Source organism: Gopherus evgoodei, chromosome 10, assembly GCF_007399415.2.
Source record: "Gopherus evgoodei ecotype Sinaloan lineage chromosome 10, rGopEvg1_v1.p, whole genome shotgun sequence".
NCBI classification, from domain to species: domain Eukaryota; kingdom Metazoa; phylum Chordata; order Testudines; family Testudinidae; genus Gopherus; species Gopherus evgoodei.
Window position 1 is genome coordinate 26,394,954 of NC_044331.1, and position 116,302 is coordinate 26,511,255.

General features: G+C 40.3%; 1 protein-coding gene and 1 long non-coding RNA gene across 16 annotated transcripts; one reads left to right on the top strand and one right to left on the bottom strand.

The window, feature by feature from the left end:
- Positions 1–28,915: 28,915 nt before the first annotated feature.
- On the bottom strand, positions 28,916–110,365 carry ZNF280D (zinc finger protein 280D). 15 transcript variants are annotated; one of them, XR_004002282.1, is made up of 21 exons: positions 110,131–110,365; positions 102,544–102,689; positions 79,471–79,536; positions 79,001–79,371; positions 74,141–74,258; positions 66,784–66,951; positions 65,000–65,109; positions 63,182–63,411; positions 58,500–58,657; positions 57,884–57,984; positions 57,629–57,775; positions 56,782–56,916; positions 55,161–55,411; positions 53,726–53,866; positions 51,471–51,533; positions 50,676–50,794; positions 48,313–48,349; positions 42,011–42,056; positions 36,703–36,758; positions 30,887–31,028; positions 30,672–30,761 (listed from the first exon to the last, which is right to left on the bottom strand). XR_004002282.1 is itself a non-coding variant. In XM_030577338.1 (20 exons), the coding sequence occupies exons 2-20, from the start codon at positions 102,680–102,682 to the stop codon at positions 30,125–30,127; spliced, it is 3,096 nt and encodes a 1,031-aa protein (XP_030433198.1). In that variant the 5' UTR covers positions 102,683–102,689; positions 110,131–110,364; the 3' UTR covers positions 28,916–30,124. The 15 variants fall into 15 exon arrangements, 10 of the variants coding, with proteins under 10 accessions (XP_030433198.1, XP_030433200.1, XP_030433199.1 ...); XR_004002283.1 differs by having other exon boundaries at positions 30,676–30,764; XM_030577338.1 differs by lacking the exon at positions 30,887–31,028 and having other exon boundaries at positions 28,916–30,764; positions 110,131–110,364.
- Positions 37,083–49,293, top strand: LOC115658438. Its single transcript, XR_004002287.1, has 3 exons — positions 37,083–37,093; positions 46,860–46,866; positions 49,207–49,293. It is a non-coding gene; the product is annotated as an uncharacterized LOC115658438 (long non-coding RNA).
- Positions 110,366–116,302: the final 5,937 nt, after the last annotated feature.

A 116,302-nucleotide genomic window follows, 5' to 3' on the forward strand; every position in this document is an offset into this window, starting at 1 on the left:
GAGTCAGCATTTTGTTTCTGGTTTTAAACTGTGATATGCCAGGGGCAGGAAAAAAGAAGTCCGTTAATTTTTGAAGTTCCTAGAAAACAAATACTGCATTTTAAAAAGCATAGATAAGGCTGAATTCTACAGGCCAGAACACTATTATTGGCAACAGTTCTCAGGAGGTATCTTTGTGGACAGTATGAACCCAAACATTTGCCAAGGTAATTAAAACTCAAAAACATTAACGACAGAATATAAAAGGTAAAAGATTTTGCAGTGCCAATATTAATGTTGCCATTGGCAAGAAGTTCAAGTTGAAATTTGAAGGCTTAAACTGTATCTTACCTGTTTGGAAATCACTGTAAAGGTAATTTGCAAAAGCTGTCCACTCATTCACTTGGGCTCTTTCACTTTCTTATATAACTGTCATTTTTTGACAGATAGTAATGAAGGTATTAACTGCTGTTTACTCTGCTTTGTACATTTAACATACTTTTTTATTAAAAAGAGCTTTGAAGCCTCAGAAAAAGACAACATATTCTTTATGTTTGATGACCAAGTAACTTCATTATAGTAGTGGTATCTGCTGGAAGACAGCAAAGGTTTTGACTGTTAGATACAGTACATTCGCTCGTTTGCTTTTAAGGTGTAGCAGAAAAAGGCTCTGAAAAAGTCACGTGCAATTTTTCTCATAAGAAAATGCAAATTTGGTCAGCCTTCAGAATTTCAGATCTGTGCAAAATATCCAGTGCAAAATTAAAACACACTCAAAATTTACCTCCAATTTTACAGGGTTTTGCACACAGTACTTTGTATGATCTTGTCACATCAGTGAAATTGGTATTGAAAGTTCATCAAGCATTAAGCTCTATCTGGATGTCCATGGACATGCTGCGAAGGCTTTTCTCTGTGCCTTTTGAATTTTAAACTAAGATTGGTTAGATGGTTGGAGCGGAAGGCACTAGAGTAGGGCTTGGGAAAGCCTCAGTTCCCAGTTCTGCTACAGACTCAGACTCATAGACTTTAGGATCAGACGGGCCCAATATGATCATCTAGTCTGACCACCTGCACAAAGCAGGCCACAGAATCCTACCCATCCACTTCTATAACAAACCCCTAACCTATGTCTGAGCTATTGAAGTCCTCAAATTGTGGTTTGAAGTCCTCCTTTGTGCCTTATTCTTATTGCAGTACTGCTTAGGAGCCCACATCATGGACCAGGTCGCTTTTGTGCTAGGTGCTGTATAAACACAGAAGAAAAAGATATTAGATCCCTATCTGTAATAATCCTTCCTTTCTAAATTTCCCCCCTTTTTCTCTCTCATTTATTTAGAACTGTCTCCTATGTACATAAGATACTTAACACAGATCTTGGTTGTGACCTCTAGGTGGTGCTGTAATGCAAACAACTAACAATAATGGTGAGAGGCAAATGGTTGAAGTCACATGCTATTTCTTCTGGTCCTCTAATTGGTTGAGAGTATCCAGTATGACCAGAAAGGTCAGCACAAACCACCTGAACACATTTGCTCAGGTGGAATAGATGCATTTTGTGTCTTCTTTCACACTATTTTTTTTCTACCTGAGCAGTTCTTATTTTCCCCAGAGCCTGTGCTCTGGCTGTTCCCAAAGTCTTCTGTGGTATTCTCTAGCCTCTGTCCCCTGGGGAGAGCAGGAGCCGGTGCAGCTCTATAGGAGTGGTAAAGGGCCACTGATTGCCCTGACCCCCAGATCATCCTAGATGAGGAAGCCATGATCCTTCCCTGCTTGCTGGCCTCCCTCTAGGTACTGGAGTGAGGAGTGAGCCTGCATAAACCAAAGATATTGGATGGGAACGTTAGGCACCTAGTCCTTCCTTTCAGCCAAGTATACAGCACTACGTGATAAGTGATGCCACAGGGTAGTTTTTTTATGGAGTGGTGGCTTGAACAGCCTTTTCTAGATTAGTATTAAACCATTTTCCCTCACCCTCTAGTACCATGAGGGGAAATAAATAAAAATAAGGCAATTCCTTGCTTCCCACTAGACTTTAACTTCACCAGCTCAGTATGTTTTCAAAGCACATGCATAGGGTTGTCACCCGTCTGGGTTTTATCTGTACAATCCAGTTTTTGGCTTCTGTGTCCAGGTGCCATTTAGGGTTGCCAGATGCCCAGTTTTTGACTGGAAAGTCTTGTCGAAAAGGGGACCTGGCAACCCTGAATGGCTCTCGAATCAAAAGTCCGGTTACTGTGGAGCAAGTGGAGGCACTGTGTCATTAATCAATTATCAGCCCCTGCTAAGCTGAGGCCATCTTCTGCCTGCATCACTGAAACTATCCAGTGAGTGATGGGGTGCAGTGGAATGAGTGACAGGGTGGAGCCTCAAGGGAAGAGGTGGGGAAGGGGGTGAGGCCTTGAGGGAAGGGATGGAGGAGGGCCTTGGGGAAAGAGGCGGGGCAGGGCTTCAGGTTACCAGCAATTAGAAAGATGGCAATCCTACACACATACCTTGCCTAAATTAGACTTTTAGTTAGCATGTGTTAGCTAACCTCACATGTTAAATCCTAGTCTGCACAAGGCCTATCAAGGCAGGATCATTTCGCCTGGTAAGGACCTTCAGGTAAGCATCAAGAATGTAATAGTTTCCCCCAATCCTGATTTACATGTTATTTTGCTGGGGACAGGGTGATGGTTCATTGGGAGCTCTTCAATGTAGTCTTGTCATAGCATGGCTGGTTTGCTTTATGCTCTCATGTATTTTGGCTACATTAATCCATGGGTCTGCCTGCTTTTTATTTAATTCCCTTCATAGTACTAAAAGGCAGGGACAGAATTACTCAAAGGAACAAAAGAGATTATTATTTTTTACTCAAAACCTACAATTTGGTTTGACAATGGGGCCCCTGTCCAGCCCCTGGTGTGTCCCCAAGGTCAGTTTACTGTAATGAAACCCTTCTTCAAATCTCCAGATTTGTTAGTGTAACTTTAGTGCCCTCGTGGCCAAGATGGAGTCTGCTCTGCAGGCAGCTCTGGCCAAGAGAAGACGTGCGCAGGAAGGCAGCAGGTAAAATCCCTTCCCCCCCAGGGGCACCTGTTCCAACCCCCCCAGAGTGAACGCACACCCCTACAGGAAAAGTACATGGATATAACAAAGGGAGGTATTTATTTACAGAGGGATGAGAGGAGAAAAACAACAAGAGGAAATATAGGGAGAGCAGTAAAACAGGGCTGCATCCAAGCCAAGACCCCATGGGCCCAGTGGTAGCACAGTCTGGAAGGGCAGACACTGAGCAATGTGTCTGCACACACAGTTCAGGAGTCCTGAGCAAAGTTTTAGTCCAATGATGAGTCTTGGGTGCTCCTGGTTGTCTTCGGCACCAGTGAACTTTCCCCCAGCAAACCCCTCCGGTGCCCTCTTCTGCCACTCTCTGCAAAGCCCCACAGAGCAACCACCTCCCCACTTAACTAGCTAGCAGCCTCCCTCCTTGTTCCCAATGCAGAGTCACAAGCCCCAGTACTCACAGCCGCATGCAGCTCTGGGCAGCCGTGATACTGGGTCCAGCTCTGGCCTGTCCTTCTCGGGGGATTCCTCCCTAGCACAGTGCTCCTCCTGGCTCCTGTCCTGGGCTGTCCCCGATCGGCTGCCCTGTCCTTCCCAGGCTTCCGGCAGCTTCTCTCTCTGCTTTCTTTGTGAGGGCCTGTGGGCTGCCCTCTCCCTCCCTCCCAGCTCCAGAGAGCCCCCTGGAGTTTCCCTCTTTTTTTCTCACTCTCCCCCTCCCTCCAGGAAAAAGATTTAAAGGGGCCATACTCTCTAAACCCCAAAGGGGTTACATTAGTTATCAGGCAGACAAGTTCACAGATCTCATGGACAGCAGTGATCGCAAGAGATGCCACTACTCAAGTCCTTTGAAGAAATGGTCACCAAAAGGGGGAAGTCATGGCTTGACTCTTCTAATGTAAAAAACAAGTAAGGGAAAAGAAACCTTAAAATGGCTAAGGCCGTCTTCTATTCCATAAAGGAACATCATACATGGCAGAAGAGACAATATGTTATTTTCTGTTCACCAGTTTGCAGTTATAAGGAACATAATGTTTTCTTAACCTTTTTAGGAAACTGTTCACAGGATTCACTAGACAATGCCAAGGAATGAGTCCAATTTATCTTTTGATGCAATGTTTTAAATTTTCCACTCTTGCTCTAATTCTGGTGGAATAACAGATTGCCACTGATTAGAGGTAGGGGTTGGGTGAGCTTCCTCACCATTCAGACATATTTTTCATTCGTCTAGAGGCAGGGTATCTGAAAACAAAGGAGAGGCATGAAGGGTCTGCATACAAACATAGGCAGTCAAGTTTTTTAAAGGAACAGTATTATTATATTTTAACTGTGTTAGATCACTATAAAACCAATGGCTTCATATTATAGTGCTACATATGCCATGTTTCCAGCCTCACATTTAAGGGTCCAATCTAATGCTCTGCTCTGCGTGTGTGTGTGTGTGTGTGTGTGTGTGTGTGTGTGTGTGTGTGTGATAATATAAAGTTAAACTAGTGGTGTGGTGAGAAATGCACATTACATTTAAGTGAGCACAGGGAATAACAAAGAAAACAGATGAAGCACATTACAGGTGTCTGTGAGGAAGGGAATATGGATGCAAAGCTCCAGTCTGAGAATTTCAACATCTGTCAACATTAAAATACCCAAGTGGGAATTAGAAGACTAAAGCCTTTAACAAATCGTGCCCGTTACTGATGTTCGGCCTGTGATTCCACAGAGAGTTGAAATTAATGGAGTGAGGCTTAAATTCATCTAACATGTTTAGGCTAATTTTGTCTTCTAGCAATTGTCTTCCTACCCTGACAGTTTTTGTTTCTTACTTTTAACAATACCTGTACAAATCTCTCTCTCTTTTCTTAGAGGCAGGGTAAGACATGCTGGTTTTAACTTTCAGAGCTGTTTTTCAAGAATATTCCAAACAGCACATGTGAATGCAAGGATAAAAGTAGAGCTTCACATTGTTCAGTGTAGCATAAATGGGATTTACAGTCAAAGCTTTTTGAATAATTTCTATAAATTGGCGTTTTCTTTACTTGTCATTAGATAAAGTATCTGAATGGAAGCCAGGTTCATTAACAAAGTACTCAACACTGTGGGGTTTATTTACTTTACAAACACCCCCTCCAAAAATGTGAAGGAAAAAACCCTCCCCAAAAGAGTAAATCAGACCATTGACTTATTCACAGAAACCCTCTTTGCTGCTGTGAAGATGACAGATTTTCCACTAGGATCTCCAGAAAAGGGACAATGGCAGTCACAGCACAATCAGCTCAAAGAGTGGCCTTTTTCTGCTTTAAAACATCCCAAACCAAGCCACCCTCGCTGCCAGAAAAGCAGAAAGGCTGCTCTGGAAGCAATGGGTTGTAGCCATGCCTGAGTCTCATGCATGCTGCACAGCAAGCAGGAATTCAGAAGTGTGGCATAAACTAAAATGTTAACTACTATAATGACCCTCTTTCAGGATTTTGCCTCCAAAACCCCCGGCTTTTGAGTTCCTCTCCAATGGCAACTCTCATAGCTGCAGCAAGTCAGTAAAGTTGAACAATTAAAAATAAGCAATACTAATAATATGGGGATGCTATAAAAACAAGTCACCTGACCTTAATGTGTGTAAGCATCTGCTCTCCTCAGCCTATCCCACTGTATGTCGTTATCTTTCCCTAGATCTGTCTAAGGGTCTAATCTCACACATTTTTACTCATTTAAGTGGTCTTTACTCATGCAAGTTGTCCCAGAGTCTGGGAGTCTTTAAAGGCCCCAGGTGAGCAGGGGCCTTTGTTTTACTTCCTGCCAGAAGGGTCTGACAACAGGAAGCCTAAATCCTACAAAGATCACAGCCTGGCATCACTGCTCGGGTAAAGACCCATGAGCCGTATAAATCAATCACTCACTCGATCAACGCCCCCAGCAGGCTGCCTTTAAATTGTTCCAAGCTCATTTGCATCAGCTCCTCTATTCCCTACTACTACTCAGTCCATAGAGTCAAGAAATTCTGCTGCTCCCTCTGTATTCATTGCATCCGCCACAACCTCCAGCCTCACCGCAGGACACCATTACACCTCCTCCACAAACCACTCTGCAGTGGAAAGAGCAAGCCCTGGAAACAGTAACAAACAAATGAAATCAAGCAAACCAGATATTCACTACTAATCCAGTGTACTCCTTACATACCTACCTGCAGAAACCATGATGGGAACAGCTGCATACATAGTCCTCAAAATGACACTGATCACTGCTACATCAGTGGTCAAGAAGCCATTAATTCACTATTAACAACCTCATAAGTGATGAGACACTCCCTCTTTACCTGCATCACAGAAACCTGGTTAGATGACACTCTGGGCACTGTGCTGACCCACATGGTCTCCCTCAACACAATCAAGGCTTGAAACATCCCTTGGGCCTTTCCCTGTCTTCAGCCCATTCACACAACAAAAGCCACTTAAAGCACTACAAGTAATCCAAGCTACCACACACCCTTCAAGGTTGGTAAGAGCTGCCTATGATCATCTGTCTCTTCTTCTGATGGTGATTATTAATGACATTTTTGAAGAGAGGACCCTTAAAGCATGCACTGAAATAGTTCAGCCATTCCTCACAATGACAAAACAACATCTTTTAGTGCCCCTTCTTTAGAAGTTACTGTAGAAGAATCGGGCACACTGTATGTAGTAACAAGTAAAGAACAAGGTGCCAATTTATACAAAATAACTCAAATAGCTTTGAATGTAAACTCCATTTGGCATACATTGATGCAATTGGAACTTCTCATATGAAGAAGGCCACTTGCTGAAGAAATGATCTACAGGACCAGACCCTTTGATCTGATACTTCTTGAGCTAGGGATTGTGGCGTTTGTCCATATAGTACAATGTACTTACTGTATAAGTAATACATACAAATGTTGTCCCAAGATATCTGCAGAATTGCCTGGCTTTATATTGCTTAGTTGCTAAGTTTAGCAACAGTCTCTTTTAGCTAAGTAACTGCAGAGATACCATGTATCTCTCAAAGGAGACCAATGCCTTGATTATTTCATGTAAGAACTGAAGAAAACCAGTGTAGCCTGTTTAATGTAGTAAACTGGACCCACAGAACATTAGTTCTTGATCTGCATAAGTGATTACTCTGAAGGGAAAAAGACTTAACACCTTTCATACCAGGATTTTTTCACCTACAGAGTTATGGCTCATTTTCATTTGACAGCTGCAAAAGAAACGGTGGGGCAGACAAGTGTAATCTATGTGCCTATCTGTAGGGTGCACAGTGTTGCATTGTACAATTTTGGGGAATATAAGGATTGCAGGACCTGAACTGCTTCATTGAGATCTGAATGTCCAAACTTCTAAAATTCAGGGGTATTTAGATTAGAAGTCTTGTTCAGTCTGTGGTAGAGGATCCATCTGCAAAATTAGAATCTAGATTTGGATTTGAATCCCCATCTCCCACAACGATTGTGGATGTTCCGATTTGGGAGTTTGATTCAGGCTCATCTCTAATTATAGGGATTAAGACAACATTAAGGACAACCTTCTCCTGTACAATCACATAAGAGAGCTTTACTTTTATACTTTGCCCTCCGCACACACAGGGATCAATTCAAGGACGTACTAGATTATAAAAGAGAATGGATATAGGTCCTCATTGGGAAGAAGAATGGCTTATTTACAGTTTTACTTACCAAAGTATTAGTTTTGAAATCTAAAGGAGAGTATTTCATATTCATTTGCCCTTAAATGAAAATGGATAGAAATAAAAAAAATTGAATGACTATTTTGCTAAGTTCTCTTTTAGAAAGATTGATTAAAATAAGTTCTAATTATTTACCTAAGATACAAGGCTCAGTTGTCAAATAGTCACACCATAATGGGATGTTCAAATCCCATATTAGGAAACTACTTAGGTTAATAAAACAGGCATTTGCAGTGTGTACCTAAATACTAACTTGAACACCCAGTTTGGGCATGATCAGAAATCACTTCATAGTGAAATCTCACTTGGTCTCTGGTAGTGAAGAAGCATCACCAAACTCTGAATAGTTGTTGCTTAGTTTTCATTGCATTTTCCAACTCCTCACAAGACAGACCTCCACCAACAGTACAAATGCCCAGCATCTAATCAAGGATCCTGCTGAAGCCATGAAATACACACAGGCCATCAAGAATCAGACACACAACCTTGTTACCTTCTCAGATGAAGCACAGATCACCTGGAGTGGTATACATGATACTATAACACATACAACTGCTGAAACAATTGGCTTCAGATGGGTGGGCAAGAAACCTTGGCTTTCCAAAAAGACCTTTGATACATTAGTGAAAAAAGTAGAAGCACAAATGAATGGAAATGTCCAAGAACATAAATGGCTGAAAGGCATTTTCTGGGCCATAGCAATTTGTGACCATGAGTTCTATGTCAGCTCCCCTGGCTGACAAAGCAGAAGATGGCCTAAAGAATAATAATCTGCATCCTGCCTACAAAGCCATCATGTGTCTGGCTGGTAACTATAAGCAGCCTTCTAACATCGTCATTATGAAACCAAAACGTTCTCCCTGCTTATTGATGGATGAGGTCTTGGGCAGATGGAAAACACAATGTGAAAGTGTGAAGCCATAGACACAGTGTGAAACCATAGACCTTCTGATGGTCTAGAGCCACATGACCTAGCAAACCACACAGCGGCAGATCTAGAGATGAACATTGATCCTCCATCACATGAGGAAGCACGAAAGGCCATCTAGAAGTTATGGAATGGATGTGCTGATGGTATTGCACCTGTGCTATTCAAAGTGCTTTAGAACCAGTGAATATCTGCCTGCATCAACTGTTCTTAAAAACGTGGACATCAGGCAGAGTATCAGCAAAAGGGAAAGATGGCATCATAATATCCCTGGCAAAGGATCTCACATCGAATGTGACAATTACAGGCCTCTCTAATTGTTACCAGTCCCCAAAAAGGTCTTTGCTCACATTCTGCTTGGTAGGATGCAGCTTCTTCTTTACAGACATTGTCATCCACAGACCAAGACTACGCCAACAGCTCTGCCTTGTTTGTGGACAAGTCATAAAATCTCAGCCTTACTCTACTACATGTCCAAGATGCTGCCTGCACTAGGGGGTTTGTGATTTGGCATCTGTCCCACACTGGCAGAGAAGGGATTAATAGAGCTCCGGGGAGGCTGCGTGGGGAGCAGTCAATAGGAGAGGGGCTGCAAGTAACAGCCAATCGGGGCACAGCAGCGACACATAAAAGGGAGCTGCAGGGCAGCATAGGTCAGTTGCTGATGGGAGCCCATGGAGTAGACTGCATTCCAGGAGGGCTGAGAGAACTGTAAGCACCTTGAACACAGCAGTGGCTGGCTCCTGGGACTGAGCAGCTGCATGTCCTGAGATAAGGGTGAAGAAGGTGCTGGGGCTATGGCCCAGAGTTAGAGCAGCATTGACTGAGGTTACAGAGGAGCAGCAGGAGATTGCTATTTACAGGGTTCCTGGATTGGGGCCTGGAGTAGTGGGCGGGCCTGGGTCCTACCCCTCACTGCTGGGGAAGTGGCAGGACTGTTAGACAGAGAGATTTCCCAGCTCTGCCCTGGAAGCGGGAAACACAGATGATGACCTAGCCGGAGGGCTGAGTTGAGAAGAGGATGCTGTGATTCTGGGAGCTGAGAGAGGAGCCATAGGTGGGAGCAGAGACAGAGGCCTTGGCTACACTGGCGCTTTACAGCGCTGCAACTTTCTCGCTCAGGGGTGTGAAAAAAACACCCCCCCTGAGCGCTGCAAGATACAGCGCTGTAAAGTGCCAGTGTAAACAGTGCTGCAGTGCTGGGAGCGCGGCTCCCAGTGCTGCAAGCTAATCCCCATGAGGAGGAGGAGTACGTGCAGTGCTGGGAGAGTTCTCTCCCAGCACTGGCGCTGTGACCACACTCACACTTCAAAGCGCTGCCGTGGCAGCGCTTTGAAGTTTCAAGTGTAGCCAAGCCCAGAGTGCTGGTGTGCAGACCATGAATGTGACCTTGAGCTAAGGTCTACGACTCAGACAATACACCACCAGCACTGCCTTGTTGGTGGAGAAATCATAGAATTGCAGCCCTGCCTTCCATAGGTCTCCAAGATGTTGCCTACACTATGGGGTTGAACATCTCATAGCAGAACAACTCATTCTAGAACTCGGAGATGAACCACCAGAACTCCCAGTGCAGGTGGGATAGAATGCTGTGGTGAGCACTGACGAGATCATCTGCATAGGCTGCCAGCAGAATTCAAAGAGTTGCAGCAAACGGGACATTCTTCAATGATTAGATCTCGTGACCTCCTGCATGAAGTCCATATCTGTCTTAGTGCAAAGATGTTTTTGCATCCATAAGCAAAAGTTCAGGATCTATCAAATCTGTGTATTACCTGTACAGCTACATGAGTCAGAAACCTGGATCCTCTTACAGATAGACTTGGAGACGCTAGACTTTCCATATGTACTGTCAGCAGCAAATCCTGAGCATAAAGTGGTTTAGCCTTGCTTCGATTGCTCATTTTATTCAAAAGCAGTGTTGCACACTCTTTGGCCATGTTGCCAGGATGGATAAAAACACCCCAGCATGCCGTGTTCTCAAACTCTCCGTCAACCCATGAAGGGGTGTATGCCCTGGCCCTACCTGGCGCTGCTTGCAGGGTTGCCCCAGAGATTTGTGGATTTGCAGAATTCAGCCAGATCTGAGAACTTCACTGCACAACATTTGGTGTGACCTGTGGTCACCGTGACTCGTATAACGATCATTAGCAGACTATGCATGTTGATGATACAGTATTTGAGTACCCCTATGAAGATGTTATGTTTGAAAACTGGTATTCTGGAATCTCATAACCACAAAATTGTATTAAAATATACATATTTAAAATAAATGCAACTTCCATAAAACAGTGAGTGTGGCAAGTTAACGGTCAACCTGGATGAGAAAAAGAGAAGCTTATTAGCCATGACAAAAAGGAGACTGATCATATTATGAAGATCTAATGCAATTGGAGCCTAGTTTTTGTATCTTAAGCAGATAGTCTGTTTTGTGGGTAGAGCTTGGAAGTGTGCTAATATTCCTCCCCTCACAACCCTTGTCTATGAAGGTTTTCTAAAGTCTGGCTAAATCCTGCAGCCTTAACTCAGGGAGGACTCCCACTAAAGGCTGAAGGAGACTTGCCTATGTCTGCAGAGTCTGGTTCATAGCATACATTTTAGAAGGCTGCTGTTGGAATGAGGATACTTGTAATCATACGTAAAAGAGAGAGGACATGGATCTAATTAGGAAACAAGTGTGCAGTGGAAATAATTTGGATACCAAATTACAAAGCAGATGAAACAGACAAACATCTAAATTCTTCCCTTAAAAAAGCTCTCCTGACCGAAACACCAATTAAACCTCTGTAGAACATGATGCAGCAACTATTAGTTATTCAATCCTTATACTGTAGTATCCCCCAGAGAGTCCAACCAGGAATAGGATACCCATTGTGCTTGGTGTTGTACCAACATACACAATGACCCAATCCTTGCCCTGAAGTATTTACAATCTATGAATTATAATCTGTAATCATAGTTAAGAGTGGACTTTTTTTTTTAAACTCTATTACAAGTGGCAAAATTCTGACAATCAAGATAATTACAGCACTAGCTCATCCTGATTTGTGGGGCTATTTTTAGAAGAGCTTGAAGTGCTCTGAGCTTTTTTATATTTGCATTAAGTCCTCTGTGATTCCTCCACTGAAATGTGTGCATATGCTGAGTCCATGCGAGATGCTAGCATTGGCGCTTGTCATAAGAATTAAATCCCTCTCAAGCTTGTTTACAGCTCAGTGCTTGTCATACTGCTCCCTTGAGCTTCATGGCTGGTTGGGTTCCCTCCCCACCCCTGGCTCTGTGAAAGATTTAATTTCTTTTTTGTTTATGTGTGTACTTACACTTGCAGGTGCAGGAAAGAAAAAAATTGCTGTGCCCAGATGTTTTGAAGCTGCAGTAGCATACATACAGCTCAGATTAAGGAGAAAAATTGCATCAGATAAAACCGACACTTCTAGTACAGTATTCTATAGAGTATTTAATAAACCTATCGTGTTTCACTGACAATAAGACTCTTGAATTTAATTTGAGAGAGACCAGAATATTTTAAACAGTCACTGGTTTAACTCATTTATTGCTGATTTTGCAGAGAGCTTTATGAAATCTGAAGATGGCCCAATTACATCTATCCCATTTTCAATGTTGCAAAATGTTTTGCTGGAATAGTTAGTCTCAGACTTCAGTATAGATACTGTGTACCAAGCTGTCTTAGCTCTTTACTGAATTAGTTGGGCCTTAGGAAGCCTGATCCAGGTTTCATCTTACACTTTGAAAATTACACCTTTTTCATAAAAAGAACTCTCTTGCCAGTCATATGCCTCTGTACTAATATTTGGAATCCTTGCCTGAGTTGCCAGTACTGCAACTCATTGCACTACTGGTGTCTTGAATCACATTTTGTTAAAAGTATCTCTTCATTTGGTAACTGCAGCAATACATTCACCCCACCACACACTCAAGCATTCTATAAAATGTGCCAGGATTAGCCAATCAAGCTTGTCTGTTTCACCTCCAGAGTATGCTGTAGAGAAAGGGGCTTATTGCAATCAGTAGCAGGGCAACTCAATACTTTGTTCAAGTTTAGTGTGCGGATTTGGAATCCTGCTTTAGATATATATTTAAAGATATTTAATAAATACACATATATTTCTAATTACTAGCCAGGTAAATCTATCAGCACAATTGTGTTCAGAACAATGCTTATTTTAATCTTCTTTTACTATCTTCCCCTTTGCCTTCTTCCAATTACCTATAAACTAGAGGGTCTCACAACTTTGTTGCTTAGGTGGACTGAGCTTGCAGGAACATGCACTCTATCCCTGAACCTATAGACATTTTACAGGATACTGCCATTAAATCTATAGTTGATTGGTAAGTTGTGTAAACCACTTCTTTTTCTCTTAGTTGTTTTATCAGTTTCATATCAACAAAAACAATGCTGGAGGCAAAGGGATCTGAGCAGCAGCATTGTGACATCAGAGGTAACTCACACCAGTGGGTAAAGATCATTGTTAAAATATAGTTGGCAAAGCCTGCTCTGCCAAAGTCAGGACACTCTGCTGTCCCTCATGTCAAATTTAATTTTTATTACTGCCACCCCAGGTCTGGGAGGGTGAAATGTCTGAAGGGGGAGTGCACTGTATGCCTCATCCATATTGTCCACTATTACTCTGCCTTCCTACTGATTTGTGTGCACGAAGTGAGGATCTGCATCTTTCCCACAGAGTGTGCAGGCTCTTCAGGGCAGGAACTGTGTCTTCTTTTGTTTGTACAGCACTTAGCGTGTTATAGGTGCTGTAATAGTGCGTGTCCTGTATTCTCTCCACCAGCCTAGTGAAAGGTGGTCTTGATTTCTCTCATCTTCTGCACAGAAGCTTTTACATTACTGGCATGCCCTCAGTTTGCCCATAGTAGGTTCTAATTTTGCATGGTAAAGTGAGTGAAGCTGGAAGAGAAAATTCAGCAGGTTTAAGAAAACACTTCTGTATTTTCTTAGGTGTAAATGGTCAGAATAGAACTTGATGTAACTGGCTCAGCAAAATGATCCCTAAAACTCAGCTCAACAGCATTTCTCTGTCTGCAAAAGAAGGCCTAGTCTTTGCCCTGAAAAGCCTACACCTGCTCTGAGAAGGATGCAAGTTCTTGCTACAGGCACACCCTCTGCTAACAGATTAATTGAAAGAAAGACACACTAGTGGAGCATAGGGGAGAGGCATACACTGTACTCCACACCCAGGCATTCCATCCTCCCTGGCCTGTGGGTGGCAGTCATCGCATGAGGGACTGCAGAGTCTCCTCAATCTAGGCAGAGTAGGCTTTGCAAACCAGAGTCTAAGAGTGATCTTTTCCCGCTACTATAGATTAGCTCTGAGCTAATTTATTTTAGCTGAATTTATTTGTATTGGTAAATTGAAGCTCTGTGCTATTCTGGTCTTTTTTTAGTCTCAATGCGAGCTACAATAGTGGTGATACTTCAGGCTATTTTATTCGGTGTTGTTGTAGCTTTGTTGATAGCAGGATATTGGTGAGACAAGGGGGGTGAGACAATATTTCTTAGTGGACCAACTTCTGTTGGTGAGAGCCACAAGCGTTTGAGAGCCCCAACTTGAAGAAGAGCTCTGTGTAAGCTTGAAAGCTTGTCTCTCTCACCAACAGAAGTTGGTCCAATAAAAGATATTACCTCACCCAACTTGTGTCTCAGGCTATTTTATGACATTATGGAATTAAAGCACATTAGACGAATGCCATACAGTGTAGGTATTGCAGGTTGTACCAATATAAAGCATATAGAATTCCAAATCCTATTTTATAATATATGGGTACATACACAACAGAGAAAAACTTAAGGCCAAAGGGATTTTTTTTTCTCTCTTCACAACAGTAAAAATCAGCACGAAGGTTACTACATATGTGGGTGTTTGTGATTAAGTATATGCTAGCTAGCACCAACTGATCTTGCACCTGTTCTTGGGTGTTTGCTTTTTGTTGTTGTTTTTTTACAACAGTGCAGAAGAATAAAAACAAGTCTGCCAGTCCTTCAGAAGTCAGCTGCAAGGCTAGAATTTTGCTGCTCTGCACTATGGGATTCCTTGAAGGTTTCTCTTAACATAACCTATGAGATTCACTGCTGCCTTTACAAATGTTACCCCCGTCACAGTCAATGAGGTGCAATTGAAGTGAGTTGGTAAGTAGCTCCCCAGACAACTGTTTACAGGAGTCAAATTAATAAGGCCTTGTCTACACAAAGACATTGTATCAGTATCACTATGTCAGCCAGAGGTGTGATTTTTTACCAAAATAGTTACACACATATAACCCTTAGCATGAGTATAGTTAGGCCCGTATACCTTATATCCATATGGGAATGGAAATAGACTATGCCAGCGTGAACACTTTTATATCCTTGTAACACTAGGAGGATTGTGTACATAAGACAAGGGCTTAGAATCAGGAGTTCAGGATTCAATCATACGATTGTTGATCTTGATAGTTGGCTTACCCTGCTGTATCACTGGACAAGCTAGCTTTTGCTGTACGAACCACCCTTGAATAGTTTTCTGTAATATCAAAGGGAGAACCCATGCTGTATACACAGACTGCAAATGAGAAAGAAACTCCCAACAGATTCTTGATTATATCAATATCCAAGCACATTCAATTTTCTGATGGACTAGTGAAAAGCAGATTTTAAATGTTACTATATTGAGTGCTTTTCTCAGTGTTACACTGTATGACTATCCCCCTAAATCTGGATTTAGGGTATGACAGACCTATTCCTCCACTTGTGCATTGGTCTCAGCATAATAGTACATCAGAAACTTTCCTACAGCTTTGGCAGCATACCAGATGTACCATAACCTCAGAGGCAACTGATGTGCACATTTCAAATGCTATGCTGTCTAGTATCAGGACTGAGCACCTTCAGCAAAGCCTGAGGAGGAAGCCAGGCCAGCCTCCAGGCTGATTAATAAACACAGATGGGTTGCGCCGATAGGACTGCTTGATTACCTGACCTGCCTGATTGGCTGAAGGGAGCCAGTAGGCCCGCTTTTGAGCTCAGCAGCAGCAGCCAGATGCCGGCTACTCAAAAACTCTGCCTGCAGTTGTGATTGCTCTTGCTCCTGCTTCGTGCCTGTCCTGCTCCAGCCCCATGTTTCCTTCCTTATTCCTGGCTCCTGATTTTGACCCATCTCCAGCTCCTGGCATCGAAACTTGGCTCTGGTTCCTGGTTCCTGACTTTGACTCTGACCTTTGGCCCTGGTTTCTGGAAGGCCCCGTCAGACCAATTCTAACCACTGAGCTGGACTGCAGATGCCCACCCCTGACATCTAGGCCCCGGGGAAAGGAAGTACTAACATGTACATCAAATAGGCAAGATCTTCTTACCTTTGAGAGAATGAGAAATTTCTGACTTGATAATTTTCTATCATCACTAATGGGTTATGCCCTTCCTACTTGTGGACTTCAGAGGCAGTCCAAGATTGTTGCTGGAGGCTCCAGGACTAAGTCCAGCTTTTCTGCAAAGGGTGCTAGAAAAGTTCTTCCAAAAAATTCTAAAAAATACTCTAGCAACCTATTATAGCATTAAGACAACAACTTGATAGAATATACAAGTACTCCTTAAACAATTTTGTGTCCAAGTTTTCACTCAGAGAAACATTTTAATATGTTACAAGTTGCATCCCAGTCATTCACCAGGCTACCAGGGTAGGTTAAATGATGAAAGAACCTGCTAACAGAAAGAAAATGATCTGGTAAGAGATTTTTTATTCTGCTGCACAGCTTCTTTCCTCATTCATCACTAATGGGAAGCAGCAAGCAGGGAATCATAGAGGTAGAGAGGGAAAGCATAAGCAGATTTGATTATTAAAGCAGAATGATAGGCAAAATAGAAGTCCCCCATATAGCACAAGAGCTTTGTAATTTAAGGAATTATTTGGGAACCAACCCAGCAGCACCATCCTACCACAGGAATGGAAACTTCCTTTGCAAATCTTCCTCAGATGAGTCTCATACACTTTCCCCCACAATGCAACTAGGAAGACTGCAGAGGGACCTTTGACTCCTTCTTCATAAATAGTTTTCCAGATGCCTACCATGCCAATTGGTGCAGGATTTTGAAATCTTGCCTGCAGCAACTTTGAGGCCCTTACGTCCCTGGCCTTTTAAATGGATTGAGAGGAATGGGGTACAATTGGTGTTCGTACTTCATATACTTGAAACATATCTTTAGAACTCTAGGAATGGCCATTTATGCTGCAACCTTCCAACGGGTTGCTAAAGTGTAGTATAAAACGATGAGAGAACCATTTCCCAGAAATTGTGGAAAGAAGAACTTATCCTGAACAGAAAGGTTTCTGGAGTTATAATAACAACCTCTTCCTCTCTACCTGATTCCCTGCTTGCTGCTTCCCATTTCTCTCTTTCAAACATTAATTTTTTTCTTCTCTATCCTTACTTCCAACATATTAGTCCATTCACATCTTTTCCCCATCTCAACTTCTGCAAACTCAACCTGCAACTTCAATAGCTTTCTCCATCGTTCCCCTCTTCAGTCCATCCAGAAATGTGGCTACCACGCTCATCTTCCTTCCCTGCTGCTCTGACGACATCTCCCTTATTCAGTCTCCATTCTGGCATCCCCTCTTTTTTCCACACACTAAATGCAAGCACTTCTTCCTCACCTTCTTGTCCTTGCCTATAATACAGCTGTGCATCGAATCAATGGCAATGCCAAGTCTCATACCTGTACTGCATCACTGGCGGATTTGGAAGTAGAGCAATCAATGTGCACATTAAGAAGTCTACAACCTCATGTCATATGACATTTCCAAGTTGCTCAGAAAATTAAAATTTTTCCTTAACATGGAAGATATTAGGAAAAGTTATTGTTTTCTCAGTTGTTCCTTCCATTAACTGGCCAGATGCTGCTGCCATCCTTGTGCAGCCCAAAGAGAAGGCAAAAGATGCAGAATCTTTCTTCTGTATACTTCATCCCCGTACAGGGAACATTGTTACCCAGGCTTCTCAGAACCCAACACAGTAGTAACTTAGCTGTTTCACTCCAGGCAACTACAGGAATAAATCATTGGAAACACAGCACTTCCATCTATAAATGATAGATACAACCAAGTGCCCTCTCAACTAAAACTACTATTTATTAGATATTAAACACACACAATAGGTTTAGGACATCTCAGATATAGTTACCCACAGTCTGAGATGGTTTAGATGATCACCAGCCAGGCTTCCAGGAGCCCTCTTTCCCACCCAGCTTACACCGAGTTTAGATGTCAACTCCTTGCCTGAAAAAAAGCTCCCTCAGACTGCTCAGAGGTATTTACTTTGACCTATTTTTTTATAGCTAACTCTAACAAAGCACATAACCTATAACCACTCCTAGTGGTTCAGCATAATAACCTCTACTGAATCATCAATTTTTCTAATTTCAGCAAACTACTCATTATTTTAAAACATTTCTAGTACTTCTAGCCATAGCTATGTCAGGGGCACCTAAAACTAAGGTCACTATTCACTCACTTTCTTCCATAGCTTTCTGTTCCCATCCACCCATTCTGATTAACAAACTGCTAGTAATGCAGTTGTCTGACCTTGTCTCACAAAGGCCTAAGATTATTCCTAGCTATGTGATGTTTGGTTTTCAGCTAGCAGTGGCTGAACATACAAAATAGCTGACTGCAGTACTGCCAAGTTCTGGGGTACACGCAGGAATGTCAAATTCCTGGGTAACAATCCCCTCCTTGTAGATTGTCCCTACCCAGCTAGGTAAATACTCATTGCAAAGCATTTGGGTGCACCCAAACTTTAAGTTACTTGCAATCAATGTTCCCTCTAATTTTTTTCATCCATGTGCCGAATTAATTTTATTATGTGCACCAATATTGAGGTAATGAGTGAATGTGCACCAGCAGTAGAAACAAAAAACCTAGATACATTATATATTTATTACATGTATGTATACATTATATACAATATATTTTTAAAAAGTTACCATAGGAATAATTAATTACTCCAGACAGGAGAGGTTGGGCATTTCAGAACTTGCTACTCAAAGAAGTAAATTTAAGCAAAAGAGAGAAATAAAAATTATGAAATGCATAGATCACACACACACACAAAAAGACAGTCTTCTTTTCTGTAACTGGTGTTCTTTGAGATGTGTTGCTCATGTCTAGTCCACAATAGGTGTGTGCGCTCACCATATGCACCGGTGTCAGAAGTTTTTCCCTTAGCAGTACCCATACGGGAGCGCCCCTAGCAACCTCCATGGCGCGGTATAAGGGGCGCTGCACGCGCCCCCCACCCTCAATTCCTTCTTGCCAGACAACTCTGACAGAGGGGAAGGAGGGAGGGGTGTGGAATAGACATGAGCAACACATTTTGAAGAACACCAGTTATGGAAAAGGTAACCCTCTTTTCTTTGCTTGATTGTGCATGTGTATTCCACAATAGGTGAATCCAAGCTATATCTGCTGGAGGTGAGTAGGAGTTCACAAATTCTTAGGACAGAGCACAGCCCTGCCGAACCCAGCGTCCTCCCTGGTTTGGAAGACGATTGCATAATGCGAGGTGAAAGTGTGAACTGAAGACCACGTAGCAGCTCTACAAATGTCCTGGATGGGGACATTGGCCAAAAAGGTGGCCGATGATGCCTGTGCCCTAGTCAACTTCGTCCAAACAACTGACATTGGGGGGACTCCTGCCAGGTCATAACAGATACAGATAGATGATGTGATCCAGTTTAAGAGCCACTGAGTAGAGATCGGCCGACCCTTCATGTGTTCGGCTGAGGCAATGAACAGCTGCGAGGACTTTCTGAACGGTTTTGTCTGCTCCAGGTAGCTGAGAGCTTCAGTAGATCCGTAAACCTATCTTGGTCTTGGGCCATTCAGGGACAATAAGGATGACTTGAGCTCTGTCTTGACAGATTTTCTGTAGAACCTGCTATAAATGGAATGGGAGGGAAGGCATACCTCAGGTGATCCTTCCATGATAGCAGAAGGGCATCTTCCATTGAGCCCTTGCCTAGGGCTGCTCTGGAGCAGTATAGAAGAAGTTTCTTGTTCACCTGTGAGGCAAAAAGGACCAAGGATGGCATTCTCCATTGGCAAAGGCCTCACTGAGAACCAAATTGTGAATTTCCCATTCATGGTTTGAGGGAAAATGTCTGCTGAGACTATCCACTAGGGGGTTCTGCACCCCTGCTAAGTAAGCTGCTGAAAAGATTATGTGATGGCTGATGCACCAATTCCAGAGGTTGACTGACTTTACACAAAGAGGACGGGATCTTGTTTCCCCCTGCTTGCTTACACAGAAGATACTATCATATTGCTTGATATTATTTGGACAGGTCAGGATCGGACGAGTGGGAAGAAGGCACTGCAGTCGCGATGGACCGTCCTGAGTTCTAGTAAATTGGTACAGATTCTGATCTTCCAAGGGGTCCAGATGCGTTGTGCTGTATGATTGCCCATGTGAGCTCCACAATTTGAGAGAGATGGCTGTCTCAGGAGTCAGTGTGAGGAAAGGGATCCCCACCCAAACTTCTTCTGGCTTTGTCCACCAGCGGAGAGTCCAAAACTCTGCTCGCATAGAGTGAGGTGTAATATCCCCTAGGGGAGGAATTCTTGCTATTCTGTAGCACTCCAAGATGCATCCTCAAACCCACTTGGAAATCCTCTGGAAGGAAATGGCATGTCCTCACAATCTTTCTGCTACCCCAATAAAAAGTCTTGGAGGTTTTCTAATGGGTTTGGTTCTTTGCAGGTAGAATCCCAGTGTGCACCTGACATCGAGGGAATGAAGTCTCTTGTCTTCAGAAGAAATGTGAGGTTTGGGGAAAAATACAGGTAAGCATATTGCTTGATTGATGTGGAACTCAGAAACAATCTTGGGGAGAAATCTGGGATGTAACTGATGGGAAACACTTCTCTGGGCCCAGATTGGGGTGCTTGATTTTCCCTTGGTCCTGGGTTAGGAGATCCAGAAATGGCAGGATCCTGATAAGTGGATGGACAGACATTGTTAGAAGTTCTATGAACCAGAATTGTCTGGGCCAGTAGGGTACTAAGAGAATGATGCTGGTTCAGTTACAATGTATCTTCCCTATCACATAGGGGGATGAGAGGAAAGAAATTTCTGAGGCCATCTGTCCAGGAAAGCAGGAGAGCATCACCTTCGGAGTCATGACCCCTGGCTCCCCTGGAACAATACAGGGTATGCTTCCTGTTTGTCTGGGATGCAAAGAGGTCCTGTAGTGGAGTACCCCTTTGCATAAATATCTTGGTTAGGACTGTGTGGTGAATCTCTCATTTATGATCCGCAGAGAAACTTCTGGTTAGTTTGTCTGCCAGAGAGTTGTGTAAATCCGGGAGGTACACGGCATGTATTGTGATGTGGTTCCTGGTACACCAATTCCCAAGTATGACAGCTTCCAGGCAGAAGGAATGAGATGTCACTCCTCCTTGTTTTTTATATACATCACTATGGTGATATAGTCTGACATTGTCTGTATACAGAGCAAGAGTATGAGAGGAAGGAAAGCCTTGCACAGTTCCAGTAAGTGTATGTGGAGCCTGGCCTCTCCCAGGGTCCTCGTACCCTAAGTATTGTGGTAGTCCATGTGAGCTCCTCACTCCATGAGAGAGGCAGCTGTCACAATGATGGTTCTGCATGTGGAAGGGCTGTAAAAAATCCCCACCATGATTTTGTTTGGGTTTGAGCACCAAGCAAGCGAGATGAGAGCTCTGATGGGAAGAGTCACCTTGGAGTTGATGCGGTCCCTGTTTGGTTGGTAAATGAAGTGCAGACCTTGCAGATACTGCAAATGAAGTTTGGCGAACGACATCACATAGATGCATGCAGCAATCTGGCCTAACAGAGAGAGATACCTGTGCACCGTAGTTTGTAGTCTGCATGTGATATGGAAAATCAGGTTGCTCATTGAATAAAATCTGTCTATAGGGAAGAAAGCTCTTGCAAAGACTGAGTTCAACTGGGCATCCTACAAAGTTTATTGTTCTTCTAGGTGATAAAATGGACTTTTCTTCATATATGAAAACACCAAAGGTAGCAAGAAGTTGCAAAAGAGATCCTGTTGCTGGCACGGACTTCCTGACAATATTGGCTTACCAAGAGCCAGTTGTCCAAGTACTCAAACAGCAATTGTTCTGGCATCTCATCTGGACTCCTATCACAGAGGAAACTTTCATTAATACCCTGAGTGCTGTAGCAAAGCCAACGGGGAAGACCCAAACCTGGTAGTGTTTCTGGCCAACCATGAAATGCAGAGACTTCCTGTGTGATAGGTGAAAGTACACATGGAAATATGCATCCTTCATGCGAGGGCCAAGAACCATATCCCCCCTGCTGAAGGGAGGAGATTATAGATGTCAATGTAACCATCCTGAATTTCAGTTTCCAGATAAAGATGTTGAGTTATTGAAGATCCAGGATGGGTCTCCATTCTCCAACTTTTTGCGGAATTAGGAAATACAGAAGGTAAAACCTATCTCTTGGTATTGAAGCAGGACATGCTCTCCTGCTCTTTGGTGTCAAAATGATTCTGCCTCCTGTTGAAGAATCAGTTGGTGAGAATGGTCCCCGAAGGTGGTTTGTGAGGAGGGAAGGAGAGAAACTCTATGGAGTATCCCTGATGGATAATCTCCAGAACTCAAGTGTCCATGACAAAGCCCTGTCTGGGATGATTTAGTTGGGGATTGGTCCAGCTTTGAGCAGGAGGTTTGACCAGATGACCTCCTGAGGTCCCTTCCAACCCTGATATTCTGTGATTCTATGATGATCTTGTTCCAGCTGTGGGCGTGCATGGAGGTTGTGGGAGTAGAGAGAGATGAGAAATGGGACCTCTGAATCTTCTGGCATTTGTGCAGAGGCTCAGCTGGACTCTGGTAATAGGGAGCGAGCAGAGGTGGCAGCCTTAGTTTAAATGGCTGTCTCTAGTGTTTCTCCCTGAGATCCGGAACGTAAATCTCCAGGGCCTATAGAGCAGATCTCAAGTCCTTTAGTGAATACAGGGACTCGTCTGTCTTCTAATTAAAAAGGTTGGATTCATCAAAGGGGAGGTCCTGGATGGTGTTTTGGACCTTTCTATGAAACCTTCATGACTGTAGCCATGAGTTCCTCTGCAGGACAAGTCCTGTGGCCATAGTTCTGGATGCTGTGTCTGCAGCATCTACCACAGCCTGGAAAGCCACCTTTGCCACTAAATTCCCTTCATTTAAAAAGAGAGTGGAACTGGACTCTGGCTTCCGTGGGAAACATTTCTTTAGAGTCCACAAGCCTGGAGCAGCTGTTAAAATCTTATTTCACTAACAAAGCTTGGTAGTTAGCTATTGAAAATTGCACACCCGTGGAGGAGACAACCTTCTTTCCTAAGAGCTTCAGTTTCTTTAAGCCCTTATCTGCTGGGGTGGGTTACTGGTAGTGTGACCAAGCTCTTTCTATAGTCACCTGTACCATCACCAACTTGGGACCAGGATGGGAAAACAAACAAATAAGCCAATTCCTTTGACAGGAATAAAATAACATCTCTCAGCCCTTTTAGGTGTAGAGAAACACGGTGCTGGTGTGCACCATACTGCTTTGACTGGCTCTTGTAAAGCCTTGTTAATTGGAAGGACCATCTTACTCAGTTCCTGCAGTTGCAAGATGTCTCAGAGCTGTTGAAGGTCTTGAACCTCCTCTAGTGGGATCTGTAGATCATTTGTGACCCTCTGTAACAGCTCCTGGCACTGATGGTGGTCATCCAGTGGCAAGGGCAACGAAGAAGCGACAGCATCATCTGGGGATGATGAAGAAGCGGAATGGGTTCTGGGTCTTTTTCTTCGTACACCAATAGAACTAACTGGTGAGAGGAAGAGGAGCGATAAAACTCCTGATAAGGGCCTGACATAGGGATACCATGGACCCCAATAAAGTCAGAAAGAAGGATCCACCAGTTGTGGGGGACCCCAAAGGGAATTAGTACTAGCAGACCTGACGTGGGGGGGAGGCAGTCATACCTTGCAGGATGCACAGCCCTCTCAGTTGGAGCTCCTATGACTCCATGGAGATTCTGGTGCAGCTATCTCCTCTGATTCTTAGGACTTTTCTATCAGTAGGGGCAGTGCCATTGGTACCAGCATGCTCCTCTCTGATGGCTGGAGATGGAACAGTGCCTGGGCCATTGCAATAGATTCTTCCTCCAGGGTAAAGATATCCCTCAGGAAGGCTGGGCCAGAAAGGAGTGGAGACTGTGGATAGGGAAAGAATATATCCTCTGGTATTATGCAAGTTTCTGTATGGCCCTGGGTCTGGGAATTCCAGCAAATATGCCTGAAGGACTGGTGTAGCCGAACAGTTTTTAAATGAACAAGGGAGTAACTCCAGTCTGGGGATCTTGGCAAATCAAATTCCATAAGTTCCATGCACAGCATCTCACCCAACCTAGATCAGCTCAAAGATGGAAATAATTTTTTATGGACACTCCTCTGAGGGGATCTGTCCTTGCATGCATGAGAGTGCTCTGTACTCTCATGGGGAATCCTAGAGTCCTGGGCTTTGGAGTTAAAGGCTCTACTTCAAAGCATGTGCTTGGAGGGACACTGCTGCTCGGTTGAAGCCGATGTATGGGGAGTCTCCCAGTCCTGGATCCTAGCAGGACCTCCTCTATCAGGAACTGTCGAATTCTGGGTGTAAAGGACCGACAAATATTGCACTTTGCAGAGATACGTACCTCACCCAAACAGCACAGGCACTACTAATGCTCATCACTGATGGAGAAAGAGCGAGGGCAGGAGACACAATCCTTGAATCCCAGACCTCCGGGCATAGTCCCAGAACCAGGGAGGATTTCCCCTGCCCAGGGAGAGACTACTCCTCTATACTAACTATAAACTATATTAACTACAAACTACTTAAGCGAAGATATAAAACTATTTACTAAGGCTGTCGATTAATCGGATAACTCACGCGATTAACTCAAAAAAATTAATTGCAATTAATTGCAGTTTTAATTGCACTGTTAAACAATAGACTACCAATTGAAATTAATTAAATATTTTTGGATGTTTTTCTACATTTTCAAATATATTGATTTCAATTACAAAGTATACACTGCTCTCTTTATATATTTTTTTAAATATTTGCACTGTAAAAATTATAAACAAAATAAATAGTATTTTTCTGTTCACCTCATACAACTATTGTAGTGCAATCTCTATCATGAAAATGCAACTTATAAATGTGCATTTTTTGTTACATAACTGCCCTCAAAAACAAACTATGAAAAACTTTAGAGCCTGTAAGTCCAATCAGTCATACTTCTTGTTCAGCCAATCACTAAGACAAACAAGTTTGTTCGCAGTTATGGGAGATACTGCTGACCGCTTCTTATTTACAATGTCACCAGAAACAGGCATTCGCATGGGACTTTTGTAGCCGGCATTGCAAAGTATTTACGTGCCAGATATACTAAACATTTGTATGCCCCTTCACACTTCAGCCACCATTCCAGAAGACATGCTTCCATGCTGATGAAGCTCATTAAAAAAAATGCATTAAAGTAAAATTGTGACTGAAATCTTTGAGGGAGAATTGTATGTCTCTGGCTCTGTTTTACCGGCATTCTGCCATATATTTCACGTTATAGTAGTCTTGGATGATGACTCAGCACCTATTTTTCCTTTTAAGAACACTGTCGCTGCATATCTGACAAAATGCAAAGAAGGTACCAATGTGAGATTTCTAAAGACAGCTACAGCACTCAATCCAAGGTTTAAGAATCTGAAGTGTCTTTCAAAATCTGAGAGGGATGAGATGTGGAGCATGCTTTCAGAAGTCTTAAAAGAGGAACACTCCGATGCAGAAACTACAGAATCTGAACCACCAAAAGAGAAAATCAACCTTCTGCTGGTGGCATCTGACTCAGCTGATAAAAATGAACATGCGTCGGTCCACACTGCTTTGAATTGTTATTGAACAGAACCTGTCATCAGCATGGACACATGTCCTCTGGAATGGTCGCTGAAGCATAAAGGGACATATGAATCTTTGGCGCATCTGGCATATAAATATCTTGTGACGCCGGCTGCATTAGTGCCATGCGAACAAGAAGCAAGCAGCATTATCTCCTGCAAATGTAAACAAACTTGTTTGTCTGAGCGATTGGCTGAACAAGAAATAGGATTGAATGCACTTGTAGACTCTAAAGTTTTACATTGTTTTATTTTTGAATGCAGTTTTTTTTGTACATAATTCTACATTTATAAGTTCAACTTTCATGATACAGAGATTGCATTACAGTACTTGTATTAGGTGAATTGAAAAATACTATTTATTTTATTTTTTACAGTGTAAATACTTGTAATCAAAAATAAATATAAAGTGAGCACTGTACTCTTTATATTCTATGTTGTAACTGAAATCAATATATTTGAATATGTAGAAAGGATCCAAAATATTTAAATAAATGGTATTTTATTATTGTTTAACAGTGCGATTATTCGCGACTCATTTTTTAAATAGTTTGACAGCCCTACTACTTACAAATATTTTTAACTCTACACAGTGAAGGAGGATATGATTCTGACTCAGGCCATGTAGCGGTAAGAAGGCATTGGAGAGGCATTGACCTTGTGCTCCTGACCAAGAGCACAGGGAGAGCTGCTGTGCGCATGCTGGTTAATGGACACTGCTTTGAAGAAATTCTGGACTTGGGCGTGTGATGCGCATGGGTATCCATGTGTGGAATACACATAGGGACCATCACTCCAAGAAAACTATTTGTGACAAAGTGCCAAACTTTGATTTTTATAAATTTATCAAAGTAAAGTTTAAATTTTTCTTCCTAAGAAAAAAGCATCAATCAAATATTGCGTTTTTCTATTTTCTGAAGTCCCCTTCGTCATATAACAAATTAACTCCCCAAGTCAGTATTTTTAAGTTATTGAAAAAACAACACATGCTACTACTACTGCTGGAGAAAGTTAAACTCTATGTCACTCTTTTCTTCTGATAGAAGTACTATAGTACAGTACTTGCCTTTCACATGAAGCTCTCAGGGTATCCCTCAGTTGCCCATTGACAAAAAGTGCTTTGATTGTTTTACAAGGACATGCAAATTTCTCTCTCCTCCCTCTTACCCCTCTTGGTTACTGTTCCAACGTTAAATATTTGGTTTTCCTTAGATGAGTATTATCTTCTGTACACAAATGGATTCTCCACAGGGATGGAAATACTTTGTAAGCCATATATACAATATTTTCATGTTAATATCTTTGAGTGCATATATATTTTCTCCAAATAACTCAAGCCTTTTCAATATGACAATTTTGTTTTCTCTTCTTCACATACAAGGCAGCTTTTGGATGTCGGTCATTATTTTTCCAAATTCCTGTAATTTAAATCAAACTTTTGTAGACAAATTTATCTTAAGTGCAATAATAAAAAACAAGCATGATAGGTAGCTAATTAAAGATAGTGGTATCACAATATTCCAACTAAATAAACTTTTCCAACAGCCATGTCTATCAGGGTTTCAACTGAAAGTCGTACTGTTTGCATGAAGCAGACAAAAAAAACCAAACAAACCCCCAGACAAAACGCTATTAAATTATCTGTTTGGATTGTCTGCTCATGGTTTTATATACTTCCCCACTGCCCCTTTTTTGGGATGCTCTGTTTATTTTAGGCTGTTAGTGGAAAAACTACTATCACCACCAAACACTCACCATGGGTCTGTTTTGCACAGGTCCACTGTTTCTTCAGTCTTTAACAGCAGCAGTTATAACAAGATATAACAAGTCCACAGTGTAGAGAATTGCCTTTCCCAGATATTTTATTATTAATATATATACACAGAATTACCAAACTCTCACAAACTTTATCATAAGAACATAAGAATGGCCATAATGGGTCAGACCAAAGGTCCAGCTAGCCCAGTATCCTGTCTTGTTACAGTAGCCAATGCCAGATGCCTCAGAGGGAATAAACAAAACAGGTAATCATCAAGTGATCCACCCCCTGTAGCCCATTCCCAGGTTCTGGCAAACAAAGGTTAGAGACACCATCCCTGACCATCCTGGCTAATAGCCACTGATGGACCTATCCTCCATGAATTTATCTAGTTCTTTTTTGAACCCTGTCATAGTCTTGGCCTTCACAACATCCTCTGGGAAAGAGTTCCACAGTTTGACTGTGCGTTGTGTGAAGAAATACTCCCTTAACACAAGTCTTGTAATATTTGGTGTTTTTCCTGAAGCCCCAGATATTGGAATCATCCAATTAAGTGAGGATCTCAGCTTCCATTAAAAACAAAGTTTCCAGTACTTATGGTTGAGGGAAAAAAACTTGAAAAATGTAGATCCCAAACACTCAAGAACAGGAAGGCAAGCAAAAAAAATCCAACATTTATTATTTTTCAAAATCATGATTAAGGCTCATGTTTTTTGGAGTCTAGTGCACGATTTTGGAATGCTGGAGACTGGAAATACTGTTTATATTTAAATAGCACCAAGAGAAGTCTATCATGTAAGATAACATCCTTACCTGTGAGCTGGCTGGTCTTGAGCTTTCTCAGTCACAGCAAGGCTACTCTTTCTATGGATACGTCTATACTACCCGCCGATCAATCTATCGGGGATCGATTTATTGCATTTAGTGTAGGTGCAATAAATCAATCCCTGATCGCTCTGTTGTCAACTCCTGTACTTCCACCGCAGTAAGAGGCGGAAGCAGAGTCGACAGGGGAGCAACAGCAGTCGACCCTGTGCCGTGAGGATGCGAGATAAGTCGATCTAAGATACGTTGACTTCAGCTATGCTATTCTTGTTGCTGAAGTTGTGTATTTTAGGTCAACCCGCCCCCTCTTCCCCCAGTGTAGACCAGGCCTGAGAGATTAACAAGGCCCAGGCTGCTAAACCAATATACTTATTTAAAGCCTTGCCAGTCCTGGCTAATGCTACATTGTGAAGCAAAGGAATTTCCTCACAGGGACCAGTTTGGGTACTGCTGGCCAAGCAGAGTTTCTCCTCAAACTTCAAAGTAGCAGCATATCCTGTTCCAATATGTTAAAACAGGAATAATGTGTATGTATAGGCACTTGCCCATTAAATTTCAAAACAATTAAAATATTTCTCAACTCACTAATTTTAAGATGAAATCAAACAAGAATAGATGATAGCTTTCGGAACCTGCAACTAAATGTTTAAAGAAACAAAGACTATGTACAAACAAATTAATTACCTGAAAAGTAAAATTATTCACAAAGACAAATATTGTTGCAAATATTTACTCAAAAAGGTAATATTTACAGCAGCGTTTTAATATCTATTCAAAACATTTAATATTCATTAAAAACAAAACTGGAAGAGTCAAATGCATATTGTAAAGGATTCAAATGGTGCATTTCAATGAAGTTTTGTTAATATTTCAAAGCAAGCTACTGTTAATCATATTATGCATTCCTATACCTAGCTGCTAGCTACATAGCAAAAAAAATAAAACAAAAAACCTGCTGCAAAATCATTTCAGCAGCCATCTTGTATATAAGTTAGACTACAAAAACTCCTGAAATCAAATTATACATCTCTGCTTTATATGCCCTTGAGTCTTTTTTGTAATAGTTAGCAAGCAGCAGCTGCAAAATGGCAGAATACATGCCTCTCTGTTTCCAGTTCATTTTTTAAAAACAGTTTCTGCATTAAACCGTACTTTGGTTTCACTTGAAGACCATTCATATGGGTCTATCACTAATAAAAAAATCATTAAAACAACTGTAATGGCCTAACAGCTACAATACTTTGAGCAGTATTGCCCTACTTTATACAACTAGTACGTCAGGTAAATCTGCACAGCTTGCACACTGAGAAATCTCACATATATGTATTTATAATGTAATTTCCACTTTCACTGAAAGTTTAAGGTAAGTTTAAAACCTCGCAAGATTACACCTGTACAGAGGTGCATAGATTCATTTAGTTCTGTTTTCATGCTTTGACAGACAGGAATGTGACATCAAATCCAAAGTAGGTTTCTATTTATCCAAACTGTCAATAGGTGAATGCACCATTGTTGTGAGCATGCTCTATTTCAGCAGTTGGTTTACTTAATCCTCGTGATTCTAAGATTTCCACATGGTGACGATCTTCACACACAACAATAATCTCAATCTTTTGACTTGGGTACCAAACCACTTTACTGTAGGCAACATCACTGTGAAAATGATTTTTTTTTTCCATTTTCAAGTGCCAGACTAGTAAAACATATCCTCTTACTATCTCTTGGAGATATATGCCAATGTGCTATTCTTTGTAATATTTTGTTACTAAACTGCTTCCTTCATATATAACATCTACCCTTTCATTTTTCTATCTTAATACTCTCAGTCGGCATCAATAAGCATACCCATCAGGAATGGTCCATGGTGTTCTTACCATCATTTATACAGCATACTACTTTATAATGAATGAAGTTAGTTTAATTTCAGCTTGCTTCATTCTCATCTGTCTGGTTTACAGTTGTCTCCATTCTGCTAGGACTGCTTCCTTTAGGAATGTCATCTGTTTGTTCAGAAACTAGTTCAGCTTTCTTTGATGAAGGTGCAACATTACCTTTTTGAAGGATCTCAGTAGCTTCATGCTCAAGTACCTCTGATGGAGTCAAAGGCTCCAAATGAATACTGCCTTGCTCGCTAATGTCAGAACTAACAGATTCAGGTTCATCTCTTTTTCTCAAAAACTGCTCAAAACTAACATCTTCACCCAATGTCAGTTTTAAGTCCTTTGTGTTCAAAGTTGCAAGCCTAGTTTCATCCAAGCTACCTTCTTTAGTCTGGTCATTCAAGATAGCATTCTCTGAACTTTGGCAAATTTTCAATTCAGTTTCATTACAAATATGTTTTTTTTGTTTGTCCTCTTTGACTTGATCATTATTATCTGAAACACAACATACTGCTGTCTCACATGATGAGTTTCTTGAATAGTTGTCCTGGAGTACTAGATTGGAGTCATTTTCCACATTTGATGATGTACTTTCTTCACCCTTTTCAACTGATGACCCATTGTTAGTTGGATTTCCATTGCATTCTTTTTTTGTTTCCTCTGAAGAGTTATTTGCTTGTCTGCTGGGAAAAAAATATCCACTTATTTTTCAGCCATCATAACAAATGTTTTAACATAAAATTCTACTCTGCAAAGTGACTAAAAATGTCACTGTAGAGTTCCATACTTGTCATCTCTTACTGACCTTCATATCAAGTAGAAAGTGCCCCCACAACTGCTAGCCCTGCAAACTCTGTCTTGGATCTAACAGCTGAGTTCTTTCCTTCCTTCAAATCATCGCCAGTAATAAAGATCTTTCAGGCCAAATCAGGCCCTTATAGCTATACCTGTGCAACACAACGGTTTTTCAAATTATACTCTCAGTGACACCTATTATCACATTATCTAAACTGGACTGAGGCAGGTATAACTGATTGGAATTTAGTAAATAATTCTGTAGATGATGCAAAAGAAATAGAATCCAGTTCACTCCATCTTAGTCTGATTGGCTCTGCAGTGTTAATAGAAATACAAAGCAATAAAAACTTGTTTTTGTCATTAAAGTGAGCTGCTTTGAATCTGAATTCACACAGGGAGCAGACTACTGAGCAGAAAAGGTGGCATTTTACATCACTTTTCACAGTAAAACTATATTTTGAATTAAAAGAAAGGAACTGAATTATCTAAGCCAAGTCAACGAAAACCTTTCCATATAAGTCTGTTTAGCTATTTATGCTAAAGGGACAATATTGGAACAAGAATAAATGGATATAAACTGGTCACAAACTAATTCAGGATGGAAATTAGCAGACGGTTTCTAACCATCAGATGTTCTGGAACAGCCTACAATAGGAAAGTGGGGGCAAGCAACTTAATTAGTTTTGAGAGAACTGGACAAATTTATAAGTGCTATTGTGTAAAAGGTTTGCTTGTGATGAGGAAAGACTGGGGGTGGGGCAGGGCTCAACACTTGCAGGGTTCACTTCTGGTTTACGTGTTATGTTCCTAAAAAGTTCATGCTTCAGGGTTTCAGCCAGCCACCAGCAGGGGTCATGAAGGTATTCCCTCTCAAAGTATTCTGGGACGTTTTTTTTTTTCCTATCTCCATCCTCTGAAGCATCAGGAATGGCTGCCACAGGAAACAGAACATTGGGTGAGGTGGGCCTGGGTTTTAAGGTGGCACCAAGCATTATCCTTGTCTGGTGCTTGGATAGCTGATTCTTGCTCAGGTGCTCAGGGTCTAACTGATCACCATACACAGGGCTGGGATGGAATTTCCTGCCCAAGTCAGATCGGCAATGATCTTGGATTTTTTTCACCTTCCTCTGCAGAGTGAAAGTGTGGGTAACTTACCATTTAATCACTTCCCTGCCATTGCAGGGGCCTCAACCATTGGTGCACCTTGGTCACCCCTATTCTCTGCCTCAGGCACATAATATTTTAGTCTCTTATGGGTCTCATTTAGTTTGAGCTCATTTCCATTGTTGGTTTTAATGTGTAAGTGGTAGGTGGCGGTGGTGGCCTGTACACAGGAGGATAGAACAGATGACCTAGTAGTCCCTTCTGCCCTTAAAACTCTATGACTCCATAATAAAATCCAAGCCATAACATAGATAAGGTTTATATATGAAGCTGATATTGGCTGCACCTTGTATTACTGTATCTTTTTTAAAAATCAGATGCACTACTCTAAAATAGCCAGGGAAATCAATATTCCCCAAATAAAAACTCAGTTACATACTTAGAACTCAACACGTATATACAAAACCCTCAAATACTCAGAGAAGATCAGATTTTTTTTTTAGTCAAATCCCTAAATTTATCTGCTCATATTTTTGGTTCTGATAGTTGATGATTCAAGTAGGACCCAGTTCTGAACGTTGCTTCCCATTTGTTATAGGAACACCAACATCCATCATATACTTGCACTGAGGGAATTCTGGTCTCCATTCAGAGATTTATTTTGCTGAAAAGGTTTTACTTAATTCCTAGCACCCCCAAAAGAAAACTAAAATCTGAAAAAAGCCCAGACTGCCAACAACTCTGAATGTGATGGACAGATTAAAAAGGAAGATGAAGGAACTACAGTTAGACTATTTTCAAGTTTAATTGGTATTTTAAAAGGCTACCATTACTCCCAATTTAGCTTTTAAAAATCTAAAACTTAAATTGAAAACAATCCATAAACTCTGATATACAGCCCAGAGATGTGTGAGGGAGAATAAGAGGGATTTTTGAGGGATGGTGGGTGAGGAAGGGATTCTGATAAAAAGCTGAAGCATTATTCTAGCCCAAATATTATTTATTACAAAACTGAGAAGTTGCTCTGCTTTCAAGTTTTACTTTCACTTAAGAAGCTACACCAGGAATATTTATTAAAAAAACAAAAGCAAAGTGAACTTTCTTGTGCAGGATATAAAACTGATAAGAATTCAGCAACCAATGATATTTATCCTGACACTAGAAACAGCAGAGCCAGTTGTAATGTAAGCATCCTAGCACTGCCACACCAATTTGTTTCACTCATACTCTGGAGGGATTCATTCAGAAACTGCCCATTAAAACCCTTCCTCCACTGAGATTGCCAACAAAGGTTAAATTTATATTTCATTTTTATAAAATGCACTGTAACATGTCTAAACCTCTACATAAAAAATGTAACATACAATTTTTGCTTATTGTTTAAGAGACTTCAAGGAAAGGACCTTCTCCCAAAACAAATAAATTCCTACCCTACCCCAGCTCTTCCAGGAAAGATCTGAGAAAAGTGGTTTGCATGAGCTAGTGGATGCAACATGTTCCAGAGTTAAGGACTCTACATTCAGAATACCATATCATCTGTGTCTTGATGCTTAAAATCTAGGGTTTCTTAGCATGATTGTGCCAGTTGACCTTGACCACACTGCTGGAACAAGAAAAGAAAGACTGTCTCTCAGATAATCAAGATTTAAGTCATGTACAGGTTCACAGATTGAAGTTAATGCCTATAATTGTATTCACAAGTTAAATGAAAGCTATGACAGTTCCTGGAGAAATGGTGTAATATATTTGCTATAGCTAATACTGCCTAACAAGCTAGCACACTCACTCTGGACCAGCTGTAGCTACAAAGTGACGAAAAAAGATACTCCATACTGATCCACCTAGGATTCCAAGAGCACGCAGGAGTATGAAAACAGGTCCAAAGTGAGAACCTCTTAAAATGTGAATATACCCTCAATAAAATGGGAAAGACCCATCACCCCAAGCTCTCAAAATCTCACATATCCCTCGAGCATCAAATTCTCCACCTTTTCCAGACTGAACCCCTATGAATTTGCTTTGATCCAAGCTCAATTTTGGCTAGGCACTGGAAAGCAGCCTATGCATCATTTGATACTGATGAAGAAATAGATAAAGCTGTGTGCGATCACCACACTGACTAATTTATATATCCTACCACTAGTTTATTTATACATGTTGAACTGAAAGGTGTAAGATTAACAATAATCTTGCAAATTCACTCAAAAAGACCTCTTGCAGCAAAAGAATTTAGTTACTCAAAACAAATGGTGATCTCTCAAATAAAAAGACATACAATGCCTCTAAAGCAATACCATCTACCTTGACCAAGCATTGCAGATGAGTCAACAAAACCTAGCAGTTTGTGACAAATTAGGACATTGAGTCAAAAATATTATTTGGTATTGAGAAATAAATATGAAAAATAGTTAGTAAGGCTGTGGCTGAAAAAGAATAGCTTTCTGTCTGATACTTCAGGGAATGAAACACCAATACTCCTGTGAAATATTTCTGTATGCTAACTATTTTGACAAATGTGCATGTAAAGAAACAGCTAACTGTAGATGTGAGGAAAAAAGAGGAAAAACTGCAATTTTCCAGAGAGAAGGAAGGTTTTGAGTAAATACAGTTAGTCAGCTGGCTACCCTACAAGGAAAACAAGTATTCACTTCCTGGAGTTGTATGCTTGCATAACCCTTCGTGTCAAGATGAGAATACCAAGAATGCACTATAGTAATGAGCAAGTTGACACATGGCCCTAAAGTAGCCAGTTTTGACAGTAAGAGGAATCCAAAATCAGGGGCTAACCTAAGACATAAGTTAAAGAGCCACTGAGAGGATAAGACTAATAGCTTAGAGAAACAGAGTTACAGAACTCTAGAAATTTGAAGTGTTGTTGTTTTTAAATCTCTCTTGTAATTTTAAGGATTTGGGTCTCGCTTGGGGATACTAGAGAAGCAACTCTACATATACTTGCTTTTTGAAACATTTAAGAGTTCATTTGATCTTCTCTTTGTTTTATTTAGAACATTTTGGGATTTTTCATTTTCTGGGAAAATTTTTATAGTCTGTCCCAAGGAAAAGGTAAACCACCCTCTTGTTTGAGAGAAGAGATATAACAAGGGAATGGGTTTTATGGTCATGCTTGAGTTCTCACTCAAAAGCCTGACTATGGAGCCACGTTAAAACTTTGGCTGAATTGTGAAACATGGGAAAAAATAGACCATTGATGAGTCTGAGAAAGCAAGGTGACTTGAGCAATGGTATCAAGGGCTGCTGATGAAACTAAAAAGGATCAGTATGGACTCCTGACAACTGCCAATCGCCAGGAGGATATTGTCAACAAACAAAACTAGTCAATGCTATGTTATATCTTGGCTGAAAATCAAACAGAGATAAACAAAATTTGGAGAATTAAAAAAACTGATACCAGAGGTACCTTGCCCTAGTTTTCTATATTTTAAAAAAAATACAATCATAGTGGTAGTTTTCATCAAGTTGAGATCTGCGCACTAGGAACTAGATGGAGACAACCAACTCATTTCCTCTAGGCCACTGAACTATTTTCAAATTTGATTAGATGTGTCATTACAAAGCAGAAATTTGCAACAAATACAGATGGGGAGGCAGGGAGAAGCTAGTAAATATGATACACAATTGTCTAATGTACCAAGATTAGAATGATTTACTACTGCCCTGGCATGGATTTGAACCAGTGATCTAGCAAAGGAGAGGCTTTGTAGACATTGCTATACCTGAGCCACCCAGCTCCCATTATTAAGCAAGCATTTTAAGTGAAAGAAAAATTTCAGAGGATCAGACATACCTCAGAAGTGGTCTTTGGTATGACCAGAGGAGGGAGAAGCAAGGGAGAACATTTTATGTATAGAAAAGTAACTGTCAGGCTTTTGTATTAAAGCTTACAGTACATACAGTCTTTAAAAAAAAAGAAATTACAAATGTGTACAAATGTAGAATAATATAATTACGGTAGAAATTTGTGGCAAACAACTTTTAAGGACTACTTCAGGACCATGGTTTTGTAAATTAATAACTGCAATAGGCTACTTCAGGATAATTTTGGTGTAATAATTCACATTTTGTACAAATGAACTGTTCCAACAACTTTTTGCCCAGAACAAAATGTACACTATTTCACAGCTCATGCCAAGTTTTACTGATTCACAGATTTTTATTTAACCAGTCTGAATTAATATTAGCAACGTGTATGTATTGCTGTATGTTACAATTACCCAACAAGATCACATATGCATCTTTTCACAAGTGTGAAAATATGATTTTAAAAAGCCATACTGATATTTTTAAAAACATTTATTATTTAATTACAGTGCATGTTCCCCAATTTTACCCCTCTACTTTTCCCCCTAAAAATACCCTTACTATTCAGATTTATTAATATAATAAATAATCCTTCTTTTCAGTATTTTGTACGTCTTTTGGTGGAATTATTTTCTGAATGTTGACTATATGTTTACAAATATTAAGGCTTTAAAATTTGTAACAAATATGCAAATTTTGGAGCCTGAGAGCCCAAATTCCACCTCTTGTTGAGTAAATATACAACATCTGCTATTTAAAAATCACTTTCTACCATAAAAAAATTAACAGTATGCAAATACTAGTTAAAATATTTTCTCCCAATTACCTGAGAAATAACACAGCACACGTGTTATTTTATGTACTTGAATTTCAAGAGATGCAGCTGTTCCTTATATTTACCTTTCAAAAGTCGATGTTTCTGTTTTTTCTTCAGGCAAACTAGGTCTTGAATTTTGCTGTAATAATTAATGATATTTTTTAATTTTACATCCATGACGAACAAATTATACTACAGTGCAGCAGAAAGCATTTTACCCTGTTATTTCCCCAGATCTGCAAGTTAGTAGGGATCCAGTGGATAGCTTAGTAAGACACTTGCAACCAGTCTTCCAAGTTAAGAAAAAGTAGATCACATTTTGGCACACATTTCTGTGACCCTTATTCATATACGTAGACCCACTCACAACTCACTTGAGTAGGGCCTGCAGAACTGAGTCTCCACAGTTGTTCATCTGGAGGAACAATATCAAGATTGAACTACAGATTTGTTGACCATCAGTGGAAGACACAAGTGAAGTTAATGCAATTTAAAGTATTACACAGGACGACTTCCTGGACAGTATGTATTGGAGATGTATTAGATAAGGAAGACAGACATACAAATTTATTTCATATAAAACTGAAAGGCTCTGGTTGTTAAGTGCTTAGTGTGATAGCTTTATAGGAGAACAAATTTTCCACTCTCATAACTTAATAGGATAAGTGATTTTTCAGCACTGGAAGGCATAATAAAAATGAGCTAATTCTTTCATGTATAAAATAACTAATTGTAAAAAAGTAAAAGAGTGCTCCAGTGATGGTATTTGGAAATGGCCAAAGTAGTCTAATAAAAGCATCTGCCATAATGCAGACCCTTAGGCCCATGCAAAGCCCCATTGAAGGGTCAGAGCCTAAAATGACAAAATTAGGCAATTTAATTCATAATGGTCACTGTTCAACATTATAAATGGATTTTGAATTTAAAATGAAAAATTATTCATGTGTAATGTTCAGAAAAGTATCCTAAATTTCTATTATTTGTACTGCGCTTTCTTTTTTAAGTCAAATAGTTTTTTCTTTTTTGTTTTTGTATTGTGTACTACTTGTATATGTATTTTGTAGTGTAACATACAATACATATGACATATGGGGATCTGTTTACTCTGCTACAATGAGACCAAATTCTATAGCAAACATCTTCAGATTCCATGGCAATGTTAATCTGTCCTAAATAGCCTTCACTCTGATCCCTTCACTCATATTAAAAAAACAAAACAAAACAAACCACACAATGATGGCTCATACTCACTGACCTAAAATTATTTCCAACAAAGATTATCTTCAACTATGGATTTTTCACTATGTCCTGCAGGTGACTTGGCTCCACTCTCCATGCCTCGGATCCCATGATGATGTACAGCTGGCCTGCTACAGAACCTCCTTCCCCACCTATGTCTACCTAGGAAGGGGTGAGCTTATAGATAACTTCAGCAACTCATCTCCTTATGATGTTCTCAAGGCAACCTAGCTTGCCAGCCTATGCTTTTGGTTCCCCAGGATCCAGGCTGTAAATTAGACTCCAGCTCTGGTCTCTGACCCCATTATCTATATTATCAAAGAGAGAAGAAAGCATGCACTATAACCCAGTTAACTCCTCCTGACAGAAAAACCAGAGAGCAAAATACAGCTGCAGTAAGATCCAGGCAGAGCAAGTGTGTGAAACAAAATGTTGAGCACCTGGCTGCAGCAAAATTTAAAACATTTCATGCCACTGGGGAAAAATAACCAATTCCACAGCTATAGAATTAGAATCCAAGAGGCCCTAACAAAGCTGAAGGGGCAGATCATATCTCTGAGGGCTGCTTCCGGCTCTCCGCAAACCTCAAAGAAATAGTCTGCAGTTTGTTCATCTTTTCAGTGTAATGCATCTTCTGCAATCTTCGCTTGGAAGTTGAAGCTAGACAGTCAGACTGGAAATAAGGTGTACATTTTTAACAGTGAAGGTAACCACTGGAACAATTTACCAAGGGTCATGGTGGATTATAGACTCATAGACTCATAGGTCAGAAGGGACCAATCTGATCATCTAGTCTGACCTCCTGCACAAGGCAGGCCACAGAACCCCACCCATCCAATTTTATAACAACCCCTATCCCAGGACCGAGTTATTGAAATCCTCAAAATTGGTTTGAAGACCTCAAGCTGCAGAGAAACCACCAGCAAGCGACCCGTGCCCCACGCTGCAGGGGAAGGCGAAAAACCTCCAGGGCCCCTGCCAATCCGCCCTGGAGGAAAATTCCTTCCCGACCCCAAATATGGCGATCAGCTAAACCATGAGCATGTGGGCAAGAGTCACCAGCCAGCACCCAAGAAGGAATTCTCTGCAGTAACTCAGTTCCCATTCCATCCAACATCTCCCCGCAGACCACTGAGCAGACCTATCTGGTGGTAATCCAAGATCAATTGCCCAAATTAACAATGCTATCATAACATCCCCTCCATATACTTATTAAGCTTTGTCTTAAAGCCAGGAAAGTCTTTTGCCCCCACTACTTCCCTCGGAAGGCTGTTCCAGAACTTCACTCCCCTAATGGTTAGAAACCTTCGTCTAATTTCAAGTCTAAACTTCATAATATCCAGTTTATACCCATTTGTCCTCGTGCCTACATTAGTACTAAACTTAAATAATTCCTCTCCCTCCCTAACGTTAACCCCCCTGATATATTTATATAGAGCAAGCATATCCCCCCGCAGCCTTCTTTTGGCCAGGCTAAACAAGCCAAGCTCTTTGAGTCTCCTTTCATAAGGCAGTTTTTCCATTCCTTGGATCATTCTTGTAGCCCGTCTCTGAACCTGTTCCAGTTTGAATTCATCCTTCTTGAACATGGGACACCAGAACTGCACACAGTATTCCAGATGGGGTCTCACCAACGCCTTGTATAATGGTACTAACACCTCCTTATCCTTGCAGGAAATACCCCGCCTGATGCATCCCAAAATCGCATTTGCTTTTTTAACAGCCGTATCACATTGGCGACTCATAGTCATCCTGCTATCAACCAGTACCCCAAGGTCCTTCTCCTCCTCCGTCGCTTCCAACTGATGCGCCCTCAACGTATATCCAAAATTCTTATTATTAATTCCTAAATGCATAACCTTGCACTTTTCACTATTATATTTCATCCTATTTCTATTACTCCAGTTTACAAGGTGGTTCAGATCTTCCTGAATAGTATCCCTGTCCTTCTCCGTGTTAGCAATACCCTCCAGCTTCGTGTCATCCGCAAACTTTATTAGCACATTCCCGCTCTTTGTGCCAAGGTCAGTAATAAAAAGGTTAAATAAGATCGGTCCCAAAACCGATCCTTGAGGGACTCCACTAGTGACCTCCTTCCAGCCTGACAATTCACCTTTCAATACGACCCTCTGGAGTCTCCCCTTTAACCAGTTCCTTATCCACCTTACAACTTTCATATTCATTCCCATCTTTTCCAATTTGACTAACAGTTCCCCGTGCGGAACCGTGTCGAACGCCTTACTGAAATCTAGGTAAATTATATCTACCGCATTTCCTTCATCTAAGTAATCCGTCATCTTCTCAAAGAAGGAGATCAGATTGGTTTGACACGATCTACCTTTACTAAATCCGTGTTGCAATTCGTCCCAATTACCATTGACCTCTATGTCCTTAACTACTTTCTCCCTTAAAATTTTTTCCAAGACCTTGCATACTACAGACGTCAAGCTAACAGGCCTATAATTACCTGGATCACTTTTATTCCCTTTCTTAAAAATAGGAACTACATTAGCAATCCTCCAATCATACGGCACAACCCCCGAGTTTATCGATTGCTTAAAAATTCTCGCTAACGGGCTCGCAATTTCACGCACCAGTTCCTTTAATATCCTCGGATGGAGATTGTCCGGGCCCTCCGACTTCGTCCCATCGAGCTGTTCAAGTACGGCCTCTACCTCAGTTGCGGTAATATCTACTTCCATATCCACATTCCCGTTTATCATCCCTCCATCATCGCAAGGTTCCTCACTAGTCTTATTAAAAACTGAAGCAAAGTACTTGTTTAGATGTTGGGCCATGCCTAGGTTATCCTTAACCTCCATTCCATCCTCAGTGTATAGCGGCCCCACTTCTTCTTTCTTTGTTTTCTTCTTATTTATGTGGCTGTAGAACCTTTTACTATTGGTTTTGATTCCCTTTGCAAGGTCCAGTTCAATGCGGCTTTTAGCCTTCCTCACTTTATCCCTACATGCTCTGACCTCACCAAGGTAGCTTTCCTACATCACTGGCACATTTTAAAATCTAGATTGAATGTTTTTCTAGAATATATGCTCTAGGAATTAATTTGGGGAAGTTCTATGGCCTGTACTATACAGGAGGTCCGACTAGACGATCACAATGGTCCATTCTGGCTTTGGAATCTATGAAAAAAATCATAAGGGCTAGAAATTTAATTTTTGGTTTTAAATGAAAGCAGAGGTTCTAGAGCACAATTCTGCAGGGCAATTGGGTCAATTCCACAGCAAATTCCACACTGCTGAATCCTGGAATACATGAGGCCCCATTATACACATGTAAAATACATTCTTAATATTCTGTATCAGCAATATTTAATGAAAACATACAAAGAAAACGCTGGAGAACCTTAAGAGAGGCCTCAAACCCAGTAGAGATCCACTACGGTTCTATAGGAAACAAGTACTAATTACAAACAGGGTCTGTGCCAAGTCCTAGGCCTTCCCCTCCACCCACTGGAAGACTGGGGTTTCTGTAACTGCAGATTCTCTTTTCTGAAGAGTCTCAACAGGCCAAGCGGGAGAATAATATCCATTATTCTACCAAGTATGCCCACTACTCTGCAAATCCCAACCCACAGGAGAATGTTTTTCAGGGTGTTAAGGAAGTGAGAATGGGTGGTATGAGAATGTATATGTGATGGACTCCAACTACCCCCTTCCACACAGACTAGGGCAGAGCTGTGAGCAGATCTGGGAAAAGCAGTCTAGAGTAGCAAAGAATGACTGAAGTTTTTTTAAAACATTTTTAGTTTTAACTACGCCAAAAAGAGTGCAATTTTTTTTAAAAAATTCACTTTCTCATGTCTATTAAGTCTATGCAGTATACATAAGGCAACTAACAATGGCTTCATTAGATTGGCATTTCACTCCAATCAGTATTTGAATGCCAACTGGAGGTTTCTAGATATAGCAAATTTAAAGGACATTGAGTGGAGGGACATTTTAGTTATGTCATTTGAAATCAGATGACAATGCAGGACAAGGCTTGATTCTTCAAAATAAATGTGTCTCCTGGACATATTAACCTAATTATACAGAAGTGCATACATATGTATTTAAGTAGTATCTTCCCAGTTGGTTAGACATTCAAAAATATTTTGTATGCAGACAAGTTTAGACTATAATAAAATATTACCTCAGACTTTGAAATCTCCACCAGAGAGAGAGAAGTTGCCTTTAACCTAGTGAATAATGAATTAAGATTGAGTTTTCATACTGTACTATTAATATTAAAAATAGAGGTGAAAATAGGACAAATATTATACTGACAGTAAGAAAAATACCACAGCAACTTGAAATCTATTTTTATTGTTAAAATGGATCTGAGTTGGCTTAAAATCTATTTCATATTTTAACATCCCAAAACATTTATTGTATACATGTAGTAAGTTGTACACAAACTTGTTTCATGTGACCCTTTCCCATTTATTTCATTGATGGAAAAAAGGAAAGTAATAATCTCACAAAACTTCAAGAAATACTGTTCTGCTAATAGTTGCTGTAAGTCTATTTGATGATAGATGATGCAACTTTCCCACAATCAGCCTCTCAAACTATGACCGAATCATCATTTTAACCAAATAAATTCCTAAGATTTATATACAAAAGTAGCTATATTTTACAAAGTGAAAATATGTTTCTCTCATACAGCTACAGAACGACATTAAAGAGAAACATTCCTACAGCAAAATTGTTCCATACGTCTTTCTTAAATTGTATAATTTATTGCATCCAATAGCTCAGAATAAAGTTTTTTTTGGAATGTTGTAAAATGTTGAAACTGACCTTCAACTATCACTTAGAGGATATTGTTTCCCCAAAATATCTTCACAAGCACAATCCGTACAATAGATGGCTACAAATTATTTAAATTTATTGACTTCTAAACCCACATTAATTAAACAGCTTATCACAACATCACCCTGATTGATTTTCTGTGTTTATATGAGAAAATGCTACTGCAGAGAGAGCAGGAAGTACATATGTCCTATAAAACCTTGTTAAGTCATCAGTTTAATATAAAATCTAACCTTTCAAAAGGTTTTTGTTTTAGAAATTGCTTGTGGCCATATCTTCTCTCTTGATGCTGCATTAAAGTCAATTTTAATCAGCTGACGTATGGTGCTGTTTCTATCAGACCCAAGTAGTAATGGTTTTAATCATGAATTAAATTATTCATGACCTCAGTGAGGATTAACGATTGCTTCTACAATGTGCAATATACCTTGCATAAGAAACAGTAATTTAAATTTTATGAAAAACAGATAACACCAGCACTATGACTGATGTCACTTAGCCTAATTGCTGTTCTACTATCGACTAATACAAGAAAAAACAGTGTTAATAAACACCATTTCAATAATCTGTAAACATTCTCTATGGACACATCATAAAACTTACATTTATTAATAACAACACCCTGATAGGTATTAATAATGACTTTGCTAGTATTATGCAAATCCATTTATGATTATTTATTACATCCTGATTTATGATATAGAATGTGGCATATATATATTCAAGGGGACCAAAGATCATACTGTTTTTTGTAGCACTTAGCATTATATTAATGTAAAACTAATTAACAATGAGAAAAACAGTAAATTAAGAGTTAAGATTGTGTACGATAAATGACGCACTAAAACCACTCTTTTCAGTCAGGGATTTAGAATACTCTGAAGTATTTAATCATGAATAGGAACACCAATAAAAAATGAAGTGGCATCTCTCTACCACTTGGCTCAGCTTCATTGCTTTAATGATTTCTATGCAGAATATAATAAATGTGTTTTTAATAATGATTTATCTAAAGCACAGACAATAGTTAGAAAAAAGTGGTCAAAAGACCAGACCAATTTAAATATCACAAAGATATAGTTGTTGATTCTCTTCTGAGTGGAGTCAGTGGGGGCTCTGCCACTAATTTCAATACTTGTTTACAGTATCTTTACTCCCTACTAGATCAAACGCCTTAAAAACTAACGGATTTATTTGGGCATGAGCTTTTGTGGGTAAAAAACCACTGCAGGTGCGGTGCTGTGGTGGGGTCCTGGAGTGAGACTACGAAGGGGAACAGCATCCATGTTCATGTCACGAGCGGCTATGGTAGCCCCTCTGAGACGAAGATGACCTTCGGTGTCATCTGTCTTGGTCTCGACAGGGCCTGCTCCTTGAGGGGGAGCGGTGCCTGGAGCCTCTGTCAGTCAGAACCCAGACGGACAACCTGGGTTCTGGTGGGGGTCGACGGTGACCAGTGTGGACTATGCATGGGGCGGTGACGGGGTGGCGAATGGCGTCAGGAACATTCCCTCAATTGTAAACTGTACCGAGCCGGGGGTGACTGCGGAGATACCAGCGGTGGCTTGCCTCTGGACCGTGGAGCCAGCATTCATGGTGCCCCGGTAACGGCATGGACATAACGTCCCGAGCCGCTTGCAGGGCCTCCGGCGTGGAGGGCATCCGGACATCTGGGGAAGCCTGCTCCAAATGGGCTGGGCTACTCTGCTTGACCTGAGTTGGAGGCCTCAAGGCTGATGGGGACCGAGGACTGCCCAACATGGGCCTAGCCTCTCCCCTGGTTTTGCTCCAGTGCCGCGGTGGCAAAGGCCTCTTCTGAGCCTTCTTGGCATGCCCTGGGGACAGGGAGCGGTGCCGACTGGTAGATGGCACCGCTGGGTCACCACGCACTGACACCGCGGTACCCGGTGCCAACTTGGAGTGGCGTGCCGGAGTTGGGGTCAATGCTGACTCCATCAGGATAGCCCAGAGCCAAATGTCTCTTTCTCTCTTGGTCCGAGGCTTGAAAGACCTACAAATCTTGCAGCAATTGCTGAGATGGGTTTCACCCAGACAGCGTAAACAGTCTGTGTGTGGATCACTTACTGGCATCAGTCATCTACAAGTGTTGTACAACTTAAAACCTGGGGCACGCCCCAGCACAGGCTCACTAAACTAAACTAATCTAATCTAACTACTTCAACTACGGGTACTACTACGCTGAACGAACAAGAGTTCTGGAGGAAAGCTGCAGACAAGCTGGAGCAGAGCAATTCTGAAGCATGTTCACTGGTGGCAAGAAGGAACTGAGGGTGGGGGGAGCGCGCAGCACCCCTTATACTGCACCATGGAGGCACCACTCTAGGAGTCGCCAGAGGTACTTCTAGGGGAAAAACTTCTGGCACTGGTGCACATGGCGAGTACGCACACCTATTGTGGAATACACATGAGCAATCACTCAAAGAATAGGGAAATACAACCTAGACAGAGCTACTGTACACTGGGTGCATAACTGGTTGGAAAACCGTTTCCAGAGAGAAGTTATCAATGGTTCACAATCAAGCTGGAAGTGCATATCGAGTGAGGTCCCACTGGGATCAGTTCTGGGTCTGATCTGTTCAATATCTTTATCAATGATTTAGATAATGGCATAGAGAGTACACCTATAAAGTTTGCAGATGATACAAAGCTGAGAGGGGTTGCAAGTACTTTGGACGATAGGATTAAAATTCAAAATGATCTGGACAAACTAGACAAATGCGCTGAAGTAAATAGGATGAAATTCAGTAAGGACAAATGCAAAGTACTCCACTTAGGAAGGAACAATCACACATACAAAATGGGAAGTGACTGCCTAGGAAGGAGTACTGCAGAAAGGGATCTGGAGGTCATAGTGGATCACAAGGTAAATACCAGTTAACAGTGTAAAGAAAAAGAAACTGCTGCAAAAAAAGAAACATCATTCTAGAATGTATTAGCAGGAGTGTTGTAAGCAAGACACAAGAAGAAATTCTTCCGCTCTACTCCATGCTGATTAGGTCTCAACTGGAGTATTGTGTCCAGTTCTGTGCACCATATTTCAGGCAAGATGTGAACAAATTGGAGAAAACCCAGAGAAGAGCAACAAAAATTATTAAAGGTCTAGAAAACATGACGTATGAGGGAAGATTGAAAAAACTGGGTTTGTTTAATCTGGAGAAGAGAAGACAAGACAGAGGGGACATGATAACAGTTTTCAAGTACATAAAAGGCTGTCACAAGGATAAGGGAAATAAATTGTTCTCATTAATCTCTGAAGATAGGACAAGAAGCAATGGGCTTAAATTGCAGCAAAGACGCTTTGGGATGGATATTAGAAAGAAATTCCTATCAGAGTAGTTAAACACTGGAATAAATTGCCTAGGGAGGTTATAGAATCTCCATCATTGGAGATTTTTAAAGATCAGGTTAAACAAACACCTGTCAGGGACAGTCTAGATAATACTTAGTTCTGCCATGAGTGGAGGGGACTGGACTAGATGAACTCTTGAGGTCCCTTCCAGTCTGATGATTCTATAATATTAAAGATTTCATCCATAAACACTAAACTATGTGATGTTTCCAATAATTTGAAGAAATGTAGTATCAATCTTAAATCTTTTAGGGCCAAATTCACAAGTATGTTCTGACAGCTTTAAGCTATTCTCCTGAAAAATTCATGAAGAAGTGTTCTCTTCAAAATGGCCATTACCTCACTGTTCCCAACTGAAGAGAAGCCCAGCTCCCCCTCTAGGAATCTGTCAGTTTCCTGTGCTCTCAAGAGGTAAATAGGAGCACTGCGTGCAGACACAGGCCTATGGCCCAAGTCCCACTGAGAACAACAGGAGAAGATGGCTATTTTAAGAGATGACTGTTCTTTGTGCACTTCTCTGAAGATTAACAGTGGTTGAAGAATAAAAAAGAAACTTTCAGTTATGAAGCAGCAAAGAATGGCCACTAATTCTAAAAAGAAAATTCTTCAGATGAAGCCTAGTCATAAGATTCTATTGAGTTTTAACTATATGGGAAATTTGAAGAGTCTGTTTTATTCGTTATTAAAATCATCAGGCATTACAAAAAAGGTTTTGCCAGAGGGTGCAAAATTTCATAAAGGTCCAATTTTAAAATTAATTTAACTCAAACTAATTAATGGATTTATTTGTAAATCCTCAGAACCTTCTTTACTCAAGAAGTGGTGTAATTTGGGGAAGGATGTGCTGTAATTTTCATACATAACTGAAAGAGCGAATCCTTGCTTTCAGTGCAAAATTTAATCTTAACTATATTATCTCTACAACATACTATAGATACTGAAATATATTTCTCTAACTGCAAAAAAGTACACACACACACACACACACACACACACACACACACAGACAGAGGAAATATATGCTATATCTGAATTTTAGCTTTGTTTTGTATTTGAAAACCTACAAAAAATGTATTTATTGTGATTATCTCCAGAAACAGGCTATGAGCATCATACCCTACCAGAGCATGGAGATTTTTTTTTTTTATTTACAAGTGTAGACAGTCTCTTGTATACCAAATTACACTCAAACAAAGCCAGCCTCTTTGATCAAAGTGTCATGTCTCTCACACACTGGTTCTGCAGATTAATGTCTACACTACCCAACGTGTCCAACTATTGGCCAGTTTCCAGAAGGCTGGCGTTAATATTATTAGTATTATACGAGCTTTTGTGAAGGCGCTGTTAAACAATAATAGAACAACAACAGAATAATAATAGAACAATAATAGAATACCATGTAAGTTCAACTTTCATGATAAAGAGATTGCACTACAATACTTGTATGAGGTGAATTAAAAAATACTCTTATCATTTTTACAGTGCAAATATTTGTAATAAAAAATAATATAAAGTGAGCACTGAACACTTTGTATTCTGTGTTGTAATAGAAATCAATATATTTGAAAATGTAGAAAAACATCCAAAAATATTTAATAAATTTCAATTGGTATTCTATTGTTTAACAGTGAGATTAATCATGATTAATTTTTTTAATTGTGATTAGTTTTTTGAGTTAATTGTGTGAGTTAACTGCGATTAATCAACAACCCTAAAAAAAAGTAAAATTTTTTTTTTTGCACATCCAAGAAAATCAGTGACAAAAGCACACAGCTTTATCATATATATTACCTCAGGTTCATTCTAAATGTCATATAACTAAATCATCATTTGTTTAGTTCAGATAAAACCACAATATTCACTGTAAGCCAACAGAGAACATTATGGATTCATTAAACAGCGTTAATATTAGAAATGGGTTTAAGCAGTGTTCAGATTCAGATTAGTTTAGGCTTCAGTTCAGGATTGATCAGTGCCAAAATCTCTCAGATTATCTAACAAACAATTTTTGCAAAATTGGACAAAAATCTTGAAAACAGTATTTATTAGAGATTTTGTCTAAGGCCAAACCATATCTGGATAATAGGTCCTCTCCAGTTAATATACAACCCAGAACTAAAACTATGCAGACAAGCAGAGAGCTGGGAGTATTTATCCAAGCACCTCAAATACACGAAGGAGCTCATATTCATTGTGCAACTTTTGACCATATCTAGTTAATATAAATTAAGTTACTTATATTTTAGAGGTTAACAAAAATAAAAACTTACTCAGAAATGTGTTCAGCAGCTGGGGAACCTAGGGAAACTGGAATTAAAAATAAAGGATTAAGTCTATATTAAAAAATACACCTTGATCATCATGAGAGATCATCCATTTCATCTTTACCCATAACAAATTTACATTCAACAACACTTTGCCCAAGCCATGGGTACTAGAGTAGCTCCCCAATATTACAGCCTCTTCATGGGCCATCTTGAAGAAGAATTTCTGGACAAATGTACCTCAAAACTAATGATATACTTGAAATATATCAATGATATTTTCATCCTCTGGACAGATGACCTAAACTCCCTCACTGATTTCCACCACAATTTTAATAACCCCCATCCATCCACTAAACTCTCTCTAAAACACTTCCACACTAGTGTCAACTTCCTGGATACCATGATCAGCTTTAACACTGGAACCCTACAGACAATTTATTAAAAAAAAACAAGCTCCCCACAGACCAGGCCATACCAACTCCAAGCAGCACCAGATCCTGCCAGTGTAACAGATGCAAAATCTGTAAACATATCCCCATTGCTAGGATGATCAACACCTCCCACAACACACCTTTTCAGATCCAGGGGTCCTACACATGCCTATCACAACATGCGGGATACCTCATCCAGTGTACTAAATGCCCAACAATAACTATGTGAGGGAAAGCAGACAATCACTACATTCTTGAGTGAACTCATTCAGAAAAATGGTAAGACAAAAACACCATATCACTTGTGAGTAAACACTTTTCACAAAATGATCTCTTTGTGGATAAGAACTGAGGTCAGCTATAAAGTACTCCTAGGGGAATTCTGCACCACTGCACATGCTCAGAAATTATGTCCCCTGCAGATTTCTTTGCTTCCCCACAGAAAAATGACTTTCTGACGGGGAAGCATGTGACCCTCCCCAGTATTACATTTTGGGGGCCCAGGGCAGCCAGCAGAGAAGTAAATCACTGCAGGTCAGAAGGCAAGACTGGGGAAGACCTGGCTAGTGCCTCCTACCGTGTGTCAAGCTCTGCTGCTAGTCCCGGCTGGGCCTGGGAGGACGGGACTTCCTCTTCCCTTGCACAGCATCTGTGGCTGGGTCAGACCCAGCCCCAGATTTCGCCCCTGGCTGAAAGAAGCTCTGCTAACTCCCATCCCCATCCCCCACTTCCTGCACCATCACTCCTCAGCTGCAGGGGCAGGGATTCCTGTACAGGGAGCTGCTCCTCCATCCGTCCAACCCCTGTGCATCTAGACCCACTCAAACCCAGACCCTCCCACCGAGCCTCATCCCTCTGCACTCAGAAGCCCCCCATCTGAGAAGCCCCACTGCCCCTGCACCTGGACCACCCCACCGAGCCCCAACTGGACCCCCCACACCCAGACCCCACCCCCACACTGAGCCCCAACCACCTTCACCTGGACCCCCTGCAGAGTCTCATTACCGTTGTATCCAGAACCGCCCCCAAGAAGTCCCTGGGCATCCAGATTCCCCCTGCACCTGGATCCCCCACTGAGCTGCCCACACCCAGATTGCCCCACACAGAACCCTCTCGATCCACACTTGGATCCAGCTTTGCTGAGTGTGACGGCCCACATCTGGTGCACCTAGCACAGAGGGAAGGGCCCTGGGGTGTTTCTGGGGCAGGCCTGATCCTTTCACTGTGTCAGAGTTGGGTGCAGCCTCACTGCTAAGTCCGTATCCCGGGGGGAGTTGCACCATGATCTCCCACCTCTGTGCAGCCAGTGGCCTGTGCTCCCCAATGCCATGCTGGAGCCTCCACATTTATTTGAAAAATAAAATATGCAGAATTTTGCAGAATTTTAAAATACTGTGTGCAGAATTTTTATTTTTTTTGCACAGAATGCCCTCAGGAGTAACAAAGGAAACTTGCACAACACCTTCAAAAGATGAGCCTTGGAGCTTAAATTAATAACTTTGCAAAACACTTAAAATCATGGACCGAAGAAAGGCACTGGCTTGATGGCATATTATAACAATCTATAACCCACTAACCACACCCCCATTCCTCTTCACTACTGGAAAGGTGTTAATGGACCACTTCACCTTGAACAACACATATTTCAAGGAACTAACTACTTACGCTAAACAATCTGTTCCACCTTCTATTTAGCTGTGACACTCAGAATACATTTCAAAGACCTGAAGAACTGCTATATGTAAGTTTGAATGCTTGTCATTGTTACCAACAGAAGTTGGTCCAATAAAAGATATTACTTCACCCAACTTATCATGACAGATGAGCATTCATTTTGGGATGTAACTGTACAAGAACTACCAATAATGTGGTAGACTAAAATACTATATTATTAATAGTCAATATATAAAAATAAAATATACTACATGTACTTACCATTCTCTATAATAACTTGACAAGTATGAGTATGTCTTTCACTCAAATGTGTGGCCATCTTATCTAAGCCAGAAACATCAGTTAGGAAATCACAATTAAGACACACTACAGTAACACCCCTAAAAAGGGAAAAAAAAAAAGAAAAGAAAAAAAAAAGTAAAAAGAGTGAGTAGTATAAGGCTATGAAAAATTTTCTTCTACTTGTGGCATATAAAGTTTGAGACTATGTGACGATCCAATGAAAATACAATGAACATGTACGTAATGTTTACGTAAATCATCATCATCTTTTTGTGCACTTAAGTATTTATTATTTGGGTAATTAATCAAGGTAGCATGTAGGAGCCCTAGCCATATACCAGGACCCCACTGTGGTCAGCACTGTACAAACATAATAAAAAGAAAGTCAAAGAAGTATTACCCATTATTAGCACTTTTATTTGAGAATTCCAAGCATTATAGATAGCAGGTGCGTGAGAGGAAATTCTTCTTTTTAAAATTTGGCAGAGATGGGGAATAAGGGTGGAAGAGACATGTGGATAGTTGCTTTATGTATCTGCAGCTACATTAAACATTATTAGTTCTCCCACAAGCAGCTTCACTTCCCCTGCATAAATATTTTCACTTCCATGCTACTTCCAACTTGTGGCAATCCACAAGATCAAGAGTTTCAAAGTTTGAACCTCAAATACAGGCCTTATATATAATATCAACTAAGCGACTAGACAGGTATAAGAGTGTATATTAAAAAAAGAATGTCACAAAGAATAATTTGCAACTGAAAATAAGAGTTACCTCAGTTCTTCTGAATGCTTCTTATAGATCCAAAATCTTTTACTTGGACGAGCACTATGAAAACTATAGAGAAAATATAATTTAAACTATTTTACTATATAGAGGGCAAGTCTTTTTGAGTGTAGTATTCCACATAACTACACTGTAAATGGTACTGCAAGTTGCCTGTTGCAAGACATGAAAATAAAGGCCTTTTATTGTCTGTCCATGTACTGTTCTAAGGTAGTAAATTTGGTACATAGAGTTTATAGGTTCATGCATCTCATTCCCTGTTCAAAATATTGAAATACTACACCAACATCTTTAAAACATCACTAGCTGTTACATATTTTCAGGATTAGACTACCAGTTAAATAAGTATGTCTTTATCCTTTTCAAGGTATCCGTTCAATAAACTTTTAAGTACTTTTTGAGGAATGTAATTTTTGGACAAAAAACCATTTCAGTCATGATTAGCTGAAGTACTATGAAGTTTAATTTTCAGGATACAATCACTTACTATCATAATATGGCAATAGCATAGCATTGTCTTTGAATAACTAGTTTGAATTTTTGTGTTTGTACATAAACAAGTAGTAAGTCATTTGTGAAAATAGATAAAACAGCCTGAGAATATATTCTTGACTTTTAAAGTTTTAACTATTATTTTGATGTTTTACAATAATTACAATAAGCTGTATATTTGTTCTCAGTATCAGTATTTCAGTTTGCTCTGGCTCCACTATGGTTCGAAACAAGGCATCATTTATGGACTATACTCAATAGGTTTAAACAACAGCTTAATAAATGTGTATATATGAGATCTGACTTTACATGTAAGACAAACTAAAGCCACAAGATAGCTATACAGCTGCTGGTTGCTAGCACAGAAGGTTCTCCTATTAAACTAACCAGAAACCAGAAAGTTTGTAACATGATATATCACTTCACCCAAAAACTCAAATGGACAGTGACACCACAATATGTCTGTGTGTTTATGTAGGCACAGGCATGTCTACATACATACACACAAAATGCTAAAACATTAAGATTGAGAGTCAAGCACTCAGTTAGAATACGCCAGAATTTAAAGTTGCCTAGGCAAGCTTAACTCATTCTGATTGTGCGTATGCATTATATAGTCCTTAATTATATATATGATAACATTTTTTCCACAGGACCCCTGCCTCATTCATTGCACGGAATGAACAGTGCTCATTTAATGAGCAGCTATTTAACATTTTGATTTACCCTCATTGTATGTGAGGTCCCATCAGGCCGCCCGGGGAGTGGGGGAGGCGGAAGTGGGCCAAATTGCCCTAGGCCCTCCCCACGAGAGTTTTTCAGGGCCCCTGTAGTAGGGTCCTTCAGTCGCTCTGGGGGCCCCGGAAAACCTCTCGCAGGGCCCGGGCCCCCGGAACTTCTTCCGCTCTGGGTCTTTGGCAGTGGGGGGGGTCCCTGGGTCCCATGCCTTATTTACTGCACCACTATTCAAACACTGCACTAAATACAGAATTATTAATTTTCTCATGGGCTTTTCTATCACAATCATCACTGTAGTATCTGACTGTTTCACAAACATCAATGAATTTATCTTCACATTACCTCTGTGACATAAGGCAGTATTATTTTACAGATGCAGAACAGAGGCACAGAGAGAATAGGGTCAAAAAAGTATCCACTAATTTTGGGTGGCCAATTTTAGACACCTACGGCCTGATTTTTCAGAGAACGTCTCATTATATAGCACTGTGTATGTTTAAAGCACAGATCCCATAGACTTCAGTTGTAGCTGTGACTGAACTGCACTTTTTCAATTCAAACACTAGGGTCTTGAGGTGAGTGGCTAGAAAATGAGGAACAAAGGATTACTGATCACCTCTGAAAACTTTGGTTTAAGTTACTTGCCCAGCCTCACATAAGAATTTTGTGGCAGAGATAGAGGCAGGGATAGAACCCAGTTCTCTGGGGTGTCATTTCACTGCCTCAACCACGAAACCATTTTTTCTCTTCCTGCAATACCATGCCTCACTCTATACAAAGGGTCCTGCTTATAGTCTGAGGAGTTCTTTTATAGCAAGTACCAGGGCAGTGGATTTAGCCACACATCTGTCATTAACATTGCTTTGAAAATCTAAGCCTATAGTTTTCCTCAGTTCTATGAAACAAATACAAGATACAGCTCACAGAAACAGTTAACATAAATTATATATAGGTAAAGAAAAATATTTTATAATATCCATGACTATAATTATCAAAATTTGAAGAGTGCTCACCTCATCATATGATTCACATAGGCTTTGCTGCAGCTAGTATTGTATCTGCATAAGCTGCAATGGACATATGCTGGAAAGTGACTTGCGAAATCTTTTATTTCTGAGTAACATTCAATGCATTTATGAACTCCCAAACGATACCTATAGTAATACAAATGAACCAAATATTGTTAGTGTTAATACATTAAGAGGACATACTTAATATATTTAAAAGATCTTATTTTAAAGCCTCAAGAGCATTGGTTTGACTAGTAAAATGAAGGTCTTTTTAACATGTGTTGACTGAGTAATGATTTTAAACACCATTTAGTACCTAGCGTAGACAGTTTAACACCTTTAAAAAATGGTAGCTGGTCATGGTAGAGCCTGTATACAAAGTACTGTTTAAATTCATATTAGCTCATACTTCTTAAAAACACTCAAGAAATTTTTTCCCCTCTAATTACAGTGTCATTCCGATCTTGAAACTTACTCAAAGGTTATCTGCAAAGGACTTTAAAGTAAGTTATTTGCCTGCTCTTTGCTTCTCTTTAAAAAAGGATTGGGGCTCTCCTCTGAGATGTCTTCCCAACCCATCCATCCCCAAAATACCCCACAAACTTTGCAGAAAAATTAAATGAAGGAAGTTAAGTCTGGTCCTCCCTAATTTTGTTGGAAGCCCAGTTGGATGTCCTGAAGCATATCTATTGTGAGGTTTAGTACCTCAATTGAAGAAGCAGGATTGTTAATCTTTAACAAAGGCATTCTGTATCCAAAATGTTATTCATTGAACTTAAATAGCTATTAAAAAAGGTTTTATACAATCAAACTAAAGATCCTCTCTCTTCTCAATAGCTTAGCTTTCAATCTCTTGACTCTTCTGGAACAATTTCATTACATCTCCAGTCACCAGAGTGCCATCTAGGACAGACAAGACCTGAATTCCTAATTTTAAAAATAAACAGGAAAAACAAACAAACAAAACCTTAAAAACCCTACAAACAAAATGATTTTTTTGTAATCTCATAAAGAAACTAAAAGGAACACAAGCACAGCTGTATTTCCCTTTGCAGGTCATGTTTAATAGACTCTACCTGGAGACTCAGTATTTCGACAAAACATGATTTTGTACAGTGACCCAGTGAAAAGTCTAAATTTTGTAGGAAATTAGTATTTTTCACATCATCTGTCCTGCTCGTCCATTGCCAGGAAGTCTGTTGCTAACAAAACAACAAATCACATGGGGAAGAATAAAGATAAAAATAACATCAAGATATTGGTATGCAAATATCAAGATACTAGCGTCTTTCTTATGAACCTGCAATTCCTGCCAAACTCAACCATGTCACAAATCTCCTGTGTTCCAATAAGGTTTATCTTCATGAACTGATCTTTAACTACTTCTTGTAAGTATGTTCAAAATATACTTTAGAACGTATTAACTGAAAGATTTTACCTTAGATTATGCAATGCTGTATTGGCAACTTTTTTTTTTTTTTTGCTGCTGCTGCTGCTGCTAGTAAATGTGTTTTGCTTCTTCTGTATAGTTGATGATTTTAATTTTGATTTATTTGTATTAGATTTCTTGTGATTTTTAGTGTTTGTATTTTTAGTTTTGGGAGATAACTGAAATGTGGAGGTGCTTGTGCTAAAAGATGTGGCAGATGTTCCAGATTGAAGAGGTCCAACAGAAGCTCGAATAGTAACCTAGGAACATGAAATAATATGGGCACTTTATTTTTATAACACTGTAAAAATTAATGACACCAATTAGAGAGTTATATTTAAATTTTTTAAATGCCCATTTCTATAACTTAGGCAATGTTTTCATTTGCCTTGTATATTTTGTTCATATCCCTGCTGTATAAAACAAATAAAGCAGTTTACTGTCAGGAAAATTTTGCTAAACATGGAACAAATATATAGAATCCTATTCAATAAGATATATGTTGAAAAATATGACTTTCAACTGACACGGAACAGAAGCTATACCCCAAAGAGTTTACTAATTTTCAGCAAAAAAGGGGGCATCCAATAGGTAACAGCAGAAAATTCTAAAGTAAGCAAGCAGAACGTTTACTACTTAAGTCTTAAACCCATGAAATCTTTGGATAATTGAATGCATTATCACAGAGGACTGAAGTCTGACCTGCGGGTTTACTGGGGGAAAAAAAAAGTACTTCATAATTTGCAAAGCAACTATCACAATTATGAGTTCTCCTACAGGGACTCAAATGACAGTGTGGTCAAGCTGGTCAATTTCCAACAGACCAGCTACTTCACAGACATGCCAAGTCCACGGGTTTTCCTCATAGGACTATGGATCTCAAACCCTTTTACAAGTCTGTATAAAAAACCTCTAATTTACAGGGAAATCTTGTGCTGATTGACTACTTGTCACTTATTCTATTTTTTCCTTGAGGAAAGGCAACCAAATGAGGTGATGATCCACACGCTGATGAACAGGAAGGTTCCCTCAGCACATATAGCAAGAAGAGCTCTTCATCCCCCTTCAAACATGGGTCTGGAAAACTCTTATAGATCTCTGCTCAGGAAAGAGTTCTAACTAGGGAGAAGCAACTTTTGCGCCCTTGCTGGCTGCTGCTCTTCCCCAATATGGCCCCATAAGTTGAGAAAGGGTCAAATATTCTCAACCACTGATCGCATCCTCTCTATAGCCAATATGCTGAAGCCCTCACTTTTCTCCAAGAAAGTGAGGGAGGGAAGAGAAGGGAAAAACAGGACCCTCAGCTCAGGAAAGCAGCAGGACAGACTTCTTTTAAAAAGTGGGAGTGGGGCTCTTATCAATTGTGTGCGTTGGGGTGCACAGACATGTGCGGGGAACGCACAGTCCTGTATAAATTATGAAGATGGGAGGCAGAATTAAATAATCCGCTTTGAGGGATGGTGTAAAATTGATTGCTTTGAGCAGGGAAGATTCCCTCCTTTCCCAACTCCTCAGTATCTCCCACCTAAAATCCAGTCCTCTCATCTCCTTCTCTCTAAGTAAGCTCTCTCCATTCCTCCGGTCAGGTAACTTTTTCTTTTTTTCTCCTTTATATGAAGTAAAAACTTACTTTAGTTCCAGGAGGCAATCCCTCTAATTGCTTAGGTTTCCTGAATGTCCGGTGATGCTGAGTCTTGTGATCTGTTTTTTCTTTGCATGTCAAAAATTGCAATCTGCACTTCGTACAACGGTATATTCCTTTTTTCTTTTAAAAATGGAAGACAATTTACAGTAAGCAGGAATCTTCTAATCAACTGAAACTGCCATCCTAGTATGTCTCAAGCAATAATGACCTAAATCTTACTTTAACAAGTCACTCTTAATAAGCCTAAAACCCATAATACTGCATAACAAACCACAAAATGAACATGTGTACAGTGCTTTAAAATGCAAAGCAATACAAAAGCATGATGTATCAGTAACATCTAGGTTACCAGTTCAATGAAATTACAAATAAAAGGTAACTATAATCCTGCATCTGGTTCGACAAGAGTTAGTGTGTGTTTTGTCACTGATTTCAAGAGGATGTCAGTATGACATATCTAAGCAAAGAAATGACACATGTATTCTTTCATAGAATGTGCTGAGGTTTTTTAATAGTTTTTTAATATTATTGCTAACACAAGTTACACAAAGAACTCCTCACACATCAATATACTGGGGACATCTACCAATGGAATCCAATAGTTTACTTAAAAGAATTCATAAGAAATGGCCGAAAGCTTTATATGATAAATATTTTCTCTTATTAGTACATTTACCTCCAGTATTTTAAAACATAACTCTTCTCAATGGTCACACAATCAATTAAGCTATTTTTATGTGGAAAAATGTACATTAGCATATCACTAAGTTAAGTTTTGCTTTTTTGGTCACATTTCTCTATCATGAAGAGACAAAAATTAATAGCTACTTACTTGATGCCTCATATAATGATGCATGTATGGTGCTCCAATTTTAATAACTTTGAGGCAAAATGGACAAAGCAAATGTTTTGTGTTTTCATGTACAGTTCTAAAATGGGTTTCTACATCTGAAAAAGCTGATGATCTGTAACTGCACACCTAGAAATAAAAATGTAATTTAATCTCATGAGATCTTATGTTGACTTCTTTGCTGAAAATTTTCTAAGGAAAAAAATAGGTGTTTTAATACTGAATACTCTGAGGTACCTGGCAAACATATGGCATTTCACCTGGCTTATGATTGTCCTTCATATGTTGCAAAAGAACTTGTTCTGTTTCAAAGGATAATTCACAGATTTTACAAATAGCTGAAAAAGAGCAGAAAATAATCAAAATGCATTAATTGGAGTTTGGGGGAAGAAATAGCGTATTGTGCGTGTGTAAAGTGCTATGTACATATATATACATAAAATGAAATTGACACATATAGAAGTATTAAAGTAATAAAGATGAGACAAACTGCAGATTTATTTTGCTTCTGAAACTTGCTTCAAGAGTCTGCAGTCAGGATTTCCTGTTATGATGCACTGTCTTTTAAAATAAAAGAAATCTGGCAATTAATTTTTGTTGTTGTTTTTAAATCCAGACTGAAACAGTAATCTTTCAAACAATCTGAACAAAAGCTGGTAACTGAACATGGTAACTAAAAACTGATAAAATGGCTGATCAACTACTCTCTAACCTCAGTACTTATTCTCCCCCTTTAAAAAAAAACAAAAACAAAAAACAATGGTTTCCTGCATCTTTATTTGCAAGTTACAAATCAGCAAATAGCTAAAATTGTTAAGAACACAATGATTAAACACAAAGAGAACAAACTTACTAGATGATTCATAAGGGGTGTGTGTACTTTCAATGTGACATTGCAGCTGGAAAGGTGTGGGAAACTGACGATAACAGTGCTGGCAGGTGGTGTGGCTTTCCCAACTTTCACTGCTCTGCTTCTCAAGCTCTAAGTGGTGTTTCATGTGGTTCATAAACCTATTAAAGATAGAGAACAGGTGCACAAGCTAAGTTTAAACAAAAAAACATACTTGACAAATTTGACATGAAGTATGTAAAGTGGAAAACACTGTTGAATAGGAGCACTTTTCAAGTGAATTCTAATGAGACTTATAGTTCTTATGATTTCTAAATTGTCAAAAATTTCATAAATGGAAGATACAAATAAAAAAACCAAACCTATCAACAGATTAACCGAAAGATATCCTGAATGTTAAATTAAAAATGCACTATCATCTCAAATATACTCTTCACTGTAGGGAGTTTATAGTATTATGCCATGTTTGCTTACAGTTATGCCAGACTATGTCAGAGGGACAAGGTGGGTGAGGTAATACCTTTTATTGAACCAACTTCTGTTGGTGAGAGAAACATACTCTCAAGCTGACAAAGAGCTCTTCTTCAGGTTACTGTCAGGTCCCCATACCTGAAGGTGATCTGAAGAAGAGCTCTTTGTAAGCTTGAAAGTATGTTTCTCTCATCAACAGAAGTTGGTGCAATAAAAGATATTACCTCACCCACCTTGTCTCGCTAATATCTTGGTACCAATACAACAACAACACTGCATGTAACAACATGCAGGATGCTTTCCAAATTTCAAGAAAGGACAGCCCCTGCTACAAAGAGTTTATAATCTAATGAAGGGAAACAAATAAAATAAAATAAACAATCTTTGCACAAGTCAACTCAATTGACTCCAAGCAACGTAGCAGAAGTGGGTTTTAAAGAGTGACTGAAACAAGGACAGGGCAGAGGCCCTGCAAAGGAGCACAGGGTGACTATATCTTATATAAGGGATTCCCTCCACACAGGCATATTGTAGGAGTCATGTCCCTGAGTATGCTGTCATGAAACCTTGTGGAGTAATAGGGGGGCCATGTGCATGCCCCTCAAAGCCCACATTCCACAAACCAAAAAGTAAAGGTCACTGAACAGAACCATCCCTTTCTACTTTCAGGAGTTTTATTTAGAGATCAGCTTTAAAGTACAGGGAGGAGGGTTGGCATGTTATTCTTTATACATACAGTAGAATCTCAGAGTTATGAACACCAGAGTTACGAACTGACCAGTCAATCACACACTTCATTTGGAACCAGAATTACACAATCAGGCAGCGTCAGACACCCTTCTTTCCCCCGCAAAAAGCAAATACAGTACAGCACTGTGTTAAATGTAAACTACTAAAAAAAGGAGGGGAGCAGCATTTTTCTTCTGCATAGTAAAGTTTAAAAGCTGTATTAAGTCAGTGTTCAGAGTTAGGAACAATCTGCATTCCTGAGCTGTTCGTAACTCTGAGGTTCTACTGTGCCCCCTTTTTCTTCTTTCATGGGCCTTCACAAAACTCTACTGTAGGAGACTGCTACATGAGGAATACTGAGGAGACCAGCTAGTCACTGAGGGTGAAGTTTGCAAAAACGAGAAGAGTGGTAAATAATGACAAGAACAGGTCAGTTCTACAGAGTGAGCTAGATCACTTCGTAAGATGGTCTCACTTGAACAATCTGTGTTTTAATACAGCCAAATGCAAGGACACATCTATAAACAAAAAAATGTAGGTCACACTAAGGCCTGGTCTACACTACGCGTTTATACCGAATTTAGCAGCGTTAAACCGAATTAACCCTGCACCCGTCCACATAACTAAGTCCTTAATATTGATATAAAGGACTCTTAATACCGATATCTGAAATCCTCCCCGACGAGGGGAGTAGTGCTGAAATCAGTATTGCCATGTCGGATTAGGGTTAGTGTGGCTGCAATTCGACGGTATTGGCCTCTGGACGGTATCCCACAGTGCAACGCTCCGGAAATCGATGCTAGCCTCGGTATATGGATGCACACCGCCGAATTAATGTGCTTAGTGTGGCCACGTGCACTCGACTTTATACAGTCTGTTTTAAAAAAACAGTTTCTGTAAAATCGGAACAGCCCTGTAGTGTAGACATATCCTTACACATAGGGGACTGTATTTTGGAATGCCTGTCTCTGAAAGATCATCATGATGCATAACCAATTGAACATGACCTCCTAGTGTGATGTGGTTGTTAAGACCGCTAACAAGATCCTTGGATGTATAAGCAGGGGAATATTGAGTAGAAATTGGTAGGTGATATTACTAATGGATAATACTTGCATGAGCCCATTACTAAAATACTGTGTCTCGCTCTGGTCCACACTTGAAAATGGATGTTGACAAGATGGAAAGGGCTCAGAAAAGAGCTACAAGAACAATTCAAGGTCTGGAAAATCTGTATTATAGTAAAAGATTAAAGAAGATTAATCTATGTAGTTTATCCAAGAAAAGGTTAAGAGATGACTTGATTATAGTCTATAACAACATGTAAGGGGAGAAGATTTCTACAGTGCTCTTTAATCTAGCAGATAAAGGCATAACAAGATCCCATGGCTGGAAACATAAGATAGATAAATTCTGATTAGATTGTAAAATGCAAATTACAGTGAGAATTGTTAACCATTGGAAAAGCTTGCCTATGGATGTGGCAGACCCACACGTTTGATGATGGCACCAGCATGCTCTGAAACAGAGATTCCCTTCATACCAATGGCTCATCCACAAAGCGGTAAGGGGAAATTTCTAAGGCACCAGTCCAACAGATCCTACAGAAGAGTAGCTGGGGTACAACATTAAAGTCATCTGACATCACGTCCACCAGAGTCTACAGAAGGTGAAGGTTTCTGGTGCTTTAGCTATGCAACTTCAGGAAATTAGCTGCATTTTTGACCAACTAGAAAGTCAATGTCAAGGCAGCACTCTTTAGACCTGTACAAAAGTAATACAAATAACAAGAAGGCTTGATTGTGGTTTAGGCACTATGGTCACATAAATCAATTATTAAAACAGAAAATGTAATAAGGAATAATGAAGGGTTACAGGACAGAGTCAACAAAAGAATATTGGCAACTTCTGACTTTAACATGAATCAAGAGATAATAAGGAGAGTAGCAGTCAGCAACAGAGTGAGTCGACAGTGACAGGATACTTCCTTGACTGATCAGAATGATGACTAGGAAGAGTCTAGAGAGGCCTGAATGCTGGTGATTGGAGGGCACAGCTCCCAGCACCTCTGAGGACCAAGAAACTTTGAGAGCTAAGGGAATGTTAGACTGTTTCATGATAGAAGCACAAGCCCCAAGAGGAGGAATCCATTATCTAGTGTATCTTTGTAAGAGACCCAATATGTTCACTTAAAAGAAAATAATCTACTAAAATATTTTGTCATCAATTAAGTTTATTGGTAAGTCAAATACTGTAAATCAACTAAACAAAATATTAAATATTCTAAACTAACAATATCTTTTTAAAATGAAAATAGTCATATATACACTACTACTTATAGACTATTTCCAAGATGAGCTAAAAGAGGCTTTTATTTTTATAGTAAAACTATTATGCACAGAAAAAAACAAACAACTTCCTTCAACCCACATCAAATACTGTTTACAGTTTTTAAAGATAAATGAAAGGAAGGAAATGCCATAGCCAACAGCAGCTATCAAATCATGAGAGCAAACCCTTTGAAGGTCTGACAGCATACAATATTTTCCAGCTGCTTAAAAGATAAATTACTAGTAGTTTTATTTGTGAGTTAGCTTTTCAGTGTGTGTAATAGCAATTTTAATGCCTGCATTTATAAGAACCTTTTGTTTTATTTAACAATATGTGTTTAATGTTATCACAAGCCTGTTCATTCAAAACTTGCAGACTATGCCCTTTGAAGGCTCAGTCCATTTTTCAGTTTTACATTTTGCTACATCAGCTTCCCTTACAGGCGTCTTATGAAAAAGAACTATGACCTTAGCTGCAAAGCAATTGTGATACAAACTTGCCTACCTATTGAAACAGCTTATGAAAGCTTTTTGTTGCATTTGAAAGTAAAGTTATTCCATCAAAAAAACAGTTTGTATACTGGTTACATCACTACCAATTACTCACCGTGGACCCCTAAAGGGAATTATACTGAAATCTACTGTTAACGTCATCAATCTGGATGGCAAACTGTAAAAAGGTAATGTGCTGCTCTTACAACTTCCATACTACCACAACCAGACTCATTAAAGCATACAATACTCTTTCTCTTGGAAGTATTAAAATTAGCCATTCTAATTTGTTCCAAACATACACATGTAGCGAATTTAAGTTCCAAACATACACATGTAGTGAAAAATGAATTAAGTTTTACTTTACATTGAAGTAACTTTATAGCAGTGTTTCCCAAACTTGGGACGCCACTTGTGTAGGGAAAGCCCCTGGCGGGCCAGGTCAATTTGTTTACCTGCCCCGTCCGCAGTTCCAGGCGATTGCAGCTCCCACTGGCCGCGGTTTGCTGCTCCAGGCCAATGGGAGCTGCTGGAAGCAGTGTGGGCCGAGGGACATACTGGTATCTTTACATTCCAGATACAATTGTGACTACGTGACTTTTAATTTTGTCTTTGTTACTAACGTGTAGTATCAAGCAGTTATAGAAGTGAATGTTTAGATACCTTATGTTATTTTTAAGAACTTTCAAACAGCTGAAGCACTTAAAAGTTGTATGAGTCTTCTGTTCCTGTTGTACCCGCTGGACATCACCTTCATGCTTTCCATAATAAAAGTCATTAACTAACATGATCAATTTTCCTTTCTCAGATTCAGCAGTCTTACTTGGTGTATTTGAACATTCTGTTTTGGACATTCCCAGAAAGAAGTTATTTACCATATCTGGACAACAATACTGAAAGAGAGACACAAGTCTAAGTTACCAAATTGCACTAAAAATGCTATCCTTGCTATACCTGCATTTCTATTTCCATTACTTTGGGACATGTTCTCACTTTGCTCTTACATCTATGTCTATTCTGGATGGTATCTGCTCTTGTGTTATTCCAAATACAAAAATACATAAGGATAGGATTTAGATAATAAACACCAAGTATTTTAAAATACCAACAAAGGGTTTTTTCTTTTACGTTAATATGACTACTATAAATCACAAGTCAGAATTACTACCTTGTTTTATATGTTGATTAAAAAAATACTCTGAAATGTACAGCACAATTTAAATTTCTCCAATCTTCATTTTATTAATTAGAACACTATTCTTCCTCCTAACCTTAAATTTAAGCTGAGTAAAACAGCTGCTTTGTTAAACAAAATATTTGTAATCATGAGTGTGTTGACAACTATAAGGAAAGTTGTATTTATTTTTTTAAATTTGACTGTCTCTTAAAAATATCTGTATATATAAAACACCAATGTGCTGAATTGATTAGAGCAGATAATTGATAGTAAAGACATCAAAGTTCTTTCCCAGCTCCATGAATGAATTTAGAATATGCAAAGTCATCTACCATCCATGGACTCTGCTTCTCTATCTAAAATAGAGATAATGTTTACATAGCTAACAGAAGTATTGCAAAACTTAATGTTTAGAAAGAACTTTTGAGTTCTTCAGACAGAAGGTGCTATATTGCTGTCCAACAGGAAACAAATTTGGAATGCTTCCGAGGACAACTTTTGCTAAACAACATGCTTTGCTGCGTAGTACTAACTTCTCTGACCCCAGTTTGTGATAAGCTTATTTCCTGTTGTAGGTGAAATGACAGTCCTTGATATATTTATCCCACTAGGTTAACTGAAGATGTATTTTATTCATAAAAATGTGTAAGTTAATAAAACCAAACAAACTCACTTTCTTCAACAGTATCTTTCAGCACTAAATTCTCCAAATGATGTTAACTTTTCTCTAACAAAATGATAACGAATGGATCAAAACTGCAAAGGTGCAATTGAGTATCTATACATTTCTGAGAGGAGGAGAGGAAAAGAGTCATTTTCTCTCTTTTGTAAACAGCATCTTTTTTATTTTGCACTGTTCCTGGCCCATGAAGGGGGTCATATTTTGCCTGTACAAACAGTAATTCATAGGCATTTAGGGTTTAATTCTTCAAGAGCCTGAACTCCTGTTGCATGGGAGTTGAGGATCATCAACACTATACATGAGGTGCTAAGACCCTCATAGAACTGGGCTACACATCCTATTAGGTTTTTATTTACACATGACAAAGCAAGTGTGCACTTTTCAAAAGGACCAAGAACAATGAAAAAACAGGTGAAAATTAATCTCATTTTACTAATTTTTTTTTCATTCTTCTTTGCTCATGGGTGTGAAAAATATTCAGCACCTCAGAGAATGGGCCCATGATGAAAATATCCAGAGTGCAGAATATCTGTAACTTGTCATAAAAATGTGACCCGTTTTGCAACTTTGTTTAATCTCAAAATGTTTGTAATTACTTTTCACAAATATAAAAAACTTTTACCTTCATGTGATTTTTTAAAGGATCCATAAGATTGAAGTGAATATTGCATTTTGGACAAGCTCGTGGAAAAGGTGCTCCATTTTTAACATTGCTTGATGTAGTATTAGTACCTGTAAAAAGTGAAGTGTACATTAGGACTCCAAATTTACAGTCCATCACAAGAGTAATTATGACAAAAAGTTTTAGAAATCCAGAAAAATACATGGTTTTAAAATGAAATCTATTACAACTTAGGTGAAAGTGGTGGCTGCAATTAAAGATTGAATTCCAACTGCCATTATAATTACCCTTTCATTTTCAAATTCTTTTTGGTGACAACTTGCACACAATATTACTCTATGTCTAAAAATACTCCAAGAGTGGAAGAGATAACAAGAGATAGATGATCTACCTATCTAAGGTCCTTATGCAGAGCTACTGCAGTGATTTTAAGACAGCATTTAGAATTTTTGTTTTCATTTTGAGAGCATCAATTCAATTCTTGGAGGAATGTGATCTCAACATCAACAGGACAGGATTTAGTCTGACCACTTCTGGAATGGAGCTACATGACTTGGCGATCAGTGATGAGAGTATTGTTCTCTCTGCCAGGTAGTTGGAACCTAAGCCTATTCAGCTGCATCATTCATGCTGATCTAAGATGTCTTTGAGGTTCATGGAGAATAAATAGGTATCTCAGGCACCTACACCCACATTCATGAGAGAATAGTGTTCTCTCTTATTAACATAAAAATTGTTTGCCACCTGCTAATCAGTTTGTATTTAAATGTTGGAATAGCTCATCTTTAGTGAATATTGCTTATATCTGGGCTTAAGTGCTCTTGGAGCTGCCAAAATCAGAGCCAGCTGCCTCTGTAGATGAAGTTCTCTCTTTGGCATACAGTCCTATCTAGGTAAGCAGTTTAGACAAAAGGAGTAATAAACACAGGAGAGGGTTGGGTTTTGTTTTTGTTTTTTTTTTTAAAGAATACATATGAACTATTTGAGATCAACTGTTATCTGCCAGATTATCATCAAAGGTCACAACAGTCAACACACCACCTTATAAGAAGAACTGGGCAACATTATTCATTTTCGGCCGGGGGTGGGGGGAAAATTAAGAATTGAGTCAACTGAAACATTTCATAAACTCATGTAGATTTTGCTGAATTGTTTTAATGAATATGTTAATCTAAAACAGCTAGAATTCCTCTCCTTTTGTAGGAGGGGGAGACCTATCAGAGCACAAAAAAAGAAGCTATTTCAAACTAAATCAACAAAATTGCTATAAAAGGATTTTTCTTTGGGGAGGGGATTTCTGCAGTTGCAGGACCAAACAGGAAATTCTGCACTCAGAGAATTCTTGCAATCTTGGTTATCAATCTTTGAAAAAGGTACTAATTTGCTATTCAGTTTTTTATATATAGATTCTAAGGCAATGTGATTTAACTCTGGGCCACTGAACTCTAAATATTCTTATCTTCACAACTACTGAACCAGTTAACTTTATTCTTGGCTTGCTTTATAGAGATCAATGAGACTCAAAACAACCACGTCTGAAGACTAAATATATTGTAACACTTGTAAGGCTCCAGTGTGTATTATATAGAGTATAAAAAAAATACCTCTTTATATAAGAAGAGAACATATTTTAAGGCATATGCACAAGGGGCAGGCAGAGCTGTTGAGTTAACTCTGCCTTAACTTGAGTGTTGATCGTTCAACTTTTAACACTGCATTAGTGCTAGCTTTTTCCATGGAACAGATACATGGATTTAACAGCTAGACCATTTAATCTACCCTACCTTTTGAAGTAACATTTTGTGATGGTGTTACTGTTGGAGATTTAACTGAAGCTGATACAGCTGAATTGCTTCCAGCACCAACCTCATTAGGCTTGGCCTTTTTTGGAGTAACACTGTTGACTTCTGAAGTAGCTGGACGCTTAGACACAAGACCACTCTCATTCAGACCTATAGCAGTTTAAATTAAAGAACCTCAGTTTTTTCATAGTATATTACCAATCTCTTACTGATAACTACTTTTAATGGACAAACAAGTCTAAACAAATAACAGTTATTAAAATCTCCTCTACCCAATAAACCGTTTATAAATTAGGAAAATTATGTTTGGTTCAGCCAATCATCGATACTTTGAAGTCAATGTGATGTGAATGAGTAAGAAAATAGATTGCAGCCCCCTCATATATTTGTTGCAGTCTACCTAAAAAGCCTGGTCTTTCTGATCCCTCTTCATCTAGCACAGGCCTAATTTGCGCGCCTAACCACAGATGACTATAGCATTGGTCACTGCAATGCATACCATTTGGAAGTGCCTTTTCATTCTTCTCTTCAAGAGAATCTCTCTCTTTCACTTAGCATTCAGTTTATGTATTTGATGTTTCACTCCATATTATTTATGAAAATATGTTTATGATATGAATATGATATAACTGAGATACACTTTATGCAAGATGGCTCATGTAAGATATCATTGGAAAGGTTATGATTTACTGAATGTGATTATCGAATTTGTATGCTTTTATCATTTCTATATCTGAAGTTAGGAATATGTATCTGTATTTCAAATGAGTTACTTTGGGTGTCACTCCCAGTAGTCCTTTAAGTACAACAATGGAAAAGCCAGGCAGGGCTTGACCCATTAGCAATGACAACAGATTGTGAAAGATCTTAGTCTTCCTCTGGACACTCCAGACAGCCTATAAATAATGGCTGCCACAGCTCTGCAGAGACATGGGTCTGAGTCATCTGGTACTGGACCCATCCCTTAGAAAGCCAGTGGGAGAGAAAGGGTTCCTGCCATAGATAAGAGCTAAAGACAGCAGGAGAATGACATCATTGTGGTTCTCCTCTGCCTCCACACCCAAAAAGGCAATGGAAAATACCTGGAAGCAAGAACTGAACTCTGGGGAGAAGGGCTGAGCCCAAGCTGGAAGGGCGTCTAGCTTGTGAGTAATAATACCAAACTGGAGACCAGTGCAGATGCCTTTCAAGACTTTCTGTAATCTGCCTGCAACAGTATCTAGAATGATAAATTACTATTTGTAACCAATTTTTTAATGAAACAAGCTCAGTTTTCAGAGTAGCATCCATGTTAGTCTGTATCCACAAAAAGAACAGGAGTACTTGTGGCACCTTAGAGACTAACAAATAAATCTGTTAGTCTCTAAGGTGCCACAAGCTCAGTTTGCGTGTGTCACATTATTGATTTGAACATGGTTGCAATCAAAGTACTGCAGTGGCACCAAATCTTGTATAAAGGGGGTCAAATGACGTGTCTAAGACAAGGTTATGGTTTGCTGATTATGATTATGTTGTCCATAGGTGTGTATCAATTTTGTAGTTGATGTTATGAATATTGTCTCTATACTGTGTGTATTTCAAACTTATGCTATGCTTCTGGGAAACATCCCAGACAAGTTGGTGTTGGCTCTGCCTAGTCTGCTTGATGGCCCATTAAGGACCATCAGGTATATAACTGACCCATTGAGAGAAGGCAGATACACCTTGTAACTCAGCGAAGTATGCAGGGACTTGCCCATGTGACTCCAGACTTCACTTTGCTGTAATTCTCTACAGTAAGAACAAAGATGGGTTCTTACACCTGGAAAAACCTACAAAAGGCTGATGCCTCATCTCCATCTTGTCTTCAATCCTGCTTCTTACCTCTGCAGGGACTTTGCCAGGAACGGAAGCTCTACACAAAGGACTGATGACCCATCCCACCTGTGGATGTACTCCAGAGACTTGATTTGAACCTGCAGTTTATTCTATCGCTGCTACAAGCCTGAACCAAGAACTTTGCCATTACTGTATGCAATGGATTCTATTTAACCAATTCTTGCTCTCATCTATATCTTTTTCCTTTTATGAATAAACCTTTAGATTTTAGATTCTAAAGGATTGGAAACAGTGTGATTTGTGGGTAAGATCTGATTTATATATTGAGCTGGGTCTGGGACTTAGTCCTTTGGGATCGCGAGAACCTTTTTTGTTTTACTGGGGTATTGGTTTTCATAACCATTTGTCCCCAAAATGAGTGGTACTGGTGGTGATACTGGAAAACTGGAGTGTCTAAGGGAACTGCTTGTGTGTCTTGTGGTTAGCCAGTGGGATGAGATCAAAGTCCTATTTGTCTGGCTGGTTTGGTTTGCCTTAGAGGTGGAAAAATGCCAGCCTTGGGCTGTAACTGCCCTGCTTTAAGAAATTTGTCCTGAATTGTCACTCTCAGTTAGGTCCCGCCAGAACCAGCATCGTTATAGTTTTGTTTTATTTACTTAATAATCTGCTTTGTTCTGTTTGCTACTCCTTTAACCACTTAAAATTCACTTTTTATAGTTAATAAACTTATTTCTTGGCTATAATATAACCCCATTTGTGCAATTTATATAAAATGAAAGTTGCGTTGTAGATAATTCCCACTATCCAGAAAATGGTAATTCTCATTTGCCATTTGAAGGAAAAAGAACTGAAATAGCTTCCAAAAGATTGGCGGGGAATTAGAAGCAACAGTTTGCTAGTGACCTATAAAAATGCAAAATATTAAAAACAACTTTCAAATACATGTATATCAATGGCCTGATTAGATCCATTAGAAAAGCTGTGTGTCTTTTTTCCAGCGCCAAGTTGCTCTAAAGCCAGTATATCTGGCACTGGATGATTTCCCCTGCATAGGAGAATCATCCAGTATCACCCACTCAATGCAGTGGTGAAACCAGGTAACAGAAGGCATGGCGGGGAAATCCCTACATGCCAGTAGTGTATTCCTGGCTGCCAGGACAGTTCCTGAGGACCACTGGGAACTACCAATAAATTAAACACCAGCTTTCAGACTTCTGTAGTCTATACTGGGGACTGGATCAACAACAGCACCACTCCTGAAGTGGGCATGCAGGGTGAGAATAGAAAATAGGTCCTGTGCACTCCCTTCTCCACTCTCCAGCTGCATTCAGCACTTCTTGACTGGAACTGATAATCTGTCCTTACCTTTCCTTACAAACAACAAAAAGATAGCTGATCTCCTGGAGAATTGTTAAAGAGCTCACTTTTTCGCAAAAAACGAAAACTAGGACTTAACATGGCAACACCCACCTAAACTGCAACTGTGATTCACATTCATTATCAGTTGTACAAGAAACCCTCTGTTGTAATAACTTGTTTTGTTGAAGTTTTTGTGAATGTTGTGTGGATGCCAGCACAAAAATTGTATGTAGTATTGTTGTAGCCGTGTCAGCCCCAGAATATTAGAGATGTTGTGGGTGAGAGAATATCTTTTACTGGACCAACCTCTATTTGTGAGGGAGAGAAGCTTTCGAGCTTAAATAGAGATCTTCTTCAGCTCTATAAGCCTGAAAAATTGTCTTCTTCACCAACAGAAGTTGGACCAATAAAAGATATTACCTCAGCCAACTTGTTTCTCCAATACAAAGATCCTAATGCCTACTGAAACTGCCTTCATTATGCCCCTTACAAATGAGAATGTTCTTAACTTTCAGCTCAGATTTTTATAATACTTCACCAACTTAAAAAGCTGTTTTGCAGTCATACTTTCTAATGATTCAAACCCAGTCATTTTCTGAAGTGAACATGTTAAACATGCATTTCCCATTCAGTTTATGCGACTTTTGCCCAAGGTAATTAAAAATTGCTAAATCAGATCTGGGCTACTCATTGGGTATTATCTTTCTTTAGTGCTTTTGTTTACTTATAAACGCACTGCTAAGTGTGTGAGCTTCTTGCTGGGCCTTCTGTGTGTTGATTAGCAATGGCTGTTGTAGAGCTGATACAAAATTTGTATTTTTCTGTACCACTGAATGTACTTGTGCAATGGGCCTGTGAACAACAAAGGATGCCGTAGATGTGACTATGAGATGTATTTGTATAATTGACTATTCAGGTTGAACTGACTGAGTGGAACCTTCTATAAAATACCATTTTTTTCAAAGTCGTGTGTCAGAAGAAAATCAAGTTTTAATATAATTTGTAATGTTTCCTATCAGTAAGGTATTATAAAAAAAACCGTTCGATTTGTTCCAACGAAAATATACACCATTAAGAATTCTGTTCCATATTTACAAAGGTGCACATTCTCACATGGTTGCATGCAACTCCAATTATGTTACTAGGAGTAACACAAACAGCAGGAGAGTACATATGCTCAAATTAGCGTGGGATTGTTTTCTGTGGTTTTACATTAGAAGAGTCAAGTTAATTCTATTAAGTTGTCTCTTTTAGAATAGCCATCTTAAGAGTAGGAGAATTTGTTTACAATAGTAGATAAAAGCAGAATTCAAATGCACACTGAAGAACAGCTGCAGTTATACTGTGAAAAATGCTATTTTAAACGAAGAAATTCCAAACACTGTGTAATAATCAGTAAAACTGGTTGCCAACCTGAAAACTAGGCAATTTTATAGTACAATCACCAATTTACATGGTCTCAACCTTGCAAACACTGATGCACATGCTTAACTTTTATTTCAATGAGACTACTCATAGTAGTAAAGTTAAGCACATTCATAAGAGATTGCAGGATGGGGCTAATTGCCCAGATTTAGGAGACAATTTAAGCACATAAATCCCACTGAATTCTGTGTTCAAAGTTAAGCATGTGCTCAACTGCTTTTCTGAATTGGAGAATAAAGTAGTTAGAGGTAGTTACTAAGAGGCTTGTGAAATCTGAATGATCAACAGTCACCTGAGCAGGACAGTTACTCACTGTTTGATAATAAATACATATATTGGTGCAACACCTCTCACCCATAGCCCAATCCTCCCCGCAGACCAATTTATACTGGTAAAAGTCGAATGACTACAATGAGTTGCAATTTACACCACCTGAAAGAAGACTTAAGCCTACAGTTTTTATTTTGGGCTATAGATTTTTAACTTTAAAAAATAACACTTCAGAAAGATTCACAACATCTGACAGGTGTTGAATAAAGTGTTGAATTTAACAGGTATGATTAAGTATTTACTTTTGTCTGTACCAAGATTTTCTATTTTAGCCAAACTATTAATTTCAGCATTTGTTACTATGAACAATTCTAACTTGAGTATCCCGGTATTCAATTCTATAAATAATACATGCAATACTAGATTTAAAAAAAAAATTCAAAGTGCCCTTATTCCATTTAACAAGTGGAAAGTATTTACTCCTTTTCTCCTACACACATAATAGATTAAAACAATCAGTACGCAAAATTATTTTAAGCTTGTTCTGGGTCTTGAACAATTTACAATCAGTAACTGATTTTTGCTTAATTATCTAAGATTATTTCTGATAAAGGTGAATGTTAATAATTCTTATCAATTAACATGAAAACTCTTGATATTTCGAAATAATCAAGTACTCAGTGTGCTTGATTTTAACTGTGTTTTCTGAAAATATGCAAGCCAGAATTTTTCTAGTATTCTTGGGAAACAGGTAGGCTTGAATGCAAAAGACTTCTTGCTGCCTTTCCCTCACTTGCATTAAAGGTTTTGGTCTTATGGAGCTCATATGTGATATGAAACTGACTACCTATTTGTGTTGGCTCTCAGGTCCTTACTACTGCACACATGACTCTCAATTTAGTCAGTACAGCTCAGTCCTACTTTTGCTTACTAGCTCAGTAAGTATTCCTCTCAGCCTAGCAATTTCCTTTGCCTGTTCCTTAATTTTCTCCAGCAGGCTTTTCTTGCTACATTTTATTTCACTCTATTACACTCTCTTTCTGTTTCTAAAAGGGGCAAAAAGAAGTTTTGTTCTCTATAATTTAAATAAGCAATGTTAAATTCTTCTTTTAATCTATAAATCCAACACAGACCACACACCTACTTACCTACCTCGCATGAACTACAGGACACCTCAATTCACAGTCATTTAAGGACTCAGCCCTTGAAGGTGCGGAGCACTCTGGCTCCAATCCAGCAAAGCACATAAGAGTGGGCGTAACTTTTCAGTTTCCCACTGACATCAATGAAACTGCTCAAGTGCTTAAAGTTAAGCACCTGCTTAAGAGCTTTGCTGGCTATGACTAAAATGCTGAACACTTAATAAAGTAGGTAAGTGCTTGATCTTGCCATGAGCTACTTGCCTCACCTTCTCCCTAACTAGAATAAGTTATAGAACAAGAGTGGGGTAGGAATGGAGAAGACTATACCAATAAGTATACGTGGATAACTACTGGAAAAAACACACCATTCACTCATTTGGGAACAGATGGAGGATGGGAGAGAGTGCCCTATTTAGAGTGTTATGAAACCACCACCTCCCCCACAAGAATTGGTTAGATTTTCATCTTACTCATTCTGCTTCACATAGCACTTCTGTTTCAGTGTCCTCTTGTAGAAGGATCAGAAAAATTGTCAATTATATTTCATTATAGATTGAATTACAGGCTGACCAACAATTAAGTTTGTCATTCAATTACCACAAAAATGCAATTCTTCATAACTGACACTTGAAGTTTAAATTTACAGCTTATATTTATTTACTCTAAAATGTAATTTAACTTTATATGTTCTAATCAGTATTTCAAATAAATACAATTTTCTTCAGCCAGATAAAACAGTTTCTGCAACTAAAAATAAATAATTTAAAAAAAAAAATTAAAAATAATTCAGAGGCTCATGACAAGCATTCTTTCCCCTCCCCAGTTTCCCTGAACAGATCCCTTTGATCTGTCTAGTCCAATTGCTATATACAGCAATCAGGAAACAAAGAATGACATCGAGGGAATCCACTGTGCAGACTCAGGAAGTTGTTCCATGGGCTCTCACTGGCTGGCTGACAGACACTTTCATCGATGTCATCCAGAGAGAGCTGCATATACTGCAAATGAACCTTTGCCTGTCAAAAAAGTCATTTCAGTGAGTCTGGCAGTAATTTTTTAATATAGACAGACAAAAATCATAACCATATATTGATTGGAGTCATCATGTAACGTGAGTTCATAAGAACAAGACTTTATTGGAAAGTATATTTTAAGTGTAATGCTCCAAATCTTTCTTCGTAACACGGACAACAATACTACTATTTTACAAACACTAATAAACTGTCCTATGTTCTGAAATCTCTATTAAAATTATAACCCAAACACTCTATACTTTTACTCTTAAAAAAAAAAAAGAAAAAAAGCTTTTACTAACATACACTCACCTGTCATAGTCACCACTGATCCACTCTGGTAGTGAGGAACTCCTGACTTCTGTCTCAATCCGAACAGTATGCCCGAAGTATTATTTGGTATAGCTTGTGAAGAACTCGCAATATAACCCTGATAAGCCATTTTCAAAAGGGGAGAGAGGGAAATTGGGACTTAATCTTTATAAAGCATTTTGAAATTTGCATACAAAAAAATCAATATACAAATACAACTTACAGTATCATATGCTTGTTTTTTGTAACTACAACTGGATTCAGATAATTTAAACACATACTCTGTAAATACTGAAGTTATAATTACCATCTGGCAAAATAATAATATACATTCTTTAAAACAATTAAAACCTGACCTAGTTCATCTGTGGTTGATTTATCCAGTGTGTGCGTGCATGTGTAGGTTCTGTACGTTTTAGAGAAAGTATGCATACTACTGATTTATTTATCTGAATAAAAACAGAGTTTACTAGCTGATTTATCCTAAATCTGCTAGGGTTTCCAATTAAGAGGATTTTATTTATCTAAGCATTTGCCTACTTTCTTCCTTTCAATTTAAATTTAGAGACCTTACTCATTATTTCCGCAGCTAGCTAACTGCATTTTAAAGGACACAAATCAGAACCCAATGTAAACTCATAGTAAATAGAAACTTCTTAATACAAACAGAGCAAGATCAGTTACTCTGGTTTTTTTTTAAGTGCCACCTGTTCAAGCACCAATTCAAACCAAGATTCAGAAGCCATAATCAGTATTTAGGTTAGGCAATTCTTTCGTGATCATAAAAGAAGGATCAATATATCATTAATATTTTTATAGTGAGCTATATAGTAGTGAAGTTAGTTTAGAGCATTCCAGAAAAGAGCTAATTGTTAATAATTAATGAAAACCATGAAAATTTCCAGGTGAAGACAACTCATGACACACATAATTTTAGGGTCTTCCTGCAGTTTTCATCCCGTTTTCCAGAGCTGAAGTTCTCATTTAAACTATACGCCCTCCTAGTACCAATTATAACCTTCAAAACAGAAACCAATAAATATACTGTGTTTGTGGCTGCATATTCAACAACATAAAAACCTATGCACCTTAATTCATCCCAATGGGTTATTTCTGAAGCCAACAATAACCACTGAAATTCTAAATGTCTTCTTAGTTATATACCAGAAGCATTCACAAAGTTAACTCGTCTTAAAATATTCACATGGTACCTGCCATGTCATAAGTGCCAATTCATTCAAATAGCCACTCCACATAAAAACTTTATATAGAATATATGCGATTTCCAGAAGCAGCATAATGAATTAAGAACAACCAGATAATAGAGTTGGGTTTATTTTTAGTTTTAACTTAACAACAATGTACAAAAATAGGCCAAAACCCAAATCCAAGCCTGTCCTCAACTCTTCCTTATCAAGATTGACTTATTTTATTTCCCTTTCTCAGCATACCAGTTTCATGCAGATACCTAGATGTATTTTTTCCCCTAGCACAGACAGTATTTTTAAAAAAGATTGTTTCTTTAAAAAGAAAAGAAGCCAAAGGCTCAAAGAGCAGAGTCCACAACCTACTTAGCACTGGATTAAAACTGTGGGAGAATACAAAGCAAAATGAGAGCCCGGGTAAGGAGGCTTGCCACAACAAGAAGATCATCTGGAAAAGCCATATGACTTGGGTCCCATGCCTCTCCTCTAGTGACTTGTGCCAGCAGATTTGAAGTATGTTGAAGGTATTCACAAATGGTGCTCTTAGACCTGGATACTAACAACAAATTCTTAGCAAACTGATTTCTCTCCTCTGATGATTTTTCCTTTACTGTGAATAAATGTGTCCTTTTCACCCCTTCCTCTCAACTTGCATGATGAAACTGAAAACTTGACAATGATAACTCCGTTTTCCAAGTGACTTTCATAGGGTAGACCAGATTTTGTTACAAAGATCTTGTGAAACACGTCCCATTCACAGTTGTACCTTTCCATTCACAAGACAACCCTTTAGCAACAATAGCAATTGTTATATTTTTACTACAAATTTGTACCACTACACTGATTAAGCCTGCTGAAAGAAAGTCTAATTAATAGTGCTAAAAACAAATATGGCTTGTTCAGTTGAGGCCCCCAGCAGTGCCAAGACAGATTTCAACTGAACGAGAGCACACATCAGTGGCAATCTTTTTTTGTAAATTCCTTCAATGCAGACCCTGAATAACGCAAAGGAAAAAAAACCCTCAAGTCTTCCTTTCCTCAAATGAACTCCTCATCCAACCTTACCAAACTGAGACAGATCTTTAACAGCAGCTCTGAAAAAATGAGTTATCCTTTTGGTTATGTTAAAAATATTACTAATGATTTGGGATTAATTTTCAGAGTTCTTTTTGACCTGTGCATTATCAAGCTTTAAGGAGGTATGGAGGACTGTGCATACTGTCTACACTTGAAAGATGATAGGCCAGATCATCAGCTGATACAATATCTCCACTGAAGTCCTTTATGTCTTAATACAAATCAATCATCTGAGTATGGTACCATAGCTCTATATCTACACTTCCAAAATGTTTATGTAGTTATCACCGTTATTTTGGAGAGAATTAAAGATGCTTTTGCTGGGATGAATGGTAGCACATGTACATTTCCCAGCACACAATGAAGTTACCTGGCCAGAGAGAATGTAGAAAGAGGTGAGATGGATATTCATAGACCATGATATCCTCTGAACTGTATGGTAGAATGACAACCCACGAAAATTTCATTTTCAAGCACTCTTCTTGCACAAACCGGCTCAGTCATTTCATATGCAAAATGAATCAATGACTTCTAATGCCTTAGAAGTCACAATCTCTATTGGGTAGATATCTCAAAGCATGCTTTAAACAACAGTTTCATGACCTCAGCGAAAGGTCAAGCGCAAGGTTGATATAAGTTCCTGCATCTGCAAATGCAAAGAATCACCACCACCACCAGAACTGAATACACGTTGATGTTTACACTTATAATCTGTGTTTGTCATCTTGAGAACCTGATTTCAGCTAGGATCCCTGCCCACAACTTCTTAAAGTAAGACAATCTCTACTCAGTGAAGAAACAGGACACACTGATACAAGTTAGTCAGAATGCGCCTCTGCCTCATCACTGAGCCTGTTCTCTGACTTGCTCAAGAACTGAGAGGCCTTACTGGAACCAAACCTCCATCTCAAAACTTGACCATTGAGACAGGAATTCTCCCAAAATTATTGTGCTATGGTTGTCATGTCTTTGAAGATTATCCTCCTAACAATCCTCAGGAGTTTGATCCAGTATAGCCATAAATCCCCTACCTCTCAAAGAGGTGGGACTACTGTTGTTGAGTAATTAGCTTTAGACAATCAATTTTATGAGATGTCCCCAAAAGTGGGTCTCACACGGAAAGCAATGTAATTGACAAACTGCTGAGAACTGAAAATTTTGAGTCTGGATTCTTTCATAATGAATCTGCAAGGAATTTAACTACCCAACACAAACAGAACACTTTAATTGGTATCCTTGTCTAAAAGATGGCTAAGGGGGGCAGGGGATGGGAAAGAACTGTAGATTTAGCAAATAATCTTAAGAAAGATACTAAATGTTTACATTTTAAAACGTTCATGCTAGCTGCCTGCACTCAGATACTTTAATGGAGTAAACAGATTTCCCATTCAACAGGGGAATCAGAAACACATTTTAAGATTAATACCAATAAGAGAGGAAAAAAAACAAGTTTACCAAACACTGTCACATATCTAGGGCCTGGTCTATACTACAGAATTAGGACAACATAAGACAGCTTACATTGACCTAAACTCTGTAAGTGTCTACACTAAAATGTCACCCCCATCAATGTAACTCGCCTACTACACTGACTTAATAACTCCATCTCTATGAGAGGCATAGAATCAATATCGATGTAGTTAGGTTGACAACAGTGTGAGTGTCAACGCTGCGTTGCTTACATTGACTGCTGTTGCCTTTCAGAAGTCATCCCACAATGCCCCATGCTGACAATTAAATTGGTGCCAATACTCCTGGTGAAGACGCACACCACCAAAACAAGGAGCGTAGTGTGGACATGCAAAAGCAATTTAATTAATGCCATCGCTGTGCACTGACATAACTTAGATCAATATCATTTTGTAGTGTAGACCTACCCTAGGTATCACCTTGTTTGCAACTTTTTAAACCTGATATCAAATAATGGCACCGCAAACTCTAGAATACACACTTAAGTCTATTCTCTATACCCAGGCTACTGGACTACCAATTTGTTCACTCAGGTGATATTCTAATTTTCTACTTTTTTGTTCTAAAGCAGTAGTATTAAACATCCACTTAATTAAACTGCAGAATAATAAAAAAATGAAAATTTCAAATCTTAGCATTCTTGTAAGAGTAAATTAAACAATGGAAAACATTGCAAAGGTTTTTAAAATTATGAGTAATTAATTATTTTTACAATTACAACATATAGAAAATCAAAATTTTACTAAAGCCCAGGTCCTATAAACATTTATGCAAATACAGAACTTTGTACATAAAAATACATTGTCCTTGTAATTACTCGTGTGTAAAGTTAACCAGCTGTCAAAGTCTTTGAAAAACTGAGGCCTTAAGCTTCAAACAAATTGAACATCAAACACAATGTAGTAAAAAGCCTATTTAATACTAAAGTTCCTGAAAGGGAACCTATGTGTCATAACATATTTAGTAAATTTCTACAAAAACCACAAGCTACTTTGAAACCGAAATTTTGTGAAGTGATGTGAATATACAATAAGCAATATCTACTTTTTGTACTTCATTAATTTAACTACAATTAAACCTTGAGCTTTATAAGTTAATAAAAATTTACCTGATTTAATATTACAGGTTGTGCTGTTACTGTAGCCACTGGCCTCGGTACAGGTTGACCCATTACAGGAATTGTTATATCTCTTGATACTGGCTCTGTCGTTACTGGAACGGTTACAGGTCTGCTAACAGGCTGTGATATTCCAGAATTTGACCCGGCTTTCTGCTGAGCTGATAAACATCCAGCAATAGGTCTCTGTAGCGTCTGTGAAGTTCCTGAAACAGTTACTGGTCTAGACAATGGCTCAACGGCTACAGAGCTGGTTGCAGGTCTGGATACAGACTGAAAGACTGGTGAAAGAGTGACAGCACCCGGATTGGATGCAGGAGTTGTATAGAGTTGACTGGCAGGCTTGAATGTAGTAACTGTACCTGTTACATAGAATTCCAGAATAATCATTACATAGTATTACAGTTGGATGTTCCATTAAGTTTTTTTTTTTTAATTACCATATTAGGACAATGCAGTACCTCTACTAGGTGCACCATTCTGTATCCCCGTTCGTGATGAGCTGAGGTTGACTCTGTTCAATATATCTGTTAAAAGTTACATTTGTGTCTTAATTCCAGTGACAAGTTACAAAAACTGAAGTGAAGTTAAAAGAAAAACAAAAATTAAAAGCAGCAGTCACATTTATTTGTGAAGGTACCACAAGTCAACAGATTTTTTTCAGTTGCAAACTTGAACGCCATTTCTAAATAAACACTCAATAAAGCAAACTGCATTATCATCCTATTTGTACAAATAAAGATCTTGAGACTTCTAACTTTTCTTCTTGAGAAAGTTAATTCACCAAATCAAGTCAAATTTTAGTTCTCTAGAAATGCACATAGGAAAGCAAAACTCTCTTACATGGAATCCGTAAGTGTTTAGCTGTGTTGATTATGTAGACCATTATACAAAAATTTTCTGAAGACAATGGAAACAAATAAGAAAAGTGAATACATTCATAAATTATTTCTTAGAAAAAGTTTCTTGAATTATGAAAAAACATTCCAAAAAGAGGGAGCAAACTCCCTGCTTCCCAACTAATTACTTTGCATTTCGCAATTTAAGACACACCAGGAGGAATAATTTGAACTACTTATTCTAAATTAACTATCAATTTACAAAAAGGATATGATCATCATTGCAGAGAGCTCAATCTCCAACAGAAGTGAAAAATCCAAAACAATATATTAGGCTGTACAAGGAACAAGACGGAGAGTACTACCAAAATATACAATATTATTATACAATTCAGCAAGATTTATAAAAGGATTAGATGTTTATATAACTAACAAGAATATACAGAAGTTAATAAAAATATTTAACTATCAACTTCAGGGCAGAAACCAACCTCTAACTATTGGTAGTCAGAAGAAGCTTTCCTGGGTGAAAATTTTTCCTCAGCTGCCTACTGCAGAGTTTTTTCCTCTGAAACAACTGGTACTGGCTACTATTAGAGATAGGATACAGTAACTCCTCACTTAAAGTCATCCCGGTTAACGTTGTTTCGTTGCTGATCAATTATGGAACATTCTCATTTAATGTTGTGCAATGCTCCCTTCTAACTTTGTCATTTGGCAGCCTCCTGCTTTGTCCACTGCTTGCAGGAAGAGCAGCCCATTGCTGCTAGCTGGTGGAGGCTTGTAACCAGGGTGGATTGGCAGCCCCCCATCAGCTTCCCACTCCCCTAAGTTCCCTGTGCAGCAGCCGCCCAGCAGGCTATCAATTGCCAGGCAGTTCAGCTGTCCCTCCCACCACTGCCATGTGCCGCTCCTGCCCTCTGCCTTGGAGCTGCGCCCCGAACCTCCCACTTGCTGGGTGGGGGGGGGTTGTCATTGGCTGTCAGGGTGTCCCCCTCCTCCCTGCTCCTACACCCCGCTTACCCCTTCTCCATAAAGAGAAGGGTGGGGACATGCAGGGGCGGCTCTATGTTTTTTGCCACCCCAAGCACGGCAGTCAGGCAGCCTTCAGCGGTGTTTCTGCGGGAGGTCCACCAGTCACGCGGAATTGGCGACGGTTCTGTGGGTGATCTGCTGGCCCTGCACCTCCGGCGCACCCACCGCCGAATTACCGGCAAAGCCGCGGGACCGGCAGACCTCCCGCAGAACGCTGCCGAAGGCTTCCTGACTGCCGCCCTCACAGCGACCAGCAGGCCACCCCCCCGCGGCTTGCCACCCCAGGCACACACTTGCTGCGCTGGTGCCTGGAGCCGCCCCTGGGGACACGGACAGAAAGAGATAGAGCGAGCTTGGGGCAGCAGCTGCTATCTCATCTTCCTGATCCACTTAAAAAGACAATGCACTTAAGAGTGGGTCAGCTTTCTTAAAGGGGAAGTGTGCATTCCTCTCTCTTTCTCTACCCAAGCGGCAGCCCCAGTTTGAGAAACACTGGGCTACATTAACGTGTTAACCCTTGAGGGCTCAGCCGAGTGCTAGCTCATCACTTAGCAGCAAGGTATTCTCTGGGAAATATCCCACCCTCTAACTTCACCACCTCAACCAAGCTTCACAATCATCATAGCTCTGAACAGTATTACATTGTTTGTTTAAAACATATACTGTGCGCATATTTTATATATAAGAGAAACTGCTGAACTTCAGTTAATTTGCAAACTTGACACCATCAGCTCAGGATTAAACAAAGACTGTGAATGGCTAGCCAACTACAAAAGCAGTTTCCCCTTCCTTGGTGTTCACACCTCAACTGCTAGAAGAAGGCCTCATCCTCCCTGATTGAACTAACCTCATTATCTCTAGACTGATTCTTGCCTGCATATTTATACCTGCCTCTGGAAATTTCCACCACATGTGTCTGACAAAGTGGGTATTCACCCATTAAAGCTTATACTCCAATACTTCTGTTAGTCTATAAGGTGCCACAGGACTCTTTGTCGCTTTTTATATAATATATAGTTTTTCTGTCTGATGAAAAAAAATTCCCTGGAACCTAACCCCCACATTTACATTAATTCTTATGGAGAAATTAGATTCGCTTAACATCGTTTCCCTAAAAGTTGCATTTTTTCAGGAACATAACTACAAGGCTAAGCGAGGAGTTACTGTACTAGATGAACCTCTGGTCTGATCCAGTATAGTAATCCATAAATTTATCATACCAGTACTCATCTGGATGACACACTTTTATTTATTTTTTTACGCCGGTAAAGAGGCAAACCACTCACTAAGAGAGGATATATAGGCTTCCCCTGCCCACAAAACCAGCACAGCTCACTATACAAGCACTGTTTGGGAAAAGGTTAAGGAGGGGGGAAAATGGTAATTTACTTGCAATTTAACTGTTCTTTGAGACATGGTTCATAGGCGTATTCCACTCAGGAAACTACGAGCTTCTCATTTTACTGGGAAATCCCCTGTGAAAAGCACCTGCCACATCGAGTGCCAACTACACTGATGTCCTGGCCACCAAACAGTCTTCTGCCAAGAAAGCCCATAACTCCTCCCTTATATCTTCAGGCAGCATGTCAGTGAACTTCGACACTGCACCCCAGTTTACAAAATCATGTTTTGCTAACAATTCCTGTTGGTTTCCTATGCATAGCTGGAGAAAGGAAGCAGTAAATTCATTTGGCTATGATGTAGCCATGGTGGCATGTAAAATAGACTTCTATCTTGAGTGGTCCCTTGTATGTCTTCTTCCTTCAACAAGTGTCCATATGGAAAGGTTTAGCCTTCTTAAATCCCTCAAAAATGCATCTTCCAACCGCATTCTTGGTCAGGCCTTTTCTCTGCTTCCTTCAACCACAGCTCTATAAACCTTCTGTAAAAGCATACCTGCTTCTGTACTTTGGAGATTACCTCATCCCACTGCAGCCATCTTGTTCTCAAAAGGTGCAAAACTACAACTTGCCAAGATCATCTAAAGTGTTTCCTCATTTGTGACAAAAGTCAAACCAACGTATCTTGATACATTGTAACGTTTGACACTGAAAACTATTGTTTCCTCTCCTCTAGTGTTTTTAACACTCATGTTTCTGCTCCATATAACAGAGTTGTCATTATCAGTGTGTTCAATACTTGTAACTTGGTTGTTACACAGACATCCTGCCAGCCAAAGAGGTTTCTGAAGATGCTGAAATGACACAGACAGAAGTCTGATCCTATGCATAACTTCTTCAGTTATAGAACCTCCTGCTACCAACCAACTACCAAGATAGATAAAACTGTTTACCAATTCAGCGTCATTACATGCAATGTCAGTAGGCCATTCCTGTCTGTTTTATAGGAGGTACACACAGCTTTGGCTTTATCATCATTGATCTTAAGTCCTACACATTCTTCAGTTTTTTGCAGATCTTCTAGCATTAGTTTTAGTTTGTTGATGGCCTCTCAGGGGGCATGGATCAGCATTTACCTTGCAATCCTCGTCAGTACCTGGCCCGAGCCAGGGACACTAATGATCCAACCAACATACCAAATTCAGTGATGAATCCTGGTCACATGCCACCTGAGACAAGTTCTGCACATGCTAAGAATGGTCTCTGCAAGTAAGATAATATCATCCACATACTTAAGATCCTCTAAAGATTCATCTTTAAATTTCACTCCACCTACTTTGGGCTCAATCAGCATCATCATCAGATAGTCTATTAGAACTATAAACACGTGGTACACATACCCTGTGGGGCACGCAGTGGACTTCCAGGTGGTACATCAACTCATCTAGATATTTGCCCAGTTTTATAACAGGCTATATAAAAAGCACTTGCAAAATCAGAACAAATTAGTATTTCATACAGCCAAAATGAAAAAGTAAGCAATTTTTCAGAAATAGCGTTCTGTGACATTTTTAAAAGTAGCAAGAGTTCTGTGGCACCTTATAGACTAACAGATGTTTTGGAGCATGAGCTTTCATGGGAGAATACCCACTTCGTCAGATGCATGTGTGACATTTTTGTATTTTTATGTTAGTTTTTAAGCAAGTAGTTTTTAAATGAGGTGAAACTTCGAGTACACAAGACAAATCAGACTCCTGAAAAGGATACAGTAGTTTGTAAAGGGTGAGAACCGCTGCTATAAACAGGTGAGAGAATGCATCCCTGGCATATTCTTGATTCTACTCAAAACCAGTTTATAATACAACAATTGACTCTCACAGAGGTAAATGTATTGCAACACAGTTCTTCCACCAGGCACACTAAGTCCTCAGGCACTCCAGATTCATAGCAGTACCCACAGTGCTGATTCACGCACTGAGTCAAAAGCAACTGCAAAGTCTACAAATGCGGTATTAAACTTCCCTTTGTTTCTGTAATCATTTTTCCATTAACATTCTGCACAGCATATATAAGCCTGTACAGAATCCATATTAGCTGTCTCTCATTTTTGGGCTGAGACAGTATTTCAGTTGGTTCAGTAGTATAATCATAAACATCTTCTCTGGGACTAAGAGCAGTGTTATTCCCTTATAGTCTGAGCAAACTGATCCCTCTCCTTTTTGAGGGATGATATAGCCCCTCTTCTAATCTTCTGGAATATGACTGGTTTCCTAAACTTTTAAGATAGCTCCATGAAACTAGTAACCTAAACTCAGGCCACCACTCTTTAGGAGTTCTGATGACAATATTGTCAAGACCAGTTGATTCACCATTTGGTAAATGTTTGACCATACACATCAACCATTACTTCCTCAACTGTCAATTTTTTGTTTTCTGATCACTTCCCTTTTGGATTAAGTTGCATTTACATTTTTGTGGGGATCTATTCATTAATTCACAAAAGTGCTCACACCAATGCTTAAGTTGTCTATCAATATCTTCGAAGTATTCTCTGGAGAGAGAAGGAATAATTTTTTCTCCTGAATAAGTCAAGTCTCTTGGATTTTCTCTTGGGAGTTGATTTGAATCTTCAAGGAAGATGTTGAAGAAGGTTCCTTGATGCAACCTCTCATTGACAGCACTGACCATGAAGGAGTTTGAGGCAGGGTGGGAACAAAAGCACCTGAAGCCTTGCATTGGAACATGATATCATTTGTCTGCATGCTTGGCTATTGATGCCAAGGAGGCTGGTATGTGTCATAAGGTCCTTGCCGGTTCCAAAAGCCTCTCAGGGGCTGCGGCCTGAAAAACATCCAAAAGCTTATGAGTGTTCTCTTGGACAAGCTCAGCTTGTACGCTCAACACTACAGCCATCCTCTTCAATAGGTCCTGATAAAATTTAAAATCCTCTGGAACAGGAGAGGAGGAATCTGAAGCCATTAAATCCTCAGGAAAGAACAACCAGTTAACCAGGGCCAGTGGGCTCTCCTGTGGTACAACTGGCTCCTCAGGTGAACCAGTATCTGCACAGGTTGCCAAAGTAAGTGGCTCCCGACGGTGTTTAGCAAAACAATCTGGTGAGCTTCCTCTCCAGCATGCAGATAATTGAAACCTGGAAAACCACAATAGTGGCTCTTTAGGAATTCTTAGGGTGTGAAGAAGGGTGTAGGTCACAGGTGGTGTTGTATTAACTTCAACGGAACAAAAGAGGTCCAAAGAGTCAAAGGTGTTAACATGACTCGAACTGTGCAAAATTAAATAGCGTTCAATAAGGTTCAGAGTTTGGTATAGAGACCTAAGCCTGCTTGGTACAATGGGAAACACACCATTAAAATACTTTTAACTTTTATTAAATGCACAGAAAAGGACAACAACATTTAAAGCATTTGAAATGTACAGTAATAAATAAGGCTTTCATTTTAACAACAGTCCTTGTTTCCCTTAGGTGGAGAGTCTTTTAGACAGGAAAAAGCCCTTGTTCTACAATCTCTTAGATGGTATTAAAGATGATAATAACTGTCCTTTTTGAGGAAAAGTGAAGAAATTAGCCAAGATGGGCTGGAGCTGTTGTTGTTTAAATCAAACACCTTTTCCTAGAAGACAAAACACAAAAATGGAAGAAAAAGTACAGCAAAGATAGAAAAAAACAGCTTCTATCTCTGATGTTGCAACCTCACTGCTGGAGAAAAAACAGTCATAGTACATGGTACTATTAGCTGCTCTGAGACCGGGCAAACTTATGACAGCATCGGGCAGTTTAGGGTACTGCACTTCTAGTCACAGACTTAGAGCAGTGTTGCAAAATATACAGCCTTGGCTGGCTAAGCCAGACTCTTATTAAGACAGAAAAGTGAAGAAATAAGGTGAGGAAGGAAAAGGTGAAGAGAGGAGAGAAAGTGTCAGATTCCAAATGGTGGCTGGATTTCAGTCAGAGCTGGTAGCAGAGGAGATGTCATCTGCATCCCTTTTCTCTAGCCTGGTCAGGACATCTCCCAGAATCAGGATGAAGAAGGTCCTATGGTCCCAGGAGACGGTAAGGATAGCAGCCATTACGGTGAAGCTCGGTCCTGTTGTCAAATTTTCTCCCAAAGTCTCTTAAGGACCCCAAGCGGGAGTATAAAGTGGAATAGCCCATCCCCTCATTATTTTGTCCACCAATAAGAGATAATATCTGACATACCAATTTTGGTTCATTGATTTTCGGTTCCACACTTCATTTAATAAGCATGATCTTAATACAGTTCTTGAGTTATGTCAGAAGACCTTTTGTTTGGACTAATTCAGTCTCTCTCTCTCTCTCTCTCTCTCACACACACACACACACACACACACACCTTTTCCTACCAATATTTGTAGATTACAGTTTATTGTGGCATTTTATTAACTTACCTTCACTTTTTACAGATGAACCCACAATTAAGATAAATTTGTAGGCCCAATTATTACAACCAGCAGCCAATAGGAAGCAGACCAAGATGAGCGATCTTTCCTGAATCAATAATCCCATTCCTGATACAATGCTCTCCTTCAGTAGGTGGTCTAGAAGACCTGCTAGACTGACCAAACCTCAGAGGGAACAGTGACAGGAGGCCTCCAAACCCAACTGTAAGGAGCTATCTGAATAGTCAGCAGACACTGAGGTTGCCAATCCTAAAGAGGCCACTACACACTCTTACTTATCTGCGGCCCATTGGAAAGAGGTCAATATCAGTGCTGATGCCAGCATAGTAGTCACTACTTCAAACATGCCCCAAGATGTGAAGAGAGTCACATGGAGACTTGGTATGAGGAAAGACCTTGCTGCTGCAGCTGCTGAAGTGCAAGTCATGGTAGGTTTCCAGTCTGACGGCTACCCCATAGGTGCGGAGATACAGGCTTGTGCAGAGGCTGAAAAACATACCAATACTGACATGGTGTGCATCAATGGCTTTTACATCTTTGCTGTGTTTCTTAGTTGGTATCAACACTGGAACTACTGACAACCTCTGTTCTGGAGCCATAGACCCAGACGGACCACCACGAGCAGGAGGTACATCTACTGCCAAGGACTCCTGGCACCAAAGGAGAGTTTGGGATGGAGAGCCAAAGCAAATCCTATACTACCTCATAAGCTTGCAGGGTCATTGGTAACAATGGGGCCAGAAAAGTATCCATTGGTACCAGATTCAACAGCTGCCTCACAAGACAGTACTAGAATCAATGGAACAATACCGATATGTTCCCCTCATGATACCAGGAAGACAAGGGTCAACAGCCTGGCTCCATCCTGAGTTCCTAAGGAGCGGGGGTGATTTTCCAAGACCTCCTTCAAAGAAGAAGAGTAGTCCTTCAATCTGGAGTGGCTCTGGTCTATTTTATGGATCCTCTTTCAAAGAGGCCCCAAAGACGCAGACTAATCCCTCTCTCTCTGAGAAGAAAAGTCTGAGTACAGCAGTTTGTTAACAACCACTGCAGCCTCTGTAGCAGCCCAAGAGGCAGGGTGATTCATCGACGGACGGGGAGGCTCACGCAGATCCTGCACCATGAGGTATTGTTTGAGACGCAGAGCTCTGGAGACCTGCATTCTTTACCTGCAAGGAAGGTAGATGCTGCACATCTCTTTAATGTGTCCCTCACTGAGGCCAAAAAGCAGCACATGTGGGGGTCGCTATTCAGAACAGACACCTCACATGACAGACCACAATTGCATCAAAAACTAACCACTGACTAAAAACAATCAAAACAGTAAAGGAAACTAGCTATTGGCAGGAACTGCTACCTAATATTTAACAGGATTACCTAGACCAAAAAAAAAAAAAAAAAGAAAAAAAAAGAAAAAAGTGAGGTAAATTGCACGGGGAGTCACGCACAGGTGGTGAGAAGGCACTGAAGGGATCAGGGTGATGCCAACCTTGTATAATTTCAAGAGGAGTCTAGGTGAAGAGCACAAGCTCCTCCCCGATAGATACTGCTACAGAAAACTCTCCGGCTCCAGCAAACCAGGTGCACAAACACCTCAGTAGAATACACATATACAACTGCTAGAAGAAGAACAGGTGCTATGTTTAGATTCTTCTTTACTTATTTGTTAACCATGCTGAGATCAAGTAGCAGTATGGCAGGGCATGTTATCCTACAGTGCCTCAGGAGTAAAGGAAAGCCAAGAATTACGTGGCTCAGCCACAAAATCATTCAATACAAACCCAGCCAGAACAAATAATTTACATAAATAGGTATTTATACCTCTAGGTTACTGATGTGAAAGTTAATATTTCTAAGTGTTCAAATAATGTAAAGTTGGAAACTGACATACAACTTGTTTCCAAATGTATTTGCTCCCAACTTTTAAAGAAAGAAATCACTGAACTGGTGATCAAAGAAATCAATGGCTTAGCGCGTGCAACCAGAATTTGTTGAAGTGCTAAACCAACATTTGAAAGCATTAGCCTCTTCACCAGGTGCACAGGAATATTTTTTTCATTTCAGTATATTCTATTAGTTCAGTTCAATGCTCAAAATTAATTCGAAGTTAAGAAACCAATTAAAAGCTGAACACACAGGAAAGTTTGTTTTCTATGAATAAAAACTAGATGTGGAAGCACGAGACCTACTAGTTCTAAAGAAGGACATAGCAACTAGAAATAATTAGTTCAATTCACTAACTATAGGTACTTCATTTGTTTAGTAAATCAGTTTTAAATGCAAAACAAGTTTTGTAAACCTTTTCTCTTATGTTTCCAGCACATTTATAGTTGTTTTAATTTTAAAAATGTTTTTGTGTTTTAACTGAATCAATTTCCATCCAGAAAGCTTGACACATATCACAAGTAAAAAAACTTAAATCATAAATAAGAAATGCATCATTCACCATTTTCTAAAATAATAAATGTCAAAATTAAGAAACTGAATAAATATTACGCTATATAATTGCTTAAATAAATGTGTACAGATATAGCATATACACCTGGTTATCAAAAAGAAGCACCAAATTTAGTGTAAATGCTATATTTAGATACAAGTCAAAATGTGTTAATGGTTACCAACCAATGAGAATCAACCTTTCTTTAGCAAAATAACTAAAAAGTACAAATACAAACACAATTAAAAATAATTTAAATCAAGTTTTCCTGTTTGCTTACTTAAATCATGATTTTTTTTTAATCAGTGATTTAAATTGCTTTGATTTAAATCAGTTTACCCTGGGAGTGAAACTGCAAACTGTCTAATAAGAAATCATGTAGGATAATTAATGTATTATAATACACAAGCATACAAAACTGAGCTAAGATTGCATATGCCAGGTTAACTTTAGCATTTCTTACACATTTCCTAAACAGTACTAGTATGTTATATTTAAATAGTTCATCTGCTAAACATGAACAAATGTTAGCCGCAAGCCATTTTACCAAAAAAACACCTGAAGCACAGAGAAGTTAAGTGATATAGCCTATGTTCCAAAGCAAACTGTCAGCCCCAGAAACTGAAACCAGGTTTTCTGGTTCACAGTCTCACGGGTCAAGGTCTAACCAGCAGCTACCCAAGTACCTAACAGGTTACTCATGCATGCCAGGGGCAGCTCCAGGCCCCAGCACGCCAAGAGCATGCTTGAGGTGGCAAGCAGCGAGGGGGCGTTCTGCCGCCGCCGCAAGAGCAGTAGGAAGGCTGCCTTCCGCGGCTTGCCTGCGGAGGCAGCCTGCCTGCTGTGCTTGGGGTGGCAAAATCCCTAGAGCCACCCCTGATGCACGCTCTTTCAATTTGCCTCCGTTTTAAGAAGGACCCTAAGAGACGACATACCTGATCAGAGCAGTATCATATATTCCAGTATCTTGTCTCAGATTATGGCCAGTACCAGATGGTTCAGAGGAAGGTGCAAGAAACCCCATTGTGAGTAAGTATGAATCAACATACTCCTAAATTCTTTTTCTTAACTGCAGCCAATTAAAGCCTGGTTTATTCCCCAAATTATAAGAGTTTATAGCACTTACAAAAAGAACACACTTATCTAACTACAGTAACTGTGTAATATTCTCATTTTCAATGTGTTATCTTTTAGAAAGAAAAATAAACTCTACTATAATAGCACTGGTATCCTGCCCAGCAAGTTCACAGGTTAATTGTACATTACTACATAATTCAGTGTTTCCTTTCATCAGTTTCTAATTTGTCATGTTTCAATTTCACTGAAAGAGTCCATGTACTTATGAGTAAACAGGAGGGTCAAATTTCCCTTCTATATATTGTTCACTTTTTATTCCTCTTTTTTGTCCCCTTTTAGCTGGCCACTCTTTAAACCAGCGTGGGGAAGTTTTTTTCTATCAGGGGCCACTGACCCACAGAAAAAAACAGTTGTGGGCCACACAGCCCCGCAGGGTGGTGGTGCAGAGGCTTGTGGCTTCTCCTCCCCCACAGTGGAGCAAGCTCTCGTGACTCCAGCCCTGAGGGAGTGGGGGTGTGGAGGCTCGGGGCTTCCCATAGGCTCCGGCACGGGGTCAAAAGTGAGAGGTCAGGGTTCAGAAAGGGCTTCTGGGCTGAGGTGCGGGAGGGGATGAAGACTCTGGCTAGGGGTGTGGGCTTGGAGTGGGGCTGGAGACTCCACCGGGGGGTCACAGGGTCATGCCAGTCGCTTCCGGGAGCTGCGCGGAGCTGACTGGGCTTTTAATGGCCTGGCAACCCCCACTTCCCCCGCAGTGGGGTAAGCCAGTGCTCACAGCTCCAGCCCCACGGGGGAGAGGGGGCACCAAGCCTTCAGGCTTCTGACCCACAGCACGGAAACTAGTCACAGGCTAGATTAAATGAAGCAGTGGGCCGGATCTGGCCCATGGGCTGTAGGTTCCCCACCCCTGATCCTTCTTCAGAAGGAAGCATTCCAGTGTATTTAGTTGCTTTTTGTCTGGACCTCTCCTATTTCTGCTAGATTTTTTTTAATAGATTTATCAGAACTCAACACAGTATTCCAAATGAGCATATACAAATGATTCATGTAATGGCTTTATAAAATAATTTTTAGTATTACAGTTTATCCCATTCCTTATGCCTCCTAATATTTTGTTTGCTTTTGTGGACCCTCGTGCACAATTAGCAGCGGTTTTCATTTACTGGTCCTCAATGATTCCAAATTGTCATTATCTTTTTTGTTTCTCAAAGCATATTTCGAATTAAACAAGTACAAGTAATTCAAATTATCCCCTCCAATGTGCAGTACTTTGGGTTTGTCAACAATTAATTTAATCAACCATACTAGGCCCATTCACATAGCTTGGTCAGGTCTTTCTGAAGTTCCTGAGCCTTCTCTAGAATTGACAAAACTTAATAATTTAGTTTAAAGAAAAAAAATCCTCATTTGCATGCTCTTTATCTGCTTGGTGCTGTACTCAGAACCTTTAGGACTGGAGCACTAGATACTAGCACAAAAACCCCGGGATTTGACTCCTTCCAGAAATTTAGCAATCACAAGGGCAAGTTGTCTGTGACTAGGGAAAAGGGACTATTCAGAAGACAATACCTGAGGAAGTCTACTGCCCACTTGATATCCAGAGCTTCCTTCTGATATATATTTGAATATGTTCTTTCCCTGGGGAACAACTTCCTGCTTAAATATAGGATTGGGTGCTATTCTCCCTCAAAGTCCTGGACAGCATCACTGAAAGGCTGATGTCAGATGCATCTGTATAGAGAATAAATTGCCAGATGAAATTGGTGGAATTGGAAACAGGCATTTGGCCCAGCCATGCCATCAGGGTATTAGAAAAGCATCACCACACTGGTCATCTCAAAGGACATTCTTGGTATCTTTGTCTTTTAGCACATCCATTAGGGGGAGCTGTGATCAATGCAAAGTTGGGGATGAACCGGCATAATGCCCCACCAGGCCTAGGAAATAACATGTGTCTCCTAGTTCGAGGTGTGGGGCATGAGTTCAGCTCATGGATATTAACACAGGCTTCACAAAGCTTCCTCCTATCCCCTACCCCATAAGTCACTTCTGCCATGGCCAACTTACACTTTGCAGGGTTAGCTGTGAAACCAGGCCTCCTGTAGGGATGTCAGTACTGCCCTTAGGTGCCACAAGTGGTCTGCCCACATACAGCTATATATGACAATGTTGCCAAAGTAAGCCTCTGCATATTGCTGGTGGGATCTGAGGATTCGGTTCAAAGGCACTGGAAAGTTGCTGTCACTCCTTGCAGAGCGAACAGCGTAGTTTTAAAATGGAAATAGCCAAATGAGAACAGGAGGGGTGTGATCTTCTCCTGAGAGGCTGGAGATGGGAAATCAGTCAATAGCCCTTTGTAAGGTCAACCATACTGAGATACTGCACTGGGCCCAACCACTCAGAGTTCATCCACCCTTTGCACTGGAGACGCATCAAACTTAGTGATGGACTTGAGCTTGTGAACGTCTCTACAAAAATCAGACCATGCCATCTACTTTCAGATGGTGACATCTTCATCATCTGGACCCATGGAAAAGAAGCCCTCGAGGAATTCCACCATGATTTTAACAATTTCCATCCCACCATCAACCTCAGCCTAGACCAATCCACACAAGCGGTCCATTTCCTAGACACTAGTGTGCTAATAAGCAATGGTTACATAACGACCACCCTATAGCGGAAACCCACTGACCGCTAAACTTACCTACATGCCTCCAGCTTCCATTCAGGACACACCACATGATCCATTGTCTACAGCCAAGTTCTAAGATACAACGGTATTTGCTCCAATCCCTCAGACAGAGATAAACACCTACAAGATCTCTATCAAGCATTCTTAAAACTATAATACCCACCTGCTGAAGTGACAAAACAGATTGACAGAGCCAGAAGAGTACCCAGAGGCCACCTACTACAGGACAGGCCCAACAAAGAGAACGCCACTAGCCATCACCTACAGCCAAACTAAAACCTCTCCAGCGCATCATCAAAGATCTACAAGCTATCCTGAAAGATGATCCCTCACTCTCACAGATCTTGGGAGACAGGCCAGCCCTCGCCTACAGACAGTGTCCCAACCTGAAGCAAACACTCACCAGCAACCGCACACCATACAACATAAACACTAATCCAGGAACCTATCCTTACAACAAAGCCCAATGCCAGCTCTGTCCACATATCTATTCAAGTTACACCATCATAGGACCTAATCACATCAGCCACGCCATCAGGGGCTCGTTCACCTGCACATCTACCAAAGTGATATATGCCATCATGTGCCAGCAACACCCCTCTGCCATGTACACTGGCCAAACCAGACAGTCTCTATGCAAAAGAATAAATGGACACAAATCTGACATCAGGAATCATAACATTCAAAAACCAAAGGTTTTTTTTCTCCTGCTGATGATAGCTCATCTCAATTGATTGGACTCTTCCAGCTGGTATGCGTACTTCCACCTTTTCATGTTCTCTGCATGTGTAAATATCTTCTGTCTGTGTGTTCCATTCTATGCATCTGAAGAAGTGAGCTGTAGCTTATGTTGAAATAAATTTGTTAGCCTCTAAGGTGCCACAAATACTCCTGTTCTTTTTTTAGACCTCTCAATAACCCCCATTCTCAGCACTGCCTGCACCTCTTCACATATTGTGTCCCACATCCTTTTTGGTAAGGGCCATTCTTCCTAATGAGCTGCCATTGTGCTCTTTGTTGTGTTCTTCACGAACTTGTGGAGAATATCTGAGCAAAGTCTCCGATTATTTGCATCAAACTGGATCTTCTGCTCTGGTGAAAGGGCCTCACTTAATGGTACAGGTTTCAGGCAAGCAGATACCTAAAGGCCTAGCTCAGGGCTTGCCAGCCAAGGGTCTATCAAAAGGGCTTCCCAGGTCTTTCACAGCTTGAGAAAATTTACAAGGTAAATCTTAATCTCCTTCCTCATGCCAGTTAGCTTAAAACCATCATATATTAAGATCATTTGTCTAAGAACCTCAAAAAAGCCCTCCCAGCAAGTCATCAATTCAGATTCTGATTATGATAATAGTAACACCCCCAGTCCACATGTCCCAGTACCATCAACTTTGGGAGAGACCCACTACAGGCCCTCACTTCTGCCATCCAACCCTGGGCATATTTGCATTCCGTCAATGAGCACTCTTCTTCATATGCTCCTGTAGACCACAGGAGTAGCTAGTTACCGGACTCATCCCCATGAGCTTCTTTCTGGCAGCGAGTGGGTTTAACCCCAAAGAGGGATTAGTGTCCATACCCAAGGGCTCCAGCCCGGCTGTTTGTGCCACTAGGCAGATATCTCGGCAATAACTCACATGAGCTCCCTGAGGTCTTCCCCCTTCTATGCAGTTGTCCTGTGTCTCTGGAGTGGGGTTTGTACATGCTTTGCACTTCTACTAGGGTTTGGGGTCTGCTGACTGGTGTCCTGCTCTGCTGGTGGCTCTAAGTGATGGGTGGGCAGAGGCCGTACAAGTCCCATCTCTAGTGACCCATTGGCTACAAGAAATTTCTCTATTAGCTGCACCTCATCTGACAATGACTCCAGATGATGCCACAGCAGTCACTCCCAGCCCATTACAAACTGCTCCATTAGGACCAACTCTGCAACTGGGCCCTGGAGCATGCCTCTGGACAAAGCCACTACCAGCAGTACTCTTAATTGTTGTACCACCGCCCAAGGATGTTACCCCTTGGAGTACATTTCAGCTCTAAAGCACTGCTGATGCATCTCTTTGCTGATGCCCAGGTAATCTAAAATAGTGATCTTCACACAATAATAGGTCACTGAGGGGCCAGCATCTCCTTCTCACAATGGTGAGGAATGCTTCCAGATCATTATGTGGGCCCATCTTAGTTAAATTCACCAACATAGGTGGCAGAGGTCCCTTTGGCAAATTGGCCCCTATGAGGCCTCCCCGGGATGTTCTTGTGCTGGGAAATAATCTCTTTCAACAGCTGCTGCCGCACTGCTTGGGCTTGCTTCTGAGTTGTCCACAACTACATCATCTACTGCTGGAATTGCTGCTGCTGGTTGGCATGCTGTTGTTGCCACTCTCACCATCCACTTACACCAGCGTTCATCTTGTCTGAAGTCCATATCGGCTGAGGCCCCTTCTCGAGGGGGTGGTGAGGAATCTGTTTCTGTCTCAGTGTCTTTTAATAGGCATAGAGCTTCATACCTGTATTCTCCACCAATTGTGGTCAACTGGCCCTCAACTGAGGCTTGGAGTTAGCGTATGAATCTTTTGCCCCTGGGTCCCTTATGGTAGCCCCCACTGCTGGGCAATCTTACACTTCTTGGCATGAGTTAAGGTCACATCTGGCATCTTTTCAGAGCCCAGTTTACAAAAAAATTGCAAAAAAGGCTACTATCCTGGGGTATATTAATAGGAATGTCGCATGTAAGACACAGGTGGTAACTATCCCACTCTACTTGGCACTGGTGAATGCCTCATCTGGACAACTGTGTCCAGTTCTGGAGATCACACTTTAGGAAAGATGTGGAGAAACTGTAGACTCCAGATAAGAGCAACAAAAATGATCAAAGGTTTAGAAAACCTCACCTCTGAGGAAAAGTTTAAAAACCTGGGCTTGAGAAAATAAGACTGAGGGGAATCTGGTCTTCATATATGTTAATGGCTGCTATAAAAAGGGCAGTGATTAATTGTTCTCCATGTACACTGAACATCAGACAAGTAATGGGCTTAATCGGCACCAAAGGACATTTTGGTTAGATATTTGGATAAACTTTCTAACTATAAGGGAGGCTGTGGAATACCCAATATTGGAGTATTTAAAAAACAGGTTGGACAACCAATTGTTAGGGACGGTCTAGGTTTGCTTGTTCCTGCATCACTGGAGGGGGCTGGATTTCATGACCTCTCAAGGTCCTTTCAAGACCTACATTTCTACGATTCTGTAATCTTTAACAAGACCCTATGATTTCCTAAAACATTCAGAAAATGCTCCTGGTTAATAACTACAGATGTTTACATCAAATGGGACTACTCACATGAATAAAGGCTGCATTTAGGAGCAAGAGTTGCAGGACCAGGCCTTATGTTTGCAAACATATGTGCTCGTGTAGACCTGTTGGCAAATCCTGTTTCTAAACATCAACATTAATTCCACTCTGGAATTCAAACTAAGGACTTGCTCAAGCCATTTAATGAAATACCAGACAAATCCATTCTGGCAGTTGTAGTTCACAAAGCGTATTTTCACCTTAAGGCATTTTGGTATAAACATTCGGTTCATATTCTGTATGTCTGAAACATTTAATGGCTTGCACATAAGACATATCACCAAAAAGAATATAGATTCAGAATGAATAGTTTAAAAAAGGAAAACAAATTCCATGGAGGCCTATGACTGAATCCACATCATCAATCTACAGCTTGTAATTTCAACTTCGACTTTTAATTTGTATTTTACTACAACTAATCACTATCAAAACTTTATTTTTACAGTGTTGTAGCAAGAAAGTTTAATAAACTACATTTTATCTAAGAAATATAAAAGTAGAATATTGTTTTTAACCAACAACAGCAGCCTACAATCATACCATATCAGACTGTTATTGTGTCACATATCAAACTAAGCTACACAGGGGCTGGTCAGAAGTAGGATGAGCTATAAGAAATCGTACAGGTAACTCAACAAATGGTATTCTTCTTTCCTAGACAAAGCTGCACTAATGCTGTAGTATGGCAAAAGGAAGCATTTTACTGTGGGAGGCGCTATTTCAGAAAGTAAAATCAAGCTCCTCTTCTACTCTCTCAGATTTCCAATGCCACTCTGTACATTAGATGCCTTAACCACTGTATTCTGGACAACCCCAATGTTTAAAGTGTGGATATATACTTCAAAAATACAAGTCCATACAAAAGTGATTAGAAATGGCATCCTGCAGTTTCCCTAGTTGCCTCTCAATGGTTCTACATCAAATTTCCTCAGTTTACAAGTAAAGAGGGATAAAAACAATTGTGGTCATTCTGACTTGCTTATCACCAACAGTAAACAAGATTCTGAACACTGAAACCTTCTTATTGTGCAGATAATGGACAAGCCAGAGAATGGTCCCTTGAAATGTGCATTAGCTACTTATGCTAAGCAATCTCTTCCACCTTGCATTTAGCTGTGACACTCTGAGTATGTTTACCAGACCTGAAGAAGAGCTCTGTGTAAGCTCAAAAGCTAGTCTCTCTCATCAACAGAAGCTGATTCAATAAAAGATATTACCTCACCCAATCTTGTCTCTCTAATAAATCAGAGAAGAATCTAATTCACTCTCCCACAGCTATGTTCAAGCTATTTGGCAGAGTAATTGTGTATTACCAAGGCAGAGAGTCTGTGGAGCAACAAGGGGGACAGAGTGTGGGAAGAACTGGATAAAGGCAGACACTATAGGTCCATGTCTTGATCCCAGTTCCTGGAGCTGAGTCTGGTTACATCAGAATCTCAGAATTCATTTAAAATAAAGTATATCCTTCATAAGAGCAAAGAAAATCTTGAAGACACAACCCAAGCACAAGCAATGCAAAGAAGTCTGCCTTATTCTGCAGACAGCCAGAAATAATTGTTTGGTGGTGTGAAATACCCAGTGCATCTCAATGAGTTGTAATTCCAAGATCCACTGTTGTTGGAGGTTCCACCAGTGTATCAACCCAACAGAGGACTCTGTGCATGGCAGAAGGAGAAGAGTCCAGTGGTCCCAGCCCATCCACACTAGCAGATACACCATGGATGCACAGGGCCCTCTCTGCTGCCACTACTGCCTCTTTGCAGAGATGGGAACCCTGCTGCTAAATCTCCTGCTCCCAATGGGAGTTTCCTTGCAGTTGCTCCAAGGAAACAGAAAAGATCCCCAAGCCACTGCCTCTTTGGAAAGGAGATGACTTCCCGCTATCATTCCAAGTGTGGGGTAAGGGCTCAAGGTTTGAGCCATAGCAACCATTACAGAGAACACCATGTCATGGTGTGCTTAGGGTCACAGATTGACTTAATCCAGGCTTAAGTACAGAGCCAGAAACTTCTGAATTATAACCTGATTCCTCCAGTGATTTGCTGTATCACCTTGGGTAAGTCATTTAACCAATTCACTCTCTCACTTTCCCTCTCTGTAAACTGGGAATTAATGCTGACGTACTAAACAATCCTCTGTCACCTCTGTGAAGTGTTTATACAGCATAAAAAACATGTAAATTTCCTAATATTTTTATCTTTAAAAGAGAAATGGAAAAACAAGAGTGAAATAGTCAATGAAAATTATTTTTTCCAAGTTATAAATAAGAACTCTTCACTTAAAGAAAGCGCACTTCCTCACATTTATAGTGTCAAGTTATGTCCTAATATTCATTTTGTTTCCCTAGACTTGTATGATCATTTTTTCAACAACATTATCAGATAGGACTATAGTCATCTAGGGCTTGATCCAAAGCTCAGTGAAGTGTATGAGAAGCTAAGTGAATGTTTCCATTGACATCACGCTGTGGTGGGGTGGTGTTAGGCCCCTCATTCAGTTACATCTGCAAAAAGTGTGGCTACAAAATAAGTAGTATTCCACGTTTTCAGTTTTTACCTATTTTCACTTTTATTAAAGTTCAGTTTTTACTCATTTACACCACTTTATCAATCCACTCAGTATTTTTTCAGGTACTTATTTTTGTTAACCACTAAAGCTTTACGTGACTGTTGTATTCTGCTGAAGCACTTCCACAGTGTAAAACACAGAACACACACATGGTGAAGGTCAGAAAATCAATCAGTGTTAATACTGTGCTATGACTGGCTCACAAGGAGACACTGCTCGCCTATTTCTTTGTGTCTGTTTAGTGTGGCACTGAATTTAAACAATCAGTCCTCCAGAGATAAAGATATGTAATGCCCCTTACCCACCTCCTGTAGTGCAAATCTCCTTACGGGTTTGGATGGACCAGCCTGGGTTCCTCTGGATCCCCACACAGGCAGTTCCACCCTTTCTGTGGCTGGCTCCAAACTTCCTCCTTCCTGGGCTCTCAGGGGAGTGCATCTCACTCCAGGAGCTTTAACCAGGACTTTGATGAAAGAGAGGATATAGCATGATTGTGTCAATGACTTTGTCCATGCTCTTTGTTTCACCAGACAACCACTGTTAATAACAGAGAGGCCTATTGGTGACTTTGTGCAACATTACTACAGCAGAAAAACCTTTCCTAATGCAGATAACCTCACTCGTAAATATCTGAAAGAAAACGACGATGCTTTAGTATCTAAATTGATGGAAATGTGGTGTCTGGTTTGATTTCTCACAAGTCTGCTGATGCTTTGAACCATCCGATTTTTGGCGTTTTGCTTTCATTTTTTAATTTCAAAGCGAATAAATCTGCATGGTTTTGTCTTGATGTGACTCTCCTCTGCTGATAGTTCTGTTGACACAGCGACAACGGACATGTTTGAGATGTACCAACTAACTTGGGAAAATGTAGTCACAACTAACACAGATTCTGCTTCCTAGATGGCTAAGTTTGCACAGGAGATTAAACTCAATCAGAAACTGGAACTGCTATGTATTACCTGTCCTGCTCATCTGATTAACGTTGCACTGTCAGCAGCTAATGCTACAGAAGAAATGAAAGATCTGAAATCTTGCATCACTGGATTCAGGGCCATTTTCAAGCATGCGAACAAGCTGAAGGCTTTGTTTTACAGAGTGCAAAATGAGTGCAGAGCCAACTGCTGATAACCTATCCGTTGTGTCACATCAGTGGATGAACTTGTATTTCGCTGCCTGTCACGTGAACATGTGGACTGTGCTAATGCATCTCCTCGGTTTGTTGGTTCTAAAAGGAGAGACTCTGAAGAGACTGGCAAATAACCAAAATGACCGCCAGATTCTGCGCACCATTGTTGAAAACGTGGAATCACTGAGTGACACACAGAAAACACAGGAGTTTTCTCCAACTACTGCCAACATGTTTGCCAATACAGACAACCGGATCCTGACAACCAAAACATCAGCTGAACTGAGCATAAAAGTTGCAGGAGAAATATATGGCCAAAAACCTATATGTTTCTGGAAATCCTTCCCACCCCGGAACATGAGAGAACCAAAAGAGAGTTCAAAACCTTTAACACAACACTCAGTGAGAAATGAAAGACAACCATGTCCTGTAATCTGAATCCAGAAGTATCTGATGCCAAAGATTCTTTTTGGAAAGTCATACAGGTATTGCACCCTTCCTCAAGGTGAATTTTGAAGCAGACTATGACCATTATGCCAGAGTGTTTCAACCATTTGCCATTAAAGATGATATTTCAAATCTGAATGGGGAAATTTAATAATTACATGAACTTGCCTAACCCAGATAATGCAAAACTGGATGTGCTGGCTTTTTAAAAGTCATCAAGACACTCTTCCCAACTCCAGCCAAGTGGCACAGCAAGCTTTGAGTGTACCCCCCAGATCTTTTGATTCAGAGCACATATTTTCAAAGTTGGAAATACCTCCGAGACAGCAAGAGGCTCAACATGAGTGAGGATATTTTGAAAAAAATTATGGGAGCATACACAAACCAAGATTTCTGGAAAAACCAGTAACTCTGAGAGAGATAAAATACACCTTTGTACATTAAAAAAAGATTTCAATTATACCGTAGCAAAATGTGTATATTACAAAAGTTGTTTTCTTTTTTTTCCCCTAATTTTTCCTGATTTTTAACTTTTAACCCAATTTCAATCCCATTTTAATGTCTGGAAAATAAACACTGAAAAATTCTCTGATTTTTTTTTTAAAATAAAAACTGAAAATGTGAAACACTAAAAGTAAGTTAGCTCACTGAATTATTTTTTCCAGTCCTATATATTACTGCCATTTTATGCCAAATAGGTATTCCATATTAATACCATCGATACGTAAAATACACAGATTCCTACTGAAATGTTGTGCCACATTGACAGATTTTCACAACCAGGAAGTCTACATTACAATGTACAAGCACTAATCAATTCTTCAAAAAAATATATAGCATGGTATAGAATATTTTTTTTAAAAAATACATCGGCATAACCCAGCATGCCATGTAACTAATTATTTAAAATGGTCTTTTGAAAGCTGTGCTTTAATCCATGTCTTAAAATTATTATAACAAAAATTTGGTCAACTTTTCATTTTTCAGATATTGTTTGGAAGACACATTATGTGGAACATTACCCAAATTACATTTTTTGCAACATCTTCTTAAAAATATCCTTTCCAGTTCAAGCCATCTCTGACACCCTCAAAGTTATCTCTACAGATAACCTGATATCCCAGATTCCCAACCAATATAATTTCAAACTCCCAGGAGAATAAATCCTTAAAAAGTATGTATTTTAAATGAGACTACTATCTTAACATCAACGGTAATATACTACCAATGCTTCTTTACTATTTAAAAAGTGAATAGTAGGGATTTTTAAAATATCAAAAGTAACATTTAAGATGCAACTTACTACCCCCAAAATAAGTAACAGAAAGTGATATAGATATATAGATGTCAGTACACAGAGATTTTAGAAGATTTCAAATACTTAAATTTTAAAATAGAAATATAACAAAAATCATTTTCTCTTTTACTTACCTGCCAAGGACCAAGTACAGGACAAACATGGAATTCTGACACAGCTGATGGCATCATAATCACCTAACTCATTCCCTGCACTAGGAGAGAACTACAGAACTTGATGAACATGAACTCTTACTTCAACTGAATTAATATCAGATTATTAACAGCAACATCTTTATTTGACACAGGTTCCTTGAAGTGATTATTTCTATATTAACACTCTCCCCTTCTCTGATTATGTCTTTTCCAGAAACAAGGAATCTGCCTTTCCCTTATTAGAAAAGTGTCCAGCCATTTAGATAGTCTTTCTATCAGTGCAATCTTTTCTTTTTCAGTTAGTTCTTTTAAAAGGATGGATTACGTTGATATACATTATGTCTGTCTAGGCACGCTCCAATCTTCACTACAAAGACAACCAGGTTGGAGACTTCAGTTATAACACTACTTCATTCTGTCATGTAAATTGTACCTTAACCAAGCTCCTGAAGTACACTAAAGCCCTTGAATGTCCTTTCTTTAACCTGAGGGACAAAGAGCAGGCAACTGTGTTGTACTTGGATCCCAAGAGACAGTTGTATTTTTAGTGTACAGATGATCAGGAATGAAAAGAATTGAGAACATTGAAGTAATTTATTAGCTCTTATCTTTACTGACAATACAAAATCTAGTCTTTTCAAAAGAAAGTATTTTTTTAAATTACTACTTCCATTCTTCATCATACCAAGAATATATATTTAAAAGGTTTGTTTTATAATGTAGAAAATGCTATCTTACATGTACTGGCCGGTTTGGAGCTCGAAATCTCCCCAATGAAGATTGGCTCATCATCATCATCATCCTCCTCAACTTCTTTCACTCTCTTTTGCCATGGTTCTAGCTCCTCCTCCTCACATTCCATAAACAGTTCTGCCATTTTGGTACTAGATAATAAAAAATAATCATACAAGTGTGTCATGGAAAGTGGGGAACGGCCAAATAACCCACACCTTTCAATAATAAAATTGTGTTTGATGCCAACATGATCACAGAACACTCTTATGAGTTGTAGCCTTCATACAGATACAGACTATGAGGAGTTTGATATTGCTTCGATTTATATATCAGTGGAATCTGTAGTATTGGGCACCAGGTACTTAAATACTTTATTAAAATCCACCTCTGCTCATTCTTCTTGCTTTATCATTCCCTTTGCATTCTCCTCCACCCTCGCAATCATTTTATTCTTTTTATTCCCACACACTTTGCAACATCCAGAACTCAATTCCTCTATGCACCAAAAGTCCTAAAGCTCCTTCAAATCCCTCCTTCAAACCAATTTCTGTCTTGTTTCCTAATACTGACACCCAGTTACAGGGCCAAATCTACACTAGAGCTCTCACTATTGATTGACAAGATGCCCTTGGCATTATCATCACCTTCCTTTAGACTTGCTCTAAGAAAGGCACTATTGTTTTCACCACAGACAGCATCTTGCCTTAGCTACTTGTGGAGATTTCCCAGTGGCAGTGCACCAATTGGAAATTAAGCAAAAGCTCAGTGCAGACCCAGCCATGTTGTCCATTCCTCACTTCTCACTCTAGTGCAGTCTCTACTAGAATATGAGAATTCAAATGATTTCTCTATTTATTTTGTCTTGCACTATTTTTCTTTGGTTTAACCCTTTTCTGTCATTTTCTTATCCACTTCTTTTTTCCAGCCTCATGATCTGTCTAAATTAGAGACTGTCAACTCTGTAGGGAAGGGACCATTGTTTTTAATTTCTGTAATGTGCCACATGCGGCAAATGGACTTACAATTTTTTCAGCCCTGGCCTACACTTTATACTTAAAAGAATTACGAAATATAAGACAGGAATTCAGTCTTTAATGCATGAAAATATCATTAAGAAACAAATCAAATAACCATTTAACTGAACAAGTTAAAACAAGATTTTATTACCACCAAACTGGAAATCTGAACTGTGCCTATATCTTGTTCTTTCTCCACCACAGCTCCATCTCTTTAGTCCCATGATAGTACAGGTCTAAATTTATTGACACAGAGAAAGAACTTACTTATTTTAAAGACTCCTGATTCTTATTGAATTTTAAATAAGTTCTGCATAAAGAATTCAAAACTATCCTAGAAACAAGTGTTTCACATGCTGCTTCAACTATCGCGTAGCATCAATGAGAGCAGGAAAAACAAACAAACACGCACATTTGACTTTAAATGCAATCCTCGGCTGCCTAAATCACTAGATGCAGCAATAAGAGGTAGTCACAAAATAGGTGCTTATGGCTCTCTGATCCTGAGGCCCATTATATGCTAGCTGTGGCATAGCCTGCACTAAGCTATAACAGCTGGTAATGTTTCCCAAAGGGGCCTTAGTGCCGGCATGGGACTGCCAGAGCACAGAAGTACCATCCCTAGATCCCTTTGGATGGTGGAGTAATCTGTATCTCAAAACTGATTTATTGCCCCACAACAGGAATCCTCAGCATGGCAATTATGTCAGTTTTGCACTCCCCCACTTGGGCTGCAGAATGCACAAAAGGGCCAAAGATTGTGCACTTAGCATACAGTCATCTTTCCCAAGCATTAAGCTTACTATATTATAGTAACTTAGGGCTTGGCTACACTCGAAACTTCAAAGTTTGAGTGTGGTCGCAGCGCCAGCGCTGGGCAGCTACTCCACCTCCTCATGGGGATTAGCTTGCAGCACTGGGAACCGCACTCTCAGTGCTGGGGCACTGTTTACACTGGCGCTTTACAGCGCTGTATCTTGCAGCACTCGGGGTGTGTTTTTTTCACACCCCTGAGCAAGAAAGTTGCAGCGCTGTAAAGCGCCAGTGTAGTCAAGGCCTTCAATTGGGATGGGGAGGTGATGTTAATAAATAAGAATTTGATCAACACAAAGTATACTGAATGGTACTGTGATGAAAAGTAGACATTTTATTTGAAAAGCACAGTGTAACTTCTGCCAAGCTTTCATTATATAATCTGAGTAAAGCTTGAATCCTCTGAGGAGTTTCAAGAATACTGGTTAATTAAAAACTGGCTAAAGAAAGAGTTCACTTTCTGAGCCTCTGAACTGTTGGGCCCTTCTATTCTGAAAATTACATCCTGCAGAAAGTAAAACCATGAATTTATGGTGAGAGTTTGAGAGCTCCCTGGGGTTATAATTTTTTTTAAATTACCAAAACAAATCACTCATCATAACTGATTTTTATACAGTATGGAAGCCAATGGAGAAAGTTTTTTATGTTGGCTACTTTCATTCTCCAGTATAGCATGTGTAAGACTTCCTAAATAGTACAGGAAAAAGATGTAAAACTGCTATTTGACATATGCTGCCAAAAACATTCCTGCAATATATTGGGATCTAATACAGTGGGCGGGGAATGGATTTGACTAGGCAAATAGTCTTTGTGTGGTGTCAGAAAAGATCTTCAACACAATAATAGTTACTTTGCCAAAGACAGAGACCTCTGTGAAATTGTTCAGTTGGTTCAGAAGCATCCACAATCAGGATCATTGAAATACACCTCTACCACGATACAACGCAGCCCGATATAACACAAATTCGGATATAACGTGGTAAAGCAGTGCTGGGGGGGGGGGCAGGGCTGCACACATCGGCAGATTAAAGCAAATTCGATATAATGTGGTTTCACCTATAACACGGTACGATTTTTTTGGCTCCCAAGGACAGCATTGTATTGGGGTAGAGGTGTAGTATCGGCTCTCTGAGTTAAGAGGTGAAAACATTATCTAAAAGTTGTTGCTTTATCTGAAACCACAACCTGTGTCAAATTTGTCAGCCAGCTAAAGAAAACTAACTGAACAGCTTCACCACCAGGATCACCACATATAGCCAGTACAAGAATTCCTTGAACTGTATAAGCAGTTTATTTAAGAACAGCATCTTCAGCAAATATTCCACTGCTTTGACAAAGACCCTGTTTTGTGTGAAAGGAATCGTTCCTGTGAAAATTCTTTGCTTCCTTTAAATTATTCAGCTAGCTCAAAAGCTTCACTCCTGAACCAGCTGACTAGAACAGGTTGAAAAGCTTTGTCAAACAACTTTTCTGAAAAAAGAAGTTTCTAAAAACCCTGTTTATTTAAAAATGTTCATAAACAGACCATATTTTATTTGAAAATTTTCAACCAGACCAACTGTTTCATTTTATACATTCGCTTGTGAATGTCCATTAATGGAGGTGATATCAGAACAAAGCTGATGTATAGGCTTCCCTACTGCACTGAAAAATTTCCACAAGTTTTTTGTTTTTTCCTTATGGGATGACTTCACTGTCCATATTTGCTCCAGAAGCACTTCTGGATTAGTGTGTGATCTCATGACCTCTGAAACTATCTGTCTGAAAATAAACTTCTATAATGGTTGCACCATTGCCTCCTAAAGTTCATGTCACAGATCAACCACGTGTGAAGGCATTTTAGTGGTCTGCTGATGACTAATGGACTTAATTTTAATACTGAATTCTCTGTGAGGAGCATTTTAAACCAGAACCCCAATATCAATGGCTTGCTAGGACAGGATGATTCCTTGTTCTTGAATATAGAAACTGTGGTATGTAAGCATAAGTGATCAAGTGTCTAGGTACACTCTCTTTATGTTGGCTATACAAGGGGGAGAAGGGATAGCTCAGTGGTTTGAGCATTGGCCTGCTAAACCCTGGGTTGTGAGCTCAATCCTTGAGGAGGTACTTAAGGATCTGGGGCAAAATCAGTACTTGGTCTTGCTAGTGAAGGCAGGGGGCTGGACTCAATGACCTTTCAGGATCTCTTCCAGCTCTATGAGATAGGTACATCTCCATATATTATACTAATCTCCCTGTTGTCAAAAAATTCCATTTAGCACATTTTAGACATATTCAGAGTCTGTTAATTTCCTTTACCCTTTGGACATAGAACAGCAATAGACCTGGTTTCATTAGCTGATACTCTCCTAGGAACAAACAATGACCAGGCACTGAAGCCACTTTTCTTTCTTTCTTTCTTTTTTTTAAATCAGCCTTTATTAAAGTCAATCATGTGTTTGTGCACACAAAACTGTGAAAAGAGCATGAGGCATGTTTCTGACCGGTTCTTGAATAACAGATCCCAGAGAATGGTTTTGAGTACTCATTTTAAGCTACTTCAAACTATCCTTGTCAACCCTTTGTTCAGCAAGTGAAAGAGAAGGGGGGGGGGAACACACAGAGGCTGGAGTGCCACTGCTATGGAAATGACAGCCATTTTACCCAAATTATCTGCCTTATTTCTATCACAGCCATTGCTTTTCCAGCACTTGGCCAAGATTAAAACTTGAATGAGAGCTACTTGAACCTTAATCTCAGTAAGGGGGTAGCAATGATAGAAATTGTGAAGGGGTGGACGGAAGAAGTATCTGGAGAATACATTCGGGACTGCTTTTTTTTTTTTTTTTTTAATTAACGAGGGAGTAAATCCACCCTTTATTCGAAAAGTTTGCTGTTTCATGTGCTTGTGAATCCCAAGCTGCTTCTACAATCTTAGGCCGTATTGCTGGCCAAAAGCACTTTGAAACAAATGGATACACATGCCTAGCCATATGCAAGTGCCAGACTCAGACATCACATCAGCTATCCTGGACTTAATCTGGCAGCCACAAATTACTGAGGTTTTTTTTGTTTTCCAATCTTTTATTTAAAAATACCAATAATTAAAAAGGCAAGGCATCTGCAAAACCAGTTTGCTTTCTTCTTTCTTAAGTTTCCCTTCTTCTCAGTAAGAGGACCTCTTCTGAAATTCACTTCCTTTAATGGTGCAGAGTCAAAATTCACCAGGCTTTAAGGCAACGTGCACCACACATCTTTTCTTAGGCTTCTACAAGGGTTAATACTGATATTCACTGACTGGATATTGATTGCATTTTCAAGAATAACTATTATTTGACTTTTATTTATAAAGCAATTTGTTGAATTAAAACTATACACATTTGCACGAGGAATATGACTGAGAAAGGCACAATAACTCATATACTACAATATAATTGTGTTACTTCTGAATTATCAAAGATAAGATGAGGGCCTATATCATCCAGTTAATTTAAAAGTGAGGTCATATGCTGTTTAACACCTCATGTCAAACACTCCTTATGTACCTCTTTCAAGAAGTTTCTTCCATCTTTTCTAGGGATATCCTTAAAATAAAGGACTGATAAGTAAGGTTGTATGAAAGTTGCTGATTTTTTTTTTTGGTTCAAAAGTAACAGTCACTTCAAGTACCATAAAAAAAAAGTTTTAAAAAAATTTGGTAGCAGCGTGATGCCAGGTCATAAAGTTATTGAAACTTGCCGAAACTATACAAAACTGTAGCGTGTGTTAAAAGTTTGTGATTTTGCTGCAGAAACTTAATCTGCACTTTTCTTACAGCCTGACTGACAAATTGTCGACATAGCAGTCCGAGGTACTGTCATCTTTCAATGGCAAATAAATCTGATATCTTGCTGCATATGCGCCTCTACCAAATGGGAAGTGGGATCCTGACATAGCAAATGTTAAGAACTAAAAGCACCATCTAAACTTAGATCCTATGCATAACTGATTAGAACTGTGGAGTAAACTTCATTTTCTTAGAAACATGGAAATGCTCTAAGTTTTAACTTTTAAAAACAAGTTTCAAGTTTTCTTCATGGTATGACAAAACTTCTCGAAAGAGGATTGCTAAAAAAAATTAAAAATAAGTATGAGCAGCTAGAAAAAAAAGCTGGCCAATATTGCTACATTCCTGAACACTAGTCATGAATGTTCATTACAGCAGGCAAAACTGTATCCACTTTTAGGATGATATTACTCAACTCTAATAATCAGACTGCGTGAGCTTGATGAAAGTCGAAAAATCAACTCCGCATCTTACTGAACAAAATCAAGTGAAAACTAAGTTCATGATGGAATACGAGTTTTTGCTTCTCTGCATAGCTGTTCTATCTCCACTTTAATACCATAGATGTACACTCAGCACAACTGTAATAGGCTTACTAAATATACATGTTCCCATCCTTATTGTGGAGTGTAATAATAAGTTTGAGTGTTTACATACACTAAAAAAAGTAACAGGTGTTTGAGAAATATGAAATAAAAAGTGGGCAAGAATATAAGGGGAGAAGGGGGGAAGAACTTTTTACATTTTTGTAGCATGTCATGTCAAAAACAAAGTTACTGAAATCCCTCAGCAATTTATAGTTAATATGTTACCACCTTCAGTGTTCTGAGGAAATTCCAATATGGATAATTTCCATGGGCCTATAAATCCTTTTATGAAATCGGAAGTAACTATCCTTGCAGAGATGTCAGTAAAGCTTTTCAGACTGGCCTTGCTTGTCTGTCAATTTGTCATGACAATAGTTAAATGATGTAATGACACTGACTGTTAAACTTTAACATTTGCCCTTTAAGACTCGCTTTAAGAAGCAAAGCTAAATTTTACATCACAAGCCCAAAGTTCAACCTAAATCATCCACCCGGCCACCGCTTTACATCTGGTCCACACTACTTCACTTAGCATGATTTAATGGCATATGGACAATTTACTAGGGCAATGTCATGGTTTGCATGGTCTTGGTTTGTTTTAGAGGCTGTCAAACATTGGGTCGGTGATGAACATACTTAAAAGAAACTAAATGATGAATTTTAAGTTTGATGCAAATTTTAAAAAACATTAAGTATCCAGCCTAGTGGTGAAACTTCCCTTTAAAAAGCACCTTCCTGCCTCACTGTCATGAGGTGGTAAGTGCCTCCCAAAGAAAGGCAACGTTACCTTTTGTAAACAAATGAGAAGTTCTCACCCCAAGCTCAAATGGGTGTGAGGTGAAGCCAGGGCAGGGCACAGAGAGCCTGGGGCAGCAGTGTGGCTCCCTCTGGAACTGTTCTCTTGAACGTGGCCTCAACATGTCCCTCTGACACTCCGTGACCCCAGGTGTCTGAAACTAGGGCTGGGTTTGGCCTCGGGCAGGAAGCGGTTGTATGGGGATCAGAAACCTGCTTGCACAGCTAGAAGAACGGGGAGGGAGGATCTGTAACACCCATTCACAAACTATACGGGATGCACCAACAAAGCGCGGACACGGCAGGATCAGCCCAGGAAGCTCCCGTCCCCCGCTTCAAGCGGAGACTAACAGGCTCACTAGAAAGCCTGCGAGCCCCAGGGGTAGCCGGTCCAGGCAAGGGGGGGGGGGCGCTACAAGGCCACGCTCCGAGCCAAGATGGCGTCGGTCTCATAGGCGACAATCCCACCGGTGGCCCACCCGCCGCTAAGCAACAGCAACTCCCTCCGCACGGGAAGGCCCTGAGCAGGCCGTCCCTGGGCGGAGGGGACAGAAGGAGCGCGCCGGCTTACCGTGCTGCGCGCGTGAAGAGGCCGCGGCAGGCTCGCTCCCTGACTGACTGGGGGATGGGATGGGAGGGGACGGCTCCGGCGGAGGATCCTCACATTGCCTAGCCGTGGCGCCCAACCTCAGCCTCCTGCTACTGCAGCCGCCGCTACTGGGAAAGGAGGGGGGGTGTTTGCCGAACCCGGCGCGCTGGCTGATGGGTAAAGTGCAGGTCAGCCCCACAGAAGCGCCTGCTTTCCGGCAGCCGGCGGGGTGGGGGCGGGGCAGTGCGGGGGAGGCCGCTACAATGCACGCAGCGCCATGTGCCTGGCCTCACACCCTACAGGAGCGCAGGGCAGGCCTTGCCTGTAGGCCGCACCCTCAGAGCTTTCCCTGGCCAGGAGAGCTCTACTGCAACAACACAGTACTACTCCCCTCTCACCCACCTGGGGCAGGACTCAGAAGCAAGCCCCCCTTCCATACCTATCCCAGCACCCACAGAGACACAGCCAGTGAGTGGGCTGGGCCACTGCTGCCCCACCAGCACCCCAGGGACACATGCCATCAGGACTGTCCTTAGGCATATGCAGAATATGCAGCTGCACCAAATTGCCCCAAATTTTGTGGTGCCCTACACAGCTACATGCTTCATATGTGGCAGTGCCAGCGGACAGCCCCATTCCCCAGCTAGCCCCCCTGTGGGGTGTTCCTACTGCAATGGGCAGGGTCAACTCCCTCTGCCCCAGCCCTGTCTTTTCCTACCCCCATTTTCCACCCCTTTTCCCAAGCCCCCTCCCCTGGAATGGATGGGGGCCAGGGGATGAGCAGGGGGGCTGGCAGCAGGAGTTAGGGCTACCCCCGCACTCACTGTCCGTGGCAGGAAGCAGAGCAACCCAGCCCCATCCCGCTCCACACCACTGGCTCCCTGCTGTGTTGGTGAGTGGGGGGAGGAGGAGCAGGGGTGGACCCCAAACTCCATCCCTGAGCAACAAGGCTGGGGCGGGGGGAGATGAACAGGCTGGGGATGGGTCATTCCACTTCCTTCTGCTGGTGCCAGGCCCCCTGCTAATCCCCCAGGCCGCTCTGTTCATGTGAGGCCCCCAAAGCAGCTCCCCACAGCTACTGCCTCCATAGCTGTTGAGCACAGCCCAGACCCTCTGCGGGGGAAGGGGGAGCAAAAGCAGGTGCTCGGGCAATGTAGGGCATGATAATTGGTAGGAATGGGGCTGCATGCCATGGCCTGAGCTGCCCTCCTATTATCAAGGGACTCAGGCCACCTCATGAACCAAACCCACAGGAAGCCCAAATCACAGAAAGAGACTGATGCCTTGCACCAGGAAGCCTAGATTGCACTGTGTACCAGGTCTACAGAAGCAGGATGTATGCCACAGAGTAAGCCAGGTTCACAGCACAGCCAGCAGCCTCTGTAGCACCAGGCACAGACAGGTCCCTGGGGAAGCCCAGACTGGGATATTGCTTTCCGCCCACAATATAACCAACCACAATTACTAATAACTCCCTGTGTCATATACCTATGATCAGAATATTAGTTCACTTCAGGGAAAGTTGTACCTTCAGTAAATACAAAGTGCAACAATCTGCCAAGTATAGTGAACTAATGGAACACAAAATATGAAACTTTAACACTACATGTACATTTTATAATAGCTCTATGCACGTTTTTATTAACAAGTATAAAATGAGTGAAAATGAGAAAAATATTTAAATCTGACAATATTCATGTCTAAATATTTGCATATATATTTGTTATTGTTCATGTAACTTGTTTAGCTCTAGTGTGCTTGGTTCTATACAAAAACCCAAAAGTAATTCGGGGAATTTACAATCTAAGACTGATCCTGCAGTCCGATGTGCACAATGGATCCTTACGGACATGCAGAGTCCCACTATAGTTGACAGGACTCCACCTGGACATAAGGATTTGCCCACATGTATCAAATATCAGACTGTGAGGGTCCAGCCTTGCAAACCTTTACTCAACTAGGTACAACAACCTTATTTATTTTAGTGGCACTACTTCTGGTCTAAAGGATCAGGCCTTACACAGTGAGGAAAAAGACCTCAACAGAGACTAGTGGCAATTTCTATCTTGGACCATTTCCCCCATCTCGTTTTAATATGATGGAAAACAGCATTTTTACTAAGTTCAGTTAATACTCTTATGTAAAATTTTCTGAGTCAGAATGAAAAGGACCAACTTTAACACATTAAACCTTTCACATGCCTTTCGCGCTGCCTACTACTATTCCTCCCCCAAGAGGACAAAGCTGCTCCACCCCAAATATTATGGAGGTGATTAGAGTTCTGTGATTAAGCTTGAATCTAGACTTCTACTCTAAGCCCCATTTTCTACCCTACAACAACAGGGCATACAACTATTTTCTACCCTGTAATTTTAGAAGAAAGTAACAGATTGGTTTCCAATTTGTTATTCCTATTATAGGGTGCAAAAAGCCCTCCCCCCCCACGAGAATTTGAAATATACAGGACTGAAAGACATTTATATGCTACTTGATTCAAAATTACCTATGTGCTAGATTATTCCCCAGTGTCTTTTTTTTTTTCAGCCCACACATTCTGAAAACCTACTGCTGCTGACAACTTCCATAGTTGCACTCAAATGCCACTCACAGCACAGGTTTCTTCTCCATATGGGCATTTTCCAGAAGAGAAGAATTATTGACTTAAGACATAGTGAGTAGGAAGAGATCAGGCTAGACAAAACAGTTTAAACTAGGAAGTGTCCTGTTTGTTTCATACTATTCTGTATGATTTTGAAAGACTCTAGAAGTTTTTCAGAAGAAGAGAAAACAGTTCAATAATACTTTATTTTATAAACTGTACAGCCTCTGACTACAGCATTCAACTGTTTTAACAATGAGCCCATCCAATCCACTCTTGCAATTCCATCTCATTCACTATGCACCTTCCAATTTTTGCAACAAGTGAGGCTGGGTCTTAAAGACAACAGCCTCCTTTACTACACAATCCTGATTCCTCCCCAGAGTAGATACAGCCTATGCACCAAATCATAGGCACCAATTCTGTGGGTGCCCCAAGGCTGGAGCACCCACAGGGAAAAATTAGCAGGTGCTCCACACCCCCTGGCAGGCAGGCTCCGCCCTGCCTCTTCCCCTGAGCGCACTGCGTCCCCGCTCCTCCCCCTGCGTCCCAGCGCTTCCCACGCACCAGCCGCTTAACAGCTGTTTGGCAGCACTTAGGACTTTCCAGGAAGGAGGGGGAGGAGTGGGGATGCGGTGAACTCAGGGGAGAAGGCACAGAAGAGGCGGGGCGGGGGCAGAGACTTGGAGGAAGGGGGTGGAATGGGGGCAGGGCTGGGGTGGGAAAAGGCGAGGCAGGACAGGGACTTTGGGGAAGGGGTGGAATGAGGGCAGGGCAAGGGCAGTCCAGGGACAGGAAGAGGCCAGGGCCAGGATTGGGGGAGGGGGCGAGCACCCACCAGGCAGAGGGAAAGTCTGTGCCTATGCACAAAATGATGTAGGGGTCCTGTGGAAAAAGTAATATGTGAACACGAAATTAGAGACTGAATCATAATGTGTATGCACAGGGGGCCTGAATTAAAGTTGTACAGTTTCCCAAAGCTTGATCTCTTCTGCCCTGTCCAGCCTGGTCCTGTCCCATTTCTGTCTCCTTGTCCCATTGTGCTTGCCCAGCTACTCCCAGTTCCCCTCTCTAAGCTCCTCATCTGATCCATCTCTCCTCCTACAACTCCAAACTGGCTCCCATTCCTAATCTCTATCCCCAGGCTCCTCATCCAGTCTCAGTCCCTCCATGACCAGCCCTCCCCAATTCCTTGCCTCAGTCTTCCCACTCCCTGACTCTTTGTCCCAGTGTCTTTGCCCAGTCGGTCCCAGTTCTCCCCCTGCATGGCATGTCATTGTCTGGATGGTCTCCTCATTTCCATTTCCCCCTCACTGATTCCTCATCTCAGTATCCTTGTTCAGTCAATCACAGTCTCTTGCCTACCCCACCCCACCCCACCCCAAGCCAACTGGCTCCCAGTGCCCACCTCTTTGTTCAATCAGTCCCAGTCTCCCCTCCCTACCCCCTTTGGCTCCCAGTCACAGCCTTCCTTCCACCACCACCCCAAGTTCCAAGTCTCAGCCTCCTTACCAAACTAGTACCAATTTTTTCCCCACCTTCCAGTTTCCATCTGACCATACTCCTGCCCCAATCACACAAAAGGAGCTGTAAGATGATTGAGCATACTCCATTGTTTTGAGGAGCTGGTGCATGCTCAGTTTGGTTAGTAGTAGGAGCTGTGAGGTCAGTCTGTATTCTACTGTGGTTCCACGGCCGGCTGGGAATATTACTTGGTGACTCCTTCATGGAGCTGTGAGCATGAGCATGTACCTGGCATGATTCATGAACTCTCCTGACACCTGTCCTTTTGCAGTGTGAGGGAGATCCTCATCTATGTAGTGTGTGTCAGGTTGCAGCCCCTCTTCTGGCTCCTCCAGAACTTCCTACTGAGGTTCTGACTGCACTTCTCCCCTCATCTCCTGATTTTTGCACACTCCATCTGCAGCCCCATTATGTCACAAGACGTCCTCATCAAGTTTCTCCTGACACTGGCCAAGACAATCATCCATTACAGCAGGAGGAGGAAACTGGGTGGAAGGTTGCTCTGCAACTGTGGAGCCTGCTTCCGTTCCTTTATCCAACCACATCTCCAGGCAGAGTTACTCTGGGTGGTGTCCACTAACTCCTCAGACACCTTTGAGAAGCAGTGGGTGATGTGAAGCATTCTCTGCTTGTTGTCCTCTTCCAGTTCCCTGACTTTTACCATGTGACCATCCCTGTTTCTTCATTTGTAGTCCCCACTATTCAGCTGTGGTCCAAGTTCACTAGTCCCTCTCCCCTGGCTAATGAGGAGGGCCTTTAGCTTCATCTCCCACCACCCACAGTAGGTGCTAGGAGCGATGAGAGGCAACAAGCATGTTTAGTGAGGAACAGAATCTTTAGAGATTTTAGTAACCAAGATGTAAGTCTCTAGTTAGTGTCATGGATCCACAGTATTGTGCTGTGCCCCCAGCTTTGGAACAGTGTGCAAGACCCCTAAGGGGTCTCCCTCTTCCTGCACAGGATACGCTACATGACCTCACCATCTCCTCAGACTGAATCTCGGGGGCTCCAGCACTCTTGCTTCACAGCATGAGCTCTGTTCAGTGAGTCCAAATGAGAGAGATTCCTGGTAGACTTGTGCACTCTTCCAGAAGTTTCAGGATTAATGCACCTCATCATGCGTTTGCAGTGACACTCAAACAGCATTGTCAAAACTCTACAGTTTACTAGTCAACTGGAACACAGCATAGGAGTCATTAGGTTAGTGTAGTGAAATGAAGGTTAAAGCATAGACATTCTGGTCAGCACAGAAACCCAGCCGAGCTATAGTGAATACCATTGTTCAAGCTCCATGTGCCTCTGAGTCTGACCTTCTTGCTCAGTTCCCAGGTGAAAATAAAGACTTCTTCCAACAGCTAACTCTTATTCCCCCACCTTCCCAGTCCTTTGTTCTCAAGCTAGGGAATGTTGCTGAGCATTCCTGCTGAGCTTTCCTGCAGAGAGGTGGGGAAATCCATCTCCCTCCAGATCATTACTTGCTAGGTGTCACTGTCTGGTGATTGCCTTTGCCATGTCTTCAGAGATTCTCCACTGATATGGGGTCAGCCTCAGGCAGTCCTTCTTCAATGACCCATTTAGTCTCAGACAGCAAGGCAACATTCACACTCATGTTTCTTAGGCCTGGTCTACACTAAAAGGTTAGGTCAAAGGAACTCACCTTAAGTCGACCTGTTAATGAATGTGTCAACACTACCAGGTTCTTTACGCTGACCTAAGTCACTTCTAATGTCTGTTTCTGTAATCCACCTCTGCGAGAGGCATAGCACTTACTTCAATTTTCATGGGTTGACTGCGAGGTAGTGCAGACGCAGCGTTGTGTAATTTTACTTAATTGGCCTCCAGGTGGTGCCCCCCAATACTCATCAGTGACTGTTCTGGAGATCATTCTCAACTCTACTGCACTGGAGCCAAGTACACAGAAAACAGCCCCTCCCCTGCTAAAGCCCCGGGAATGTTTGATTTCCCATTTCCTGTTTGATTAGCATTGGGAGCATGCCAGCTTGAGCACAGCTGATCATGGACACTACAAGC

Bases quoted from the DNA above. Each gene is read 5' to 3' on its own strand.
- ZNF280D (XM_030577338.1), bottom strand. From the start codon at position 102,682: ATGGCAGAACTGTTTATGGAATGTGAGGAGGAGGAGCTAGAACCATGG. The intron at 55,412-56,781 runs GTAAGTTTTTAC...TCATGTTCCTAG, and splicing joins GATTGCCTCCTGGAACTAAA to GTTACTATTCGAGCTTCTGT. The intron at 36,759-42,010 runs GTAATATTTTAT...TAATTATTACAG, and splicing joins TGGAGATTTCAAAGTCTGAG to CAAAATTCAAGACCTAGTTT.